Source organism: Sabethes cyaneus, chromosome 3 (assembly GCF_943734655.1).
Source record: "Sabethes cyaneus chromosome 3, idSabCyanKW18_F2, whole genome shotgun sequence".
NCBI lineage: Eukaryota > Metazoa > Arthropoda > Insecta > Diptera > Culicidae > Sabethes > Sabethes cyaneus.
In genome coordinates, this window is record NC_071355.1 from 30,485,507 (window position 1) to 30,629,685 (window position 144,179).

General features: G+C 39.1%; 1 protein-coding gene across 1 annotated transcript; it reads right to left on the reverse strand.

Annotated features, from left to right (window-relative positions):
- Nucleotides 1-21,868: 21,868 nt before the first annotated feature.
- On the reverse strand, nt 21,869-68,905 carry LOC128739241 (extracellular sulfatase SULF-1 homolog). Its single transcript, XM_053834701.1, has 10 exons — nt 67,377-68,905; nt 44,949-45,275; nt 44,465-44,868; nt 44,292-44,402; nt 42,689-44,233; nt 31,862-32,096; nt 31,452-31,765; nt 31,137-31,388; nt 23,274-23,349; nt 21,869-23,210 (listed from the first exon to the last, which is right to left on the reverse strand). Exons 1-10 carry the CDS (start codon nt 68,330-68,332, stop codon nt 22,952-22,954), a joined length of 4,479 nt encoding a protein of 1,492 aa, XP_053690676.1. The 5' UTR covers nt 68,333-68,905; the 3' UTR covers nt 21,869-22,951.
- Between the last annotated feature and the right edge of the window lie 75,274 nt (nt 68,906-144,179).

A 144,179-nucleotide genomic window follows, 5' to 3' on the forward strand; every position in this document is an offset into this window, starting at 1 on the left:
TTTCCCGTATCCTATTTCTCTAACTGAGAACTTTGCAGAAATAACCTTTATTGACGAATACCAATGCGGTTTTCGAGAGGTACGCTACAAGACGGACCAAATGTTTACGTTGTGACAGATCCTCGATAAATTCCGGGAACTCAACTTGCAGACTCACCATTTGTTTATAGACCTCTAGGCGGCGTTCGATTTAGTCAAACGAAATGAGCTGTGGCAAGTTATGCTTAAACATGGTTTTCCATGGTACATCAAGGACCTCAAGACGGCGTTCGATTTAGTCAAACGAAATGAGCTGTGGCAAGTTATGCTTAAACATGGATTAGGTTGATACGGGTCCTCGGCTGTAGCATCGACGCCCGCGCTGCATTCTTCTCTTAAAACATCCTCCGATATTCCTCGTCGAACCAGCCGTTACGTCGACTCCTGTCAGCGAACCCAATGGCACCTTGCGGTGCGTCGTTGAAGGCTGCTTTAACGCAATCCCGGCAGTCCTCGAGAGGGACTTCGTTTAGTCCTCTCTCACCCGGTAGTGCATTCTCAAGGCGTTGCGCGTACTCTGTAGCGACCTCAGGTAACTTGAGTCGTTCCAGATTGTACCCTGGTGGCCGGTGAAGGCCCTAACCCGGCGAGGTTATGGTGCCGATCAAAGTCGCATTCGACTTTGTACGACCCTATATAGCCAGTAAGATGAGAGCGGGAACTCTTATCCCTACCTTCACGCGTTGCCGGCTGGGACGGAACTGGGCTTAGGGTTGACCAAATACCAGTGTTTGGTTACACTCTCGGCTGTGTGCTAACAGGGAGAGGGGGCACGCAGTGCCTGCGGGTGGCGTAGTACAGTGGTGTAAAGAAGCGAACGTAGCTCAACTCCCATAAGCCAGCTGCAGACTTCGTAGTGTCCTGTTAGAGCTCAGGACGTTAAACAAAAAAGCCGAGTCGGGAGTGCCGTGGGCACATTAAGATCGGTTCCAGGAAGATCCTAATTATGGCACACTGGACGGGCGAGAAAAATGTTTGGATTTGACGCTATAGGGCGTCCCGAAATGGCGAGTAGGCTAATGGTACAGCTACCATCCGTCCCATTAAAACCGTGGCTGGTCTCTAGGTACGTTCAAAGCTCGTCACTCACATCAAAGTGCGGTGATGTAGGCTCAGATGTTACATTCCTGACTAACGCTGATCGGATGCTGATATCCCTATGCCCACGAAGACTTGGGAAGAGTGTTCCTAGCCATGGCTTCCCTGCTTGCATAGCTCAAGTAACAATTTGGGTTTTATCACACTCTTATGATGACATTTAAGACCAAAATTGGTCTTGAAGACCACCATAAGAGTACAATAAAACTCACACTGTTGCTTGGGAAATCACCATGGGATCGTTGGGGCGACTACACAATACGAGCGGAGATAGCAGCCTAGAGTTGGGACCTATAACTGGAAAAATTCCTAAAAACGAACGAGCATACGAACGCGGGTGCTGTTGGAAGTAAAGAGAATATCTTCGCCAAAAGCCGTAAGTTGGCGTGGCGTGGCACTCCATGGGCTACTCGTCGCCAATTTCCCATTTGTCTCAGAAGTCGCAAATTTGATCGAGTCATCTTGCACGTTGAGCCCCTCTGTTCCTGGTGCCGATGGGGTCGTTGAAGAGAACTGTCTTCCGACATCTTCGACGTGTCCATCCCACCGTAACCTACCAACTTTCGTCAGCTGTACAATGAATCTCCCCGAGCAATGCCTTTAGTTCGTGATTTATGCGCCTCTGCCACTCTCTGCTGTCAGTTTGTACTCCACCAAATATCATCTGTAGCATCTTCTGGTCAAACACGACAAGGGCGCGTATTTCCACCGTGAACGATGTCACAGCTTGAAGTCCGTAAAGGACTACCGGTTAAATAAGGGGTTTGTACATAGTCTGCTTCGTACGGCGGCGTGTGCTTCTTGATCGTAGCATTTTGCGAAGAGCAAAGTAGGTCCGATTTCTTGCTTGTATGCGCCAGATAATTAAGAATATTGCGTAATAGAAGAAATGTGCGATATCAGTGAAGCTGTTCAGAAAATCTTCAGTGAAAATACTCTGTTAACTCTAGAGAAATGTCAGAACACAACACAGAAAAGAAATTTTTTCGGTTTCTAGGACAAACTGGAATAGAAATAACTTTATGTTTAGTTAGAATAACCCGTTGGCAGGGCTGAGACAATTCTGCGGGCTTCAATCATCGCTTAGATCGTTTCTGTCCGATCTGAGAAGCAACGATACGCTTTACTTATGCGATGAGGAATTTATAAAGAAAGAAGATCTTGTCGCAGTGCTAGAACCAGTCTGCTGCTGTCGAATTGCTGTACCGGAAAAATTACAAACTTTACGAACTACGAACTCTAAAACTATTTTCGGAACACCTTTCAGGTACCGCACAACTGCTGTTCGAGTTACTGTATCGGTAGAATTTCAGAGAGAGCTCGTATATTTAAATTTATTCGTTTTATAATTAACCGCACCATTCGGGATGACTTTGTAGTATTCTTCAAGGCTTCAAGGATGTTTTGAAAACAAAATTCTGCAAGGTTTTATTATTTTAAAAGTCAATGGAATAAATTCAGAAACCGAGTAGGCAGAGGAACCAAGTCAACTGAACTTTCATAATTTATCATAAATGTCAGTATTCAGTAAACTCTTGAACAAGGATTTTCCTAGACACATTTCTAATTTACCACTAGGAATTGTTCTTTCTTTCTCTGTGGACACCGAATAAAGATTCTCTGCCTCCGGAAGATTTTCATTAAAATTTGTTCTCGTTTAAAAGATGACACGGTAAATGCTCTTCGCATTGTTAAATATTAGGGGTGATAGGGGCAATATGGGCCGCCTAAGCAAAACTCGTTATAAAACATACAGCAACGTATTTAAATTGCAATAACTGCCATAAACTTGTGGTTTGACATGTTTTTGAAAATTTATTTTGTATGAAATATAATTTGGGTGTAAAAAGCCAATCAATTTACATGTTAGGAAAATGATACTTTTTGCTCTGGTCAAAATCTATGCGGGGTAAAATGGGCACCATAGGTGAACTTTATGATTCAGCGAGTTTTTATCAGAAAATAAAATTAGGTTAAAAACATGTTTGCTGTTTAACAGCTGGAGCACATCATTTTTGTGCAATTGTGAGTCCAAGAATGGCAATGACGGCATTGGTTCCAACCGTCTCCATTCGTCGATAAACTGAATTGAACTCCACAAAAGTAACACAAGGTGTCCTGTGGGAGATTTTATATGTCACTTTTTCTTAATCGTCTTTCTGCTTTTTCGGTTCGAGTAATAGAGCTTCGCTTGTGCTTCTTAATCTGCTTAATATCCTTGTTGGCCTGCAATGCTTTAAGGCACTCTCTATACGGACTCGACGTGGTGATAGCCGACTTTTCGGATTTTCTTGTTGACACCGCTTTCCTACGATAAGATTTTGGCAATGGCCGTAGTATTAACGGTGACACGTCGAAGCTACCATTTGGTTCCGACGGAATTGGTGCTATTTTTGGCACTGGGTGTGAAATGACCGTTAAACTATGTGGCTTCAATGGTGCTTCTGCCTGTGAAGGGTCGATTTCGCGGAATAGCATCTGGAACAGTGATTTTGAGGCGACCATATCTGAAGGTTTGAAACCCACAAATGGCCCCTCATTTTCCGATTCGGGATAGATGAATGCAGTGGATTGTTGTGCTATGTCTGTTACCTCGGCAGGCGCGAAATCTTTATCGCTAAATACGATACGGTTGAAAGGGGCGATTCCAGTTTTACGGAAACCATTAACTGCTGCTGACAAAGTCGTAGCACGGAGATACGCCTTTCCCAACAGACAGCTCACCTCGTTTAAGGTGACAACCTCTCCCAGATTATTTTTGAGGTAGGTTTCAATCGCCTGTGAGAAGTGCGGCTTGAATGGCCCCATGAAACTTACATCCAGCGGTTGAAGTTTATGCAGCAATGTGGCGGCAGGCTTAGAACAATCACATTGTTTTCTCTCGCCATATCAACGAATTCTAAATTCTTAGTGTGGCTAGAGTGGTCATCCAGAATTAGAAGCACCGGACTGTTTGCTGTTGGATTCAAATGTTCAAACCATCTGCAAACCTCCTTGGTGGTCATCCAACCGCTAGGGTTGCATGCAAAGCATGTTCCTGGTGGAGCACCAACTTTCAATTTTTCAGTCAGTCTGACCCTTGGAAAAATAATGAATGGTGGAAGAAAATGCCCTGTAGCAGACATGCACATGCACGCCGTACTGAGCACTCCACGCTCAGCAGAAACAATGGCACCCACCTGTTTTTTCCCCGCAATGCCAGAACTTTGGACTCCTTAGTTTGCACCTGTTGAATAAAAGATAATATTGTTCACCTTCTTAAATGTAGCCAGAAAATATACTTACCGGAATGACCGAATCTCATCTCATCAACGTTATATATTCGGTCTGGCGAAATGTTATTTTTTTGTAATATTTCTTCGAGGAGGTCATAAAATTTGCCAACAGCAACGCGATTGAAACCTTGTGCTCTAGCAGCTGAGGTTGCTTCGGGTGCACGAGGAGAAAGTTGTGGGTGACGCTTGCGGAACCCAGCCAACAAATCTATGCCGGCAAGCTGTTTAGATCTATTGAACGGGTGAGCGATTCCATTCTTTTCCGCTAGGTCGAACGCTAGCTTCCGGATTTCCCTGGTAGTTATCCCATAGAACCTTTCTTCCATAGATAGGATGTAACTCACCAACTCATTCTCCTGCTTCTCCGAGAACACATTGGAAAACTACCCGAAAGGCAATTCTCCTGAGGAACGCGTGCGATGTAAATAGCGATTCAACGTTTCTCAAGGGGTACCATAGGTTGACGCACACCGTTTTGAAACGCCACCCTGCACAGCTCCGATGGCCGCACTCAAACTGCCCTGAGGCCACTGTTTTCGATTGGATTTTCTTATATAATTTCGCACCATTATTCTGGTTTGCGTCGTCGCAGTACAGTTTTATTGGCCTTGCCAGCGTTGAAAGAGATTTCGTAGGCTGCTCGCACTTACAGGAAGTCTCGTGCCGAACTGTCAACGCGTGAGTGTTGACAAAAGCAAAAATACTTCCCTTTCTTTTTTTCTCACGCAAAACCCTGAACAATATCAGCAACGCTGGCAAGGCCAATAGGTTATGTTCAAATGCAACGCATTTCAAATTGGTATTGCCACCTATGCCCATTTTGCCCCTCACAGTCATGTTCGATATAAATGAGTTTATTTTTACAACAAAATTATAAATCACTGTTATTGTCCTGGGTAATTGTTCATATATAATAGTAGTGACCGTTTATAGAGCCAAAAGGTTCATAAAACCAACCACACGGCATATAAAGCTTATTCAGTTGATCGCCATTTTTATAGTTTTTCTGCGATTGTTAATCAGTACGAATTTCTTCTGAATACCTCAAGTACGGTATTGAATTTAGATGCTATTTTCACGGAGATGCTTATTAAAAACATTTTCAATACATTTTACAAAGAAATTAGTGCAATTTATTGTATAATGTGCTCAAACGAACGGTGGCCCATCTCGCCCCGTATGCTCATTATGCCCCAATCACCCCTATTATTTTTATGAACTAGCTCAATTAAAAAAATTGAGTACCTTTGATTATGGAAAGATTCTCTTCAAATCATATAATTTTTAAATGCAGTTTTCAAATGTTAACTTTTACCGGTTTTACCGGTATTGCATTTATGAATACCGAAAAACCAGTTTTCAAAATACCCCCGGTATTGGCATCTCTAGCGTCAATCTACGATTGGCCCACCATCAGACGGAAGCTGTGATGATCAGCAACCGTAAGTCGGCCTTAGACGCCAAAATCATCGTTGGAGGACAGGTGATTGTCTCCAAACGTGGTGCGAAGTACCTGGTTGTTATGGCTGACAACAGGCTGAACTTCACCAGTCACGTGGATTAAGGGCCTAACAGAATGCTGCGCAAACGCGTCCGTCAGCGTTATTCTGACAGTTTTCCCATGGATTTACTGTCAAATTGGCGCTGACAGATGTGTTGACGCAGCATTCTGTTTGGGCCTTTATGCTTGTGGTAAAGCGTCAACTGCGGTTACTGCGCTGTCCAAGATTATGCCGAACGGCTACGGTCCTAGCAGCAGTAAGAGACACCTGATGGCCAGCGTTACCACGTCGGTGCTACGGTATGGTGCACCGGCATGGGCCCCGGCTTTGGATAGTAAGCGCAATCAGGCTTGTTTGAGCAAGGTGTTCAGGCTGTTGGCATTGCGTGTAGCGTGTGGCTACCGTACCATATCGTTGGATGCGATCGGGGTCATGCAGTCATGATTCTCATATGCATACTTCTAGGTGAGAACATCGAGTGCCATAGGCACAGGAACGTCAGGGCCGCTAGGGATAAAGTTAGGCTGGATTCTGTTAGGCGTTGGCAGGTGAAATGGGATCACGCTGAGCATGGCAGGCGGACGCAGAGGCTGACCCAGAACTGAGGTGAGGTAAACTCTTTCCTTACCCAGTTTTTGTCAGGCCATGGATGCTTTAAGAAGTATCTACAAACGCGCGTGCGGGTAGGCTGGTCCAATGTTAGTCAAGAGAGGTTTTCTGATGTTCAAATTTGTTTTTCACCCCCTCTGGGTTACCCTTGACGATCACCGAAATTTTCAAAGCGGAAACTGTTGAATGTATAAACAACTACAATCTTTTACCGACTGGTGATTCACTTAATGGAAACTTTTTCGGCTTCGCAGTCGCAGTATAAACAACGTCGATGGTTGCTAACCAATCGTTCCGCGCACTTCTGTTCTACAAACTGTGAAAACTAGATCACCTATTTTAACTCACCTTGGGCTGGTCCTTTTGCCCCGTTTGCACGGTAGCAGGGGAAACTGCGGAGCATGTGATGTTCCATTGTCCGCGTTTCGTGGCCACTCGGCGGGTGATGCTTGCGGTCGTTGGAGAAGACACCAACACCAACAACATCGTGTAGAGAATGTAGCATTCTGTTTGGCCCTTAAGAAGCGTTGTTGGCGGAACTTTCGAGGAAAAGTAGTAAGACACCTGTCTTTTAGCAGCACGTACTGGTGCAGCTTTAAAGCTGCAATTTATTTTAATTGTAAATAAATTGCAGCTTTAAAGCTGCACCAGTACGTGCTGCTAAAAGACAGGTGTCTTACTACTTTTCCTCGAAAGTTCCGCCAACATACTTTAAAGATTTTTAATCTTCCACGTGGATTACAAGATGAATCCGGAAAGTCACTGCATGTCGTGCAACCGGCCGGATAGTGCCGATGACCTGGTTCAATGCGACAAATGTGACGGGTACGTGCATTTTTCGTGTGCGGATGTCGGTGATTCGATTGCCGATGAAGATCGGAGTTTCACCTGCAAGAGGTGCATCGAACACAATGGAACGGAAACCATTTTGTCTCATCACACCAGTCAGCACTCCCGTGCGACAAGTCGCAGCAGCAGACGGGCAGCCCGAGTTGCCCTCAAGTTGCAACAAGTGGATTTGCAACGGCAAAATCGTCTGAAAGAGCTAGATGAGGCGGAAAAATATCAGCAGCTTCGGCAACAGGTAGAGGCAGAACACCAGCAGCAGCGTTTCGACGTGCTGGAAGCACAACTACTAGAAGAAGAGGAAAGTGCCAATGTGAGGAGCAGAGTCAGCTCCAGGATTGTCCGGGAAAACACTAGTCGGTGGATTGGAGCAGCCAGTCAGACAGAGGGTCGAATAGCAAGCACGTCGACAGTCGCCGTTCTTACCAACGATAACCTCCAAAGTCAACTGGAAACGTCATCCACCGTTAACAACCAGTCGCCAGCCGGAGTTCGGGACCAGCCGGCAGAGAAACAAATAGTCACCAATGAAGTTGCTGTAGCACCAGGTCAAACACTAGTCGAGCAGCTTGGCAGTATGCTGCGTACGGATAATGATATCCCTGTTGTAAGTAACAACGGTAACGTCATCAGCGCAGGTCAGTCGTCTGCTAATCAGGTGAGCGTTAAGTTTACATCATCGAATGTTGGATCACTGCCTGTAGTCGAGGCCAGCACTAGTACACCTAAAAGGTCATCCGAAGTGCAGGATTCAAACAATAAAGAGTGTCAGCTAGGAGATCAGAGTAGGCAGATGAATCTTGCTAAGTCAGTAGCTACAGCAACATTTAGTCAGGTACAGCTTATTAAAAGTCACCCACTCCCACCAATACCGAGTGCGAGTGAATTTGAATCGAAAATGCAAGCCTCTGTCCACCCGCCCCTCAAAGTTCCCTCGTCGATATACGAGCCGGGTGTCAATTTGAAACCGTTAGCGCTTTTGCCACCGCCGGGGCCTAAGCAAACAATTGAACCAATCGTATCGATGCCTCCACCACCATCGCGGTCCAAGCCAAACTGTGAAGTGAACCCAGGAGTTGAAAAGTGTGCAATTTCGAACATATTTGTAACGCGACAGTTGCAACCTGAACCGAATTGGAATCAGTCTACGTCGGGACGTTTTCATTGTGCAACCATGGGTTCTAAGCCACACGACCAACAGCGTACAGCATCGCAGCAGCAAATTCCGTATGTCAGTGTGCAGCAGGCGATGAATTCGACTGTTTTCGGACAAGAGCAACGCTGGGGACGCGGTGAACAATCTATTGTTTCGGAGGCACGTCGGCAGATGATTGAAACGGCAGCACCGAGTCAGCAGCCGTCTGAGTATTTGCATGAGTACATGCAGCAACAGTATTCCGCATCGCAAGCGGCAATGGTTTTACCCGTGTTGGGGCCGCAGCAGTATTGTGACCCGCAATCTTCGGTACGTTTGCGCCGTCGGGGCAACAACCACAAAAATCGAATTCGTCTGTACTCGTATCACCGTCGGGGTACCAGTACGTTTCCGCGTCGAATCCGCTGGCGCCAGCGCCATCGTCGGGGCCTGAGCAGCCGCGTATAGTTGATTATTTCGGTCAAGGAGCCGAATCAAGGCAGCCGAATGCCGCCGATATAGTTCGTCCACGTTGTAGAACGGGACCCTCCGCGAAACAGCTAGCCGCTCGCCAAGTAATAGCAAGGGAGTTACCAATGTTTTCCGGCAATCCGCATGATTGGCCGCTATTCCTCAGTTCCTTCCGCAACTCTACAGAAGCCTGCGGATACAATGATGCCGAGAATCTCGCAAGGTTGCAACGGTGCCTTCGCGGACATGCTTTGGATAGTGTTCGCAGTCGGCTCCTGATTCCCGAGTCTGTACCTCATGTGTTGGCTACACTGGAACGGCTTTACGGAAGACCGGAAGTCATCATTCATTCTTTGCTGAAGCGCATACGAGAAACTCCTTCTCCAAAAGGTGATGATCTGAAAAGCTTAATCAATTTTGGGATGGCAGTCGGAAATTTAGTGGATCACATGATAGTAGCGAATCAACGTCAACACATCAACAATCCGATGCTGTTACACGAGATGGTGGAGAGGCTTCCACCAGTTTTAAAGTTACAGTGGGCGTCTTTTAAGCGTGCCCATCACCTAGTTGACTTGGAGACGTTCAACAAGTTCATGGCAGAGCTAGTAGAGATGGCAAGCGAGGTAACGTTGGGCGTAGATCCGCAACTAACCAAATCGGAGAACAAGAAGGCTACGAAGGAAACCCTGTTTGTTCATCAAGTAGTTTCTTCAGCTACTGCAGCGAAAATAATTACGCCGCAACAGAAGGAAATGAAATACAACACCAGTAAGTCTTGCTGGTACTGTAATCGCACAGATCATCTGATTGCTAATTGTCTCGATTTCAAGAAGCTGTACATGGACGAACGTTGGAAAGTAATGAGACAAAAGGGGCTATGTCGGAATTGTCTCATACCTCATCGTACGTGGCCATGTCGCTCCAAAAGGAAGTGTACGATCGAAGACTGTCGTATGCGTCATCATCCTTTGCTGCACTCGGAGTAATCTGAGTCGAGTTCTATTTCAGCTTCGACACATTCGAACAACTACGTTGCACATCAACATCATCATTCGTTGACATCATCGGCTTTGCTACGATATCTGCCAGTAACGCTACACGGCAATGGTAAGACCGTGGAAGTCTACGCATTCCTCGACGACGGGTCCTCATCAACAATGCTGGAATCGGAAGTAGCTAATCTACTTGGGATCGAAGGACCAAGAGAGCCTTTACATCTTTGTTGGACGGGAGATGTTACGCGAACGGAGAGAAAGTCGCAGCGCATCGAAATCGCGATCGCAGGAAGGGATGAGAAAAAGCAGTTTTCCCTGAAAGCAAGAACGGTGGAACAATTAAAGCTACCGAGCCAAACAGTGGACTATACTGAACTCTGTGCATATTATCCTCACTTGAGAGGGATTCCATTGAGTAGTTACAACCAAATCAATCCTAGTCTGATCATCGGAGTAGACAACGCACATCTCATCAGTGCACTCGAGAGTCGGGAGAGCAGTACGGGGGCATTGGTAGCAGCTAAAACCCGTCTCGGATGGTGCGTGTATGGGCGGCACTCCTCTGAAGCAAGAGTCGTAGAATATATAAACGTGCAGGCGGAATGCACTGTTCCAAGGACGGAGCCTCGTGAATTGTTCGAAAAGGGATATGCCCATCGTAATATTCCAGAAGAGTTATCGTTTGCGGAACCGGACGAAAGCTGGCAGACAGAAACGAGGGAAAAGTACAGCACGAAAGAGGATCACCGCCCAGTGAAGCTCCATCATCGAGTCGAGAACAAGCCGCTCATAAAAGTGGAGAGGTTCGTTAGACGGTTTCAGGCTTACCGGAACTACACGGGCGGGGGGATGTTGACGCACCCACTGTGCGATCGAAATGAGTGAGTACCGGTTTCGCCCTTTTGCACATTCGATCGCGACTGTCACTCTGACAGCGCAGCGTCTCAGAGGTTAAATAGGGAAGGAAAGAAACTTTGACAGGATGAAAAAGTGAAAAGTCATTTCTAAGTTGAAGTTGAACAGTTAAGAGCTTGAAGTAAAAGCTAAAGAAGTCTACAGTTAAAATAATTAATAAAATTAAAGATTTATGCAAAGAGAAGTGTATGAAAAGTTAGAGATAGTGAAAGGTAGGAAAACAAATAAAATCGTATAAATATTTAAAATGAAACTTAAAATTATGGAAACTATAGGACAGATAGTTGGAAGTTGGAACAGAGAGGAGGAGAAACTAACCTATACAACAAAGAACACTAAAAATGTAAGTTCGAAACAAATTGAAACTTATATCTAACTATTTACAATTGAAATAAATTGCAGCTTTAAAGCTGCACCAGTACGTGCTGCTAAAAGACAGGTGTCTTACTACTTTTCCTCGAAAGTTCCGCCAACAAGCGTCCTTATCGTCCTCGTCACTTTCTAGGTGTCAGCTATGACCCTTAATTACGCTACTATTAAAGAATCAGTCCTTAATTCTTAGTCTACACATTCGGGGGTAGATCGGCCATTACCCATTCACCTGCTTCTACATCTTGCCTGTCACCACGATAAAAGCTGTGTTTAGCTGGTGTGTGTTGCCGCCGCGCTGGGACGACTCTTCACTTCTTCAGAAAGCACTTCCAAAGCAATTTAGAAATTGACAGCTCTGCCCACGCATCGTTGCTTAATTGACTTCAATGCAGCATACGATAATGTCGAACGAAACCAGCAATGGCATGTAATACACAAACTCGATTTTTCAGACTAATTGACGCGACTAATTAGAGCAGTGGTGCCCAGGCATAAGCGTGGTGCGGGCCGAATCAGATCGCCCCATCATGAGTCCGCGGGCTGCAATGACCTCTGGCCATTCTTGCACATACCAAACTGAGTGACCCCTGTGTCATCAAAAAAATTATTCATAAGTCTGTCATCCCTCAAATCAGTCCGCGGGCCGCACGAATCATCACGAAGAGCCGCATGCGGTCCGCGGGCCGTAGTTTGGTCATCACTGAATTAGAGTAACCTTGGATCGAGAGATGTTTCGTGCGCACCTCGGGGACATTTCCGTGATGATAGCTTATCTTGCATGCTATTCAACATCGCTTTTAAGGGAGTAATTTTGATAGCATAAGCAGGCACTTTGCGACGGCGCGGCGGAGGAAACTTACAACAGACTGAAATCGGAGTCTAAGAGGATTGGGCTAAAAACAAATGTGTCGAAAACCAAATACATGAAAGGAATAAGCTTGAAGAAGACAAACATGCCTCCCATGGACGATAACTGGTGACGGCAAAGTACTGGAAGTGGTAAAAAGTTGAGTTCTTGCATTTGGGGTTCGCTGGTGGCTGCAGACAACAGTGTATTGAAGCAGAAAATCGGGTCCACTTTGTCCTTTATAAAACGCTACGTTCAAAAAGCAATAAAGCATAGACCGCCGTATTAAGCTGGCAATGTACAAATCCCTCAGTCGGGCCAGTAGTTCTTTATGAACTTAAGTTGTGACGCTGATTACGGAACGAACTTAAATTCCGATACAGTTTGATTCAACAGATCCGCACTGAATGGTTCGTTAACATCCTGATAGGTTTTTGGCACATCTTTAAAATTTCAACCAACGGGTCAACCAAGAAAGTTTGGTTATGAAAACCAAGTTACATGACCACCATTGATTGCAGTAGTCAGATCTGATTCAAAACGACATGTTGCCCATTTCGTTCTCCGTAAATTCCTCAGCTTTAATACCTAGAAGCTACATTTACAATACATTTTTCTGTTAAACGTCACAACTGATTCAATATCAGCGCATGCTTGGTGATCCATACATTGTATGCAGCTGAAGCTCGTGTAAAAGAAAAGCTAATTTCTTCCTCGACACGCTTACCAAGGGTTACTTACAACCGTTGCATAAACACCTTTTGTGCGTTTTTTGTGCCGGCTGTCGTAGCGGTGTCCCCCGGTGGAAATGACATTCTAACCTTGAACATTTACGGCCTACCGGTGAGCGACACGGCGAACGGCCCTCGTCGTTTTTCGTTTCGTCACCAAGTCTCCACGGACCCTCTGATGATGATGATGGACGAATCGACGAAACACGGCGATCGAATTGCGTCACCCTCCCTTAGGAGATTCGTCGAGCACAAACGAAACGGAAAGTGTGCGACGCGTAAATCCTGTTAATTTCCCGGTTTCGGTTTCCAGCGCGGAAACTTTTACTGCTGCAGCGCCTCTTAAGAACGATAGAAAACCGAGAAGCAAATGAAAGCACGTGCTCGGCAAATCGAGGTTGCCGGTTCGTAGCGTCCGGTCGTTCGGGGGATAACACTACAGCAAGTACAGAAACTGCTCGACAGGTCAACTTAGAAGACCCGCAAGTGAGGAAATGGTTGGCCGTTCGGCTGGAAAGCGAAACGGCATTGACAGTTGTTAATTCGAAACTGATATACGGTATGATGCAATCTGAAGCCGGGATTGGCTGGAAGCTAGAGATTTTGATGAGCTTTGCAATGGATTTAGCCGTTTTCCGAAGTAGTGTTGATAGATTTAGGTAGAATTAGCGCACTTCAATCGGTCATCCACCAGTGACACCTACTGCTAAAGCCAAATCGGATTGAAATGGGAAAACAGATTTTCCTATAATCGATTGCGCCTTTTCTAGTTTAATGCTTCAGAGAATGTTTCTTTACGGAAGTTATGCGACTGCAAATTGCTTTCTAGTGTTACCACATCAGAAAACGGCGTACGAAACTGTGGTTTATTTACCGCACACTTTCATGATTATGCTACAAAATTGACCTTCACCGGTTTGATTAAACGTGTGAAACGTAACAACGAAAAACATTCATCACCGAAAATTAAATTCTGCTGCAGCTGGTTTACGGTCACGTTCAAAGTGTAATATCAAGCAACGTTGCAATAATCATTAACCTGCTTATCACTTCGAATGATTGAATGCAGTTCAGTTCAGCCGAGTGAAGCCATTCAATTCTTTCGAACATTGTGTGAAATAATACCGAAAATCCGACCGTCGCTCTTATCGCTGCAAGCGTAAATCGAGCGCGAGAAAAAATGCGGATTAGACAAATTTGAAGCTAATTGAATCTTGCTGTCTGTACCTATCAGTCGCTCATAATTCATTCAAGAGTTGACTGGGTATAATAGTCTCTAGTGTATTATTCTAGAAATTTTCTTTTGAGAGTTTAGAGGCGAACCAGCCGCAGGCGGAAGATAAAATTAGAGATAAAAAATAATTGGATTAAGCTCTATATTGGAATAATTATGAGAGTTTTTGTCCTCTTTTAACCTCGTATGGACCGGAAGAGTATCGTCTAGAGTTAACTTGGCTCGGGTCATTCGCCAAATTATACTTTTACAAATAAAAAGAAAACAAATTTGAACTCGAAACGATCGATGCAATCTTTCGACAGATTACGCATAAATCTTCACTGGCGTGCCCAGGCTGGGTCACACTGGAACTCATGCCTTGCATTCTCTTAAAAATTTAATAATAGTTCCAGTTTCAAGTTCAAGTTTAAGTCCAGTTATAAACTAATTTGAAAGCTCAGTTTCAAGTCTAATTTAATACTACTTCCATGCCCAATTTGAACACTAATTTCAAGTCTAGTTTTAATTTCAATTCCAAGAAGAATTTCAAGTGCGCTTTCAATTCAATTTATATTCAACCCGCTGAACCCGGTGCGAGCGTTGCTACGCTTGCGCCGAAATGAATGAAAATTTAATAGAACTGGGTCATTTATGGTTGTTTTTCCGAATGAGATTTGTTGAAATATTTTCTTTTGGTAATGTGTGACTTCGATTATATTCCAGATGACCGAGGGGTCCCCAACCACCACAGAAACATTTCTTGCCTCCAAAAACCTCCACATGCCAAATTTGGTTTCATTTGCATGGTTAGTTCTCGAGTTATGGAGAAATTTGTGTTTCATTTGTATAAGGGCCTCCCCCCTTCTAGAGGATGTAGATGTTTCGAACCGTCATAAGAACCTTCACCGACCCCAAAAAAAAACTCAGACTTGGCATGCTTTTTCCGCTACGATTTTGCTCTTTTGATTACCGCACTTCAGCCAAGCAGAATTCTGTAGCAGAAGACTGTAAGTAATCTACTATTTTTCATTCAAAGAACGCCAAAATCACCTGTTCAGGTATGAAATGGGGAAGGCAACTAGGAAAAAGCGCCCAACACAGCTCTTGCCATCCCAAGCCCCTACCTAGCGCCTTCACGTGGCCATGCCAGGAAATACTTCAATTTGTATAATTGAGTAGCCAAGCTAGGAGGTGCGGGATCGTGCGGTTTTCAGTTCCTAACCTTACAAATATAGTTTTACCCACGCAACAATGTGAGTTTTATTGTACTCTTATGGTGGTCGTCAAGACCAATTTTGGTCTTAAATACCATTATAAAAGTGTAATAAAACCCAAATTGTTGCTTGGATAGGCAACCATTAAACCACACGACTTTATTTTCAAGTATCATATGATTTAAACTAATATTTTTGGTAAAATAATCTATTTTCAGAGAGCTAAATAAAGCACTATATCCTTGGCCAATTGCAGCCTGGCTTCTGATCTAAATCCCATTAGTTCATCACTGAGGGTCCGGAGTATCACTTAACCTTTATTAGCAAAGATACGAACGAATCTTTATTTCGTTCGACTTGTTTCGAACGAGATGTTTTGCCCATTTGATTTTACTGGCGGAAATTTCGTCCGAAAAAACTTTCGTTCGAAACACCAATCCGTTCGAAATATAGAATAGCGGTGAATATCTATGTATACGGGAAGCGTGTGGTACGGGAGGTCCACGCTTACTTCCTTCCCCTTGATTTCAAAGAGTTTAATGGAATTAGTTGGCCTGGCCGTTGACAAAAATGATTGATTCAAGTAATCGTCATTTTTCAGGATGCCTTCAAGAATAGGCTGCGTTAGTGTGAGATTAGATTAGATTAGAAAGAAGGTCAAAACCACCTGTTCTTGCACTAGAACTAGGCCATAGGCCGAAAACATAGATTCCATCGCTTAATGGGCCGAAAATACTCTCTCGTGTCCTGTTTACGCCACTGCGCTGTAGGCTTTCAATGCCGTTGGTAGTAAAAAGAGCGCTCTTTTGGCTACCAATGGGGTAACAGCTTTATATCGCCATAAATACAAAACGCATAGCAATGCATACTTCAGCAATATTATAGATTATAAATAATTCTATAAATGCCCCATACATCAATTTTTAAAATTCTCCTTGGCTGAGGTGCAGTAATCAAAACAGCAAAACCGAAGCAAAAAGAGCGTGGCAAGCAATAAGCCAAAAACCCCAGCATACAAATTTCCACACCTATTGGTTCAGTAATTTCCGAGTCTATAAGGGTCAGACAGACAGACAAACAGAAATTCATTTTTATAGGTATAGATTTCAAGTCCAATTTCAATTCCTACTTTAAGTTTGACGCCAAGTCTAATTTTGTGTCCTCTGCCAAGTCTAATTTTCACTTTGATCTTAAATCCAACGTCTAGTACAATTTCTAGTCCGTTTTCATGTGAAATTTTAAATGCGTTCAAATTCAAATTTAATTCCGATTTTTAATCCAGTTTCAAGACATTTTAGATTTTCAAGTTCAACCTCGGAAAGTTATGTTCTGTCACATGAATCTTTTTTTCTTGTTTGTCAATTTATAACCTTTTAATGATAAAATTTTCTTAACAGCATTTTTTTCTGTTTCTGATTTATGGCCGAAAAACTTGATTTTCCTGAATATTACCCTAATATAAAAATTTATGTTTCATGAACCAAACTGCACGCTGTACGTGTTTCCTACGAAAATGTAAGTAAATTTTCTTAACGTATTCACTACTGAATTACCGATGGATCTAGAGGAGGTCCGGCTCTAGCTGCTTTTAGAGAAAAACAAAAAATGAACAAATGGGACAACGAAAGAAAAATCGTGTCGCAATGAGAGAGAAAACGGGACTAAATACGGGAACGATAAAAGAAAGAAAGGAGAAACAGGAAAGAAAAACGAGGAAAATGAGGAAAAATGACGACAAACTGGACAGAAAAGAGAAAAATAAACCGAAAAAAGGAAATGGAATGGAAACGAAACAAAAGAAGACGGAACAGGCAACAAGAGAAACCAAAAGAGAAAAAAATAGCGAGAAAAAAAGTAAACCGATAAAGGAAATAAGCAAAACGGGAACAGAGGTCAAACGGGATATGATGGGACAGATGGAACAAAATGTGCAAGGAAAATGGGACAATGAGACAGAAATATAAAAAATGAAAGACAGAAAAAAGGCCTAAGCAAAAGATAAAACTGGAGAGAAAAATTAGTAAATAAAAAAGGAAATCAGAGAGCAATAGGAAAAAGCCAAATACAGAATCAACGTGACTGAAAAGAAGAAACAGAGCAAAAGAGGAAAAACGGAACAGACGAAGACGAACTTCGAGAAGGGGTCAAAGAAGAAAACTGGAAACAAAAAAAGAAAAATCGGAAGAGAAAAGACGAAAAACTGGAAAAAAAATTACAAAAAATGAGTGCAATACAAAAAGAAAAACGAGGCTGAAAATAGGAATAAATGGGACAGGAAAGGAAGCAAAAGAACAGTGAGAAGTGAGACAGAAAAAAAACAAAAACGAGCGAAAATTAGGAGAAACGGAGCGAAAGAGAAGAAAAGTGAGAGCAAAAACCAAGAATATGGTAGAAGAAAAAATGGCATAAAAAGAGGAAAAAGTGGGACTTAAAAAGAGAAAAAAGAAACAAGTATGGAAGAAACGGGATAGAAAAGAAGGGAAAGAGACACAGAAGCAGGCAAATTGAGAAACGAGAATAGAAAAAGAGGACAACATATGATTTCATTTTGGTCATCGCGCACTTTTGTGAATGTATTCAGATTGATCACAAATGGTGAAATATTAAAAGTTAAAATTCGGTTGATTACCTTTTGGCCTACTGTCTTTTATACGGCCATCATCCGATACTATTTGTTAACAGAAATAAAACAATTTTCAATTTACATATTTATTAAAATATGTAAGACAGTTGAGTTCACAGTTTTCACATATGCCCGTGTAGTGAGCAGAGCGATACTTAGCAAAATAGGATAGCAAAGGATTACTTCCTTCCAACTTCAAGAATGTGTTAGAAACCCCAGTAGTGAAGGATGGAAACGAGAAAAACTTGTACGCCACAGCAGAACTTGCGTCGGATAAAGCATTAGGAATGTGGTGGTGTCCCTCGACAGATATTTTAAACCACATTGTTGCCGCAACAAGACTCCAAGCTTCTATCAGGATAAGTTGTTCCGAACAAGATGCAGGTACCGAGCACACTTATGAAGATCTACGATCCGCTGGGGCTTAACGGTAACTTTCTCATATTCCTAAAGATCCTGCTCTAAGAAATTTGGCAATCGGGCATAGGCTGAGATGATCCAACTGCAACCAAAGAATGGGATTAATAACGGTTCTTGTTGAAAGCCCTGCCCAGATTTGAATCCATCTGAATCCCTAAATGCTCTCGCTAGGATACCACCACAGAATCGAAAATGCAACTCCATAATTTCGTCAACGCACCCGAGAATAGTTACGCCGCTGTGGCCCATCTACGTATTGAGGAAGGAGAAAGTGTCGAATGAGACTATAGTCGCACCAATGCACGGTAGTCCAAAAGGGCGAAAAGCGGAACTTTTTTCCTAGTGTGTTTTGCTTCCATTTTATCATTTATGGTCTTCAGCATTTTTGTTCGTATTAATATCCCCCTTAAAGCGGATTTGTGAAATCAGCATTTCATCTAAAAGCTGAAGTCGAGTACTATAAACTTGTTTGGGTTCCGCTTGTCCCCAATAATCCAAATGGGAGCACGGCAAGCATACGTTCTATGTGTTTCGCGTTCAATAAAGGTTCGATACACGTCCATTTTTTTGTGTTAGTAGATAGACACATAGTTTCTTCGGCAAAGTTATAAAAAATATAAAAGCAAACAACTTGGTTAAAGAAATGATGTTTCTAACTCTATTGACTGCAGAGCTATAGAGCATTTTCTTAGGCAATTCTTCTAATATAAATTGTTCATACTTGCGTATTCTGGTTGCATTTTACAAGAGTATATGGTTTTAAGCGATTATTGAAGAACTCAAAACACATGTTTTTGCAGAAGGTTGCAAATCGCTAGGGCCTTTCCTTTCAGAGTTATCGCTTATTTAAGCTTTATTTTTCCTTAACTTCACGAGCCAAAAGCGATAACTTTGTACGAAAAGGTCCTAGTGACTTGCAATCTTCTGCATAAATGTGTATTTTTAATCCTTCAATAATCGCCTAGAACCAAGTATTCCTGTAAAATGCAACCAACATAAGCTAAGCATGAAAAACTTATTTTTAAAGCATTTCCCAGGAAAATGCTCTATAGATCTGCACTCGATAGAGATAGAAATGTCATTTCTTTAACAAAGTTGTTTGCCTTTATCTTTCCATAACTTTACCCAAGAAACCATGTGTCTATCTACTAACACAAAAAATGGACGTGTATCGAGCCTATAGCGAACGTGAAACACATAAAAAGTATGCTTGCCGTACTCTCATTTGGATGGTTGGGGACAAGCGGAACCCATACAAGTTTATAGCACTCGACTTAAGCTTTAAGATGAAGCACTGATTTCATAAGTCCACTTGCCCCATTTTACCCCATGGGCTCGTGAAGCTATAAAAATTTAAAGCTTGGATATGCGATAACTTAGAAAGTAAAGGTCCCAGAGATTTGCGGTCTTCTGCAAAAACGTGTAATTTGAGTGTTTCGATGATTTCCTAAAATATTGAGTTTTTGTAAAATGCAACTAACAAAAGCTAAGAATGAAAAACTAATTTTTAAAGAAATTTTAAAGAATATGCCCTCTACTTCAGCACTCGCTGAAGATAGAAATTTTATTTCTTCAGCAAAGTTGCTAGTTTTTACATTAACAATGGAATCGAATGAATTTTATTTTCCCTCAGGTGTCTCACAAGGCAGCAATTAAGGACCATTGTTGTTTATCATATTATTTAATGACGTCTGCCATGTGTTACCGAAAAGATGCAAACTTATATAGGCTGTTGACCACAAAATCTTCCGGACACAGACGGTCAATTGTAGCTAACAGTCATTAGCAGGTTTTACGCCTGGTGTTAACGTTCAATGGAGGTATAGAAAAGGAAACGAAGAAATGGAGAGATCAAATGTTTTAAATGGCCTTGGGGTTTTGACAGACTCAGAAACGTCAAAGTCCAATCGAGATTCATTAGATATGCTTTAAGAATCCTTCCTTGGCGAAATCCAAATGAGCTACCGCCGAACGAAGCAAGATGCATATTAAACTTACGCCAGGTAACTGATTGAATTTATGAGCTTCAAAGCAAGCCTAGTTTATCTACGAAGAAAAATCCCGGGAAAGTTGATGAATTACACTAAAGACACTAGACGTAAGTAAATGGAAAAAAATATTACCGGCAGAAATGACTGCTTATAGTATCCCAAGCAAAACTATTGTATGATTCTAATTTCATCTTTAATTGGTAGGATTAACCGTTGTTCTTCACGCGAACATTATTAAAATAAAAGATTAGAAATTTGTAAAAATCTTTAATTGCTTTCGCAACAGTGAATGCAAAAACTAAGAAGACGATAGGCAGATAATAAGACAAAATGAAACAAAAAGAGGGAAAACACAACTGGAAAAGAGAAAAAAGGAACAGAAAGGTGAAAAAACGTGTGAGACAGTAAGACGAAATATGTGAATCCTAATTTCAAGCAAAACTTCATGTCTAATTACGTGTTCATATCCAAATTCAAGTCTAATTTATTCTCCAAGATCAAGTATAATTTCAAGTCCAATTACATGTCCAGTTTTAAGCCCAATTTCAAGTCTAATTATTTCCAATTTTAAGTTAAATTCAAGCTCTGATTTCAAGTTCAATTTCTAGTACAATTGCAATTCCCATTTCAAGTCTAATGCTAATCTCAAGTCGAAGTCGAATTTAAAGGTTCGATTTCGAACATAATTTCGAGCATAATTTTAAAGAAAAATTTCTATCACTCGTTTAAGTCCGATTTCATGTCTAACTTCAAGTAAAACTTCCGGTCCAAATCAGTCCTAATTTAGGTCCCATTTCAAATCCAATTTTAAGTCAAATTTCCAGTTCAATTTGATATAAAGGTTCAAACCCAACTTAGTCCAAATTCAAACCTAATTTAGTGCCCTCAGTTCAAATTCAATTTCAACTTTAATTTCTAGTCCAGTTTCGAGGTTTAATTTCGAGTCCAATTTTAACTTTGAGTAGAGTAAATCTAATTATACCGGAAAATTTGGAATTTTTAACCTAAAAAGTCATGCATTCATTCTGCTTAGGCGATCATTACTGGTGAATTTCCTTAAGAGGAGGTAAAAAATTACTTTGCATTACACTCAAGTACTTTTTTTACACGGTTTGTTTTTTCGAATATTGAGAACGGGGCTATTCAGGGACCATTCATTTATTTCTCAATACGTTTGGGAGAGGCCCGACATTCGTCACGTATTTTGTAAATGGTCCCTAAATTGCACCGCTCATGAGTAATCGAAAAAAACAAACCGTGTAAAAAAAGACTCGAGTGTATAGTCTGCACGCTCTGATGGAGACGCAGCTTCGCCATCCTTACAAAAGACTATCAGGCGTCTCCATCGTATTCAAATATTCTAAGTTTTTCTGTCCTGTGTTCTATCCGCTGTTAAACCCCTATTGTTTTTAAACATAAATGATCGAAAATCAAAACTTATCTAACAATCGCTTCGCTTAAAACCTGGTTCGGTATGTTTCCGTACAATTTAACGAAATTCGCAACCACGTTTTGTTTTGGTTTCTTTCCTCCAAAGATTTGATGCGCATGTGATCTACACTTTTGTTTTATTTAGATGCCACAACGGCAACAGCGACAGTTAGCTTCCTGAGTACTACCAACCCAATTGGCGGTGATAGAATGAAGCGGAAAGCAAACTGGCACCATCACCATCACGCTAATACAGAGTTTAAATACTTCTGATTTTTGCTAAATAGGCTCCTCCGCCCCTCTACCCTATGGTTTAGCTCTTTCGATTACCTTTCTTATTTACCTTAGGGCCCTACTACGCGATTTGCCGGTGTTTCTGGTTCGAAACAAACGAACTTCACTTTGAACGTTGTCGCTTCACTTTCCTTCATTTTACTTTAACTTTCATTTGGATTTCCCCGTCACTGGAGAATGGCTACAATTTTTTTTCAAAAATTGTTTTCTTTGTCAATAATAAATATAATGATTGTTGAGTGGTTTTTTGTGTTTGTTCAACTACCCCCTCTGCAATGCTGGTTTATGCTGATACAATAATAATAATAATAATATCTGGTTTAGTTTGTCTTATTCTTCTACACTCGAAAAGCCTAGTTTTGTGCAAATGTTATATGTTTGTTTGTCCGCACGGGTCTCGTGCGTTCTAGATTTTTGGCATTGAACAGCCTCCAACTAAATAGACGATAAACGTTCCTCTTTGCGCAACCGTTTCATGCCTTGTGTGTGAACTGTGGAATGGCAGTGACCTAATCTAACAAAATTCCTGCTACGATAGTACATAGTAATAGTAGTAGTAGTTTATAGTTAGGATAGTAGTAAATAGTTAGATAGTACGTGTGAAATTTGAAGACATAATTTATCAACAATCAATGAACAAAGGCAACTACGAAAACTAATTTAAAAACATACATTATTTAAACATGTATACAACTCGAAATCGGAAACACGGGAATAAAATTTATACATCAGTCATTTGTATGCGGTTTGCGGATTTCGAGCGGTGAACAACTAATTGTACGTTCAAGCAATACTTAGCACACTTCTGAGCTGCAGTTTGCCTTCCAGAAAGTGTACCATTTAAGCAGTGTATACCAACAGAACCGAACACTGCAAGCTTTCACAAACTGGGAGATTCTCGGTCGCCGTGTCAATTGGCGCAATTCAAGCGGTGTAAATTGTACTCCTCCAAATGGGCCGCCGGCTGGTGCGGTTTCGTTTCGAACCGTTGCCGTTAAATCCGACACCACCACCGGCAGCGGTGTGAAATTCGTTACTCTGACTAGGATAATGCTCTCCACCGCTGCGGAACATCGGTTGCTGCTGTTCGTGATGATGGTGGCCACCACCCGTACCGTGTCGTTGCTGTTGCTGTGGATGCTGCTGCTGTGGTTGTTGCCAGTGTTGTTTTCGTTTGCTCCATCTGATCGAGAATTTAGATAAGAATTATTGAGATGTTCAGAAATTCTAATTGACGTTAGCTTACTTAATCTTTTTCTTTGGGGTGTTGTTCTGCAAAGCATCAAAATCCGAGAAGTGAACGGGAATATTTCCATTGGCGGCTGCAAAAGAAGTGAAAAGAATTGAAAAATTATTGTTGAGTTACTTTATTTATTGTTCCTAAGTTATGCCGAAGGTTTTGCCAGATTTTCGATTGCACCCTTGACAAACAGATAAAGCTCAAAATGTTTCAGATATACGGCAATGTGCCAGATTTTTGCCAGATTTCCGTTTCTCCATCTTGATCAAGAAGGTCATCACTTCCAGTTTCAGATAAAATTTTACGTCTGCGTTGAGCAAAACTTGCAGGACGTTTCCCGAAAAACTCTTCCCCATCATCATCGGTCAAATTGATCGGCAGATTTTTGCCAAACACTTTTAATGCTTCGAGAATAACTATTGGCAACCCTGGTTATTGCTGAAAAATTCAGTTTCCATGAATATTTATCAAATTCAAAAATTCATACCTTATGAGCCAAACAACGTAGAGAAAACATTTTATTATCAAAATGTTAGTAAATTTTCTTAGCATATTCACATCGGATTACCACGGGATCTAGAGGCAGCCCGTCTCCTAGCAGGAAGCAAAAAAGGAAAAACAAGACAGAAAGAGAAAAAACGGAAGACATCACAAAAGAGAAGCGTGATAAAAAGAGAAAAATGCGAGAGAGAAAAGCAAGAAAAACTGGCATAAAAAAGGAAAAACGTAACAGAATGCTAGGGAAAATTGAAATAAAACTGGAAAAGAAAACGGGAGATAAAAACAGGGAAAACGAGTCTAACACCAAGGAGATTGGCGAGAAAAAAATGAAGAACAGGAGAGAAAAGTCGGAAAAACTGCAAATAAATCAAAGGAAATGAGGATGACCTGGACAGAAAAGGAGAAAAAATGGGACTATAGGAGATGCAAATTTGGAGGAAGGAAAATACAGAAATGAGAATAGAAAAAGATCCAAAACGGGACACAAAAATAAAAAATAGAGAGAAAAATGAAAACGGTAGACTAAAGGGAAGAAAAACAGAGCGCAACAGAAAAGAAGCAAAAGATAGAAAATATGGAAAAACGAAAAACGAAATAGAAAAGAAGTTCGAAAACGAATAAATTACAAAAAACGAGAAAATAACAACAGAACAGAATAGAACAGGCCTAAAAACAAGGTAAATCAGAAGAAAAAATACCACAACTGGAACAAAGTGATAAAAACTAGATAAATGGGATAAAAAAGAGGAAAAATGCAAAAAAGAAAAGAAGAAAAACTGGCATACAAAAAAGAAACAACGTGACAGAATGCGAAGGAAACCGGATATAAAAATGAAAAAACGTGGAAACGAAGTCGGGAGACAAAAAAGGGAAAACGAGGCATGACATAAGAAAAAACGGAAAAATACTATTAAGAAATCGAAGAAAATGAGAATAAACTTGACAGAAAAGGAGAAAAAACGGGACGAAAAGAGAAGAAAATTTGGAAGAAGGCAAACGAAAGTTTGGAAGAAGACATAAGATATGAGAACAGAAAAAGATCAAAAAAAGACAGAAAAATAAAAAAAAATCGAGAAAAATTAAAACGGAAGGCAAAAAGAAAAAAAACAGAATGGCGAACAAGCCACAGGCCAAAACCTTTGAAGTAAATTAAAAAAAAGTGGAAAATAATACGGGAGACAAAAAGGGAAAACGAGGCATAACATAAGAAAAAATAGAAAAATACCATGAAGAAATCGAAGAAAATGAGGATAAATTTAACACAAAAGGAGAAAAAAAAGGGGACGAAAAGAGAAGAAAACAAAGACAAATGAAAGTTTGGAAGGGTTGACCTAATCGTGACGATTTGTGACGTAGGGGGGAGGGGGGGTATGAAGTTATGTGACGTCACATGAAAAAAAAAATCAAATGGAAAATTTATTCGGGAAATTATAATTTAGCCTTCATTTGAAGATACAACTATTGAAGGCTTCTATAAAATTAACGTACTGATAGATTTTAAAACAAATAGTTAAATTTTTTGAATGAACACTTTTTTGAACATATATGTGTGAACAGGACTCATTTATTCTATGTAGTATGAACTCTCCATTAAGGTTTTACAGAATATGCAGTACACCGCTGAAGAGCTGCTTGAGTACCGTCCTGCCTAAAAGATTTTTGCAACCGCAAATAGCAGTCGCACAAACTCCTGAAGGGTTACGGGATGCTACCAGAGACCCACGGCAATGTTTTCCCTTGATATTCGTGCTGAACTCAATCGATGAACAAAAACTCATACCGAAGTTCCACGGCTGCTTTTAAGGTTTTTCGGTATAATTTATACTGCCCCTCACTCAAAAGCTCTCTGAAGGATAGGGTTTAAGCCACTTGCGGATTAAATTTCGCATCTAAGGTAGTGTTGAATGATTACACGATTGAAGAAATACACAAAATGACAAAGTCCTTCAGAAAAGTTCTTCCAAGGCGTGTTGCTGCAAGACGTCAGCTGGAAGTCCTGATTCTTTCAACTAGATCAAACGAATTTGAGTGGATGAATGTAAAGGGCGTAGATATGCGCTAAACATTAATCGACGGCACATCAGCGACTTCTGAAGCATATCCGATTGCAGCAATTGAAGATCATCTTCAAAATCCGTGAATCGATGACTTATAAGCTCGAAAATTTTCCTTTTTTTATTTGCTGAAATTCATTTGATAGCTTTAAATAAAAAGGTTGGAATGAATATTTAATTTTTTTGTTGTGAAGGGGGGGGGGATTGCCGTTACGTGACGTACTTTCTCAGGGGGGGTCACGAATGTGTGACGAAATGTGACAAGGGGGGGAGGGGTGGTTGATTTTGGTCAAAATTTGCGTGACGTACTAAATGGATGTCGCCTAACGGTAAAAGAATAAAAAGAAGATGAAACAGAATACAAGAGAAAATGGCAAAGAACAAAAGATAGAACAGAATACGATAAAGAACAAAAGAGAAAATCGAATTGATGAAAATGAGGATAAACTGGATAAAGCATAAATAGACCATAAAGAGAAGAAAATATAGGAGAAAGAAAATGAAGCAACGAGTAGAGAAAAAGATCAAAAACGGGAAAGAAACGGGAAAGAGGAACGTTACAGAAGAGGAGTAGAAGATAAGAACGAAAAACGGTGCAGACTAGAAGTTCAAACATTAAAAAAAAGGCAGAGCAATAACACATTACAAGAAACGGGCTGAGGAAAACGGAAGAAAAAAGATGAGAAACGGGACAGAGTGACCAAAACTAGTCAAATGGGAAAAAATGCTAGAGGGAGAGAGAAAATGGGTAACAAAACGAGAGAACTAGAACAGAAAAAGATAAAAACGGGACAGAAAAGTAAAAAAAAGTAAAGAAAAAAGGAAAAAAGGCGTACCAAAAATGTCCAAACGGGTCAGATATGAGGCAGAAAGAGGTAAAACGGGCTTAAAAACGAAAAAACGGAAGAAAAAAGACGACAAATGGAACAGAAATAGAAGAGAGAAAAGGAAATGAAAAAAGGAAAAACGAGGCGAAAAAAGTAGAAAAGAAAAAAGCGGGAGACATAATGAGGTAAAACGAACCATAAAGATCGAAAAAAATAATCGAAGACAATCGACGAAAATAAGGATAAACTGTACTCCTTTTCGGCATAAAAAGAGAATGAAGAAACGGAAACAGAATCTAAAACATGCCAGATAAGCAACGAAAGCGAAGAAAAAGAGAACGTAACAGAAGAAAGATAAACAAGAAAGGCAAAACAAAGGTGGACTAGAAAAGTCTAAACGGGTCAATAAATGACAACAACGAGACAGGAAAAGAGGTAAAACGGGCGTGAAGACGAGGAAAACGAAAGAAATGGGATAGAAAAAGTGGAAAAACGCGACGCATGCGAGTGCAAATGAAACATCGAAAGAAAGTGGAAAATACAAAAAGAGGGAAAACGAGTACGAGAAAAGTACGAGGAGATTCGACAGAAAAAATGAAAGCAAAGACGTAAAGGAGGAAAAAGAGAACAGAAAAGGAACAGGAAAGACGAAGAACGAAACAAACGAAAATCGGGATAGAAAGAAAACAAAAAAAGAGGAACGCAAGAGAAGATGACGAAACAGAAAACAAGAGGGAAGAATAGCAAGAAAAAAGACCGATAGAGGATGGAGGATTTCTTTACTGGTCGTTTCGGTTTTCTCTCTTTTCTCTCACTTGCCATTCGTCTTGTTAACTTGTTTTCTGTTTCGTCATCCCTTTTTTTTATTGTTTTTCTATTTCTCTCTCTCGCTTTCCGGTTCTTTTCCTCTATTTTTCCTGTCCTCTCCTGATTTTTTCAGACCCGTCTTTTATTCTTGTTTATTGCCGTTTATTGACAAATATTGTCATTTATATTGTCTCATTTAGACTTTTTTGGCTGCCTTCGTTTTCCATTCAGTTTTTTGTTTGTGCGTTATTAGAAACGTGAAACGAAACAAAAAAGAAGAACCAGCCGAACAGCGAAACAGCGAACAGGAAACAAGAAGAAGAAGAAGAAAATAAGAACAGAGAAGAGATAACCGATAGAGGAAACGAGGTAAATAAGAAAAAAAGTTCTAACAGGAAGGATAGGACAAAAAACGGAAATGGGCACGAAGGAGAACGTGACATAAACTGAACAAACTGGGTAGAAAAAGAGAGATAAAATAAAGCAAACTAGCACCTGGACTGACTGGATGGAAGATGGGACATAAAATCCAAAAACCAGTGGAAAAGAAAAAACGGAGACAGAAAAATCGAGGCCAAGAACGAGGGGCAGAAAAAGATGAAAAACAGAAGAGAAAATATACTTCTTTTAAACCTTAAAGAAGCTGAAGAAAATGAGGTTAAACTGACAGAAATGAAGCAGCAAAATGCAAAAACCGGAACAGAAAAACGTGACAAAAAAAAACTAAAAATAGAGAAAATTCAAACAAAAGAGAAGAAAACGTAGCACAAAAACCAGTAGACGAAGAGCGAAACGGGATAGAAAATTACAAAAGTGAGGTAGAAGAAGAGAAAAAAGACGAGAAACGAAAAAGATGAAAATTAGAACTCAGAAAAATAGCGAAAACAGGACAGGAAAATAACAGAAAAGGAACAATGAAAGAGGAAACAGCAGAATAGCGAAATATGGAAAAACGAGAGAGAGAAAGAAAGAAACGAAACAAGCAAGGGAAGACGACACAGTAAACAAGAGATACTGAAAGCAAAAAGAAGAATGGCAAGAAAGGGAACAGAAAAAACCGAAAGAAGAAACGAGGAAAGCGAGAAACAGGGGTCCAACTGGATATAAAAGGAGAAAGATGGGGCTAAAAACGAGAAAATGGGACAGAAAACGAAGAAAACAAAAACTAAAGAAAAGGAAAAACAGGAGATAAAAAAGGAAAATCGAAGATGAAACGGAAAAAAGGGAACGTGACAGAAACGACGGAAAAATGGGACACCAAAAAAAAGGAAAATGAGGGCAGAAGATATAGTAAGAAAAAAAACGACCACTGAAAATGAAAAAAATAGTGCAAAAGAAAGGAGAAAGAATCCCCGGGAGAGAAAATACAAGACTAAAAATAAGAAAATATGGGAGTAATAGAAAACACGGGACGAATGAAAAGGGAAAACGAGACAAAAAGAGAAAGAACGGAAGGAAAGAGAGAGCAAAAACCAATAAAACGATACAGAATAGGAGAAAAAACGAAACTAAAAGGGCAAACGGGACTGAAAAATGGAACAGCAAAGAGTAAAACAGTTTACTGTTTTCAGAATTGACATTTTCCGTCTTATTCTATGCCGGAAAATGTCAATTCTAATTTCAAGTAAAACTTCGCGTCCATGTCCGGTGTTCAAATTACTCCAATTTCAAGTCTAATCTAATATTCAATGTCAAGTTCAATTGCATGTCCGATTTTAGGGTCAATTTCAAGTGTAATTTAATTCAAATTTCAGGTCAAATTCAAAATCTCATTCCCACTCTAATTTCCAGTACAATTTGCGATAAAAACTCTAAATTCTGTTTTAAATCCGATTTCTCTAGTTCAATATGAAGTGAATCTTTCAGCCCAAATTCAAATCAAATATAATGTCCTATGTCAAGTCTGTTTCCAAGTCCAATTTCAACTCCAGTTTCAAATCCAATTCCAAGTCTAATTTGTTATCCAATTAAATCCAATTGTTCCCGAAAGCCCTCAGTTTTCGGCCTGTTTTCGCCATCGGACGATTACTCCGGTTTTCCAGGCCAAAACATTCTTCTGAATGGTCGCATACCCCGCATAAACAAAAACGCTAGTGCTTCCATTCCGTAAAAACCTGCATTTGAATACACTTGCAAACATCAGGCCCTCGGTCACGTCGAATCGTACCTCTTAGGAAGGATACGAACGGTATTTAGCAGTAGACGGGACGCTCTGAGGTTGATAAAATAACTTCTGGTATACAACAAGGGTCGGTGATTGGACTCTTGCTATCCAGCTGCTTTATCAATGAGCTTCCAACAGTACTAAGATGGTGCTTAATTCAAATCCATGCCGACCGACGACGTTCAACGTCGTCTTCGTTCCGTATGCTGAATGAATGAAGACACCCCTTATGGAGAAATACTCTTAGGAATTCATAAACACCATCCATTTTATCGTATTAACCTTTCGACCAATACAGAAATCGAAATTATGAAACAAGATAAAGAACTCAGCATTGCTTTGGCATATATTCCCCCTAGCTCATGGAAGGTATTGATGGGAACATTTGCCTACTTTAGTTTCAATCACTAATAATTCAAAAAACTACTCCCGAACCCGATCGTTCGATATTCCGTATAGCATGTCGCGTAATGTTGGAAATTAAATGAGAAAAGGATTACAGAAACTGTTGAATCAATCCAGCATCTTCCACCACCTGTTGAGGATATTCTCGAAGCCACGAAACAAGCCCAAACGAAAACATTGCACCGGAGTTACAATCAAGAGGTTACCTCCCAATCCATGGTGGGACAAGTAAAATTCAACACATTTAAGAACTTTCGAAAGAAAAAGTTGAGGAATTTTTGCAGATTGAGAAATTCATTAATTTATTGAGATTGAGAAATTCATTCATACGTATCATGAATTAGAAATAGTAAATATTGAGAATATGTCGTAGCTTTAATCTACTAACAGCACCACAATTTCAAATGAAGCCATACTATATGACATTGCCAAAACAAAGCCACATCTAGAAAATGCCCTACCTATATAAGTAGGAGATAGAAAATATAGAGAACACGCCGTAGTTTGAAGCAATATAAAAACACTTCTAAAAGTAATCAAACATGAAACAGGAAGAGGTCCAACCTATCATGAATTGGAAATAGTAAATATTGAGAACTCGTCGTAGCATGAAGGAACCAGTAAAAAACCAACACGAGACATGTCATGAAAGGTGTCCTACCTATACGAATCGGACAGAGAAAATGTTGAGAACATGTGGTAAGTTGAGAATCAATTATAAGCACAGTTACGATTGCTTCCCTTGCTTTTACAATCACCCCGCTGCTTGCATGGATAGAACCATCCTGACGTGCGATGTCCCGCTAGAAAAGTTACATTTTGATCAAGATTGTGCATATGGATATGAGCAACTCCGGGTGAAATGAGTAAACCGTAAACGGTTTAACTTGTTCCTTGTAAAGGGAAAGAATTGTTCGATTTTCCAAATGTCCCTTGTACGACGTAGGACTACGTCTTACCGTAGAGTGACATTCCAAAATTTAGATTCAAGCGAGCGTGGGTTGGACCCAATCTCAAAACGCAATCATAGACTCTAACATTAAATCCTTATTTTCGACTCATCGACCCACCCCTTCCACTGATTGGCATACAGTCTAAAGTTCGAACTCACCTCCAACGGGATCCCGGTGATGCTTTCGCTTTCCGGTTCCTGCCCCACTAGCACCCGGCAGCCGTCCATTAACCACCGGCATCAGCAGATTACCATCGGTTTGTCCTCCAATCACACCACCACCGTGCTGGTGATGCCGTGCCAGTGTGCAGCTCTTACCGCGGCAGCTCTTCATGTACTCCAACGTGTCGTGTAGCACCGTCTTCTCCTCCAAGGTGAGCGAAGACTCACGGTTTTGGGTCTCAAATGGATCTACGATGTGGGAAAACAATCGTTTCAAAACGTAATCACATAATTTAACATCCAGTAACTTACCAATTCTCAGATTATAATAGGTCACCAATCCGGTCGTGAATTCGCAGTACAAAAAGTTATGCGTCTGATTGATGGTTCGCAGGCAGGAGTAGGTGTTGTTGTTGGCGTTCATGCAGAAGCAGAACGGTTTGTCGTCCCACAGCGGTGCCGTTCGCCAGTGGTTCGCGTCATGGCTAAAGCAGTTCATCCGCTCCGAGAGGCATTCCTTTTCCAGCTTCGCCTTGCGGTGTCGTTTGCGTTCCTTCTTCCGCTGGCGTTCCTCCTTCAGGCGACGACGCGTCTCCCGCGCTAGCTCCCGTTCGTTCGTCATCGGTCTATTGAATGGAAATTGAAATTCAACAAAAGTCAGCAACTGTAGTCAAAAGACCGCAATGCCACTGCAAGCACTGAACCTCGCACGGCACACTCACCCTTGCACTTCCGGTTCGCAGTAGCACTCGGCCGCCGGCAGCAGTGTGGCATCGTTTTTCACTACCGGAATTTGATTGTGGCTGATGGCATCGATGGCGAAGATTTCGTTGGCTACCGTTGTCATTTTTGGTGTGGTTGCGACATGAATGGAGGGAGAGAACGACGAGGACGAGGAGACCTCCTCTTCCGGTGTGGAGGATTCCGTGTGCACCAGAGTTGTTCCCATCGGCGATCCTAGAATACGACATGTTACTTATTTAGTTTTAATTGTAGTTTAACTTGATTTAGTGTAAGATTTTCATGGCAGAATTTCATCTCAATTTTTCGGAACTTTCCCCTTTCTTCTCAATACTGATGGCAGTCTTATTTAGGTTATGTTTGTTTCGTTTATTACCTCAGTTTTGTTGTAGTATGGCTTGGGAAATGCATATCTACCTAGGACTATACCCGAAATGCTTTAAGAAGTGCTTCATTGGTTTCACTGTTTTCACGGTTTTTTGCTGTCAGGCATTGTGAAACAATTAGCAATGTGCGAATATTATTATTATTATTATTATTCCGAGTATTTAATAGTAAGGGATCAGCATCGCTTACTTTTGTGCCTCGTTCGTTGCAAAAACTTTGACAGTAATATTTCCGAAACCGTGACAATTATGCAGTTGTAAATTCGGTTTTGGATAGTAGTTTGTATTACTGAGCATGTAAACTGCATGATGCATTGGTTTAGTGCCATGGAATTACAATTTTTACATTACTTTAATAACTACTACTAATAAAAGGTTTGAATCGTTTTCCCCAATTCTTCTCGTCTAAGGGTCTGTCTTTTATTATCTTCTGATCCTTTGATCACACACTGTTTTTTTTAAATAAAAAGTTTGAAGCTATTTGGCACACTCAGTATTTTTTTGCCAAAAGAATTAACTCTAGTTATTTGGTACCATTTCGGTGTAATTTTTATGCTATCTCTGTAACAACTGTAACATCTCTGTATACCAATCGACAGAGTTCGACCCCCGGACTCCACTCGAGCTAGCTTCCGAACTTTTCTAGTTTCCTTTCTCATCCGGCAATTCTCATCGGGAATCATCCCGGCAATGACGCATATTGCCTCGAATGATACCGCTCTGTATACACTCGCGACTCGCATGGTCATAAGCCGAAATGTGCTGTTCAGCTTCGCTACATTTCGTTTGCTTTTCAACGCTGGAATCTATGCCAGATCTCCGTATCTGAGGATCGATACGGAAACATTCGCCAAAAGACGACGCTTACTACTGCTAGGTCCGTAGCTGTTTGGCATAATTCTAGCCACTGCGTTGATGGCATTCGCTGCTTTCTCACAGATGTCATCCACGTGGCTTTTAAAGTTGAGCCGATCGTCGATCATCACCGTTAGGTGCTTTACTGCTCGCTTAGAGGTTATGGCATACTCTCCTGCTATCTGCAGCTTAACTCCCTGCATTTTCTATTCCGATCGTCTCAATGGCCAGCATTCCAACTTCTTCCAACTATACTACGCTAATACGATAGTACTATATCGTCTGCAAAACAAATGATCATTGCCTATTTGGGTAGCTTCAGCGTCAGCATTCCATTAAACATTCCATTTCAGAACGTCGGTCCGAGGATGGAACCTTGAGGAACTCCCGCCGTGATGTTCACCGATCTCTGTGCCTTAGCAATCTCGCAGACTAGCACTCTGTTCTGATAGTCCTGCACAGGTAGCCAGGGACATTTTGACATCGATCGTTGCCACAACGGAATATCGATCGGCCCTTCGTTTTTGTTTGGTTGATTTTTCGGCCATCTCCACTACAATTGAATGGCATCAACCGTTGATGCCTTTCCGGAACCCAAATTGCATTTTAGATAGACCATGTCGCTCTCCGTAAGCACCGGCAGTCTATTGAAGAAATTTTTTTCTAAAAGTTTCCCGAGTGTATTCTATAAACATATTGGTCTGTACGATGTTGAAACTTCAGGGGGATTTCGCGGCTTCGGTAGTAAAACTAGCCTCTACGTCTTCCACTTGTCCGGAACCTTCCTCCAGACATGGCACTAGCACAGTCCTGAATACAGCACGGGAATGCTTGTATTGCGACATTTAGAGCTACATTAGGAATGTAGGCGGCCACACCGTTGAACCGTGTCTCGAAAACAGCCTCTCTACGATTACCTTCAACTTTTCTGGAGATAACTCCGTTGTTATCGTTGGTCATTTGACCTTCGGCATCACAACACGGTACGATGTGTCCCAGGGGTTGGCATCAGCGTCACGGCACAGCTCTTTGCAGCAGTTCGATTTGCTCGCTTTTAACTCTTTTCAGTGCGGCCCTTGCTGCTTTGAACACCAACCTACGCTCTTCTCGGTCTAACGCAGTTCTTACTCTCTGTACTCATCTTCTGGCTCTGAGGCAACTACTGCGGAGGTTGCTGACTTGCTAATTCCCCCAATACACAGGTCGACGTTGGTCCTGGGTTCCAGCTTTCTTAGCATGGTCAGAAGATAAGCAAATTAATAACAAAGATTTAAATACAAATGTAAATAAATATATTTTAAAAACTATTATTTAATAAAAAATAATGTATTCCGAAACTACTCTTGATTATTTATTTTAATGAAACCTTCCGAATGGTCCTGGCATCTCGGTGGGCAATATCAACCGAACTCATATCCGCGGTTTTGTTCTGAAGTTATACGTTGCACGTAAGTCTTTTTGTAGTAATAGTAGCATGTATCCATGCATGTAATCATTCGATTCTTCCTGTATACATGCTATATGCATCATATATACATGCTAGATGCGTTGTATCTCGGAGTATTTAAAATTGATCTGAAAACCGCAAAGCTGTTAGCGCTCAAAATCTTTTAGTTTTCGTGACGCTCGCATTTTTCGATTTTTTTGAATGACACCCTATCCCAAACCTTACCGTAAGACGTAGTTCTACGTCAAAAGCGCACCTTTTGTGTGCACAAGCTCACTAAGTCAGCAGCCTTGGTAGGCGACACATCGGCGAGCAACATATCGGCAGGCAGCTTCAAGTCTCATCCGTGGCTTCATTCATTCGACGTGGTAACTTGGCCAGCAGTCGAGCATAGCGAAAGGCTCAGTTTCTTCCACAAAAGCACACATCTACGACACCAACATGTTCGTAAGCCCTTCCGCACTTCGACTCAAAGGCTCGCCACCCGTTTTAAGTGCTTCGACGACAAGGATGTCGAAGTTTTTCGTTTTCCATTTCCGCTCAACTCTTTTTGTCCACCTTATTGCTAAAGCCTTTTGTTGCCCTCACTGTACCGAATCGCCAGATAATCGCTGTGGGCATTCTCGGCCTCGGACATTCTCCACTTTGCTACCAGCCACGGACTACAGGTAATGTCGGTGATAGAATTACGAACGTCATTCAACTTTGCGAGGGCTTTTAGCAAGCTACACCCTCTGCCATTAGTCCATCTATTACCACACTCTATTGCCCAATCATTAAAATCTCCTCCGATAATTACAGGCCTTCTTCTGATGAGCTTTCCGCTTCTCCGTAACTGCGTATAGCAAGTGATGGAACTGCTTCATTGTCCAGCCAGGTAGTTCGTAACAACTGCATATGTAGATCCCGTTAATTTTAGCAATCGTAAAACCCTCATACGTGTTAAAAATTACCTGTTGGATGGGAAATCTTTCCATAACATGTACATGTCTTTCCGCGACCCAGTTACCGTATCGCCACCCGTTGTAGATAATCGCCTTTCCCGCCCAGTTAGCTCCGGGGTACGATGCTGGCCTAACAAGCCAGTCGTCGTAGGTTCTAATCTCGACTGGGCGGTGCCGTTACAGAGTTAATAGGATCCCCGTAATTTTCCTGTCATCTAATAACCGGCTGCGAAGTGTGTCGATAAAGAAGGGTCAAGTTCTGCAGGACGTTTACACTCGTGGCTTTGCTTTGCTAGATCCTTCTCCTCTGTTGGGTACTCTTACCATTGCGTCACGCTTCAAGCTTACCTATCACTTATTGAGGAAGTGACAGGTTGGTAGCTGGAGCGAGACATATGCCAATCAGATCGGCGACGCCAACCAGATCTCTCCTTTTTGAGATATTGCAGTCTGCGTACTATTTGTGCTCCACAATTTCAGAGAAAGTGTTCCGAGGTTAAATATCATCTTGTACAGAACTGAGATTCCGAAGATGATATTTACTCGGACAATATCCTGTTGCAAGACCGGTAAGCTTGCTGAGATCTCTCTTATTGAGACTCAGCAACTTTTGAGTAACCTAGGGGTGGATACTCGACGTTATATATTTTTAGATTGTTTGAGCGATTGTACAGCCATCCTACTGGCCATAACTGTTCGGCTCTCCTTTTGTTTCAGCCCACCCTCCAGCACACAGTCAGAGATCAGGCAGAGTGAATCTCGACCCGTGAGTAGAGAGTTGGAGCCGCATCTTCGTTTGTCGACTCACAGCGCACTATGGGTCAGAAATTAAAATTTCGGGACAAAAATATTTGCGGTTAAACAGCATGTCTCAGCTCAATGTGGTCTTCGGCAACTTTTTGAATAAAAAATTGATGCATATTTTGAAGGGGTCGTCCAATATTTAAGCGTTACTTAAACAACAATTTAAGTAATAACTTTTTGAGCAAAATTTTTTTAACCTTTTTGGTTTCAAAATATTAAAGATAAACCAATTTCAAGTAATTTTTGTGAAGATATGAAACTTCTACCTTTTACCCATTTTCAGCAATAGACCTTTGTTTATAAACGATCCGTCAAATCACATTTCTTCTTGTAACATGTTTATTTCAACAGACAACTCAATCTGATGTTCTAGAAAAAATTTGGACATAAAAGAGGAACATTTTTGCTGAAGACTGTTTTGCTTTATATGCATTAATTAATAAGACATAACTGATTTCAGGGTCAAAACCGTCTGATGAAAAATTCGAATATCTTAGCCATCTGCAAGTATCTGCAATTAGTTTGCATACAAATTTGTAGGGAATTATTAAAGCTAACTGCCCAAATGTGTATTTCAGAGAATACCTGGGAATACTATGACTGGGAATACCTGGGAATAGTGCGCATTTTTTTTTCATACATTTTATAACTTAATAATTATGCGTCCTAGCGTCAAATAGTCTTCACAGAAAATATGTATTTCAACATACTAAATAACTTTGTAGAACATTTGAAGGCAATAAAATAATCGTGTGCAAAGTTATTGAGTGTAATTGATTTTCAAGTGCTCTTTTTTAACACATCATTATATTTCGTAACCGGTAAGAGATAGATAGTTACTTTCTTCAGCAAAGTTGCTTATTTTAGTATTTTCTGCAACTTTTGAAGAAAAAAAACTTTTTTTAAAATTATTTAAGAAAACAAAAGTTTGTATCACCCTAATAGGTGAATACATGGTCACCCTAAGAGTGCAGAAAGATGCGCTATATTTTATTATTTTACTTCTCCGAAGACACCATCCTTGAAAAAATATACATTTTTCATCAAACGGTTTTTAGCCTAAAAACAGTTATATCTTATTAATTAATGCAGAAAAAGCAAAAGTCTTCAGCAAAAATATTCCTCTTTTATGTGCACAATGTTGTCTAGAACATCACATTGAGGTGTCTGTTGAAATAAGCATGTTACAAGAAGAAATGTGATTTGAGGGGTCGTTTATAAACAAAGGTCTATTGCTGAAAATGGGTAAAAGGTAGAAGTTTGAAATCTTCAGAAAAAATACTTGAAATTGGTTTATATTTAATATTTTGAGACCGAAACGGTGAAAAAAAATTTACTCAAAAAGTTATTACTTAAATTGTTGTTAAAGTAACACGTAAATATTGGACGACCCCTTCAAAAGATGCATTATTTTTTCATTCAAAAAGTTGCCGAAGACTATATTGAGCTGAGACACGCCGTTTAACCGCAAATATATTTGTTCCGAAATTTCAATTTCTGGCCCATAGTGCAGCGAGTCGGCGTGTTGAGGATAGACGAAGATCAGGACTGAACCTCAGCTAGCGTATCGTTCAAGTCCTGTTCCTCCCCTACTCTCCTCTCCACCTCATTCGTTTCTTTGTTTTTCGGCAGAGAGAGCTTGCACGGTAAGAAATCGTCCACTGCATCAGTGACCGGCTTGATGCAGCAAGGGCAAATTGCTGTGGAGGGCACCCTGGTACTCCACAGGCTTCGTTGCGGCGACAGAATTTATAGAACCCCCTCCACCATTCATCCCTCGGCACGGGTCGCGTCACACCTTGGATTACGGGTTTACCCATTCAAGTTTTTACATAATAGCCATGGATAACAGCTATTACAACCATCTCCTTTAGGGACTTTGGACCCTCTGCTTTGGTTCCTGGGAGTCAAGAGAACCGTCCTGCAGGCGGAGAGTTTACACTTCAGCCTTCGCATGAGTACCCCCTTTTCTGTCCGCATACGACCCTAATTTCCACCGTTTGTCCGATTTCCACTAAGGAACGTATCCCGGATGATACCACGAGGAGGTAGAGATAGAAGTTGCTGAATAAGAGGCTGTGGAACCACATGGTGGTTCTGGAACGCAATATTCAACCATTTACCATCCCTGCTTTGCTAGATAGTCGCCTTCCATGGTTGTCTTTGCAAGCAGGGAACCCATGCTCGGGTTAACAGAGTCCCTTATGAGGACCGTGTTCAGAGTGTTCTGAGCCTGCTGCCATCTGAGTGTGTATGTGTGTGTGTGGCACAAAGTGGGACTCTAACTCAATAAAAACCTCAGGGGAGTCTGACCTTAACCCCCCGGAATTACCGTTAACTATTACTTCGGGGGGAGGTTGTATTTGTACACTGCTCCGTACTCCACTGCACTGCTCCGTACACCTGTCGAGACGTGCACCGATGCTGGGATAGCGGCCAACTTAACGTCCATCCCTTCACGGCCACCCTCGCAGGATTTCTTTCCGTGAGTGTTGTTATTTTGCCAACTTTCACTCTGCTATCATCGACTCGAGTGGTCCCCGGCGGTGGAGCTACCCTACTCAGACGAAAAGTTCACCGGCGGTGAAACATTCCCCGAGACCGATTACACCACGAGACTGTATTTAAGGACTCAATTGTTGTTCCTCGCGCCATTTTCGCTGCAGCGCCGACATGATTTGTGTGATGGTTCGGCTGATTAAATTCCACGCGTGAATGTCACGACACATTTTTTGGACTACCTACATTATCTGGGCTGAAGTCCTCACCACTGCACAGTGGTTCGATTGCTCGGAATCGTGAACTTTTTTAATAATTCTTTTCATAGCGTTTTTTTTTCAATATGGCGTCTTCGGAAAAATTTCTGTATATCAATAGACGCAATAACTGGTGGTTAGTATTAGTTCGGAACTCAAACACAGGTGGCGCTGCAAAATTTAACTTTCTAATTTGATAATATAGAGCTATAGTATGTTATAGAAAGTTTTAGATAATCTTATAATGAAGCTTTTTTCTGAAAACATTATTCCTATAAGTATCACAGTTTTTGAGATATTAGGCGTCTTTCATGACGGACCCCCAAAAATCGGGGTTTTCACTGTTGCTTCAAAACTATGTGATTTAGGAAAAAATAATGTTCTGCAAATTATGCAAATTATTAATTTGCATCTATTAAAATCACACACTTTTGCAGAAGAACGTGAACACGTATCTTCTATACAGAAGTAAATGAACAATTTAGGTAAAAATTAGCCATATTTCGCACCGTCAAACGGGGTAACTTGCAACAGCGGGGTAACATGCAACAACGCCATATCGATTAAATTTACTGTACTTTTTGATCTGTTACTTCAATTTTCAATCTATATCAGTCACTAAATTTTGTTGTTAACAGTTAAAAGAAGCCTTAGATTCTGTTATGTTGATTTTCTGCTGTTTTGGTGATTTTTAAAAAATCCCACAAGATGGTGTCAAATTTATCATCAATTTTTCGTCAGTAAAACGTTTGTGTCGCCCACAGGCACTTCAAATAAAAGAAGCCTAACATACATTTTTTATAGTAAAATGAACAATAAGGAAACAAAATAATTGATTTATGATGACTAGTTTTGTTTATCTTACTTGTTACTACGTTATTCGTAAAACAATTACTTAAACGGGGTAACTTGCAACAGCTGGTAGATATAAAAAGCTGTATTCCGTTACCTTCAAGAGGCACGTTATCATTTAATTTTGCATCAAACAATACTAAAGCACACCTAAAGAATGTAAGATACTTACGGTAAGTCGGAAATATGCCAGCTTTTGTCTGGATATATTAAAAATGGCCATAGAAGAGGCCAAAACGAAAATAACCTCACTGAGAGAATCGAACAGCAATATGAGAGTGTCCAATTACGATCACTCGTAACGTAATGAACATCCATATATTACGTAATCGAGATATCGATGATTTTTAACTCTCCCTCTCCACTCCATGACGCGATTTTGCATAGTGGATATACGACGTGTAATGCGCTGTTACACAACTCCCGCTTCCCTAAGTGCGTTACGTAATATGTGAATGATCCTTAAAGAAGGCAGCTCTATCGGATCCAGACAAGGAATATCAATTGCATGAATAATATAAAAAGTTATTTCTGTAATTTCTATTACGGGGCTCATAAAGTTTTTTCACCAACATGACATAGGACATTTATGCGTATACTCATAGCAAAAGCAGTAAAAATCGCAAGTCGGAGTATCATTTGCATATTCAAGTCAAAAGAAACTCATTCAAATCTTTAAATTCGTTCAATTTCCAAAAAATATTGCTTGTTGCAAGTTACCCCATTTAAGGGGTTACTAGTAACAAATTAGTTAAAAAATTCTACAACAGCCAATATTGATCGCATATTTTTCCTCAATATGTGAAATTATTCTATGGTAGACCTAATAACTTTGTATCAATTAAATGTCCTCAAATGTACTACAGATAAGTCTTCACTTTCATTCATATTTGAGAACTGTTGCAAGTTACCCCGTTTGACGGTACTGCTATACAATAAAAAGTTGGAAAAACTGGCGACCGAGATATAAATAAAATGAAAGTACATTCAAAACTGATCTTAAAATATGCTAAGTCACTTGTCTCTTTTAGTATCTTCATCATTTAATTTGCATTTCCAAAAAGTGTTCCTCAGTCTTTTAGAGACATATATCATAATGTTTACTATATCCCATCGTCCTGTTAGCAGCAAGGTACGATGCTAGAGTTTAATAGGATCATTTCACTCGCCCCGCAATAGTCCTGTACTCTAATAACCGGCTGCGAAGTCTGTCGTTAAAGAAGGGTATTGTGTTAAAGACGCCCGGCCGAGATTTTTGGCACACTTATATTATATTCTACAGTGGTTCAAGCGATGCTAACTTTAGCTGCCAGTAGGTGCCTATTTACGGAAAATTTTACTTGTAAAAACGGTAGAATTTATGCTTCAAATCAATTTTTAAAGCAAATAAAGCAACATATGATATTTACACCTTCCAGAAAGTTACGTATGTTCATAGTATCAAAAAGTTTGTAGAACATGTCGAACCTGTTAGATGAGGTTTTGTGTACAAAAAGTTTAAAAAACTGATTCTAAGGGGGTCACGACAGAAAATCAATTATATCTCGCAAACCATATGATGCAGATACTTAGTATCCTCGGCAAAGTTTAATGAAATTCAAAGTTCTACAACTCTGCTGAACACATGACCATGCTATCTAGTTCCTATAAAAATTTAATTTTTTCAAATTTTTTATCCCCTTAATCTCTAATTATATTAAAATGTCATTAGATGCAGAATACTTTTTTATGAAACTTCTCCTAAGACACCTAAGCTCGAAAACGTCAGGAAAAGGGAGAAAAAACTTTTGACCGCCTTTTTCCGAAATGGTCCCACTGTGCGGCAATGACGCAGACCGCTTCCAGTGATATGGTGCCGTAGGCGCTCACTACTCTCATGCTCATCAGTCTGTACGTGCTATTCAAACGCGATAGATTTCTTTTCGTTCTTAATGCCGAGATCCATGCGGGGCTCTCATACCTAAGTATTGACGTGGTTACACTAGCCAGGAGCCTCCTCCTGCTACTATTTATCGCCTAATTGTTTGTCAATATAACGACCCCAAGTTATTTGGTATCATTTTTGTGTCAATTCTGTGCCATTTTTGTGTTAGTTCTTAAGTTTTCTTCGACCCTTTTTTCATTTATCTTTTTTTTTTGGTTTTATTTTTCTATCATATTTGTATTATTTTGGTTTTTTATATTTTTTGGCCCAGTTGTGTTCAAAATGATCATTTTTGTGTCATTTCCGCGTCATTTTATAATTTCTATAACATTTTTGCGTTATTTCTGTGTCAACTTTTGTGCCGTTCTGGGGTTTTGTGTTTTATTTGTTTTTGTTTCATTTTTTTATTTTCTCAGTTTTATTTTATTTTTTCAGTGTTTTATTTTTCTATTACTTCCTGTATTATTTTTGTATTATTTTTTGTTATATTTTGTCGTTTTCGTGATAGTTTTCTTTTTGAATCCACTATTTATACTTTATTTTTATTGATACTGATCTTAGTTCATCAGACTGTCCAAGTTTTTTCCAATTAGTTTTTAAATATTTTACTTGAAAATATTAGTTTCAAGATGGTTGGTTCAAAAGTTATGAATAACGAGCAAATCGAATAATTTACAAACTGTAAAATATTTTTGGAAAATAAATGCGCCAAATGCATTAGTGCCCAGCTTGTGGGACTAACTTTTAATAAATAAACTTTAATTATTGGGCTCGTACTCCAGTGTGCCCTATCCCAGCAATACCAGTGTTTCAGTCCGATAGAAAAATTAAAATATTTACCTGGAGTGGAAGTTTCCGTCAGAAGCGGCAAGAAAGTACTGGAACCTTCCTTCAAATCTTCCAGCACTGTTGAAACGAAACCGACGGCACTTTTGTCATGTTCAAACGAACTGGTAGTATTCGAAATGGATTGAAGTATCTCCTCAGTGATCTCCAGTATGTTTCTTGTAGTAGTACTCATTGATCCCGCCTCATTTCTTCTATCATAATCAGCTGTTGTAATCGGTTCCAAAGTACTGGTAGTAGTAGAAGTAGAAGTAGTACTAGTACTAACGGTACTAGTTACGTCCGTTGTCACACTTCCAATAGGTTGAAACTCCATTCGGTTACGATTTCTATGCTTACCGTTAGCACCGGAAGCTTGCCCGTAATTTCTTTGCCTCTGTTGACTAGATCGACCGCCGGCGGAAGCCAGCTCCGGTGAAACTTCTTCGCGATTGCTGGTGGTATCAAAAAGACTCATATCGATGAGGGGTCCCTCATCGTCCTCCGTCCGCGGTGCTGGTTTCGTTCGGCGCCGGAACGCTCCGTTAGGTCGAGGTCTTTTCCCAAAACCGGTGCGATTGAAATGATCCTTCCTAAAGACCGCAATTTCCACAAACGCCGTCGACGTCATCGGAACGGGTGTTGTCGTTGTTGAACTGCCCAAAGTGGCACTAGTTTCAAAGTCTGTCTCCACCGATAGGCTACGATTGTCTTCTTCGTGCTCTTCATCACCATCCTCTGTTTCATCGCGAAAACTGGACGGTTTGTGCTCCTTTAAATGTTTTCTAATATCTTTCAAATCGTTGATTTTGTTTTTCAGCACCCTAATCAACATGTCCACCTGAGTTCGACTGCGTTTCCAGCTGTTTTCGTCCTCATAAATAATGTTCGAACAGTTTACCTTACCAACGACTGTCACAAAGCATTTCGTTCCTGTTCCAGCCTCATCGTTCTCCAGTGATTGATTGTTCTTCTTCAACACCGAACTTTTCTCAAAGTTTCCCTCAATTTCTCGCAGCGTGTTCTGCAGTTCCCGAATCACACTTTCGATCTGATTGCCTCCCGTAGTGTCTCTTTTGCTTCTTCCGTTAGTATGACTAGATTTTACCTCCTTTTCCAACTCCACTACCGACCTGACAACTCGCAATAGTTCCACCATCTCCGGGTTAGCTTCGAAAAACAACTCCTCGTGGGAGGACACGTCCCGTTTCTGTCGCCGTCCCCGGTGGCCGCCCTCTCCGCGGCTCAGCAGCATGCTGTGATGTTTGTTGTCCCGCTTGGACTTAATCTTGGTGTAGATCAGCCCATCCGGGGTGAAGCAGGCGCAATTGCGCTTGTTTTGACTAGAAAGTTTGTTAATCTCGGCCAGATGGTTCTGCAGCTGCAGGTGGAATTTGCACTTGTGCCGCCGCCAGCGGCCATCTTCACTAACGCAGCGCCACTTCTGGCCGGCGACGCAGTTTTGCTGCAGCGACGGATTCGAGCACTCGTTGTTTAGGCGTTCCATTTTCGACCGGTACGGTGTCATCGGCAGGTGGTTGTCCAGCGGGTCATGATGAGCTGTGTTGATGAAAAAGAATTGTTTAAAAATAAGCAGTTTAAAACGATTTTTGCTAACCTTCACTAACTGCAAAGTGCAGAGCCTCCTGGTGGTCGATAACATAATCTTCGTGATCCTGACGGATGTCCGATGGTTCCGAATCAGCTTCTTCCGCGTGAAGTTCATCATCTAATGGAATGAAACACGTTAGAAAACTTGTACCCGTATGAGGTCCGTTGATCATAACCCACCTTCATGTTCACTATCGTGATCCTCATCATCATCGTCATGTTCGTGCGAACCAAAATCGAGCGTAACCTCTTCCCTTCTGTCGGCTTCGGTTACAGCTTCTAGCGGAGCCACCTTATCTCGTTCCAACTGCTCCGCAGTAATCATCGTCCCATTAGCGCCATTCATTCGAGCACTATATCGTGCCGCAGCTGCTTTCATCCTTTGTTCCTGCATCTGCTCGGGAGTCTCCCGCCGACCCGAACTTTCTATCAGAAACGTGTCGGGCCACTTGTCGATTGCGTTCCTATGCCTATTCAGTATCAGTGGCAAGAAACTCCTTCCGTCCATATGCGGTGGCGGAGCCACCCCTCCAATATCCAAAAAGGTCGGCGCCAGGTCCACATTCAGCACAATTTCGTCAACCCTGCAAGAAACAGTTAGAGGTTAGAAGTTAGAACGAGCCGAACTCGCAGCAACGTTAAACGATCGTCGGATTTTACGGACACACTGGCCGGTTCGATCCCGGGGCCTCGCATCAGGAACGGAACTCGCACGTCGAACTCGAACGGGAAGCTTTTACCCTTGATCAGGCCAAACTGCCCCAGATGGTACCCGTGATCCGAGGTGTAGATGATGTAGGTATTGTCCAGCTCGCCGAGGGCCTTCAGCTCCTGGTAGACCCGTTCGACGGCGACGTCCACCGATTGGAGCGTCTGCAACCGTTTCGTCATCAACAGATCGGTAAACTTGCGATGGATCGGTGCCATCGGTTGAGTCACCCGCAGAATCCACTGTTTGTCCGGATTCGGTGCATGATCGTAGGCGGGTGTACTGCAAACGAGTAAAGAGAGAAGAATATTAACGATCGTCAACCAGACACATTAACGCGATGCAAGCGGATTAATAAATGAATACATTATTGGGATTAATTCAACGCCGGCTGGCCGTAAATCATGAACCGCAAGTGGCTTGACTTGCAAATCTATTTCAATTGGACGACGCAATTGATGACACGGCCCTTTGGTATATTGCACATTGCCAATTCACCACCGACGGACTTTGTCCGTTCACACGAGGGAAAAGTGCTCAACGAGGATTCTAAATATATGCTCCGTATGGCGCTACTATTTGTAGCTTTAGTGTTGTTACTCCTGTGGAATATTGATATTGCAAACTCTAAACTGATTTTATAATTAATGAGGTTGATGCTCTGCACATGCATGTTGTTGCAGTAAAAATCCATAAATAAGACATTCGCACTACTGTTTTCTAACCGAAAATACACAGATTTGATTCAAACCAATTCAAAAGAGAAAGCATCATGGTCGTAAAAAATTACTATTTTAACTCAATTCAATTCTAACAGCAGTCTAGTTTAAATAAAGGGATATAGTGGCACTGACACGCCGAGGATGGGGAACTCAGAGGCACGTGGGTCACATTTTTTCAAAAATTTAATGTCAAACATTTTAAGCATCCAACTGTACGGATCAGATGACTTCATTTCTAATTAAGTATTTCTCTTGCTTTCTATAATGCAGTGGTCAGCCAAAGATTTGGCACATCGGTGCTTTACACGTGTTGTGCTATTCCGAATTTTCGCATTACTGCTCAGATGTAAATTTTTTATTCAGTTAATTAAGTATATTATAAATCCATTTTTTATCACTCGTCACAATGCGATGAAGGAAACCGTTCTTTCTTTGTCGCTAGAGCAAAAGAGCGTTGATAGACGGAAACCCGACGCTCAGTGTCACTTGGCTTCATATCATAGGAAGCTTAAGTTGATCGCTTTTGAAACAGTTCCAAAGCATTCTATCGGCTTAGAGGGTAGCTTCTAATGCTGACGCAAGCTCTTTTTGCATTTGCCATGGATTCACGTTAAGCAATGGCTCCTTGGTGGGGTACCTTGGGTACCTTGGTGGAACAAAAGCTTAGATAAATTTCGGAAGAAAACCCGGAAACTGTTCAACCAGGCCAAATGGACACAACAGTGGGAAGCATATAAGCAAACCCTCACTGCCTATAATAAGGAAATACGGAGATCAAGGAGGATACACTAGAGGCATACATGTGAGAACATTGAAAGTACTCCAGCAACAGCAAGATTGCAGAAAATCCTCGCTAAAGATCATCCAAATGGGTTAGGAACTTTGAAAAAAGAGGATGGCTCTTTTACTAAATCTACTAAAGAAACATTAGAGTTAATGATGAAAGCACATTTTACCTGCTCAGTCATTAACTCCTACGAAGACCAAAGTACACCGGCATTGAGAACTGTAACTCTTGAAACCAGGACAGACATTCATGAAATAGTGACTGAAATAACTGGGCTAGACAGAAACAGGAATGATGCTTGCAGTTTGGCCAAAAAATTTTTTACGAGAAGCAAGGTGGAATGGGCGATTGACACCTTTAAACCCTTCAAATCACCGGGTAGGGATGGAATCTTTCCTGTACTACTACAGAAGGGCAAGGCGTTTTTAACACCTACTTTGACAACCCTTTATCAGTCCAGCCGGATACTAGGCCATATACCAGCAGCATGGCAACAAGTGCGGGCCACTTTTATCCCGAAGGCCAATAAAAAGGACAAGACTTCACCAAAGTCCTTTAGGCCGATAAGCCTTTCGTCTGTTCTGCTGAAAATAATGGAAAAAATACTTGATGAGCATATAAAATTTTCTTTTGCTGAGATGCCGCATGAATTGTAAGACGGCAGCAGCGCAAGCGGCAGATTGACTGGATTCAAAAAAACAGTCAAATGACTTTTTGAAGTGGAGTTTGAATGCGGAAAGTTCGCATTCACGGCAGTCACATTCAACTTGCGATCCCTTTTCAAGCCCTGATTGTGGTCTTTAATAGTTGATGATCTTCTTCAACAGTTGACAGCCTTAGGCTTCGAAATAATTGGCTTCGCAGATGATATAGTCGTAATTGTTCGTGGGAAATTTGATTCTATTATCGCTGACCGAATGCAAATTGCTTTAAATTTTATTTCATCATGGTGTGATAGACAGGGCCTCAACATTAATGCCAATAAAACTACTATCACACCATTTACGAGAAGGAAAAAAGTTACATTGAGTAACATAAACTTGAAAGGAACACTTTTGAAACTTTCAGACACTGCCAAATACCTTGGAGTATTTCTTGACAGACAACTCAAATGCTCTATGGATATGTAAAAGAACTTTTGGTAAGCAATGGGGACTGAAACCGAAGATGATCCAGTGGATCTATTCGACTATTGTGAAACCCAGGAATACCTACGCCTCGTTGGTCTGGTGGCCAAAAACGAAAGAGAAAACTACCCAAATAAAGCTGGAAAAACTTCAAAGGCTAGCCACTCTCTCAATAACAGGTGCAATGAGAAGTACACCATCGAAGGCATTGGATGCTTTACTTTATATCATACAATTAGAAGCTGAAAAGAGTGCTCTGAGGATCAAAAGATCTATGAACCTCTTTGATGGTGATCTAACAGGTCATCTCAGTATTCTAAAGACTATTAGTATTAATCCTCTGGTAAACAATAATGAAGACTGGATGGCGAAAAAATACAACTTTGACCGAATTTTTAGTGTATTTGAGCCTAGGCGTGATTCCTGGGAAGACGGTGGTCCCGATTTTCGACTGTTTTTTCACAGAGCCAAGGCTCGACTGTTTTTTACACAGATAGTTCAAAAATGGACAACCAAGTGGGAGCAGGAGTAACTGGCCCAGGAATAGACATGTCAATTTGTATGGGTAGACGGCCAACTGTATTCCAAACTGAAATTCAAGCAATTCCAGAGTGTTCTACTGTGTGCTTGCGCAGAAACTATAGACATTCAAATATATGCATCATGTCCGATAGTCAAGCAGCTCTAAATGCTTTAAAGTCGGCGACATGCACATCAAAACACGTCTGGGAATGTATTCAATCACTCCAAAAATTGTCTTGTAACTAAGTCAACTTATATTGGGTCCCAGGTCACTGTGGAATTTATGGAAATGAGAGGGCTGATGCGCTTGCAAGACTCGGATCTTCTCAACAATTTATAGGACCTGAGCCCTTTTGCGGCCTATCTGCTTCTGCCTTAAAAATGGAGCTGAAGGCATGGGAATGCACGAAAGTGGAATCAAATTGGAACAACACTTTCAATGCTAGGCAGTCGAAACGGTTTATCTCTCCAAACATTTCTATGACTCGCAAAATACTGGAGCTTTCTAAGAAAGATCTAAGCATCTATACTGGTCTAATAACAGGACATTGTCCGAGCCGCTATCATCTGAAGATAATGGGAAAGCTCCATGATGATATATGTCACTTTTGCGGCATAGAAAAAGAAGACTCGGAACACCTGCTATGCCGATGTCCGGCAATTCTCAATAAAAGATTAAGGTTCTTCGAAGGAGGGCTGTTAGAACCCTTTGATATTTGGAGAACAATTCCCAGTACGGTAGTGCACTTTATCTGAAATGTATCACCGGACTGGACAAATGCTATTAGTCAAACAATGACGGTCACTTCTAATAGTGGTGCGTCATCTGGACAACATAGCTATAGTCGAATGGAGGATATATCACAATAGATCAAACAAATGGTCGCCGTGATAAAAATACCCAACATGGAAAAAAAGCAATGGCTCCAATTTACCGTCTTCGAAGGTTTCTGACTTTCCTTCACACGTGGACGGTCGTCAACATCGGAATGCACATCTTTGAAGTTTGTAATTTGGTCACTTTGACACAAACTTAATCGGATTATGGCCCCATTTAGTCTAAAGTTGGTTTTCTGGGTTTTCTTGGTCTTCTGGATCTTCTAGATCTTCTGGGTCTTTTGAAAATTCTGGGTTCTTTTAGATCGACCACGTATCACAAGTCTTTTGGGTCTTCTGAATTTTCTAGATCCTCTGAATCCTCTGGCTTTTGTCTCTCCTGGATCTTCTGGGTCCTCAGGCTCTATTAGGTTTTCTAGATCTTCTGGGCTTTTTTGTTTCTGTGGATCTTCTAGGTCTTCTCTCTTTGGAGTCTTTTGGGTCTTCCGGCTCTTTTGGGTCTTCTGGGTTTTCTGAGGCTTCTGGTTGTTCTGGACCTTCTGGGTCTTCTGAGACTTGGAATTAAATAATAAGAAAACTATTCCAATTTAATTCTACTATCTAGATATATTCGCGACAGATACGTATTTCGCCTACGACTTGCAGGCTTCCTCAGTGTCTGTTTCCGAAGTTTGAAAACAGACACCGAGAAAGCCTGCGAGTCGTAGGCGAAATACGTATCTGTCGCGAATAAATATAGATAGTAGAATTTAATTGGAATAGTTTTCTTTTTATTTAATTTCAGGTTTCGTATTCTACTAAGATGCGCCAAAAACTTCAGTCTTTTGAGACTACTGATTCTTTAATGTCTGTTGGGTCTTCTGTGTGTTCCAAGCCTTCTGGATTTACTGGGGTCCTCTGGCTCTTGTAGGTCTTCTAGATCATCTGGGTGTAGTTGGTCTCCTGGATCTCCCGGTTTTTCTAGGTTTTCCGCGTTTTCTGAATTTAATTTCTAGATTCTGCGCTTTCTGACTTTTTTAAGTCTTCTGGGTATACAGGGTCTTCTGGATCTTTTGGGTCTTTGAAGTCTTCTGGGTCTACGTCTAATAAATATTCTTGATGTTCTCTGGTTCTCGTAGGTCTTCTGGGTCTCCTTCGTCATCTGGGTCTCTTTAGTCTACCGAGTCTTTTGGGTCTTTTGTAACTTCTGGATTATTTGAACCTTCAGGGCTATCTGTTTTTTTTTTGCCCTAAAAGGGGTCTGGGTCTTTCGAAGTTTTGGATTTTCTTATTAGAAGCCTGATTCTGATTATTCTATCTTCTGTGTCTATCAAGTTTTTTGGGTTTTCTGGATCGTCTAGAACTTCTGGGTCCTCTGGCACTTGTATCTCTCGGGTTTTCTGTATGTTCGGCTCTTCTAGGTCTTCTGGGATTTTTTGTTCTTGCGGATCTTCTAGGTCTTCTGTGTCTATTGGGTCTTCCGGGTCTTTTGGGTTTTTTGGGTCTTCTGAATCTTCTGGATGTTCTAGGCCTCCTGGGTTTACTGACTCTTCTATGTCTTTTGGGTCTTCTGCGTCTTCTAAGTCTTCTGGGTTTTCTGGGTTCTCTGACTTTAGTAGGTCTCCTGTGTGTGGTTACCCTTCTAGATCTCCTGGGACTTTTGGGTCTTCCGCATCTTCTGAACCTGTTGAGACTTCTAGGTCTTCTGGTTGTGAGCCTTTTAATACATTTGGGTACTTGTGGGATCTCTAAATACTTATACTTATGGGTTTTCTAAGCCATCTGATTCTGGGTCTTGTGGATCTTCTGCGTCTTCTGAGTCTTCTGTGTCTACTGGGTCTTGTGGGTCTTCTAGCTCTTGTAGGTCTTCTGCGTCTACTGGGTCTGTTGGGTCTTCAGGGTCATTATCGTCTTTTGGATCACCTGGGTCTTCTGTGTCTTCCTGATTTTCTGAGTCTTATTTATCTTCTAGGTCTTCTGATTATCTGGTCTACAGATTTCTTCTGGGTCCACTGGATCTGTTGGGTCCTCTAGGTCATTATGGTGTTCTGGGTGACTTGGGTCTTCTTGGTCATCTGGGTCTTCTAAGTTTTCTGGGTCTTTTAAAACTTCTTGGACTTTTGGATCATTTAGATCTTATGGGTCTTCTAAATCTTCTGATTTTTCGGGCCTTTTAGGTGTACTGGGTCATCTAAGCTTTCTGATTCTTCTGGCTCTTCTGTATCTTCCAAGCCTGTTGGGTTTTCTGAATCGTCCAGATCTTCTGGGTCCATTGATACTTGTATCTCCTGCGTCTTCTGGGTCTTCGGCTCTTCTAGGTCTTCTGGGTTTTCTAGTTCTTGTGGATCTTTTAGGTGTGTCCATTTAGTATTTTGGGTTTTTTGGATTTTTTGGGTCTTCTGAGTCTTCTCGATGTTCTGTGCCTTCTGGGTTTACTGATTCTTCTGTGTTTTTGGGGTCTTCTGCGACTTCTATGTCTTTTGGGTCCGATGGCTCTAGTAGGTCTACCGCGTTTTCTGAATCAACTGGGTTTTTGGGACTTCTGGGATTCTTGGGTCTAAAAGACTGAGCCTTCTGATTATCTTGAATCTACAGAGTCTTCCGGATCTTTTGGGTCTTCTGAGTCTTCTGTGTCTACTGGATCTGTTGGATCTTCAGGGTCCTCTGGGCCATTATCGCTGTTTGGGTCACCTGGGTCTTTGGGTATTCTGGGTCTTCTTTAACTTCTAGGTCTTCTGGTTACCTGGTCTTCAGATTTATTAGCTTTCTGGTCCTCGGCCTTTAATCAACGCACTTTTAGCAGTGATTGTGCACTTTAAAAGAGTGAAGTTTTACGAGAAATACAAGCATAAAATCGGAATTTTTAGAGAAAGCACACGTTTTTTGCAATTAAACCATTAGCGGTACTATCGTTCATTTTTAGAGGAAGAGGCTACAGGCCCACGCCATATTTTTCGTCATTTTATTTCTTCGGCATCTTAAAATTAAACTATTTAACATTAGCTTTAAACTGAGACAAAAATTCTAGGCGAGGAGCTTAGCGTTCCCTACTACCCCCACTCCCTAGTTTCACCAATAGCACTTCGAAAAAAATTGTCTATAGGGCTCTAATTTAGATGCTTTGCTTTTCATTTTATTTGTTAATTATGTTACCCTTGTATCGAATTGTTTCAAAGCATTGATTTATGTCATGTAAATTGCAATTCTCTCCTTCGACCAATGAGAAAAAAACGTGAAGGAAAAAAGAAAAAATAACGACATGTAAAAAATACCAACGATAGAAAAATGGTGATAGAAAAGGTAAAGACAGCAAAAAGTGAAAAAAAAGAACGGGAGAAAAAAGAGAAAACGAGGCAAAAAGAGAAGGCTGAGGCAAAAAAGAAGAGACGCAAACGCAAAAGATAGAAAGAAAAATGAAAAGAAAGAAGCAAGAACGCTCAAGAAAACCAGAAAGAAAATGAGGACAAACTGGACAAAAAAAGAAGAAAAAACGGAACACAAAGAAAGGAGAAAAAATGGGACACAAAAAGAGGAAATACGGCAGGAAAAGCAAGAAAATTGAGAAACGAGGACAGAAAAAGCGGAAAACGGATGAAAAAATAAAAACGGAACACAAATAGCATTAAAAGAAAAAGAACATTGACCAAACTCGTGTTTTTAGTTTTTGACCTTGAAATGCATTAATGGCATTAATATTAATATTCTTTTTTTGAAACGATGCTTCTACAATTGATGGAAGAGCGGTAGGGGAAAGTAATGAAAATTTTTTTGGGAAAGGAGGGGAAAGAGTGGAAAGAAAGGGGGGGGGGTAACAGGTAGCTACGCTTAACAATTTGTTGTTGTGACTCCTACCTTTTGTCCAATGCTGGAAGGTGCATGGGTCAAACCAAGCTATAATAGAGATCAGGGTTCAAATCCGGTTAGAAGCGTAGCTACCTATTACCCCCCCCTTCCTTTCTACTCTTCCCCTCCTTTTCCAAAAAATTTTCATTACTTTCCCCTACCGCCCCTCCATCAATTGTAGAACCATCGTTTCAAAAAAATAGAAAAAGAACATCAAAACGTGACAAAAAGGCGGAAAAGCAGAATAGAAAAACGAAACAAACAAAAATGAAAAGAAAATGGAAAAGAGGAAAGAGAAAAACGACAGCAAAAAGAAGAGAAAGAGTAGAAGAGTGGGCAGAAAAAGAAAAAGCGAGGTAAATAGAAGGAAGAGAGAAAGAAAAAACGTAACAAAATGAGAAAATGGGAAAGAACAAAAGGGATTACGAAAGAACAAAGGGAAAAACGGAAAAACGAGGAAAAAAGAAAAGAAACAATAACGAGTGACGAAAATCTAATTCCCCGTTTTGAAAACGGCCAAACGAAGTCAAACTAGATATAAAGATGGGTCGAAAAGGGAGAGGAATAGGATGGAAAAATGGGACAGAAAAAAGAAAAAACGGAATAAAGAAAAAGGTAAAACTGGTGGGAGAAAAGGATGAAAAACGGACGATAAAACAGGAAAACCGGAAAAGCAAAACGAAAAAGGGAATTAACAGAATAAACGTCACAGAACAAAAGTAAAAACCGCATCTAAAAACGAAATAATGTAACAGGCGGAGACGAGAAACCCAAGAAATAAAAAACTTGGAAAAAGACGCAAACTGGAAACGGAAAATGGAAAGAAGAGAAAAGATGGAAAACGGGAAAGAAAATTGCAAAAAATGAGTGAAAAACAACAGGAAAACAAGACTGAAAACAAGAAAAAATGGAACAGGAAATGAAGAATAGGGAACAATTAAACCGAAAACATGGAACAGAAAAAAAAGAAAAACGAGAAAGAAACAACATCGACCGGGGAGTCAAAAAAAGTATAAAAGTGATAAAAAACCAAGTAAACGGTATACCGAATGAATAAAAGAATTAAACAAAAAGGGGAGTAACGAGACTATAAAAGAGGAAAAAACGGTAAAATGTGTGAGAGAGTAAGACGAAATATGTCAATTCTAATCAAGTAAACTTTCTTCTCTGATTTCGTGTCCATGTCGAAATTCAAGTCTGATTTAATGTCCAATGTGACGTTCTATTGGAAGTCCAATTGCCATTGTCAATTTTAAGCCCAGTTTTAATTGGTCCAGAAACGAAAGTTAAGTGGAAACTTACTTTTGCGGCTAAGCGATTTATAATAGCTCCCCATAATGTTCAGCAAAGTCGTTCAACTCTAAAAGATAAATAATGCAAAATCAACGACTAAGTTCCAGTTTGGCTTGTAAACACATAATCCATAATAACTTTTTATAAAAAAGATATAGAAGGATAATTTCTTCAACAAAGTTGTAGCTAAAGATTATATAAGTAACTTTGCCAAAGACATAGTAGGCGTATTTTTAGGCGTTTCTAACTTACAGGGTGTTTACAACAAGACCTCTCAAAAATCACATTTTCGCTGATTTCTTCAAATGCAGTGGTTTTATTACATCATAATGTTTTACAAAGTTGGTTATCTTATCAAAAGACATATTTTTATAGAACATTGTATGTTGGAAACTCATACGTATAACGAGTTCTAACGTTTTTCCTATGTTTTTTTAGTCTTTTTTGGAATAGAATATCTCAAAAAGAGGCAAACGAAAAAAATCAAACTTGGCCGTTTCTGAAAGCTTGGAGTTTTATCTCAAACATATGTGAAAATAAAAAACTGGTTTTTTCTCTAACTCGAGTAATTTCAGTTTAATTATTTCATGTTTGACCATTTTCTACTATGCAGTATTTTCCAATATCTTCTTGAAGACGATTAAAGTCAACATGTCAATAGTAAAAAAGAAATTTGTCGTACCTTGACACAATTTCTTCTGATTGTTACATAAAATAGTCTTCGAACTCCAGATATGATATCAGTTTTCTATCAGCACCAGCTGTTTTTGATAAATATCTGTCTTTCAATTTTCATTAGTTTGCAACTATGCTCAATCTACCATCAATAATGTTTTAAAAATAATTTTCAATAAGAAAGCAAAAAAAATATTGGTTATTTCATACGTAATATTCTTAACTGTTATTTTAGTTTTATGTCATTTTTTAATCGCAGGTAAGTATATCAAAACAGGCAAAGAGGTAAAAGAGAAAAAAACCTATAGATCCTTTTCGCAAACTTCAACCACCTTATATCAGTATATCGTTGATTTGGAATACAAAAAGGGTAGTAATTTATTTGAGAGATTCAATAAATGTTTTGTTTTCGAAATATTTTATAATTGTTAGCAATATAATATTTTATTATATTAATAATTGGTTTGCGCTTGGTGGAAGCTCCAGAGTACGTGTACAATACGAACGATTTTGTATTGCAATGATAGGATCGGACGACAGCAGGAGGCGTTTGAACACATCCTCCAAATTGGCAATCCGGTTAAATTTTCTGGCGTCAAATTCCCTAAACTTACAATTACATTTATTTCGCGTGTACCTCTTCGCTTAATAAACTTATGGGTTGTGCCGTGGCCTTAATAATATCTGCACCGTGTTCTAGCATTTTATTAACGGTTGGCGATATAGCTAATATGGAATTGAATGGGAAATAATCTCCTAAACTACCGAATTACTTTCACGAACATTTTAGATACTAATTTAAAATAACAGTAACGATACCCTCAAATCTTTTGACAAAAAACTCCAGGACTCTAATAGGATTTGCTTGAAAGCGTTCCTCCTTTTTTACTACGATCATAGTCATGTTCCTGTTCCTGAATACGTGTAAGACATCAATTTTGAAGACTTTTCAGCTTTCTGACACTAAAGTAATTTAAAAGATTACTTTAGACTAGAATCAGAAATATCAATATAAAATTTAATTTCATGTGCATATATCCAAGTGAAGATTTCCATTTGTCTATTTGTAAAATAATGAAAATTGCAAGATAGATATTTATTAAAAACAGCTGGTGCTGAGCTCCATTTGCAGAGAGGACGATACGACAGTGATTATTTGAAATCCAGGATAACTGCTAACCCGAGTACAGTAGTTCTGTGGAGACCAAGGCCCTTCACTCTAAACCACCGTCGAACTAACTACGCGCACAATGAACCAGCCTGCCGCTGTTTGGAGCTAATGAACAATTTTAGAAGCATACTAAACTTAAACATGTCGACTGATACTATTAAGAAAAAACTTTCTGACTATTTATGAGAGGTCAATGACATGTACACTAATACCTCTGCATTTTATATTATTTTGTATTTGGTATTATAATTTATGTTTATATGTATGGAATGGATTACGAGCGAAATCCATATATCTTGACAAAAAACAATTGTAAAAACTACCGTTATAAAAACTTATTTGATGAATATTTCAGCAGTGGTTCGAAAACTAGCACAAGGTCGAAAAACTAGATCTCTTAAATTATCTGGAGTTCGAAGACTGTTTTACGTGACAATCAGAAGAAATTGTGTCATGGTACGACCATTTTCTTTTTTACTATTGCCATGTTGACTTTAATCGTCTTCAAGAAGATATTGGAAAATACTGCTTAGTAGAAAATGTTCAAACATGAAATAATTAAACTGAAATTACTCGAGTTAGAGAAAAAACCAGTTTTTTATTTTCACATATGTTTGAGATAAAACTCCAAGCTTTCAGAAACGGCCAAGTTTGATTTTTTTCGTTTGCCCCTTTTTGAGATATTCTATTCCAAAAAAGACTAAAAAAACATAGGAAAAACGTTAGAACTCGTTATACGTATGAGTTTCCAACATACAATGTTCTACAAAAATATGTCTTTTGTTAAGATAACCAACTTTGTAAAACATTATGGGGCAATAAAACCATTGCATTTGAAGTAATCAGCGAAAAAGTGATTTTTGAAAGGTCTTTTTACAAACCACCCTGTAAGTTAGAAACGCCTAAAAATATGCCTACTATGTCTTTGGCAAAGTTACTTATATAATCTTTAGCTACAACTTTGTTGAAGAAATTATCCTTCTATATCTTTCTTATAAAAAGTTATTATGGATTATGTGTTTACAAGCCAAACTGAAACTTAGTCATTGATTTCGCATTAATTGTCTTTTAGAGTTGTACAACTTTGCTGAACATTGTGGCGAGCTATTTTGCACCACAAAAAACTTTCCACTTAATTTTCGCTGCTGGACCACTGTGCAATGTCAAATTGTAACTCTGATTTCAAGTACAATTTGAATTCCAAATTCGGATCTGATTTCAAATTTCAAGTCTAACATTATGGTTAATTTACGCCCAATTTCATTTCCAATTTTAAGATCAATTTCGATCATAATTTCAAATTCAATTTTATGTTAGATTTTAACTTTAATTTTAAGTTCAATTCCAAGTCTAATTTAATACCCTATGTCATGTCCAATTTCAAGTTTAATTTCTAGTCCAGTTTCAACTTTTCTTTTAAATCCCGTAAGTCCGGAGTATTCCAAATAATCAACCGGTATTTTTGTGAATAATAATAATAATACATATAGTAAATAATAATAGACTTACTACCCTGCGATTACTCGATTTCCTAAGCCGAAACATTCTTCTGAAAGGTCGGGTGTCCCATCGTTTGTTTATGTCTGTGCACGCTAGTGTAACTGCACCCAACAGAAGGTGAAAAGAATAATTTTCGTTTACAGCGTTACCAGTGTTAAAACTGATCAATACTGGTATTGACCCTGATCAAAAATGTGTATTGAAAATTGAAAACCTTAAAAGATTTTCTGCTTAAAGGAAATTTCAGCAAAGTATAGGATGCGGGTCCATATAATCCAATACTTGAATTGTTATAGACGCACACATGGATGATATAAAAATACGCATATTTGCTTTATTTTTTGCAATTTATTTTCAGTTTCAGTTCAATTCGTTTTACGTCCACTATTGGAGGGTAAAAAACCGGTTGTAAAAACAACAAATGTGGTGTTCCAAGTTGAGGTGATAATAATTGCATCAAAGCATGAATGCGATGACTTCATGAGTACATCCCCTATTAATGCAGACCCATAAGTGAACTTTGAAATGAAATGATGTCACTTCAGATAAGTGATGAATAGAATGCAGAAGAACAAACAGCAAGAAATGGCCACTTAAACTGCACCAGCATATTATTACCGGGTTTTGTTTTACTAGGAAATATAGAATGTAGCGAAGGAAGGAAATTCCTTCAACAATTTCAACGAACCTCTCAACTCACAGCAAAAATTGAAAGCTTGGAACTTTCAATAATAATGAAAATGTAAATTATGCATATTTCAACTAGAATTCAATTTCAAATTGTTTAATAAAACATCACCTGCGGGCTGCTGCTGGTCTGTGGATCTCTGAATTGGCGCGGACCGGACGGTTGAAAATGCATCCTCGAAGCAGGAAAGGACTTGAAGCTGAAGCTCGCTTTGAATGAATACACAGCGTGTCTTTTAATGTCCGATAGCACCGGAACGACCTTTAACCCGGATGTCGACGTACAACGTACGTGTGCATACGCTATCCTGTCTAGGACTGTTCCGCCTAATTAATTAATTATCACCAACTTCCACAACACACAGACAGCTGCCCTGGGGTTGTAACCTCCAGCCGGTATAACCATATGCCGGTATGCATGCGGGATGATTCAACGATCTGACTTCCTCGCCCTTCCCGTAGGCAAATAAAGGACCATTGGAAATAGTGTGCACAGTCAATCGCCTGGCAGGATGATTAATTTTAAATAAACTAATTTGTAGCGGATGCATTTTTGCTGTGCTGCTATTCGATCGGAACTCTGACACTGTTCGTCAGTTTTGTGCTGTACAACTGCGCCTCCCCCTCAACATTATTGATGACCGACCGGCATTTGCACCGGATGATGCAGAACCGTTTGGTCCAGAAATCGATTTTTGGCAACGGAAACAGTCTGAAATACGTTAAGTGAATTTATCATTCGTCATGATACCAGCTGTTTTGCGGGACTTCAAAAATCCTCTGTGAAATTTCAAAAACCAATTTTAAGAACAACAAAAATCAATGGACCGTTCCCGGTTTTACTTAACACGAAAAAGTGATTCTCAATTCTGGTGAATAGCGCAACACGCATTATTGTACCCACGCGCCTGGACCGTATCGGCCGGCATTTCGGATTCGAAAAGACGGCCGGCTAGAATGTAAATCAAATCTAATCGCTCGGGTTTGCCGTCATAACAGCTGTGAGCCGATACATCGCGGCCGGCGCGTCGGACTTGAAAGTAGAGTAGGTTTTGTATAGGATAGCGATAGGTGTGCGACCGCAACCGCACCAACCATTCATTGGCCAATTTCAGTATCATCGATTCCGAATTGCTTTTGTGGTTTTCCTTCGACAAACTGGGCGTACGTCGTCGTCGTCTAGTCGACCGGGTAGGGAGTCAGCCGCTGGACGGACGTACCGGAGGGGTGGAGCTGGTGGTCCAATGCATTATGTAAAATGTTCGATTGATTGAATGAGTTTCCGTTCAAAGATCGGTTGGATAGGCTGTGGCTGTGGATGAAAATGGTTGAAATGTGTGGAGAACGAGCGGGGATGCGGGGGCAAATGGCAAACGATTTCCTTCATTTTTTCCGATCGACTGGGGTTCGAGTTCTGATTAGATTATACCTATTTGAGCAATCTAATTAATTCCGACCTTTTGGATTTTGCTTGTGAGTTGCAATATCGTTTGTTTTCTAGTCATGTTTTCGGCAGATATCAGAACAGTGGATCGTTTTATTCTAATACTATTTTTTGTCTATCCTTCTGCAGGTATGTGCGTTTCAGTTTGGGGTTATCATTTAGTACAGAAAATAAATGGCAAAAAATAAAGCAAATATGAATATTTTTTTGTACCGTACATGTATGTGTCGATTACAATTCAAGTATTGTTGGAATTTCCATCAGGCAGAATATCTTTAAGGGTTTTCAATTTTGAAGGCATGTTTGGTGTTAGGGTCTAAACTAGTAACAGTGATAGGCTGGAAGCTAGAGCGAGACAGGTGCCAATTAAGAACACTAGCGTGCCCAGACATCAACAAACGGTGGTACACCCGACTTTTCAGGAAAATGTTTTAGTTAAACAATCGAGTAACTGTAACTGTAGGATGGTGAATCTATTAATATTAATCACAAAAATTACCTGCTGATTAGTTCGAAAACTCTGGGCTTTCGAGTGCAATTCGACTTAACAGCCAAGTTGAAATGAAATTGGACTAGGAATTACAGTTGAAATAAGACTTGAAATCGAACTTAACATAGGGCATTAAATTTGACTTGAATTTGGACTTGAAGCTTTATTAAAATTCAGCTTCAAATTGAACTGGAAATTGGACTTAAAATTGGAGTAATTTGGACTGGAAGTAAAACTTGAAATTAGAATTGAATTGGACTTGGAATTGGACTTGAAATTGGATTTGAAATGACAGTTGAATTCGGAACAAAAAATTTTACCTAAAATCAGGATTGACGTATTTCGTCTTACTCTCTCACACGTTCTGTTTCTCTTTTTTGTTCCTTTTTTCTATTTTAAGCACGTTTGTCTACTTTTTGTTCCATTTTATCTTCTTTCTTGTGCCGTTTTCTTGCTTTTTGTTTTCACTTTTCTGCTTTTTCCTTCTGTTTTTCATGTTTTTCTATGCTATACTTTATGTTCCGTTGTTCCGTTTTTCTACGTTTCCTGTTCCATTATTTTCTTATTTTATTCCTGTTTTTCCTGTTTTTTCACTCATTTTGTGCAATTTTCTTTCCCGTTTTCCGTCTCTTCTCTACCTTTTTTTTCATTTTCCGTTTCCAATTTTCATCGCTTTGCAACTCTTTTTATTTCTTTTCTTTCTCGCTTCTCGTCTCGGTCTGTCCCAGTTTTTCTCTTTTAGATGCCCCATTTTTTCTTCTTATCTGTCACGTTTGTTCCCTCTTTTCTTTATTTGCTCTCTTATGTTTTTTTCATTTTCTTCTCTCCCGTTTTACGTTTTTCTTTAGTACGTTTTTTCTGATTTTACCTTTGCTATACATACTATAACAAAGGTTTAGAAATTGGTTGAAAATGATCCAAGGCCCGACAGGCCGAGTGTCATATACCAATCGATAGGGTTCAACGATTTGAGCAAAATCTATGTGTGTGTATTGTGCGTGTGTGTGTGTGAGCCGTGTGTGCGTGTGAGCCGTGTGTGTGTGAGCCGTGTGTGTGCCGCGTGTTTGTGTGCCGCCAATTTCTCGAAGATGGCTGAACCAATCAATACACTGTTACTCTCGTTTGAAAGGTGTCACTACCTAGTAGTCCACTATTGAATTGTTTTTCGATCAGACGTTCCGTTTAAAAGTTAAAGGCAAAAATAGGCAAAACTACAAGACTAGATTATCGCTCTAGAGATGTTCTAGAGCTAGACCAATTTCAAATATTTTAGTATCAAATGAAAGATCTTTTTACTGACGCATCTTGCGCAAAGTTTCTATAGAAAAGAATGAGTACGGGAGAGTATTTCCAGTCTATTAAGCGGTAGCCTGAACAATATTCAAGAATTAAGTTGAAACCATATTTATTCGAGACAAGATTTTTATACCAGTTGATAGAATAATATTTATATTTTTTTTGAAACGATGATTTTACAATAGATAGATACAATAGGGGACGGTAAAGGAAAGCAACGAAAATTTTTTGGGAAAGGAGGGGAAAGAGTGGAATGGGGGGTTAATAGGTAGCTACGCTTAACAAGTTGTTGTTGTGACTCCTACCTTTTGTCCAGTGCTGTTAGGTGCATGGGTCGAACCAAGCTATAATCAGAGATTATAACCGGATTTGAACCCACAACATCCGTCAGGACGTGTGGCTCGCTGGTACCCGTGTACCTTTGAACCATAGAGGCGCTGTACAAAAAGAGAATACGCAACCCCCCTTGTTAATGTAGCGTTGTATCTGGTTTTGGGTTATTTTTAAACACACAAATTGTGCCTCTTCCTCCGTCGCTTCATTCACAGCGGTTATAAGTTTTTATTTGGGAAAGCGCAGCAAAAAAAGGTAATGCATGCCGAATTTAGTAGCGTGCTGGGAATACCCTCCAGTACCCTAGTTCAAAAGTTATGCTTGAAAATATGTTTTGACCAGATCTCAATTAGTCGAACGTTTTTCAGAGATGACTGAACCGATTAATGCGCTATTAGTCTCATTTAAAAGGTAATTTAGCCTCATAGATAGATTGATTTGTTTTTTGATTGGATGTTTAATTAGAATGTCATGAGCAATCGTGTACAACACATTAAAATTTTCAATTATTTATAACGATTTTGACTAGATAATTAATCAGATTTCAGTTATTTTAGTATCAAACGCGAGAACTCAACGCTCTGAACATATCTGCCAAACTTGATAAGAAATGGTTTTGTCGAAGAACAGTTATTTTAAAAAAAATGGATGAAATTATTTTAAAAACTTCTACTGATATGACCCTGCTAACACAATTGTTACAAACTAGTTGTAGCAACCGATATATGACTAATTTCAGTCATAACTGAGTTGCTACGACCAGAAGGGGCAAAAGTGTGTTACTTCGAGATGCAAAGTGGGGCCAAATTGCAAAAACGCGATCATTTGCTGTAGCGTAAAAATGCGTAATTATTACTCTATTACATTGACCGTGAATCCTCTTATTAGGGCGATGCAAATTTTTGTTTTTTAAAATGCTTAGTTATATAAACAACTTTGCTGCATGTAGTAACTATCTATCTCTTAAGGTCCAGACATAATGCATAAGGATTTTACTACGCTGCGAAAATTTGACAGAAAATCCATGGAAAAACTGTCAAATTGCCGCAACGTAGTAAAATCCGTATTCATTGTGTCTGGGCCTTTACTGGTTGCGAATAATGTAATGGTTTGTTCGGCAAAGCAGTTGAGGGAGACCCTGTTCTGGTCGAAAAATAATGCGTTTTTGTTTCCCGATCCCCCCCCCCCTCCCTGATTGGAGTATTTTGATTATTGACTAAGGTATAGTTAATGATGTATTGTATGTTTTTAGATACAAAAATAGCGATTTTAGGCAGCTGGGCGCGTAGATGCTCTCTAGAAAAGGGGTCGTATATATACCACGTAAACAGTTTGGTGGATAAAAGTATGAAAATGTCCACGTGGGCAAGTTTTTTTTTACATACACAACATTTTACGAACCACGTCGGAAAAGCCTTGTCTTCTGTTTTGTATTGAAGTCAACGACCAATTTGCGGTACTCTGGTTGGACAGAGATGCTCTTGAAGGAGATGAATCGCCAAGCGAAAGTCACGCTGAAACGGGCTAACTTATAGTCGATAATATTTCGCAGTAGACAAAAGAATCAGACTGGTTAACACGCCTATTACAACGTCCTCCCGGAAATTATAAACAAAAATTCGATTTCTTCGACTTTGCAGGATAGAGAGTCGCCGCTTAAATATCAATGCTGCTCAAGAACTTTGCACAGGATTTTCATAATTGCTTTTATTCTATACCTACCTATAAAAATAAATTTCTGTCTGTCTGTCCGTATGTTCCTAATAGAATCGAAAACTACTGAATCGATCGGTGTGAAAATTTGCATGTAGTGGTTTTTGGGGCCGGGGAAGGTTCTTACAATGGTAAGAGACCCCTTCCCCCACTAAGAAGGGGAGGGGCTCCCATACAAATAAAACACCAAACTATACAAATAAACCAAATTTGGCATGAGGGGATTTTTGGATGCAAGAGTTTTTTCTATGGTGAGTTAGAACCTCTCCCCCCTTTAGGAGGGGGGGGGGGTTCTCATATAAATGAAATCCAAATTTCCTCATAACTCGAGAAGTAATCAAGCAAATAAATCCAAATTTGGCATGTTAGGGATTTTAGACGCAGGAATTTTATCTATGGCGAATTATGTGTCCTCCCCCTTTAAGAGGGAGGGCTCCCATACAAATGAAACACAAATTTCCTCATGAATCGAGAACCAAAGCAAATGGAACTAAATTTGGCTTTTGAGGGATTTTAGAGGCATGAATTTATTTTAGGACGGTTTGAGACCCTTCACCCCTGTGGTAGGGGGATAAGGACTCTCATACAAATAAAACAGAAATTTTTGTGTAACTCAAAAACTAATCGAACTCCAGAAATGTTAGACTTCCAATCAATGCTTGGCAACGTGGTGAAAACGCTGTACATTGCATTTAAATAACAGTCTGTATCCCACTTTGTGCTCTTGATGTCGGTACCGTGAAGTGCGTGAGGTCTACCATTGCCGATTTCGAGCACTACTGCGAGTGAAGTCTGATAATTGTACGGCGCAAAACAAATAAAAATTCTACGACAAACTGAAAGATAATAAAATCGCCACCACACATGTGACAAGTTTGAATTCAACGGATCAATCTGCGTATATTTTATACGAAAATTAGTTCGATTCCGAAGTTGATCAACAATATTGCCGAGTGAATAAAATTTCCCTGATTGAATTTCGAAATTCCCTGAGATTTCCTGATTTCCCTGATCCAAAAATGAATTCCCTGATTCTTTAGGTTTTTCCAGGAAATCGACACCCTGCATTTTTTTGCTCGATTGAAAACATCTCTTTGTGTTTTTTCGCAACCACCCCCCCCCCTCCCTTCAGTGACCCAACACTTGAAGGACAAAAATTTAATAAAAAATTTGTAATGGCCTTAATTGCACATGGGCGTTTATAAATTTGGTATTATGCAATACCAAAAGTGATCTTATCTTTTCAAATACCTAAATGTTTGCACATATAAAAGGGTTTTTTGCCGCAATTTGTTATTGGTTATCTATACCTATAAAAATGGATTTCTGTCTGTCTGTCTGTCTGTCTGTCCTATGTTCCTTAAATAATCGAAAACTACTGAACCGATCGGAGTGAAAATTTGCACGTAGGGGTTTTTGGTGCCAGGGAAGGTTCTCTCGATGGTTAAAGATCCCTCCCCCTACTAAGAGGGGGGCTCCCATACAAATGAAACACAAATTTCTGCATAACTCGAGAACTAATCAAAGCAAATGGAACCAAATTTTACATTTGGAGACAAGAATTTTTTCTATGGTGAATTGAGACCCCTCTCCACTTTAGGAGGGGGGGCTCCTATACAAATGAAATTCAAATTTCCTCATAACTCGAAAACTAATTAATCAAATGGAACCATATTTGGCATGTGAGTGTTTTTGGAGGCATGATTTTTTTCTATGATGAATTGAGACCCCTAACCATTTTAGGAAGGGGGGCTCCCATACAAATGAAATACAATTTTCCTCATAACTCGAGAACTAATCAAGCAAATGGAACAAAATTTGGCATGTGGGGAGTTTTGGAGGCAGGATTTTTTTATTATGGTTTGATACCCCTCACCTCTGTGGTAGGGGGATAAGGACTCTCATACAAATAAAACAGAAATTTTTGCATAATTCAAAAACTAATCGAACTCGAGAAATTTAAGACTCATCCAGGGCTTCGACCGATCCTTTTTTCCTACCGCAGTCACACTAACGCGCATTCAAGTTCACACCGTCCGTTTAGTGGTGGAGTACGAACGCTATGCATAACACAACTGGCAGTTTGCTCAGTCAAACGCCGATTGCACGTAGTAGAACGAACGCGTTCTTAACCTTTTTAACATTTTCGTTTCGATCAAGTTGCCTTTACCGTTCGGAGCAGCGAATGACTGCAAAACAGACAAATGACTGGCAGTCATTTCGCTAACGAAAAGCAACCGCACAATCGTATGATTCAATACTACAAAAAAAAACAACCACTACAAGTGTATGGAAGAAGTCGGTCGGACTCCGTCCAATACAAACGAATATTTTGCTTGCGTCGGACCGACGTCCGGGTGACAAACTATTACTGTGAGCAGCCGATTTGGAGACAAAAAGAGAAACGAAAAAATACGTCACTGTATGCTTCCAGTCAGTTTGCAGTTTATATTCTCAAAGCGCAAAGCAAAACGGGAGATCGGCTGTTTGCTTTTGCTGAGATGCCGCATGAATTGTAAGACGGCAGCAGCACAAGCGGCAGATTGACTGGATTCAAAAAACAGTCAAATGATCGTTCAAAAAGCGGAGTTTGAATGCGGAAAGTTCGCATTCATGGGAGTCACATTCAACTTGCGATCCCTTTTCAAGCCCTGGACTCTTCCATAAAACATTAATCAATAACAAGACCACCAAAAACTATCAATAATAACATTAGATGATTCAGGGCGAGACGGCCACAGGCCGCGAGTGTTGCCGGCGACCTGCCATCGGAAGCGCCGACCACTGCGGGGGGGGCAGTCCCCCGTGGAGATCGCCTCTATCTAGGTTTATTTATTTTCGTAGATCTACTGACCTCTATTACTTTCCTTGAGTTGGGTCACCCCTGCGAAATGGTACATTCCACGAAAAGATTTTCCGTGAAATGGCACAACCCGCGTAAGGTTTTTCACGAAATGGTATTCGGCTATATTCCGTGTTAGGGTCAACCGAGAATTAGTGTTCCGCAAAATGGCATTCGATGAAATGGTTTGTAATGATGGCGAATATTTAGATAAATGCTATCCGCTTTATTTTGTCAGGCTAAGCAATGGGGGTAGTTGTTTTCTACTTTACTCTGAGGAAAATTTGTATAATAAAACACCCATGAACTCCTCAGAAACTTGTACAACTCGAGATTGTGACAAAGGTCATCCGAGATTCACGATTTATATACAACACACCTTAATTTGCGGCAATACGAAGTTTGTCGGGTCAGCTAGTAACATATAATAATATAACATAACATTATATTGGTAACGATTCAACTTCTTTATGAAATTATTGAGTTTATTTTATTAATTAAATTTCATAATAATCTTGCAAAAATATTCTAATTTTCATGTCACAAAACATCGACAAACTGAACGTGGTATCAATAATTTGTCATTTATGGGCAACAAAGCAGCTGCTTTTATTACCATTTTTATTTTCAATTGTCATATTTATCCATTTTAGAAAAGCAACATCTGTGACCGCTTTTTTCTCTTACAGCTCTTAGTCAACTTAAAAAAAATAAGTTGTAAGTTGTAAGGCTGTGAAAAGTGTAAGTATTCTTTGAGAAGACAATCATAAAATCATTAACGCGTGTGGTGTTTTTCTTTTAGTTTTAGTTTCAAGCAGAAGTTATAAACAGACAACGACAAAACTTATAAGTTTTAAAAGGACCTTTGTAAATATTTTTGAGAACCTTCTTTAGTGTGGGCCTCCCTAGTTTGTTAAGGTTTTTATAGCTGTTTTATCGTATAATTACAAGTTTTATGATCGGTTTTAAAGATCAAATGCTGGAAACCATCAGTATTGTCATTGTCCAATCAAATGAACAACGATTAGACTGAAAATTGAAATACAGATTGGTAATACTTATCGGACTTTTATAGCCTTAATAGAAATAAATATTGATACGGTTGATAGGCTCAATACTTACTGGTGAGTGGTCACATTGAAGAACAGATGGCTGTACTGCGGAGCCGAATCCTCCGGTCCGTGCGGTGCCGGGAAGCTCATCGTCAGCAGAACCGGTTTCCGGTGGTTCTGATGTTTGCTCTGGCGTAAAAACGCAATCGAATCGTTAGCGATCAGGTCCGGATAGTAGTCTTTACCGTAATCGAAGCCGTGCTTAATCTTTTGTCCGTTCATGTTGATGCTGTAGTTGTAGTACTTGGAGTTCATGATGAGACCACCCCACTCTCGCCAGCCGGGCGGGATGTACGAACCATTATACTTGTTCAGATACTTTCCAAAGTACCCGGTTCGGTAGCCGGCATTCGAGAGGTAGGTCGCAAACGAGCGCGTTTCGTGTGTCGTCTGCCAAGTGGTGCTTGAGCAGTTGTCATTATTGGTGAAGACATTGTGATTGTGAACGTACATTCCAGTCAGGATGGAAGACCGCGCCGGACAGCACATCGGAGTGGTGGTGTAGGCATGACGGAACTCGGCTCCACCCTCGCGAAGCAAGCGTAGAGTCCGGGGCATGAAATTGAGCGATCCCAACTCGACGTCCTGATCATCGGTCAGAATTAAAATTATGTTTGGCTTCCGTTCGCGTGCCTGCCGGATGATGTCATTCATGGGTCCATCCTGAGCTAAAATGCCTTCGACGACTCCACTTTTCTTTACCCTTCCGCGTCCATCGTGCGGAGCACGAGCCCGCCTGAAAGGAGACCTTCGATGGTGACCTTCGCGGAAATGGTGACGCCTTCTAGACTGGTACGGATTCGGATGGTAGCCGCCCAGCTGGAAATCATCCTCGACGAATGACGCCGCGGCGGAACCACCCCCACCGGCACCGGCAGTCACTATGCTCACAAAATAAATTACAACAATAAAACCTATTAACACTAATCTAAATTTAACACACAGCTCGAGCCAACGAAGCGCCATCGCGTTTTCTCCTTGGGCACACTTGACTTCACCACGCACTGCTGAGATATATACTTTGCCCTGCGGTCGGAACAACACCAGCTGTTGGTGTCGCCTATAAATATCACAGTCACTTGCACCGGTGTATAAAGGGCGGTAATAAAAACACCAACCGCACGCGGTCACACCGGCGTCGTCTCCGGCTGGCGCTGGCGGCCTCTTACTCGACAGACTCCAGAAAAGCACTTCTCGATTTCTTCGAGTTATTAAAATATTTCCTCTTCGTTTGCAAACATTTTCCACTTAATTACATTCATAATAATAATCAACTTGATTAATGGCATTATGTGCTCGACTTTAGCCGTCCACGTCCTTCACCTTTCACGTGCACCACTGGCTGACTGCAAGCCCCACACAAAGCACAGCACAATTCCCACCAACTTCCCTCACTCAGCACTCTCTGCTGCTCTGTTTCCCACAGCTCACAGCGTTAGATATAGAAAAACTATCGCACGGGTCCCCGTTCCACTCAAGCAACTCATTTGTCGTTCACGTTTAGAAGCCGATTGTGCGTGCGTTGACTGCCGGATTATCAGTTGAACTGCCGTTGATGAAGATCAGACCAGCCGACGACGAACGTCTCCGTCCGTCGGTCCTTTCTGGCGAGCGCGCAAAGGCATATGCTGCCGCTGCCGCTACTGCTACTGCCGGTGCTGCTGCTGCTGAATCTGAGTGTTTGAAAAAGTAGAAAAGAAAAAGGAAAATATATTACACATGAGTCAACACAGGGTTTAATCACAGCACGGGAAGGATTAGAGGGTGCTAAGCTTGTAGCAGGTCGATCTATCCATATTATAAGATAAGGGACAGTATTTAGATGTTCTGTGACACATTGGAAGTCTTTTAATACCATTGATTTATTAACTCTAGCAAGTTGGACCAAAGAAATCTTTCACGCTGCCAATTATTTGTTCGAAGGGAAAATAAAATGTTAATTATAGAATCTGTAGTAAAGTGTGACATATAAATTTCGAATTTTATTCAGTCGCCTTGTCTTAGTTTGGTTTTAAATTACATCAAACTTACTTGAGAGTGATCTGTGACATACGTTGTTCTATTTATATAGGGTTTAATTCTAATTCCCGTCGTAGTAAGGAAAGCCACTCTAATTTTCATCATTTCTTAGGTGGATTTAATGAATACTCCAAAAGTTCTGCTGCTGATTTGACTCAAACACACTTACCTTCCGATCCGTGCCCTTTGAATTCACTAAAAGCGATTATTAAAGCATTTTATTCAAATTACGCAACTGACTTTATATCTTAAATTCGTCGTACCGTTTTAAAATCCGACCATCAAAGTTTTTCAGCGTCCGAACTAAAAATCACAATAATGTTTATGAAGCTAGCGCGCACGTATTTGTGTAGGACAGCAAGACAAATGTTATTCTGCAAAATTTCTGTAGGTCATACAAGTTTTCCCGGCTGCAATATAACAACAATGCGTTGCGTGAATTATTTTGATTTTAAGAATGACGGAAATTGAAACGATTAGTCGACATTTTCTTCTTCGTCGCACGAGAAAATGTAGGAAATTTGGCTGCTAGGAATTCTTTAATGAAAAATTGCATTTAAACAATTCTCTGCTCACTTTGATTGATCGCGTATGATAGTCAACAAACTAAAATATTAGGAAATAACTAATTTTGCATTGATGTCATAAAAATCGCTGATATTTTTAATAATTTGTGTTGGATAGGACGGGAATAGGCAATCACGACGAAGCAGCAACATACCCTAGTTATATTTCAATGAACACAAACGAAATTCAAGTTATTTCTAATTTCTAACGAAAGCAGCGAGACTTCCACCCTGGACCCTGGTGAAAGAGTGTGGAATCGATTCACGCATATGCCGCCCGAAGATGCAAATTTTAAGTGCTCACTCTTGCAATAACTGTACCGCCTGTACGTATATGCATATGCAAATGTTTTCACTTGAGCGGCAGGCAGAGTGCCTACCATTTCGTGCAGACAAGATGGGAGCGCTGCAAAGCCAGTAAGCTAGCAGGAAGAAGTCAGCAAATATCGTCCAAAATTCGGAATGATGACTGTACCGAAAAACCGTTTTAATTGCGATTGTGTGTTTTGTCTAATCAAGAATCGTCGTAAGCTGGAACAGCCGAGAAAGAGTTTACTGGGAAGCAGAAATTGTCATGCCCTTCACTTCATAACAGATTAAAACCGTCTATTTTTGGACTGACACAATCCAGATACTTTTTAAAGCTGGCTATTGGCATTTCTGTGTGAGGAATAAGTGCTTTCTTCGGATATTTGCAATACTAGATTGTGGTTCAAATTGTCGCATAGAGGACAAGTTAAGGCCAAATACAATTTACAAGTTTGAAGTCACACTCCGGATTTCACCAAATAGTTAATCTATCAGATTGTACAGTTTTAAACGTCTTTAAGGGGTTATATACAGTTAGGAGGCTTAGAAAACTAGATTTTTCTAGAACTTTTTAAAAAAAACCCTTTGACTGATTAAAGTGGAAATCGTACATCTTACAGTAGCTTTTGGCTGTATTTTAACTTATTTTGTTTTTGGAAAAAGTTAAAGCTGCTATAGTCAATCCCCTGGAACTCTTTCAAAATAGGGTGAATCATCGGAAATCGAAAAACTAAAAATGAATCGGTGATAAAATATATTATTTACAGATTGATCGAAGGATTTAAGAAAACAAAAGTTTGTATCACCGTAATTGGTGAATTCATGGTCACCCTAATAGTGCAGGAAGATGCGCTATATTTTATTAGTTTACTTCTCCGAAGACACCACCCTTGAAAAAATACACATTTTTCATCAGACGGTGTTTAGCCTAAAAACAGTTTTATATCTTATTAATTAATGCAGTAAAACCAAAATAGTCTTCAGCAAAAATATTCCACTTTTATGCGCAAAATGTTGTCTAGAACATCACATTGAGCTGTCTGTTGAAATAAACATGTAACAAAAAAAAATGTGATTTGAGGGGTCGTTTATAAACAAAGGTCTATTACTGAAAATGGGTAAAAGGTAGAAGTTTGATATGTTCAGAAAAAATACCTGAAATTGGTTTATCTTTAATATTTTGAAACCGAAAAGGTGAGAAAAAGTTTACTCAAAAAGTTATAACTTAAATTGTTGTTAAAGTAATACCAAAATATCGGACGACCCCTTCAAAAGATTCATCATTTTTTCATTCAAAAAGTTGCCGAAGACCACATTGAGCTGAGACATGTCGTTTAACCGCAAATATATTTGTCCCGAAATTTTAATTTCTGGCCCATAGTGCAAAGAAGCCCACCTTTTTACTGCACTAACTGCATCATATGTAGACATAATCATCTTCTCTGAAACGTGGCTTGGCTTGACGAGAAAATATTTGCCGGTCAGAAAAAAGTGTGCAGAACTAACAAAGGTCATTCCATAAAATGGAACTAGCTGAATGCCCGGTCTTACTCGGAGCCCCTTTGTCTGTCAGTCATAACATAACTGCTATCGACTCGAAATTTCGTAACGCGAAAAAAAATCTACTACAGTAATGTTTCGATTTTGTCAGCCCATTGCTGAATTTTGGGTGACAAAATGGGGAAAGTGACAAAATCGGGAATTTTTTTTTTCGAAACTTTTTTCAAAAGTCAAGACTTAAACCCTTGCAATTTAGAGGACTTCTACTAAAAATTAAATTTTAACCCTCAACTGATCGCTTTAGAGTTTTGAGCGGGAAAACTTGGTTTTAGGTTTAAAGAATATTTGGAAGAGTATCTTAAAATTAAAAGTTCTATCGTTCAGCGGCATTAAAATTTTCATTAATCCCCCTAAAAGTGCAACAAAAAATTTATTTTTCTTCAGTTTTAATATAACCATTGATGTGTTCTGCAAAGTTTTATAGCATATTATTACAAGAAATTTTGCTGAAGACAGTAACCTTCTATCTCTTCAGCAAAGATAGAAAAACCTATTTCTCATATATGAAAAATCGTCAAAATCAGTTTTTCTATTTTAGCTGTTTTTGTAGTTGTTACATGATTTTTTCTTGTTTAACGAAGTTGTACAATAGTGAAAATACACAACATTGCCGAATATAGTATTCCTCTATCTCTACTTGTTTAGGAATTGTAGAGCTTTTAATATAAAAATACCCTAATTTTGTGCCCGAATTACGCGCAAAAAAGGATTCATTTCATTCAAAAACTCTCCGCAGGGAATCAGATTAGTTTCATGCAGACTGAAATCTTTTATAAATCATATTTAAAAGTACAAAAATTGAACAAAACTTATAGGCTGATAAAATCGGGAGAAAGCTGATAAAATCGGAGGTAGACAAAATCGGGGATAGATAAAATCGGGTGCAGACAAAATCGGAACATTACTGTATTTCCTCATTTGAATCCCTCCTCATCAGGAACCGCTTCAACCTCTCCCCATCCCCTTCGTTGGAAACAGTAGCCTAGGCATTCCACACTTATGGTAACGTTATGAGAGAGATCAAACATACCTACAAGATGAATTCATTTTGAGAAATAATCTCAATTACCAATTCTAAAGCCATTTGGTTTTACTTGAATTTTATAAAGGTTTTATTGCGGTATTACCTCTATGGTGAACTACTGCTATGGTGAAGAATATTAGAGTTCAACACTAAAATCATTTTTATATGTAAGGCCATATAACCATATTCTAGTATTATGTTTTAGCTCACAAACAAAAATTCACCAAAGCAAAATGTGTCGCAAAAAGTTATAATAAATTGGTTTCTCCGTCACAGAAAGCATCCAAAAATGATTTTGCTGAAAATTGAGACTGACTAACTGAATGTATTTGGTTTATTAAAACAACCAGCTTTCGAAAATTGCAAAATTTCAATGGCACGTTGATTCTATCCACCTATCTTATTAATATGCATGATAAAATTCAATGCGCATATGCTGCAAACCAACGGAGATTGCTCAAAATTTATTAAATATTCTATATTTTGTTATGGTTGCAATAAACCAGATCGATCAGGATGATCTGATAATAAAACTTTAACTTTTCTGCTCACGGATGTATTTTCAAGTTGACAAAGCTGGGGAACTGATTTAGTTTTTTACCGGAGTGAAAAACGAAAAGCTTTATTAAATTATGACAATGGCAGTCCGGCAGCGAAAACTTAATCGGTTTCATTGCTGCTTTCAGTAGAACGTGGTACGACTACTCGAGCTTATAACCTAATTCTTAAAGAGGTTATGAAAACCTTCTGAGGAGTGGACCACTTGGTCGGAAGGCAGGTTTATAGCAGTCATCAAAAAGTTCTGGTGGAGCTCATAGTTTTATTAATGGTTTTATGAAATAGATCTTGAAACCCACTAGAGGAATGTAATAAAGTATATCCATAACATTTGCCTTAAATTAGTCCAAGTCAAATTTTTCTCCCTTTGCTTTAATAAACCAGTCGCAATCCGGTTGTTAAAAAGCATCGCAGTTGGCACGCACGACATCCTGAGAAATTTAAACGCAAAACTTCTCCAAACGTTGCTTGAAAGTATCCACAGTCAATCCTTAGGTTTCCCTGGCATGTAACCCCATGCATAGAAGTCGAGAGGGTTCACATCAGCTGAAGATGCAGGACACTCTTTCGAAGAAATAAAATCCAGAAAATTGTCCTGTAAAGCTTTCGTCTGGTGAGACGGTGCTGAATCTTGTTCGAAGCAGTATGGTGCATTCTTGTTGTTTTTTTTTGACGGTAGGAGGCACATTTCACAGAGTTCACATCATTCTGCATCCAGAACATGGAGAACGGCACACAAATAGATACTGTTTACACAGACCTGAAGGCACCCTATGACCGTGTGAACCATGATTTGTTTTAGGTCAAAATAAAACGGATGGGTGCGGTACCGACCTTTGTAGACTGGCTGAGGCCATATCTGGTTAAGCGGCGTCTTACTGTTAGACTGGGTAACGCACGTTCAAATCAATTTTGTAATAGATCTGGTGTCCCGCAAGGGAGCAATCTTGGGCGTTTGCTGTTTTCACCATTCTTCAATGATGTATGCGCTGTGTTACCTCGACGATGCAGACTTTTGCATGCGGATCAGTCTAAAGTCTACAGAAGATTGTCGTAAGCTTCAAAGGCTTCTCAACAACTTCGCCGGCTGGTGCAACACGAACGAGCTCCTCATCAGTGTGGGTAAATGCTCGGTCAGCTTTTTCAACCGCAGAAAAAACGCCCGATTCAATGGAACTACACTATCGATGGCGAGTCACTGGATAGAGTTTCAGTTATCAAAGACCTCGATGTACATCTGGACGACAAGCTCTCGTTCCGTGAGCATTACTAGTACATAATGACGAAAGCCAGTAAAAACTTGGGATTGATCTTTCGAGTCATCAAAGAATTTCGGGATCCATATTGCCTGCGCGCTCTTTACTACTCCCTCATTCGATACGTAATTGAATACGCAGCTGTGGATTGGAGCCCTTATATAGGTATTTGGTTGTCCAGATTGGAAGCCATCCAACGCAAATTCATTCGATATGCGCTTAAGCATCTTCCATGGAGAAACACATACAATCTGCCTCCGTATATAAACCGCTATCGTTTGTTGCGCATGGACACTTTGGAAAGAAGATGAAAAATTGAAAGGGTTCTCTTCATTAGGAAGGAATTGGGTTGCCCCGTAATCCTGGCTCAAATCAACATCAGTGCCATCCCAAGTTTTTCTACGAAACAGAGAATTTCTTCGACCGGACTTCAGATGCACCTAATATTGCCAGAATGAACCCACTCGTGTCATGTGTTGTTTGTTTAATAGTGTATACAATTATTTTGATTTCCATATTTCAAAGAACAAATGCTGCTCTCAAGAGCCTTTAGTTAAGTAGTGTTTTTATTCATGTAAACAGCGTCAGATGAATTGTTGAACATAAAATAAAATTTTTTTGGAGAAACATCCCTAAACCTCCCTAAGCCTGGAAACTCTCTGGAACCTTTGAACAGCCGGTTTGTCCCGAGGAATATTTGAAAGATGTGCTAAATTTATCTGTCCCTTTTGTTGGTGGTGGTGATCCTGTAGTAAGAACATTTTTTCGTCCGAAAACATAATTTCACAATCACCGGGGCGTAATTGATGACAAAGTATAATGCACGCTAGGTATTGCGACATTTGCCCCTAGTTAGACTACCCCGATTTATACGATTATCACAGTCGAATCTCGCACACGATTTCGCTCAAGGAAAATGAAGTGAAAAAGAAGGGCAAGAAGGAAAAAGAGGTCAAACTCATAAATTGATTCAACTAAAAGCCACTCTAATGTCAGATTAACAGTACAAATCAGTTATCGGTTCTTACGTTGGCATAAAAATAGTTTTTGTAGAAAAAATGAGTTATGTTGCAATAAATGATTATCACAGTAGTCTAAATAGTGATAAAAGCGGCAAATATTCCTCCGTCACTATACAATGACAATGGACGCCACGCATTTGGCATAAAGTCATTTGGTATAATGCTGTTTGGCATAAAAATATTGGTATAATGATAAGGAACCATTTGATATATAGACATTTCAACAAGTACATTCAACCGAAAAAATTATGTAATTTTGTATCACGTTGCCTCTAAATTAATTTGTTTGGTATAAAAAATCAATTTGGCAAATAAACCAATCAATACGTCTTGCATTCATCCGGGAAAAATCTGATCCCTTTAAATTTAGGTTTAATTTGAATCAAGTTCCAAGTAACATTTTAAATTCAATTTTTAGTCTGATTTTATGTCTTATTTCGAATTAAGCATGTAGGGCGCTATATCTCTGCATATTAGCGTTGATAGGAGGAAATACTTATCAACTTAGGAACTATACTGGTTCGTTTCATTGTGCCTGATTTTTATTTTCAGGTATAATAAATTTAAGTTTGTCACGAGGTTTTTGAGCCATCGTAAATCTCGCACGTGCATAATATCTTTCGATATAAATTAAAAAATTATGGTTGATTATGTAGTACCATGCAGTATTTTTTATCTTAATTTTCCAGGTTAGTCTAATACAACCGGTGCTTACCTAGTAAGTATAGTTTCGTATGGTAATTTAGCATCGTTTGCTTTCGTGTCTCGCTTGTTGCATTTTTCCGACAGAGGTTGTTTTTGAAGGTCATTTTGAATCCGTTTAAGCACACTTAGCAACGTTTGTCTCAGGACGAGTTTCTTTCATAGCAACAAATGTCTATTGATAAGTAATAACTGCTCGCGCACGACTTCGGACGGATCGAATAGGTTGATAGCATATTCAGTCTCATTACTTTTTCTTATATCGATATTTCGGATTTCCATAGCAGTTTCGTGATGGCCACGTAACCAAAAACGTCCTCAAATCGTACGCGAGCTCGAATGACAGTGATCGCACCTGCCTCGGTGGATCCAAGTCCTTTCCACTAACAACAACTTCTTCCTGTGACACTTGTGGATGATGTTGTGGATTCCTCGGTCTCTAGTAGCAGCAAGTATCAGACTAACATTCCTTTCCCTCCCAAATTGACCTGCACGGGCGTGTCCAGCTTTGCTATTGATCATCACAAAAAATAAGATCACCAGAAAATGCACACTGATAATGATGTGCTACTCCCAAGCATCATTCTGATGGTTCTTTGTGCAATTTCAGCTGATCTAGATCAATCGCGGGCAACTCACGGGCGGTCAAACTATGCTATGCTATGCAATGATTTTATGTCTAATTTCGAATAACATTTTAATGTCCACGCTCTTTTCGTTTGGCGGACGACTATCTGCTTTAATTACCATATTGATATTTACATTGTCTGCATAAAAAGTCGGACTGCCAGGTGGCAGGAGAGCTGAGAGTTCATTTGCAAAAGGAGATAAAAGCAGTGGTCCTAGATTGCTCCCCTGTGGTACATCAAAGATGTTGCAGAAAGAATCGGAAACCTCGGACCCGATTTTAATTATAGTAACAGACCGCAATGTTTGCCAAGCAGCCTCAAAAAGACCAATTTTGCATTGGTACGCCATTGTATTGCTACGCCTTCTCGTAGATAGGCGATTGTTCTCTGTAGTGAAACGGCCCTGGTTGTGAAACACCCGTAGTTTTTAACGTTTTTATTATCCTAGTGCTGTCAAGTTACTACCAACGTCTAGTCTCACTGTAATATCACTTTTGAGCAAAGAACGGTCAAACTTCAACATATACAATGCTTTATAGGAAACGTGTTTGAAAAATTACCCAAAAAAGTTTTTTCGCATGTTTTGCAATTGATTATTTTGTGTACCAAATGGAATAAAAAAGGTCAGGTAAAGGCATATAATTTTAGTTTCGAACCTCTATTTCATCACACAGACAAATTTTTAGGTGAAATTGACTCAAAAATTATTATATAATTTTTTTTCAATATGGCCACTGCCCCAGTTATGAAACAGTCGAGGTCCCCGGTTGTGAAACATCTAGAAAATCAATTATTTTATACTGCATTGATAATACATTACTTTAATTGGGGCATTATGAGTCTTTATAACAGTAGGATTCATTTAGGTTTAGCAAAAACTCAATTTCTTGTAACACATGTAACAGGTCTGTGCATTTCAAATGCGCCAATATGAGTGCTTGCTTTTTACATGCATTCATTGCGATTCAGATTTAGACGATTAAACGAAGAAACTGATCAATGATTTAGTATTTTTAGTATTTTCCATGAATAAATGATTTTAATTTTTGATTTTTCTTCAATATTTCTATATTTTTTTCTTTTCTAACGATATCCCAAGTTGTTTCACAACCGGGGACGCTTTTTTTTAGACACAAAAAACCATGTACTTCTTTTGGCAAATAGATAGGTATAGTTTAAACTTTCCAATGCTTCAAAAAATTTTTAAATTGGATGATCCGATCAAAAGCTATGGCCAAAACACAAAACCTGTTTCAAAACTGGGGACATTTAAAGTAATTTTATAAGTGACTAGCTGTAACCGCGTGCGTTACCACACGTCCAACTGTTAGCAATTAGGTACCTCGGAAGGCAAAGGTTTAAAGTCAAAACTCAAAAGTCAATCTATATCAATAAAAATGGATTTCTGTCTGTCTGTCGGGATGTTCCTTATGGAATCGAAAATACTAAACCAATCGGCGTGAAAATTTGCATGTAGAAGTTTTTGGGGCCAGGGAAGGCTCTTATGATGGTTAGAGACCCCTCCCCCCACTAAGAGGGGGGGGGGGACTCCCATACAAATGAAACACAAATTTCTGCATAACTCGAGAACTAATTAAGCAAATGGAACAAAATTTGGCATGTGGGTGTTTTTGGAGACAGACAAGAATTTTTTCTATGGTGAATTGAGACCCCTCCCCTCTTTAGAAGGGGGGCTCCCATACAAATGAAACACAAATTTCCTCATAACTCGAGAGCTAATCAAGCAAATGGAACCAAATTTGGCATGTGGGTGTTTTTGGAGGAAATAATTTTTTCTATGATGAATTAGTACCCCTTACCTTTTAGGAGGGGGGGCTCCTAGACAAATGAAATACAAATTTCCTCATAACTCCAGGACTAATCAAGCAAATGGAGCCAAATTTAGCGTGTGGGTGTTTTTTGAGGCAATTTTTTTCTATGATGAATTGAGATCCCTCCTTCAATAGTGGGAAGGGCATCTATACAAATATCCTCATAACTAGAATTGGTGTTCAGCAAAATGGTGTTCGGTGAACTGGTTTGTAATGATGGCGAATATTTAAATGCTATCCGCTTTATTTTATCAAGCTAAGCAATGGGGGCAGTCGTTTTCTACTTTACTGTGAGGACAATTTGTATATTAAAACACCCATGAACTCCTCAGAAACTTGCAAAACACAATCGGATGACAAAGGTCATCCGAGATTCACGATTTATGTACAACACAGTTTAATTTGTGGGAATACGAAGTTTGTCGGGTCAGCTAGTAATCAATAAAGTGAAGGAGCGTTTGGTGAGAAGCTTGGTAAACTGGATGAAACTGGAAAATTACGATATGAGACTAAAAATATATTGGGTGGTTCAATGGTAAGTGGAACTCCAAACCATACTTTCTCGGCTGGTACCCGAATGCTTTAGGCAATTAAACTATTACTACAACCCATGTATTAGTTAATCCAATACTAGTAGCAGCGTCTCTGCCTCAAGGCTTACACTTCATTTTTTATCTTATTAACCATCACAAATCTCGTTAAAGCATTACTATCATACGACATGAAATGAAACCATACATTACAGAATGTTCCATACTTGTTTTGTGCCTGATTACATTTTTTATAGCACCGAACCCTCTGTATCCCTTCATAAGTGATCACCATCTAGTACCAGTCGCATCACTCAGGGTTGTTCGGTGCTTTGTCCCATTGTAATCCAACGTAGCAATAGTCAGATTCCGCAAACGTATTTGAAATCAATACAGAATCCGCGCCCTTCGAGCGGTACGTACGAATGGGATCTTGCCAGCATCATCGTGACACCACAAAAGCATTCCAATGCGCTGCGTCGTACAGAAAACCAATTTCGAAATATTACACAGAACACAACAAAAGGGTCAATAAATTTACCCGTGAAATCACCGCCGGCACTAGCCGGCAATTGAACCCCGCTCCTTGGCGCTTGGTGTTGGATAACGTTTATGTTCCGTCGATGGTTGAATGATATGAATTACGGCTCGTTGTGCTGCCCTTTGGTCATCTAGCAGCTAGTTTTATGGCCACACACGCCAAATGAGCCGTGGGCTGTTGTGACTGGGGCAGTAGTTATTAGCAGTCGATAATTGCTAGTCACCGTTCTTGCTTGTTTGCTTGCTTGTGGGGTGTCGCACACCGCGTTTCGCACATGCTGCAAGTGCGATAGCATGCAATTATACAATTATGCAATCAATATTCATAAACTGATTTATTTAGTAATATCGTTGCGAAAGGGCTCTGATCAGTGCCAGCCAGCGGCACGGCGGTCGCTACTTTTTCATTTGTCGCCGTCGTTATGTCTTCATCGACAGCCAGCTGTTCGCATTCGAACCGGTTGACTGAACCGAACGGGAGCTGCCAAGATCCCGATTCCGAAATCACAGTCTTTCGTTCAGCTTCAATGGTTTCCTATGTTAGCTGTCACCCGATCCGGAAGTTGGAGAATTTTTATGCACTTCAAAAATCATCCACCGTATGTGCTCGACTGGTTGTGATGTGAAACTGAGCATCAGAAGTATAGAACGAACGTCCTTGACAAAATAAAGGAGTAGTGGCACTACTTTCCGAGACTTTCTGCGAGGGTGTAAAATGAAAGTCGGGGTCACCGTGTCGAGCTGCATGTGAATGGTAAAAAGCACAGTAACTGTGACACAGCAATCAATATATCAAACCCTGTGGCAGTAAGTGCGTCGTCGAGATGTCTGGCCTTCCTAAGCTTTCGGATGTTGTCGAACGTACCGTACGATGGAACGTGACAGGCTGGGAATTCGAACATGGGTGTTGCTTGAAATTTATGACAAAGATGTCGAAAAGGTATAGTGCCAGCACTACTTCGATCGGTGCGGCGGGTGGTGGTAGGTGGACGAAAGTGCGGTACGGAGAAACTGGAAAACATTACTGATTATCGGCAGTTTTGTTTTGGTTCGTTCCTGTCGGATTGGATTTAACGATTACACCTACCTACCTGCCTACCTGCGCCGATGCTGGTGACGTGACGTGAGAAAAGCAAGGTTCGGATTTTCTGATTAATTTTTAACGATTACTGTCTTCATTACTGGGATATAAATTAGGTGGAATCGATTTTATGGCGATTTGATTTGCGAATGAACTGGAAACTTAACAAGTTGTTTCACATTTGCTGGGATATTATTATTGCCTACACGAAAGTATATTATACATTGTATTCTACTACCAGCAACACATCTGATAGTATGCTAACAAAACCAACCATGTTATTGTCCTTTTTTCGCTTTCATCTTCACACCGTTTACTTTCTTCGTTGCTATTCACTGCCCAGGCTGGGACCGCTGGGGCACGTTTAATTTATTTATCCGCTATTTTTGCGGTAGATAAATATGGTCTTATTCAATCCAAATTTATTTTATTCTCCCAAATAACATCATTCCCCGTATACGGATCACACATCCTATGCGACGATATTATTTTTGTATAACTGCTCTTTGTTTCTACCGCCGAGAAGATAGACTGTTATCTACTCGATTAGTGCGATTAGGTATTGGACTATCTAATATAACGGGCGGCAATAGTTTTGTGAGTAAAACATTCGGATGCCAACCGAAAGAGTGTGAGTGCAATCCCCACATACCATTGCACAGCCCGATTTGTTTTTGGTCTATATTGAAAATTTATCATTCTTCGCATCAGACACATCACACACGTGCTTGTGATATTGGGTTTACCTTTCCACATATCAGTGCTGTCCTCAATTATAGCCATCTCTGGCACAGCTAACCAATGAATGTCATTTCAGTCATGTCCGAGTCATTTTTGCACTGCCAATAGGCTTCATCGGGATAAAAACGAACTCAGCATGAAGGAAGAGTGACGACGGTCCTGAGACTAAACCGGTACTAAAGTCACTTTGACATCGAATGGCCTGATTCTGCTAAGATTCGAACCCGCGACCATTCGCTTGTCGAAGCTGACTCGGAATTTCAAGTTTGATTCTGCGCCTAATCTAAGCTTTATTTTAAATTTAATTTCTATTCTAATACCAATACTAATTTCAACACTGTTTTCATTCCAATTTTATGACTAATTTAAAGTTCAGTTCCAAATACAATTTAAAGAGCAATTTGAATACAATTTATACCCAATTACAAGTCCACTTTCAGTTCTTACTTTTAGTTCAATTTCAAATCTAATTTCATGTCCATTGACAAGTCTCATTTGAACTTCGACTTCCTGTACTACTTTAAGTCCAATTTAAAATACTTTCAAGTACAAATTCAATTCTAAGTTCAATGCAAAACCCATTTATATTCATTTTAAATACAGTAATGTTCCGATTTTGTCTACCTCCGATTTTAACAGCTTTTTATCCTGATTTTGTCAGCCTATAAATTTTGTTTATCTTTTGTGCTTTTAAACATGATTTATAAAACTTTCCAGCCTGCTTGAAACTATTCTGATTCTCTGGGGAGAGTTTTTGAATAAAATGATGCCTTCTTGCGAGTAATTCGGGGTCAAAATTACGATATTTTTATAGTAAAAGTTCTATAGTTCCTAAACAACCAAAGATAAAGGTATTCCATATTCAGCAATGTTGTGTACTTTTGCTATATGTACAACTTTGTAACACAGGAAAAAGTCATACAACAACTACAAAAACAGCTAAACTAGAAAAACTGATTTTAACGATGTTTCATTTATGAGAAACTAGCTGACCCGATAAACTTCGTATTGCCACAAATTAAACTATGTTGTACATAAATCGTGAATCTCGGATGACCTTTGTCAGAATCTCGAGTTTTGCAAGTTTATGACGAGTTAATGGGTGTTTTAATATACAAATTTTCCTCACAGTAAAGTAGAAAACAACTCCCCCACACGCGTACCAGAAATAACAATATTATTTTACTAGAATGAACCTAAAATGTTTTTTCACAGGGTTTTAGTATATAATAAACCTTTTCAGAAAAACATAATCCCAAAATATTCTGTCGGTGAAAAGTTGAAAAAATCATGTTTAAAGGTTTTTCCATGAAATAAGCAAAACTCGTACATTGTTCGGACGACCAAATAGTTTAAATTTACCTCCAGTGTCTCTCAGCCTCTGAATTCGTGAAAATGGTATAAGAAAGATTTGTCGATAAAAAAATTACCTATAATTTTTCCAAACATGATGTTGTTCTATCTCCAATATACACGTCACCAGGGAAGAGAGACCTCTAGCGCATGTAACATGGAATCTAATTTTTAAACCTTCATCTTTTCCTTACATCGAAAAAAGCACAAATCTAACTTTTGATGAATTTCTTCCTGAAGTTCTATACAAATGCTTACAAGACTTCTTTACCTTTAGTTTTTCGTAATTTTTTTAATATAAAAATCTTCGATGAAAAACATATTTTGCGTAGGTATGGGAATATTGTGATTTAAAATCTTATAGATTTCTATGCACATGCAATTTCAATACAATTCGCCGGTAACTTCACGTATCAAAACTGCTGCAATCTTTTGCAGAATGTTTCAAAATTGTTTCAAATTTGAGAATTTAGTCATTAGGGTGAACCTTTTGGTATTAGGGCGTTTCGAAAAGCCGTCACGTGTTTTTTGTTAGAGACGTTTTAACCACTCGCGTTAATTCGCGAAGTCACGTATGTTATTTAAACAAAAACAGTTTTTTAGTTTCCAGGTCGATTTTGATGATTTTCATGGCTGCCAACAGCAACAGTCCCATTAACAACTCATTTATTTTGTTATTTTCATGTTGAAATATTTAGTGGCCATATGGAATTTGTTATTTTCCCCTAAATGGTCAGAACGTTCTGCAAAACAAATCATGGATTTTAGATTGATTTTTGATGGTGAATATTTAGCCATTTTTCAATTACAAATGAAACAGAATCCGTAGATGTAACGTAATCCTTCAGAAAACTAGAACTTGAAATTATGAGTGACTAGCTGACCCGACAAACTTCGTATTGCCACAAATTAACCTGTGTTGTACATAAATCATGAATCTCGGATGATCTTTGTCACTATCTCGAGTTTTGCAAGCCCCCCAGTGGGCGGCGCTTCCGACGGCGGGTCACCGGCAACACTCGCGACCGGCTCGTCCTGAATGATCTAGTGATACTATTGATAGTTTTTGTGGTCTTGTATAGACTAATGTTTTATGGAAGAGTCTCGAATTTCTCGAGTTCGATTAGTTTTTGAGTTTCGCAAAAATTTCTGTTTTATTTGTATGAGAGTCCATATCCCCCTACCACAGGGGTGAGAGGTCTCTAACTATCATAAAATAAATTCAAGACTCAAAAATCTCCTACATGCTAAATTTGGTTCCATTTGCTTGATTAGTACTCAAATTATAAGGAAATTTGTATTTCATTTGTATGGGAGCCCATCCTCTTAAAAGGGAAAGGGGTCGTAATACACCACAGAAAAAAAATTCTGCCATCTAAAACTCTCACATGCCAAATTTGGTTCCATTTGCTTGATTAGTTCTAAAGTTATGAGCAAATTTGTATTTCGTTTGAATGGGAGCCCCCCCCCTCCTAAAAAGGTAAGAAGTCCTAATTCATAATGGGAAAAATGGTTGCCTCCAAAAACACCCACATGCCAAATATGGTTCCATTTGCTTGATTAGTTCTCGAATTATGAGGAAATTTGTATTTCATTTGTGTAGAAGCCCCCCCTCTTGAAGTGTGGAAGGATCCTAATTCACCGTAGAAAATATTTTTGCCTCCAAAAACCTCCACATGCCGAATTTGGTTCTATTTGCTTGATTAGTTCTCGAGTTATGGGGAAATTTGTATTTCATTTGTATTGGAGCCCCCCCTCCTAATGTGGGAAGAGGTCCTAATTCATCACAGAAAAAATTCTTGCCTCCAAAAACACCTACACGCCAAATTTGGTTCCATTTGCTGGATTAGTTCTCGAGTTATGAGGAAATTTGTATTTCGTTTGTATAGGACCCCCCCCCCTCCTAAAGTGGGGAGGGGTCCCAATTCATCATTGAAAAAAAAATTGTCTCCAAAAACACACATATGCCAAATTTGGTTCAATTCGCTTGATTAGTTCTCGAGTTATGAGGAAATTTGCATTTCATTTGTACAGGAGCCCCTCCTCTTAAAGTGGGGAGGGGTCCTAATTCACCATAGAAAATTTTCTTGCTCTCGAAAACCTTCACATGCCAAATTTGGTTGCATTTGCTGGATTAGTTCTCGAGTTATGAGGAAATTTGTATGGAAGTCCCCCCTCTTAAAGGGGAGAGGAGTTATAATTCCTCTTATAAAGAGGGAAGGGGTTTCAATTCACCATAGAATAAATTCTTGTCACCAAAAAAAACACCCACATGCCAAATGTTGTTCTATTTGCTTGATTAGTTCTCGAGTTAGGAGGATATTTGTATTTCATTTGTACAGGAGCCCCCCCTCTTAGAGTGGGGAGGGGTCCTAATTCACCGTAGAAAATTTTCCTGCCCTCGAAAACCTTCACATGCCAAATTTGGTTCCATCTGCTTGATTAGTTCTCGAGTTATGAGGAAATTTGTATGGAAGCCCCCCCTCTTAAAGAGGAGAGGAGTTACAATTCCCCTTATAAAGAGGGAGGGGTCTCAATTTACCATAGAATAAATTCTTGTCACCGAAAACACCCACATGCCAAATTTGGTTCTATTTGCTGGATTAGCTCTCGAGTTATAAGGAAATTTGTATTTCGTTTGTATAGGAGCCCCTCCCCCCCCACTTAAAGTGGGGAGGGGTCCCAATTCATCATAGAAAAAAAATTTGTCTCCAAAAACACACACATGCCAAATTTGGTTCCATTTGCTTGATTAGTTCTCGAGTTATGAGGAAATTTGTGTGGAAACCCCCCCTCTTAAAGGGGAGAGGAGTTATAATTCCCCTTATAAAGAGGGGAGGGGTCTCAAATTACCCTAGAATAAATTCTTGTCACCGAAAACACCCACATGCCAAATTTGGTTCTATTTGCTTGATTAGTTCTCGAGTTATGCAGAAATTTGTGTTTCATTTGTATGGGAGCCCCCACTCTTAGTGGGGGGAGGGGTCTCTAACCATCACTAAAACCTTTCCTGGCCCCAAAAACCTCTACATGCAAATTTTCACGCCGATTGGTTCAGTAGTTTTTGATTCTATAAGGAACACAGGACAGACAGACAGACAGAAATCCTTCTTTATAGGTATAGATTTTATGCAGAATGATTACAAGGTGAATGATCCTACTTGATAACTTCATATGGGATTTCGAGTAGCTATGAAACCATTAAACGATATGTTAAAACTGTGAAGAAAATCAAAAAATTAAAATTTTTATTCATGGGCAATGAAATTTCTGACGAAATCCGTAAGAAAGTGGTTACGTGTTTGTAATGGCAAAAACGTAAATATAGCGCTCTCTCGCTTTCTTACACAAAAATCCTCAATCAGCAAATTATATGACTATACTATTAGACCCAAGGATGAAATTTTGTCTTTTTTGTCACGAGAGAGGGCTTAAACATGCTTTTGATTAGCATTTCGTTGTTAGATTAACAAACCAGCCTCCATGTTCGACTCTTACCTGAGAGGAATTGTTTGAGTAGGATCATTTGATAGTAAGATCATTGCCGGTCAGATAGACAATCAGATAGAATATTTAATTTAATATTAATTAAAATTCAATCTCTTGCAGTATGAGATTCAAATCTTTTGAGATTCATGTTTGCTGAATGTTGATTTGCTGTAGTTTGAACTTTCAGGAAAAAAATATCGATTAAAATAAATAACTCTGCCAATACAACGACTTGACGTAATATTTGTAACTTTGTCTCAATTTAGTGCATTTATTATTTATATTTTTTAGAAAGCTTTTGAAAACTTATTAATTTGCTACATTGTACCAAAACTTTCAAAGTTATAAGTTTTTACAAAAAAAAAGGTGACGATTTTTGAATCACCCTAAACGAAGAAATTTTAAATTTTTTTTAGTTTCAATAGGGTAAATATTGTTCAAAATAGCGAAAAAACTACAAACCGACAAGTTTATTGAGCATGCTTTAGAACATCTCGTAGAAAATGTTTAATTTGTGCTTTTTTGGAGCACTGGAAGGAATGAAGGAATAGATGAAGGTTAAGAAACTGGTTTCCATATTATATGCGCTGGAGGTCTCGCTTTTGATATCAGCCGCTGGATCGAAGTAAGCAGTGCGTGTGATCGGCAGCAAAAATTTTCGCTGTCAATTTTTTCGTGTGTTTTCCGGAAAAATGGTTCAATAAATACCGAATAACTATTGAAGCTAGCAGTTTTCGAAATAAATGCAAGATGCCCAAGTCATCAAGTCCTTTAATACGATAGTGAATGTTCGATGTAAATCTTACGCTGGAGCGGTGAGAACTCGTTGTTCAATTAGTTTTGGACATAACCATGAAAAAAGTGACCTAGTGATCTTGAATATGGAAAATCAAACCCTACCGGTGGTGCTCCTAGTGGAGTCAATCACCACCAGCGATTCCCGTTCGACAATCTGGAGTCAAAAGATTTTCTCTGCTATAAACTGCGGATTCTTCCAGCCTGCTGAACGGGTTGTCAAATGAGAGAGAATTACACTTGTTTCTTAAATCAATCTCGGTGTACGGAAATATCTACAGTCGTATACGACACGGTGGTTCTTGCAGATCATCGTTTTCAATCAAGGAACATTCAAGGTTAAGCAATCATCATATCACCTAGTTTCACTATCTTGGATTGCAGCAAATTCACAGATGTGCTGATGAAATTAACGAGAGAACACATTGGAAGTGCCGGTGAGATCGTTTTGAATTAAATTATTCATCATGAGTATGATATTCTGCATGCTAAATGTAGCATCTTGAATTTTATAATTAAAAATCGAACTTATTTCTATTTTAAATTTTTCTTAACTTGATTATTTCACATTTTAACTTTGCCTAATTTAGTTTTGTATCAATTTTGAATAATTATATTCAATTGTTACATACGCGTATCAGAAATAATTCATATGCCTTGTTTATCAATCAAGCTTTACAATGAATGCATTCTCATCATTTGTTCTTTTATGTTAGTTTATTAAGCAAATATTTTACTTCTTTTATGTTTTTATCAAACACATCTTTGGTAGATCGTACTATTTACTACGTAAATCTTTGGTAGTTTCATCTATTTGCAGAGAGCGAAATAAGGCGCTATAACCTTGGCCTATTGCAGCCGGACTTTTGGCCTAAATGCCATAAGTTCATCCTCGAGGGTCCGGAGTATTATTTAATCTTTACTAGCTAAATACTCCCAACGAAAAAACCCTAATAATTTATCAGAAACGGTTGGTACGAGACGTCCCCGTTTCTTCTTTCCCTGCTGATTCAGAAATGTATGTATGTATGAATAACTTATTCACACAAGATACATTTCACAGAATCGTCTTTGCGGCAATACTTCACAGTTGACCTGGCCGATTTAACATTTGCGATGTATCTCGGATGTCTTCCAAATGTTAATACAGACAAGAAAATAATTTGAAATATTTCTATCATTAGAAATAATAAAAATTATTTCCAGGAATCCTTTATTGTGGCTGTGATGGTATTAATAAGAATAAGAATAAGAATAAGAATATATGCGCTGGAGGTCTCGCTTCCCTGGTGACGTGTATATTGGAGATAGAACAATGCCATGTTTGGACAAATTGTAGGTAATTTTATTATCTACAAATCTTTCTTACACCATTTCGACGAATTCAGAGGCGGAGAGACACTGGAGGTAAATTTATACTATTTGGTCGCCCGAACAACGTACGAGTCTTGCTTATGTCACGGCAAAATACTTTAAACATGATTTTTTCAATTTTTCACCGATAGAATATTTTGGGATTATGTTTTTCTGAAAGGGTATATCATATACTAAATTCCTGTGAAGAAACGTTTTGGGTTCATTCTAGTCACATAATATTGTTATTCCTGGTATGCGTGCGCCGGCAACACTCGCGGCCTATGGCCGACTCGTGCTGAATTATCTAATGTTACTATTGATAGTTTTTGGTGGTCTTGTTATTGATTAATGTTTTATGAGTCTAAAATTTCTCGAGTTTGATTAGTTTTTGAGTTACGCAAAAATTTCTGTTTTATTTGTATGAGAGTCCTTATCCACCTACCACAGGGGTGAGAGGTCTCAAACCATCATTAAAAAAATTCCTGCCTCCAAAACCCCCCACATGTCAAATTTGGTTCCATTTGCTTGATTAGTTTTCGAGTTATGAGCAAATTTGTATTTCATTTGTATGGAAGCCCCCCCCCTCTTAAAAGGGAGAGAGGTCATTATTCCCCTCCTAAAGAGGGGAGGGGTCTCAATTCACCATAGAAAAAAAAATTGTCTACAAAAACACCCACATGCTAAATTTGGTTCCATTTGCTCGATTAGTTCTGGAGTTACGTAGAAATGTGTGTTTCATTTGTATGGGAGCTCCCCCTCTTAGTGGGGGGAGGGGTCTCTAACCATCATAAGAACCTTCCCTGGCTTCAAAAACCCCTATATGCAAATTTTCACGCCGACCGGTTCAGTAGTTTTCGATTCTATAAGGAACATACGGACAGACCGACAGACAGAAATCCTTTTTTATAGGTATAGATAGGATTTTTCTATCTTTGTTGAAGAGATAGAAGGTTACTGTCTTCAGCAAAATTTCTTGTAATAATATGCTCAAAAACTTTGCAGAACACATCAATGTGTTATATTAAAACTGAAGAGCAATAATTTTTTTATTGCACTTTTAGGGGGATTAATCAAAATTTTGAATTCCGCTGAACGATAGAACTTAATTTTAAGAAAGTCTTCCAAAGGTTCCATAAACCTAAAACCAAGTTTCCCGCTCAAAGCTAATGCGCACCAAAAAAGGTTCTGAACCAGTGTACTGTGCCCGGTTCATTGAGCTTTCGGTTGACCAATTGAGGGTTAAAATTTAATTTTTAGTTTTAGGTCATAAGTGTTGAACTTTGAAAAAAAATTCGAAAAAAAATCCCGATTTTGCCAGTTTCCCCATTTTGTCAGCCCAAAATTCAACATGGGGATGACAAAATCGGAACATTCCTGTATTAGGTTAATTTTAGGAATTGAAAAATTCATGTTCTGCCACTTGGAATCCGTTTGTTGCTGCTTCTAGAGAAAAAAACGGAAAAGAGCACAGCGAAAAACGTGACAAAAAACTGGACAAGCAGGATAGAGAAAGGGGAAAGAAAAAAAAGGAGAGCATTAGCAGAGGAAAAAACAAAAAAAAATGTGATACAAACGGAACGTAAAAATAGAAAAACAGGAGGTAAAAAAGGAAACAAGAAGTAAAAAAAGAAAAAGTGCAACAAAAGAGAAAAAATGGAAAACGACGCAAGAAAGCTGAAACTGGATAGAAAAATTAGAGAACGGAAAACGAGAAAAAACGAGAGAAACGAGAGAGAAAATGAGTATAAACTGGACAGAAAAGGAAAATAAACGAAAAAATTATGTACAAAATGAGAAAATACGGGAGCGGGAAATTGAGAAACGAGAACAGATAAACATGAAAATGAAGAAAAAAAAATAAAAACGAAAGACAAACGGAATAAAACGAAAAGTAGATTGTGGCAGATAAGGAGGAAAAGCAAGACATAATCAGAGAAACAACGAAACAGACGAAAAAAACTAGAAATAGAAAACAAAAAACGAAACTGGAAAGGAGTAAAAACGGATCTGAAAATGACAGAACGGAAGAAAACAGGCGAAAAAACGGAACAAAAGAGATAAAAGCATCATTGAAAAGGGCTAAAATGAGAAAGTGGAAAAGCATGACTGAGAAGGTGAAAAAAACGGAAAAGAAAAGAAAGAAAACAGGACAAGGAACGGGAAATGAAATAGAAAACAAGAAAAACTGACAGGGAAAAGCAGAACAGCGAGAGCAGAAAAAAAACCGATAGAGAAAACGAGGAATACCGGGAAAAGACGTCAAACGGGACATAAAAGTAGAAATGGTGAATAGAAGTGGGATGGGCAAATAGGACAGAAAAAAAGAGAAACAGAAAAAACGGATAAATTAAAACGGTAAATTTAGAGAGAACTGAACATAAAAAATGTAAGCAAAGGGAAAAAAGGGAGCCAAAAAGTGAATAAACGTAACAAAAAAGAAGAAAAGCGGGGCAGCTCAAAGGGGAAAACGGTACAGACAAAGACGAAAAACGAAAAGAAAAACAGTTGAAAATGATGAAAACAGAAAAAGAAAAATGAAAACGAGAAAAAAAGAGAAAAGAATAGACGAAAAACGGGAAAGAAAACTACCCAAAAATGGGTGAAGAGCAAATGGAAAAATAGTAAATATTAAATGAAACAATTAAACATTACTGTGTTGTGTACAGGAATGACTGTTGTAGTTCGACCAATAGCAGAAAAAACCCACCCCAACAAACTTGACAAGAATTAGTTTAATATGTTTTTGCCCTGATGAAGAGAAAATAAATCCTTGAAACGTTGGCCTAGACAGCAACTAAACTAGTTTACTAGTAACCCGATGACCAAAATGTCATCACTAAAACCAAAAAAAGTTCAAGTTGAGCTTAATTTCAAGTCCAAATTCTATTCTAATTTCAAAACCCCAAATTCAACACTGATTGTAAGTTCAATTTCGATTCTAATTTCATGTCCATTGGCAATTATGTCTCATGAAATTTTTTTGAAATAAGGACATTGCAAATCATATTTAAAGTTTTTGTCACCCCCCTCTTGGAAATTGGCATGAACAATTGGGGGGCAAAAACATAATTTATAGGATATGAGTCAAATTTATTTTTATAAAATGAATTGTCTGTGGGCTCTACAGTCTGAAAAACTCGAAAAATGAGTCTCCGAGTTGAATTAACGCTTCTAGCACGAAACAGAAATGGAAATTCGAACAATGGAATTTCCGAAAATCGTCCAAAAAAATTTTCCTTCGTTTTTGTCTTTTTTCGTATATTTGTGCATTGAAAATAATAACGAATATATTATAAGCAAGAATAGATTCGGTTTTCACGTTTAAACCTTAAATAAAAATTCTTAAAATCCATGTTTTTTTTTTGCTCGAGTTAAAAATTCACTTTGTTTTTTTTTTCGCCCCCCCCCCCCCCTTCAGTGGCCGAACACCGGAAGGACAAAAACTTTATAAAATATTTGTAATGGCCTAATTTTTTCAATTTCTAATCTTTTAATGATAAAATATTCATTATAACATGTTTTGTTGGTTCTGAGTTATGGCCGAAAAACTCGGCTTCCTACCATATCTCATGAACTAAACAGAACGCTGTATGAGTTACCAGTTTCGTATGAAAATCCAACTGAACTTTCGTACCTCATTTACACATGGATTACCGATAGATCTAGATGTGGAATGCCTCTTGTTGCTCCTGGAGAAAAAAAAACGGAAAAGTGCACAACAAAAAACTGGCCAAAAACGATAGAAAAAGAGGATAAACATAATAGAGAAAGAAGAAAAACTGGCAAGAGAAAGAAAATATCTAAAAAAAAGAGACGATGAGAGTGAAAACGCGATGTGAAAAGAGGAAGAAGTGGAAAAGAAGAAGAAGAAGAATATAAAACGAGGCAAAAAAGCGGTGATTGAAAAGAAAAAGAAGAAGAACGAAAGAGAAAGGAAGAAAAATGAGAAAAAAGAAGGGAAAACGAGAAAGAAAATGAGGATAAATTGGACAGGATAAGAAAAAATGAAACAAACAACGAAAAAACGCCATAAAAAAAGAGGAAAAAAGGAGAAAATAAGGGAGCACAAAAATTGAGAAACGAGAACAAATAAAGATGAAAATGGAAAAGAGGAAAACCGGATCTGAAAATGACATGACGGAAGAAAAACAGAGGAAAAACGGAACAAAAACAAAAGCATCACTGAAAAGGGTTAAAAATAAGAAAGTGGAAAAGCGTGACTGAGAAGGCGAAAAAACAGTAAAGAAAAGAGAGAAAACAGGAACAGGAAACGGAAGAGAAAACAAGAGAAACCAAAAGTTAAAAGGAGAATAGCGAGAGCGGAAAAAGAAAACCGATAGAGAAAACGAGGAAAATCGGGAAAAGAGGTCAAACGGGATATAAAAGGAGAAATGGTAAATAGAAACGGGATGGGGAAATTGGACAGAAAAATAGAGAAACAGAAAAACGGTTAAACCGTTTTAGGTAAATTTAGAGAGAAAGAGATAGAAAACTGAATATAACAAATGTAATCAAAGGGAAAAAGGGAGCCAAAACGTGAAAAAACATAACAAAAAAGAAGAAAAACGGGGCATCTAAAAGAGAAAAACGGTACAGACAAAAACGGAAACCGAAAAGAAGGACAGTTAAAAGAGATGAAAACAGGAAAAGAAAAAGGAAAACGAGAAATAAAGAGAAAAGAATAGGCGGAAACGGGAAAGAAAACTACCCAAAAATGGGTTAAACAAAAAGGAACAAAAGGAAAAACAGGACTAAAAATAATAAAAAGGGAACCAACTAAATGAAACAATTAAACAGAAAACACGGGACAGATAAAAAACGATAGAAAAAGGCAAAAAACGGAAAGAAAACCAAGAAAAGTGTGAGCAAACCCTACAAAACGATTGAGAAAAGAAGATAGAAATGAACAAAAAGTGGAAAAACGGGACTGGAAGAGTTTTTTTCTCAGAAAAGAGATAAGATGTATGAGAGAGTAAGACGAAACATATAAATTCTAATTTCAAGTAAAATTTCGTCTCTATTTTCGTGAACATATCCAGATACAAGTTGAATTTAAACTCTGATTTCAAGTTCAATTTCTAATAAAATTTGAATTCCAATTTCAAGTTTAATTTCAAATGTAATTCCAAGTTTAATCTTGAGTTCAAGTTATATCCAATTCCAATTCCAATTTCATTCTTAATTTTAAATCCAATTTTAAGTTGCAAATCTAATTCAATTCCAATTTCAAGTAAGATTCCGAGTCTAATTTAAAATTATGCTTCAAATTCTTTTCAAATGTCCGATTTCATGTCTAATTCCATGTATGAATTCCAGTCCAAATTACTCCAAATTTTAGTGCAATTTCAAATCCAAACTTCAGTCCAATTTCCAGTGCAATTAGAATGAAAAACTGGCAACACTGTTAAGAAAAACTTTGCTATATATTGTATAAATGCTTTGCCGATATGGCAAAGTAGTTTAACATTGCGAAGAGAATCACTGCTTAAAAGAAATTATTTTGCTTATAATTTTTCATAAAAATGGGGTATTCTTTGATTTAAAACGCTATATCTCTGGATCGGCAAAGAATACCTCGGGGCGATGAGTGATTCTCATGTAAAAAATCTGCGAAACACGATGAAGTTGAAATTCTTGAGTTAAAATTGTCTTCATTGAGAGAAAAATGTAAATTTAGTTTTCAAATTGAGTTTAAAAATACTTGGCAGCTCAAAAATAATACCTTTTTCGAATTCCGTGGGTGAGTTTCTTTGAAAATGTGAAAATAGTGTCTTTCTAAACTTAATATTGCCTGAGATATAAGCAAAAGGAAAAAAATTACATAAAAAAGGGTATTGCTTGCTTTAAAACGCTGTATCTCGGGATTGGCAAAGAATAGCTCGGGACGATAAGTGATTCTTATGTAAAAAAAATCTGCGAAATACGATGAAGTTGAAATTTTTGAGATGAAATTGTCTTCATTGAGAGAAAAATGAAAATTTAGTTTTCAAATTGAGTTTAAAAATATTTGGCAGCATTGGTGCTTAAAAATAATGTTTTTCTTTCGAATTCCTTGGGTAATTTCCTTTAAAAATGTGAAAATTCTAAACCCAATAGTTCCGGAGATATAGGCAACAGAAAATAAGAGGTTTTGACAAAAACGGGTATTTTCCTTAAAAATGGAGGTGCTCCCATTAATCAAGGGAATGTCCGATCGGCACCAAATTTTCGATTTTTACTTTCTGACCGAAAACGAACAATCTGGCGAAATTTGGTTCAAATTCGTGAAGGTCGATAGCACGGGGCTCGGACACTTCGCGTGGAATGACCCTTATGATTGAAAAATTATATTATCGCTGAATAAACAATATTTAAACAGAAATCGGCAGTTAGAATCAAAAGTGACCAACAATTGTGTGCGCGAAAATTGAATGAACTGAAAAATATAAGTTGTGAAAAAAATATTGTTTGGACCGGTAAAACTTAAAACCGCAAATCTCGATTGCCGGTCGAGTGCGATTGCAATTACACCACCGCACAGCGCAGATAATGATTATTCATTCAGCAACCTAATAACAAGTTTTGTATCGTTCTTCCAATGTGTACATTCTTCACAGTGAAAGGATTGTTTGAATGATACAAATTGTTGTATTATTTTTGAACAGTATGAACAGAGTACATATATTTTATAAGTCATTTAGAAGCTGGGACGGTAACAAACAGGGTAAAACCGTTGCTTATATTAAAAGTCTAGAATAGGTCGTCTCTCAAGGTCACCCCGAATGAATGCCAGCCGCCATAAATCCAGCTCTATATCGCTATTATATCCCAATAAAATTCCATCCCAATTACTCCCAGGTAAACGCAAGTAAAAGGATACAGAACGTATTATTCAATCCTATGCCCATTCCAATTAAACGCTCTAATTCAAGCGCCAGCCGGCCAGTCAGCCACCGAAGGAAGCACCTAGAATCTATTATAACCCATTCGTGCCGACCAATTCAACGGACCGAAGCAGCGCAGCGGCGGCAGCAGCAGCAGCAACAGCCTCTCATTAATCAGCTTAATTCTTTCCGATAAATAACTAGCTCTATGTACGGCCGCCTTACTCTACACCAAAGCTTTTTCGGTTCCCTCGAAGCCATCTTTTCTGTCTCTGCTCAGCCACTACCACCATCTCGAGTGCCGGGCCGGGCCGGCTCGGTTTAGTCAATACTGGCCCTAGCACAAAAAAAAACTTGCTCACCGCATTCTGTAGCTGTAGGTACCGAGCCAGCTTGACGACCGCATTCCGCATCAGGAATCGAAACATTAAAAGCTGCCCCTTACCGGATATGCTGCTTGCGCCCTTGCTGTATCGCCCCTATGCTATGGTCTCTCCAACTGACCGACCGACCGACCGACTGGACCGAAACCGAGCAGTCCCAGCAGTCAAATGTATTTTTATATCTAATAGATTTAATGCACTCGCCGACACGGCGGCAAGAGATATCGAGAAAGAAAACCCTCAGCCTGACGTGGAAGAGAGCTCTATGTCTAAATGAAACATTTTCCTTCGGTTTTAAGCTGTAATTACACTAATTGCTTCTGATTCGAGCCGTTTCGAAACTTTTGGCCCGATGCGATGGAATGCGGCCTCACGTTTCCGTGGAAGCGGCCAGAAAAAAAGTACAACAACGTTGACCTGTTGCAGTTGGCTGCCACATAAGTGGCAATTATGTCACCGGTGGAGTACAGATATTTTCACTTGCGGTAAATGTATTCAACGAGTCTAAAAATTTCGACACAGCGGAAGGATATACCTTAAAATGCTGAAACCACCCAGTGAACTCCAGTGCGACGAAGATTCGGACCGAGAAAAGTACTTCTGGTTGCTCTTTTTGTTTGGTTCTATACCGAATACTATGTACGCCCCGACTATATAGCTTGTGTCCCATTCACAGTGCAGGGAATTGGAGCAAAAGTTGGCACAGTAGTTCCGGAACTGGCATCAAGCGGCATGGCACTTTATCCCCGGTTGTTTTTAAGCTGCGTTTTTTTTTAATTGCTAGCAAAACGACGATGCACATAGCGAATAAGCAGAAAAAAAGAAGGCGAATGTAGGTACATCCTAGATATAGGAGCTAAGGTGCGATTAGACGATTCAAGGGGATACGGCAAGTTAAGGGATGGAAATGGCACATTTCAGTGTGCAGCCAAGCGCGGGCTGTCCGGACTCTTCACTTTCGTATCGTATTGTTATGTCAGGCAGAATTCATATATAGAAAAAAAATCTGAGGCCAGGAGGAGGGTGTTATCATCAAGTTACTGTTTTGAACTCTACTGTGAATAATACTGTCGAATTTTTGAAGGAGATAATGTGCGGGAAAGCGCACATGATATCGTTTCAAATGCAAAAGAAATGCACTCTTTTACCCATCTGAAATTTTATCTTCCCATTGTAAGAAACCGGCCACCCCCCCTGCGCTGGTTCTTTTATGTCAAAACCCATATGTGCCAATATTGATGAAAAACCGTCCAGCCGTTCCGGAGTTATGGCGGAACATACATTCAAACATTTTGTTCCTGCTGACCGTTTCTGCTGACTGTTCCTGCTGTCTTACTGATAACTACTTTCTTCTAACGGGTGGCAACTAAAATTTTGGATTTTTTTTCTCAAGCTGTCAAAAAAAGACAAAGATACATGAAGAAAATCTGATTTACCGAAATTAAAGATGCATTATCCATTGTTGAAAAAAAATTAGTGTACATTTGAAAACGGTTCGTAGTCGGCTGTTCGGCGAAGCTTTCGTTTGATGTCCGAACAGGAGCGTTGTACGGCCATCATATCAACTTTGCGAATGCATCTCTTGATTCTACCAATCAACAGTTTGCAATTCGTGGTTCTCCAGTTATTTTTGTGCACCAAGGAACTCAAAATCCGGAAGAAACCTTCGATTGGGCGTACTGATACAGATTTTTCGGGTCGTGGTTTTTGGGTAAAAGTGGGATCGAATGGGTATTCAGGAACGATTGTGTTTTTTTTTGGCGTAATGCGATGATGCTCTATCCGGCCAAAACACGTATTGTCCATCTGAATGATGTTTTTGTACAACCGGAATCAAAATTTTCTTCAAACATTCGTCTGGTGCATCTTAATTGATAGCCAAACCAGAGGGCTTGTTTGTTGAAGAAACGAGAAAGAAAACGATGTCCTTCTGCGTCCATAATTTTGGCTGGTCTTCCACTACCTTGTCTGCGAATAGTTGTTGGGCATCTTAGGATATGGTAAACAGTCGAAGCCGCATCATATTTACTTTTTAAATGTTGTACCGTATACTTTTTACCGAGATTTTTGTTGCAGTTCATAGAAGTGTACAACGCGCTCCCGAAATGCTTCTTGTTTCGACGCTATTTTTAGCAAAACTGGGCAAGCATAAACCAAACAAAAAATATTAACAAAGAGAGGAGAGAGAGAGAGAGCTAACACATACATACTCTCATTTCTCTCTGAGTTCGTTTGTTAATGAGCATAAGGGCCGCGAAAAAATTCCAAAATTTTAGTTGCCACCAAATTAAAACCAAATCGATTTTAAAGAAATGTAACCTCATCTCTGGGCACACCATTGAATTCAAAGTGCCTTCTACTTCTATTTGCTCTTCGCTTGAATTTAAAACATTCCAAGTTCACCCCATTTGAAATGCTACAAAAAATGTCATCTACCAGCCAATTGAAATGAAATATGTATATATTTTATCAATGAATTTAAATCAGCAATGAAAAGGCAAAAAGGGATGTTCCATGGGTGCTCCTAAGTTTTGTTTATAGAAGTAACCCTCGAAAGAAAAATACTTTTTTCGACCGGATTTCATGTAACCTTTAACTTACATTTCGAAGCCTTAGAAGATACACAGTTTCACTTACCGTGTCAGCTTTTGTGTTTCGAGCAGCAAGAACGAATACGAAAACGAAAACGGAAATGAAAACGAAAATGACGACGAAAATCAAAAGACGAAAATCAAAAGACAAGAATCAATAGACGAAATTCAAAAGACGAAAATCAAGCGACGAAAATCAAAAGACAAAAATCAAAATCCGAAAATCGAAAAACGAAAATTAAAAATCAAAAGACGAAAATAAAAAAACGAGAGTCAAAAAACTAAAATCAAAAGACGAAATCAAAGGACGAAAATTAAAAGACGAAAATCAAAAAACGAAAGTCGAAAGACTAAAATCAAAAGACGAAAATGAAAAGACGAAAATCAAAAAAATAAAATCAAAAAACGAAAACCAAAACTGAAAATCAAAAGACGAAAATCAACAAACGAAAAATGAAAAACAAAAAATGGAAAATGAACAAAGAAAAAGTCCATTTTTTAGATTGTCTTAAAGTAAAACTCATTTGTTAGGAAGTGAAGAAACGTATGGTGCGAAGAATGATAAAATTGAATGAAATGGAAAATTTCGATATATGGGCCAAAAATATATCGGGGAGTGCAATGACAGGTGGGATTTCAACCACAGTTTTAAGGAGGGGAGTGAGATGGACCACATGTTCTACGGCCGCGGGTTCTCGTACGAAGTAATGGTTACTTTTGTTAAATGATCAAATAGGTATACCCCCTTAGGATAAACCCCTTCATATATCTCCCCCTTGTTAACCCTAGAAACGCTACTAACTATATAAAGGCTGTCCAATGACTACGAACACATTTTTATTTATTTCAGACCTCCCCGGGCTATTTTCGTTCATACTTTTTGTATGATGCGTTGTTTTTGGCAGACCCCCTGCCCCTAACAGTCCACTTAGTTCATGGACGGCCCCATATGAACTACTTTATACTGATATTTATGTGTATTGTTTATAAACATGCTAATGTTCACTGTTTAGGTATTTACCTACCTAATTAACTTTATGTTTTTGGCACAATGTCACCCTCTAGAAGGGGTGAGATTGTGCCAAAGTTCATGCACTTCCAGTAAAATTAGGTTTCATTGTAACTAAACCATCTCTACGGTAGTTGTTAATTAAACAATTTGGTTATATTGATAGGTCTGAATTCAACTTAATTCCTAAATTGCGTGTATACTGAGCTAAAGAACAAAAACATATGCTTTTTTGGCACAATCTCGCCCCGGATGACGGTAACTAAAAGCAGGTCCCTGACAGGACATCATGCTTTCGTAGCAATGGGTTGTAGTCTCAGTCACCTCACTGGTCGACTACTGGACTGCTCGATTACTCAACTGGTTGACTACACTGCTCGACTGGACTGGTCGAATAGACTGCTCGATTTGCTTAACTGAACTGCTCGACTGAACTGTTCGATTCGACTGCACGACTCAACTGATTGATTGGACAGATCGACTTGACTGCTTGACTGAACAGCTCGATTTAACTGCTCGAGTGAACTACTCGACTTAACTACTCGATCCGACTGCTCGACTTGACCGCACGATTGAATTGCTCGACTGAACTGTTCGATTCGACTGCTCGACTGGACAGCATGATTAATCTGCTCGACTAGACTGCTCGAATCAATTATTCGATTCGACGCTCGACTCAACTGCTTGATGCCACTGCTCGACTGGACTACGCGATTCAACTGCTCGACTCGACTGCTCGAATGAACTGCTTGACTTAAATACTCGATTGGACTATTCGAATCGGCTGCTCGACTAGACTACTCGATTTGACTGCTCGACTCAACCGACAGCTTGATTCAACAACCTTAGTCGACTTAGCCACTCAACTCGACTGCTCGACTCAACTGCTTGACTTAACTGTTTGATTCGACAGCTCGATTAAACTGCTCAATTCAACTGCTTGACTTAAGTGTTTGATTCGACAGCTCGATTAAACTGCTCGACTGGACTACTCGACTTAACTGCACGATTAAACTGCTCGAATAAACTGTTCAACTCTACTGCTTGACTTCTGTTTGATTCGACAGCTCGGCTTAACTACTCGATTCAACTGCTCGACTCGACCACTCGATTTAACTGCTTGACTCGACTGCTCGACCGGACTGCTTGACTGAACAGCTTGATTGAACTGCTCGACTAGACTGCTCGATTTGACTGCTCGACTTGACTGTTCGACTCGACTGATCGACCCAACTGCTTGATTCGATTGCTTGATTCGACTGCTCGACTCGATTGCTTGTCCCGATATTATATGGTCGGTGTATCAGACCGGACCAAGGCGCAAAATTTTAAAAAATGAGTTAATGATAGCGAACGAACAAGAATTTTCTAAGCAACATTTTACTCTAATCAGACTACATAAATGTTGCAAACCGCCAGATGTTTTTATTCAGTTAAATAAAATCCAATACGAGTATAAAAAAATTTGTTTCAGTTTTCGGCTATGACTCTTTTATGTACAATATCTTAGAGCTATATTATGCAATATAAGAAAACTCAAAGAACTAATACAAAGATTAAACATCTTCGCAAACACTGGCCAATGGAATGTATCCGCAGTTTTCTGAATTCTGAACAGATATTTATATTTTTCGGATCGTAAGATTCGAACTCAACTAGTGTTTAATAAAACCCAATAATTTTTCCGAGTTTTGCAGAACGAGTCAAAAGTTTGTTTGTTTAAAGTAACCTTTCGTAACACGCACAAACTTTGATTAACAGACAGTGCTAAAACTTATGAAACTTCGTACACCGATCGAAAGACATTGGTTGCCTGATCAACTTCTCTGATAACAGTAAAGCAATTGCAAATTATTTTTTAAGTTTTGGTCACCCCCACCACTTTAAAATTAGCTTGAAAAACCGGGAAGCAAAAAAAATATTTGCGGGATGTGAGCTAAATTTTTTTTTATAAAATCAATCGTCTGTGGGCTCAACAGCCTAAAGAACTCGAAAAATGAATGTACGGAAATGGATTTTCGAACAAATTTCCGAAAATTGGTAAAAAAATTTCGTTCGATTTTGTCTTTCTTTTCGTTGGTTTTTGCATGGAAAATAATAACGTATAGCTGAAAATCAAGAAAAGATTTGGTTTTCACGTTTAAACTTTTAGAAAAAATACTTGCAATGCATTTGTTTTGCTCGAATAAAAAAATCTCTTTGTTTTTGTTTTCGCCCTCCCCTTCAGTTGCCCAACACCAGAAGGATAAAAACTTTATAAAATATTTGTGATGGCCTAACTTTCTTTGTTGCTAGAACCTCGAGATACTTGGCTTCAACTGTTTAGCTTGGTGCAAATATTTCATGGGGCGATAGAGTACCATATGTGACAAAAAAAAATCCTTCTACACAAATGGTCAAATCTGACACGTTACAAAGTTATTAAACATTTTCAATTTTTGGTTCCGTTTGCTTTAAATGAGCTCTAGTACAAAAAGTATGCCAACTAGCTCAATTCTGTTAGTTCCATTAGAAAGATGAGAAAATTTTGTAATGAAAATTGTGCTTAAACCTTCTACTTCATAAAATTTAGTAGCTTCTCAGAAGCAAAAAACTTTGAAATAAGTGTTTCGCAAGGTGTTTTCATCAAATTTTTCCTGAAAAAGCGTGATAAAGTTGATTGCTTTCTTTTATCCACCAATTTGAAGCTCTGGTGCCGTTCTAAAATTCGTTCTTTGACGTGAAACGGCTATCTCTTTTAGTTTCGTTGCAATTCCAAACGTATCGTTTTGAGTGTTGAATTAGTGTCTGAAAAGAGTGCATAATTTCATACATTACGCATAGCACACTCGATCACCACATGCGACGACTATTGGCTGTTGGTATCAATTGAGCTCCTATAATTGTGCTATTCCACGTTTTCCGCTAGCTGAAAAGCGGGGTAGCGCAACTATAGAAACAAGCGTCTTCAGTTGCGCCTAAAGTGATGTTAGGGTAAAATCTAATCTAATCTACCGTAAGCGCGCCTAATTCTGCGCACTGCATATTTTCATTTCAAATTGAAATATTCTCAAATTTACAACTAAACGTACAGGAACAAATCCAGCTCAAAACGTTGAAAAAAGGTCATTTTTGTCTCGACTATTTTTGCTTGGAATGAAATTACAAAGAAAGACAACAACATAATATATTTTATAGCGATGCAGTAACTCAATGTCTTCACTCACATTCAACTATAAATCATCTGCGGTAATAGTGTTTTGCAAAATAAATTCTTCTTTCTTCTAATCAAGTGCTGATTCGCACTTTTTCCCCACTAGCGGGAAAAAAGTGCGAATACTGCGGGGCAAAAGTGCAAAGCTCCAATCCATGAAATTAGCACAACAGTAGCTAACAAAACCATATTATCTTCAATCTGCGTTATGTTTCGGCAAGGAATATTCTCAATTTGCATCTTCTCAATTTTGCGCTGGTGTATTGCGGCCTCCGTTAGATCGAAACTTTTCCAAACGTTTGTTTTCTGTTCCATCAGCGAAAAACATTGTTTCTTTCGGCCAAACATACATAGAGCACAGTTTTCTGCAGATCTTCCATTTGTAGTATCTGTAATATAGTGCCTAAAGCTGTATATAATTAGCTATACATATTTGCCTCGTCCATGAATCGCACTTTTGCCTCGTCCATGAATCGCACTTTTGCCCCGCTAGGCGCTTGGCGGGGTTAGATTAAATTACGAAAAAGCGAAATATATTTTGTAAATTCTTTTCACCGTATTTTCGAAACAGATATGTGAGTGATGTGAAACGCTGCCACAAATTTTCAACAAGTAATGTCCACCTGTTGATATCGTATTTACCGTATAACGAAAAATTACATCAAAATCGCCCTAAAATAATATTTGCACATAACTCAGCAACTATGCTTCGTTAGTAACCAAAGTTTACGTTAGATTCAAGCTGTCAAAGTAGTCACCCATCCATGTCAATGTAGTTAATTTACTCGGAATCTGCACCGATAAATCATTGAATTGCACTTTTACCCCTCCTTACTCTATTTAGAAATGAGATTACTTTTGTTTTTTTTTAAATCATACCTTGAAAACTAATTATTTAATCAAAATGACGTCAAAGGAAAAGTTGTAAGAAATTAAATAGATATTTTTGAAAACCTTGTCAAATTTCAAAGATTTAAAAAAAAAATCTGAAAGAGTCTCCATTCATTGATAGCTCTTCACCAGATTTTAGGGCTATCTTTAAACAAAAAATTAGGAAAATCGGAGGGGATAGTTTTGAGATATATGATATTTTATGATTATTAACATGTTTTTGGGAAGTTTTTTCTTTCAGTGTACTTTTTTCCTGAAAATACACCTAATTGTTTACAACTATTCCTTTGACGTTATTTTCTAATCTAATCTAATCTCACACTAACGCAGCCAATACTTGAAGGCATCCTGGAAAATGACGATTGTCTGAATCGATCATTTTTCTTGTCAACGGCCAGGTCAACTGCGCAGCATGTACCGCAAAGAGAATTTCAAAGAATCAAGTGGAATTATAAATGATACTTAATTCCATTCAACTCTTTGAAATCGAAGGGAAGGAAGGAAGCGTGGACCTCCCGTACCAAACGCTTCCCGTAAAGATATTGGTGTATTTACAGTTTACGTTATACAGTATACAGTCGTTGGGAGTATCTTTGCTAATAAAGGTTAAGTGATACTCCGGACCCTCGGGGAATGAACTTATAGTTTTTAGACCAAAAGCCAGGCTGCAATAAGCCAAGGTTATAGCGCCTTCTTTCGCTCTCTGAAAAGAGACAAAACAAAACAAACATGCAAACAAAACAACTGCAAAAATGGAAGCAAGATATGAAGTAAGATGAATTATTTGGTTAGCTACTTATTCTAACTCGTATATTGTATTTTGAGCAGATTCAAAATGGCATCCGAGTGTAGTGAAAATCTGCAAATGAAAAACCATCACTATATACATACTACCTTACAATCCGCGTTACACTCCACACTCCTGACTATACCAAAAGCCCTTCTATCAACCACTCACATTGCACACAACTTACTAACACCAAAACACGTCTAATTACACAAAATCCAGCCATTGCACGACATTACGTACCGCCAGCCAAACCAATTAACGTTACAGCAAAAATTTAAACAGGGAAGCACAATGGTTTTTAGATTCTTTAAGTGCATTAGGTTTTAGTGGGGCATCCTGTGAAATTTGCTCCTTCTTTCCACAACTATTCCTTTGACGTTGTTTGATCAAAAAGTAGACATTATTCAAGACATTATTTTTCGAAAAACAGTAATTTCATTTCTAAATACGCCTTTTTGAAACGTTACTTTTGACGAAAAAATCAAATTTAGTGGAAAATGAATTCTTGCCTGGTATCCAACATATCAGTAAAATTTCATTCTGCTTGCTGGAATTGCTCACACACATCTAACTAGATGCGTTGAGAAAAATTACAGGAATTTGCAAGTTTTGGCTGAAACAGAAGGTGCGTGGAATTAGGCACGCGTATGGTAATTTGCAAATCGTTATTTTAACAAATAAAACTGCAATTTTGAACGATGTAGTCTCACTACCAACACTTGGAGCCATTCGTATTAACGTTTACATTTTAAAAAATGGACAAATCTCAGATGGAGGTGAAGAAAAATTTAATGGAGCAAAGTTTCCTTCAGTCCTTCGTTTCTTAAGCCTGTACAGAAAAAAATTGACGCCGTCATCAGTCGATTTGTGTCAACAATGGCGAAAACAGTGACGTGACTACGCTCGATGCTTTGTTCGTACTGCCAACTTCACTTCACAGCTTGATATGGGAGATATATTTGATATCATTGCCCCCATCATGCCTCCCAGTTGGCTTCGAGGTATGATGCTGGCCTAATAAGTCAGTCGTCATATGTTCGAATCCCGACTGGGAGAGGCTGTTAGAGTCAATAGGATCGTAGCAACTGGCCCTGCAATTGTGCTGCACTCTAACAGCTGGTTGCGAAGTCTGTCGTATAAAAAACAGAAGGTCAAGTTTCGATAACGGAATGTAGCACCTAGCCTTTGCTTTGCTTTGCTTTGCTTTGCTGTTTGATATCATCGCTTACCACCTTACCGGGGAGACGTAAAATACCTGATCCCCTGCCCGTCGTGGCTGTCCAGCGACAAGTAGGACCCGTCATCCATTAGGACCGCGACATCGCGCTTCACCGGAAAGCATAAAAGGGGTGAAGCTGAAATTACGAACAAAGTATCGAGCGTAGTCGCTTCACTGTTTTCTTTTTGGCGGCCACAAATTAACTAATAATTTTATCAATTTTTGCCTTTCTACTATATAAATATATAGTATAAAGGTACAGAAATCACTTGGAAAACCGGAAATGGAAAAAAGGTCCTGCGGGCTGAATGTCATATACCATTCGACTCAGTTTCGAAAACTGAGCATTTTCTGTTTGTGTGTATGTATGTGTGTGTGTGTGTGTATGTGTGTGTGTGTGTGTGTGTGTAACGCTTTTAATCTCACTCACTTTTCTCGGAGATGGCTGGACCGATTTTAATGTTCTTAGTGTCAAATGAAAGGTCTAAGTGTCCCATAGGTCGCTATTGAATTTCATACTGATCGGACTTTTAGTTCAAAAGTTATGTATAAAAATACGAAAAATATGGGACTTCATTAACTCATAGATCCCTTAACCGATTTGAACAAAATTGATTGCATATGAAAGAGGAGTCTTGCAAACCCTTAACTTCCAAATTTCATGACGATTGGACTAGTAGTTTGAAAGTTACATAAAGAAATGTGAAAAAATAGTATTTAAAACATATTTTTGTAACATATAAGCATCAATTCAATGAAAAACATCACACATTCTATTATTATTTCAAAATTACTGCTGAGATCTATCAAACGAAACCGAGTTATTGAAAATCGGATGGTTCATTCAAAAGTTATTCAAACTTTAACACTTAAGCACCGTATCTTAAACCGTTAAAACGTGTGAAATCAAAGCATATCAATCAAATGTTGATTGTATTCAATATGTGTGATGTATGTGTGTATGTATGTATGTATGTATGTATGTATGTGTGTATGTGATGACAATTTGCAATTTTTAAATTTGCATTGAAATTCAAGAAAAGTGAGAAACATGTCAATTGTCTGAAGTTTTCGAAGCCTCGTAGTGGAATACGAACTCTGAAATTAAAGAAAAGAAAAAATTTTTACCGACTAAATTCCACTATTTAATATTTATTCGCGACAGATACGTATACGCTTTGAAATAAAACACTGATGAAGCCTGCACGTCGTAGGCGAACTACGTGTCTGTTGCAAATAAACATTAAATACAGTAGTCCCCCCAATAAGGACGCTAATAGGGACCGCGTTAATGGAAACCGTGTTAATGGAGTCTATGTAGCATATGGGAATTGACTTAATTGGTTCCAACATGGAATAACTCGTGATCCTGACCGTATACACGGTTGGTGTCTTCGACAAAGTTGTTCAGTACATCAACGGGTTTTCAGTAGATTATAGTATTGCGGAATTGTCTCACTACGTGGCGCTAGCGTATATGTAATATTTTTGTATAGGCTGTATCTGGCGCTGCAGGCTATCTAGAAAGTTGCGGCCTTCGGGAAGGTTGCTCAAATGACTGCCACCTTCAAGATGGCATGGAAAAAAGCGCAGAACTGACTCACTACGTGGCGCTAGTGTATATGTAATCCTCTTATGCAGGCTGTATCTCACGCTGCTGACTATCTAGCAAGTTGCGGTCTTCGAGAAGGTTATTCATATGACTGAGACCTTCAAGTAGGGATGGAAAATATTGCAGAATTAACTCACTATGCGGCGCTAGCATATATGTAACATTCTTGTATAGGCTGTATCTTGCGCTGTTGACTGTCTGGAAAGCTGTGGCCTTCGGGAAGGTTATTCATATGACTGCCACCTTCAAGATGGTATGAAAAATATTGCAGAATTTCTTCACTACGTGGCGCTAGTGTACATGTAACATTCTTATACAGGCTGTATCTTGCGATGATGACTATCTGGCAAGTTGTGGTCTTCGGGAAGGTTATTCATATGACTGCCACCTTAAAGATGGTATGGAAAATATTGCAGAATTGTCTCACTACGTGGCGCTAGTGTACATTTAATCCGCTTAGGCAAGCTGTATCTCGCGCTGCTGGCTATCTAGTAAGTTGCGGCCTTCGAGAAAGTTATTGCAGAATTGTCTCACTACGTGGCGCTAGTGTATATGTAATCTTCTTGTGAAGGCTTTATGTTGCGCTGCAGTGAATACAAAATATCTGATAAAACCATGCAACCAATTCACATTCTAATAATAAGTTTAATAAAGCTTATACAAATTTGTAAAACAGTTTATGCCCTACTAGCACAGTTGTTATAAACTAGTTGTGGTAACCTATTAATGACTGATTTCAGTCATAAATAGGTTGCAGCAACCAGAAGTGACGAAAGTGTGCTACTTAGGTGTCCTGGTCTGGAATTTTTTTTTGAAGAGGGGGGCAAGAAAAAGATAATAATATCAGACCGTCAATAACTAAACAAAAAAGAAAAAAAACAGTGTTTATTTTTCCATATATTAAAAATTAAATACAAAAATTTTGTACATTACTTAAATTTTTGTTGAAACCTAACAAAGCAAAATTTTTCGACTCATCCTGGTAAGCATCCTGGTAGAGATGAACCAGTTTCATAATAGTGGTTCAACGGTAACCACGAAATAGTATCGTGATCTAATCATCTTTTGAAAATGGCAGTTTAGGTCCCTACAACTTTTTTACATGGAACGCATCTGCTCACCGGCGTGCCCAGAGGTGGGGCTCCACAATTGCAAATCAATGCTGACCTTTATGTTTATGCTATTATGTTCAGCATGCTTTTTTTAGAAGAAACTCGTATATCTCCCACAGTCCTCGCAAAAATAATCCATGGGTTAGTCTACCATCCATCCGTAAATGCTACTTCCTAAATAGCCAGAAAAATCTCACCGTCATTTGAATTACCTTCTCGAAGACCACAACTTGGTATACAGACAGCAGCGCGTGATACAGCCTGCTTAAGAAGATTACATATATGCTAGCGCCACGTAGTGAGGCAATTCTGTAATATTTTTCATCCCTTCTTGAAGGCCTCAGTCATATGAAGAACCTTCCCGAAGACCGCAACTTTTTAGATAGCCTGCAGGGCAAAAGACAGCCTGGTTAAGAATGTTACATGTACACTAGCGCCACGTAGTGAAGCAATTCTGCAATATTTTTCATACCTTCTTGAAGGTGGCAGTTTTATGAATAACCTTCCCGAAGACCGCAACTTTCCAGACAATCAGCAGTGCGTGATACAGCCTGCTTAAGAAGATTACATATATGCTAGCGCCACGTAGTGAGGCAATTCTGCAATATTTTCCATCCCTTCTTGAAGGTCGCAGTCATATGAATAACCTTCTCGAAGACCGCAACTTGCTAGATAGTCAACAGCGTAAGATACAGCCTGCATAAGAGGATTAAATGTACACTAGCGCCACGTAGTGAGACAATTCTGCAATATTTTTCATACCATCTTGAAGGTGGCAGTCATATGAATAACCTTCCCGAAGGCCACAACTTTCCAGACAGTCAACAGCGCAAGATACAGCCTATACAAGAATGTTACATATATGCTAGCGCCACGTAGTGAGTTAATTCTGCAATATTTTCCATCCTTACTTGAAGGTCTTAGTCATATGAATAACCTTCTCGAAGACCGCAACTTGCTAGATAGTCAGCAGCGTGAGATACAGCCTGCATAAGAGGATTACATATACACTAGCGCCACGTAGTGAGTCAGTTCTGCGCTTTTTTCCATGCCATCTTGAAGGTGGCAGTCATTTGAGCAACCTTCCCGAAGGCCGCAACTTTCTAGATAGCCTGCAGCGCCAGATACAGCCTATACAAAAATATTACATATACGCTAGCGCTACGTAGTGAGACAATTCCGCAATACTATAATCCAATGAAAACCCGTTGATGTACTGAACAACTTTGTCGAAGACACCAACCGTCTATTAGGTCAGGATCACGAGTTATTCCATGTTGGAACCAATTAGGTCAATTCCCATATGCTACGTAGACTCCAATAAGGACGTTCGACCGCGTTAATGGAATCACTCGAGACCGTCCTTAATGGAAACGTCCTTATTCGAAACCGCGTTATTCGGGGGACTGCTGTAGTGGGATTCAATCGAAAAGTTTTTTCTTTTCTTTGATTTCACATTTCAATTGTCATTTTCTTCACTTGCTGTTACTCACAATTGTACAAGAAAAGCAAAAAGCGAAGAAAATCAGTTAATTTAAGCATGTAGGTGTAGTGGTGTAGAGGATTAAAATACTAGTGAGTTGATTTTTCCAAATAAATTTATACAAATTTCATACAAATTTTGCGCATTATTAGATGCTCTTTTCAATCCATAGCTACTACACACTTAAAAAAAAGTGCCGAAGTCAGCAAAATTTTGCCGAGATTTGGACAGCCGAACATTCGGTAAAATTTTTTATGATGCCAAACGTTAGTAAAGATCCGTAAACGTCGAATTGCAAAACTGAAATTTTTACCGAACGCTCGGCTGTCCAAATCTCGGCAAATTTTGCTGAGTTTTTTAAGTGTGTAGAGCTTAGAAATGTTATATGAAAAATAGGAAGTAAACGCTGCACGGTAGTAACTTTGTACGATTTGTTTTCGTTAGTGACATTTTGAAGGACAGATGTCTTATGTCATGTATCATGTTTTAATGAATAAATCAAAAATGACAAGCACTGGAAATCATATCGATCATATTTCCCATTCTCAAGCATGTTTTTCTAACCCTCTAACATTGTAAAAACGATGCGATCAAGCTAATCAAGTCTATCTTTTCAGGAAAGTACATTCAAAAGAAGCTTAAGTTTTGATTTTCATGCAAAAATTATTATCTGAAAGAGCGCCAGCTAAGAAAAAGTTCAATTTCTCTTTTTCATATCTAATGCTCTATTCAGTTATTTTTTCTAATTCAGATATATTGCAAAATTGAAGCCAAGCAAACTAATAGTGAAATTTTGAGATTAATTATTTTGTTGTCGATATCCCTTTTCTTCAAAAGCGAGGTATAATAATAATTTTTCTGAACTTTTGTTTTTCAAAGATGCTAACTTTTGAACGCATGGTATTAATATCAAAATATAAAAAGAATCTACTATGAACACATATTTCATATTGTCAATTCAAAACAAGTTTCGTATGTGGCTCTGAAACCCGAAAGTTAAGGCCGACCGATTATAAAACTAAATAAGGTGTTCATCAAGTAACATAAATGACGCTTACAAGTATTTACGCAGCCAAGGAAAGAAAATATAATTGTTCTACGCAATACGTTGTGAATTTCACTGGCAAATAAGGATTTTGAGGAATACGGAACGGATATTTGAAAAAATAGTCAAGTTAATTATAGATGTTCCTGAGAAATTAAATAATGATTATTGTGGCAGTAGAAAGGCTAGGTCACGCCGCTAGGTGGATTAATTCGGGTTTTTTCTGTGCAGGCTTAAGAAATATAGGGTTGAAAGTAAATTTCCCTCATTGAATTATCTTTTGCAACCTATAGTTTTTAGTTGCTCTGCTCCTATTTCGTATTAATATTCTTTCGATTTTTGTGACATTTTTCCTCTGAAATTTTCCTTACAAATGTTCATGCGAACCATGAAGATTAAGCCGATATTCCGATCTTCAGTTATATCTCCTGCTGGTCCGAATGTCTAGAGACCTTGCGCGCGCTTTATTTTCACGGAATTGTACAATCCGTTGTGATTGTTATATCGACCAGGTAACATTCAGGGGTATATTTGAAAAATATGTAGCCTCTGCATTGAACTAATATTTCTTCCTTTAAATTATCTATTGTCTGCGCCGAATTCCGTCTGTACCGATCACCATGCAGGATTCATTTGCAGTCCCATTGATTCCTCATTAAGAACGGAGTGGCATACCGGTTGTGATTAACATAGCCCAACAAAATTTTATTTTTTTCGGTATTATTAAATTACTATTGTGGTGCTTCAAAAGCAGGAGACGTTCTACGCATTACCCCATTGTACCTTACATGATTTCAACTGGAACAATAAAAGTAGAATATTAATAGCAACGAGTGCTAGCGCCTGCCTGCGTCTATTTAAGAATCCTTTTAGAATGTAATCAATTAAAGCACAACTTAAGCATTCCACGACTCTTTTTTTACTATTCTCACCACAACTGGCTAATTTATGGTCAGCGTCTGTTTTGCATACGGCGATAAACATGCAATAGCAGCTCAATGTTAACACTTCGTGATAGACAAATCACCGATCAAGCTAGTAAATCAACGCTAGACGGTAGAAGGTTCTGCTATAGGAATGCTGCTATTCTTACTGCTTCGGCACTGCTCGGCGTGGCGTGGGGACCGGACCCTCTGCCAGTGATTTGCGATTCGCCGACCGCGGCGCGGTCCGATGAACATGTACCTATAGCTGTGGCAAAAAAGTGGACCACTATAAATCACAATTTATCAAACTCTCGACGCGACTCCGGCGACACGGACTATCATTCGACACTTCATCGTCATGCCGTGAGCTCACGTTGCTCATGTTTTCCACACTTGCCGACATCGCCGGATCCATCCCGTCCCGTTTCGTCCCAGCCGGGCAGTGGTGAGGATCTAGCTAGATGGAGGGTGTGCTCTGTTTACACTTTGGCCCAAGCGAACATTGTGCATTCGCGGACAAACTTTGATGCAGTAAACCTTCCCGATGTGAATTTAATAACTGCGCGAGGATTGCCAGACCCTAAGCCACACGGCCGGCGGACGGTTCGGATTTGTTATTATTAGTCTCGCTGAGACGCTGCCGCCGCCGCGCCGGTGCGATCTAACGACGCGGCGTAAATATGTGGATCACTACATTCGTTCTCGATCGGATGGCGTCGAATGAGTGCAGGACCAGTCCAGGACAGCACAGCACAGGAGACCGTCTGCGAGAGTCAGCCGGTTTGGATTTGAATTTCATTTCATACTCACCACCAGTTGGGTTTTTGCAAATTAAAAGCAATATTTATGTAACGAATATGGTTCTGTTTATTGCTGGAGCATGTTAAGTGTGAAACGGATTAGTCGCTTGACGACAGTTTGCAGTCTGGTCGAGTGGCCTTGAAGCGCGATAGTTAACGTTAAACTAAACATAACATATGCATTTCCAATTTAGTTAGTCGTGAATTCATTTCCTAATGAAACAAAATTTCTAAAATTAAAGCGAAATACCATTGCTTCTGGTAAATGCTAGATTCCACGTCATTGCAAAAGTAAATTGACATATGCTAATGCAGTAAAAATCAATACCATCAACCGACGAATGATCCCAAAAATAGCGCAGCTTAGAAGTTCCGAGCCAACAATTCCGTTCCCGCCGGCCATCAGAAGTTCAAATATTATGTTCCATTATTTGACAAGCCGTCGCGCATAGTTAGCTGTGTAGCGAATCACGCGACAGTGCTGGCTTCCGTTCCGGGATGTTCCGAAGGTAGGTAACTACGGAACGACAGCCAGCCAGCCTAGCTCTAGCCTAGGCAGAAAACTATTGCCGCTCTAAAGTGGATCAAAATTGAATAAATTAGCCATGGGGCCTCTTGCGCTTCCTCCTGGCTTTGGACGGGCCGGAATGTTTCCGTTTGCAAACGTCATCATGATGGGTCGTTTGGCAATTCCGCATCCGTTTCGTTCGGAATGTCGGTCAGCCGGATTGCCGGTGTACGTTTTGATCACTATACTGTTGCGCTGATACTGTGAGCTGGTGGATGGCAGATGGCGAAGTTGAACCATCATATTTATCGGTTCCGGAAATCTAACTAGTTTAGCATTGTTAATTCGTAGGAATTATTTCCGTGCAAACTTGAAGTGGATTTCAGATAGCCTCGTTCTGGTTTCGTTAAGATTATGAAAACTTGTTTCTCATTTATCCGATTGATATTGTGTGACAATAAAATAAAGTTTCAAATATCAAATAATAACGATAAATTATCATTCATCGTGTCAACATTGGATCAAAATCGATGAATCACAATTTACTACGTCACTTGCCCCTTTTTTCACGTTTCGTTTGCATGTTTATTAAAAATTAGTCTGAGCACTGATTGGAAATGTATTAGCGAAACGAATCATAAGTTTTACGGGCTGACGTGTATCACGTACATATCGGAAAGCGGAATGTTCTAAGCAACAGACGTGATAAAATTTAACACCAGATTATACTTTGTTTATTCTGCCCATTCATCGTCATTTGCTGATGTCATGCGATACCGTCTCCAAATATCCTCGGGCTAACTAACGGGAATGACGGATATGTATATTTACGAGATTCGATTGTAAAGCGTGGCGATAGCATGCTTTATTGTTTGCACTCGTCGCATGTTTACCGTCAAACAAAGAGAATAAAAATTAATGCTCGTAGTCGAGGCTTTTCAGTGCCTTTTTTTTACAAAATTTGATTTTTGCGTTTGCGATACATTGTCTGAGAAATATAAAGGAGTTCTATCTGGTGGAATAGGAGTTGGGGTGGTCCTAAGTTTCCTAGTAGAAACATAATTTAAAAGTTTCCTAAGAACTAGTTTTTCCGACATTTCTTTGGAGTTTGCTTGGACAATCAAAGAAATTAATTTACAGTTCCGCACACAAATGTTGACTGCACGATTCTTGGTTTATGAAATGAGAAATATTCTTTTTGAAGCATTTTTTTATGGCGGTAGTTGTTACAATTGACGTAGGGTACGGTAGAAGAAAGAAATGACACAAAGGTGTTGATGGTATCCAAACAAAGTGGAACAAGGTGTGAAGGGGAATCCAGTCCGCTGTGGTTCAAAGGTTTACCAATATCTGCAATCCTTAGGGCTTGAGGGGAGAAAAGGATTTGAATCCGGTCATAATTGACTCCGATTATGGCTTGGTTTGATCCGCGGATCCCCCAGCTTGGGCGAAGAGGAACGATACTTAAGCGTAGTTTCAATGACAGTCCCTGACCTAATTTTCCACTCTTTCCCGTTCACATCTTGTCCCGTTTTGTTTGGATACTATCAACACCTTTGTTTCATTACTTTCTTCTACCGGCACCTTCGTCGATTGTAAAAATTATCGTGATAGAAAATTGTGTGGACAGACTGAAAAGGGAGTGACAAAAAAAAAACAATGAGATTTTTTTAATCACGCAAAAAATAAGATTTTTACGCATTTTACTTAAAGTTTAATCGTAAAAACCGAATCTATTCTTGCTTTTCATGTAGAGTAAGGAGGGGTAAAAGTGCGATGCGGGTAAAAGTACGATTCAATGATTTTTAGGTGCAGATTCCGAGTAAATTAACTACATTGACATGGATGTGTGACTACTTTGATAGCTTGAATCTAACGTAAGCTTTGGTTGCTTACGAAGCATAGTTGCTGAGTTATGTGCAAATGTGATTTTAGGGCGGTTTTGATGTAATTTTTCGTTATACGGCAAATACAATATCAGCAGGAGAATATTACTTGTTGAAAATTTGTAGCAGCGTTTTACATCACTCACATATCTGTTTTGAAAATACGGCGAAAATAATTTACAAAATATATTTCGCTTTTCCGTAATTTAATCTAACCCCGTCAAGCGCTTAGCGGGGTAAAAGTGCGATTCACGGACGGGGCAAAAGTGCGATTCATGGACGAGGCAAAAATGTATAGCTAATTATATACAGCTTTAGGCACTATATTACAGATACTAGAAATGGAATATCTGCAGAAAACTGTGTGCACTACAGATGTTGGCCGAAGGAAAATAATGTTTTTCCGTTGATGAAACAAAAAACAAACGTTTGGAAAAGTTTCGATCTAACGGGGGCCGCAATACACCAGCGCAAAACAGGAAAGGTGCAAATTGAGAATATCAGGGTGGCCACAGAACTTCTTGAAAAAAATTCCCGATTTTTTCCCGATATTTTCCCGATCGGATTCAAGTTTTTCCCGACAGAAACTTCCTTCATTTTTTCGTTATAAAATAAAGGTAACATATGCTGTGTATATTGCAGTTTGCAGAGCAGAGCTCAAGGATCGAAACTATCACTTTACTGTGAGTCTACGGAGTGCACTCGTCGATTCTGCCACGAAACAGAAGTGGAGGTTCAAATAATGTAGTAGCCGAAAATCAGGTATCTTTATGGACAGCCTGGGCACGACTGGCTCTCAAGCCCACTAAATGTGCATTTAAATTAGTTTAAGAGTGCAGCACAACGAAGGGAACTTTCCCGCCAAAACAAAGTTTCATTATTCAGGGTGCCTAAACACTACGGAAACGAGAGTAATAAGCTTGACAGCCTAGCGAAACAAGGATCAGCTCAGACAGCAGTCCGTCAATGATACGCCAACCTGGGGAGGGCTGTTAAGAAGTCTTGCAAGCAGGACTAGAGAGCCAGGGTCAAATATCTAGCTGATGAATGACGACGTTACTTTTTACACCCTTCCGCTAGCGGCAAATTTTCGCAGGCTTCTGTCGTGCTCTGCAAAATATCTCAATTCTCGGCGTTTTCCTGGCAAAGCACAGAAGACGAATCGATTTGCTCTCTCTCAGTCGAATGTTACCTTCGTCGAGTTTTGTTTTGCTTTTGCAATGCTTTGCTCTGCCGGCGAGTGAGCATCAGTTTGGTGTCATCTTTCTTTTTCTGCCGGAGCGCTACCGAATGCATGCTCTCAAGGTCACGGGACAAATCGTTCCAGTCCATATAATTACCTAACGCATATTCTCTTTGGGACACGGAGCGAATAGCCTCGTGTCTTCAGCGTGAGATGATAATACTAGCTCTGCTTGTCGTTGTCCGCCTTCTGCGCAAGATGAGTGGTCGTAAGAGTAAACAGTATTTAGGCATCGTTCGAAGGGAGAGGAAACGGTTGAACAGAAAACGAAAGCAATTTGATCGTTGTGAGAAGCAGATTACTCTGCCTCTGTATGCACAAGATGAGCAAAATGAAGCCTGGACAAACCCATCTTTGTTAGCTCAGATGATGCATCAGCTTTTTAGCAATATGTTAGCAATAAGGAAACTGCAACTTTTCCGATGGACTGGATGCAGGGCATATTGGTCAAAGTCCCTAAGAAACTAACTGAATGCGGTAACTGGCGTGGCATCACGTTGCTTTGCATTACTCTCAAAGTACTCTGTAAGGTAATCCTCAACCGGATCCGAGAGAAAATCTAGACCCTGCCAATCGATATAATACGACTTTCCGTATTATGTTGGAGCAAGTCATCGAAATTCTGACCTGTTTTCTTCTGGTACTTGTTGATTTCGAGAAAGCATTCGACCGAAACATGAAAACACCTGGGGCGTACTAAGGCGTAGATGAGTTCCTGATAAAGTAGTTTATCTCATTGTTTTAGTGCAAATTACTGCACGATGGCCTCCTGTCGGTCCCTATATGTGTTACTGCAGGAGTGACATAAGGCTACATATATACTGTCACCGCAACTGCTCCTCGTTGTGATGGACCAGATTTTAATTGGAACCATTGATAGTGAACCAGACCGAAGATTACCCTGGGGTCTTTTCACTTTCCGCCCAGTTAGCTTCGAGGTACGATGCTGGTTTAGCAAGCCAGTCGTCGTATGTTCGAATCTCGGCTAGGCGGTGCTTGCTAGATAGAGTCAGTAGGATTGTTACACTGGCCCGCTGCGAAATCTGTTGATAAAGAAGAATAATGTCTAAAGACGGTTTAAGCCCAAGACTTTGCTATTGCTTTGCTTTTGACTTTGGCCGACGACATTCTCTTGCTCTGCTGACGACAATATGATGTGCAGAACAACCTTGATGACAACTCCAAGATAGTAGGTCTCATATTCAACGTCGCGTTGACCAAGTCAGTGAGATTAAACATTATTAATCCATCCAATTTCAAAGTTAGATCAGGATGGCCAGGGATTTGGGACTATGGAATTTGGGAATTGGGGCTCGACACACAAATCAGATTACCGTACCGATCCTAATACGAATTTTCAATTGAAACGTGAAATTCGTTCGATTGCATGCTAGACGTGGTCCGTGTCGGTGGAGGCAACTGCAGGTCTTCGTTCTGCATCATTCAGGATTCGTGGTCTCACACTTGGATTTCCAATTAGGAACCTTATCGTCAATATCGCCACATAGAAACAGAGATTCGGAAGCGTAAGTGGAGAAGGATCTGATATATTTTGAGAAGAGGGGCGAACGAAATCGGCAGAAAGACACTCAAGAGGAGAGCAGAGGAAGCAGATCCAGAAGCTACTGACGGCGTGGTCTTGCTAACTGTATTCAGATTATTATTGGAACCTCACCTGGCGACATGTGGCAGATGGCAGAAAACCATGGCAGATAACCGTCCACCAACCAGACTTGATACCTTTGTTCTACCGAACCACAAACCAACGGACATGAACACATCAGTAATTAAGTCATCAGCAACAAGATAAAAACGGGGAATATTACAATAATTCAAAATATTGGATGCAGTGGATCAGCTTCGCAACAGAAGAAGAAAGCTCTATTTATTACTAATCGTCTCCTCCCAGTTGGTCTCGTGGTACGATACTGATCAAATAAGCCAGTCGTCATATGATCGAACCTATCAATTTTGCTACACACTAACAGTTGACCACAAAGCATATCAAACACAACATTAGGAGGCCAAGTCACTGACGAACTGACATGACACTGGCATTTCACTAATCACACATAAGATCTCACAAGCAATCGATCACTTGCTTGTAGCCAGGTGGGCACAGTTGGTGTACTTTGCACGTTTGCTTTTTGCTACCCGTTTTTTGATTTCAAACATCTCTCGTAAAAAAATCTACAGATCAAAGCTGACTACTTTAAGGTAAAAATATAAAGCGTTTAACTTATACAAATTGTTATTCAGTAAAAATTGTTATACGTGCGGAAAGAAGTATTAAAATTTTTTAATAACCAAGAGGCCAACTGAAAGGAGACGGTTAGCAAAAAATGGAGCTCTCTTCTTCTGTTGCTGAACTGAACCACTGCGTCCAGTATTTTTAAATATTGTAATATTCCCCGTTTTTATCTTGTTGCTGATGACTTAATTTTTGATGTGTTCATCCGTTGGCTTGTTGTTCAGCAGAACAAAGGGATCAAGTCCAGCGACGTTCCTTGAAACCAACTGGAAGGCTGTATCCTCCACACACCACTATTACGAAAAAGCTGATACAGAGAGTGCCATACACTCACAGTTACAGACGGGTTTCAGTTCGTCTTTGCAGGTGGAGGAAATTCCTGGTACGAAGATTTCGTTTGAGGTCTAAAGATTCATGTGTTTCAGAATTGTAGGGGTGTCGACATGTCTCCCAGATTCTATCAAGGTATTCAACTTGAACATCTTTACGTAAATTAATGAATTCCCGATTTATAGCAATTTTCACCAAATTCCCGACTTTTTCCCGCATTTCCCGCTTTTCCCGAGTCTGTGGCCACCCTGGAATATACCTTACCGAAACATAACGCAGATTGGAGATAATATGGTTTTGTTAGCTACTGTTGTGCTAATATCATGGATTCGAGCTTCGCACTTTTGCCCCGCGGTTTTCGCACTTTTGCCCCGCTAGTGGGGTTCATATTTCATATTGCGAATTATTCATTTGGAAAGCTTGTGTGATCGAGCAAAGGAAGCTTAAAAGATAGCTGTATATGTGTGACAGTTTGCCGAGAGACAGCTGAGAGCGATCCAGAAATACCACTACACATAAATGATTCTGTAAAATGGATACTTGCTGTGGTTTTCGAAAAGTGCCTCTGGTGAAGCTACCAATATCTATCGAGCCAACGATTATGTAAAAGCTAAGTTTATGCATTTTCCAATATCTGTTTAATTTTTGACGTAGGACTACGTCTTACGGCAAGTTTTGAGATAGGGTGTCATTCCAAAAAATCGAAAAATGCGAGCGTCACGAAAAATGAAAGGTTTTGAGCGCTAATAGCTCAGCGGTTTTCCAATCGATTTTCAATATTCTTACACCAATCGATTGGAAAATCTTCTAAGAATTGAACAAAATAAAGAAAAGTGTGGATTCTTGATGTTGAACTATTGAAAATAATGAACCTATGTTTTACCAGAATTCTCGCTTCGTGATTGGTTGTTGGAAATGACGTCATCAAAGTAGAAACGCGTTTTCACGCTTCGGCTTATAATTCAGTCAATTTTCAATAGATTTCCAAGATATTTACTCCAATTGATCGGGAAATCGATTGAAAATATTGAAAATATAGAAAACTATTGATTTTGTTTTTGAAATTGAATTTGAAAAATTTTTGTTTTTGAATTGATTTTGAAAATTTGAATTATTTTCATATTTTTGCCTTCCCTCGTCAGTGCTTCCCTAGCACGAATGACAGAAATATATACGTTATAATAAGCAATGGGTTAAGCTTCCTTATGATTGTATTTAATTTACGCCCTATAGAATCCGATCGAAAATTGTTGAGCTTCAGCTGTTGCTGCTTCCCACGGATAAGGCAACGAAGACATGTAAATTCACCAAGCGAGGTGTTGGAGCTGGAGCACTCGTTTCGCTGCCGTGAAGGAATATCTGGCTGCTGAAGTTCTGGAATTGGGAGGACATGTGATCACTTCACGCGCTTCTGTTCGCTTGTTGCTGCTGGACGCTGGTTGCAGCCAACAAATATACTAGCTCCAAGTAAATGTGTTCGGTCAAGCGTCAAAATAAATGAAATTGGATTTAATCAAATGAAAGAGTTTTAGTAACATCTTTTGCATCTTAGCAACACAAATTTATCCATCACCAATGCTACAGTAATATACGTAGCGTAATTTTTCTTTGGCAACTTTGCTCTTTTGTTCAGACTGAATTTGAAATGCTCTATTTTTTTATTTTACGTAGATGATAGAATGAAGGACCATGAAAAATGGGTGTGGTCGTTTCTTGTCGCTTGCTCTGGTACATAACACGTGGTAAACCGGTGAACGGCATTATTCAAACGCTAGCTGAGCTAGTGCCAACATCGTTTGCCAGGGCAAACGGGAGTCACGTTCGACTCGTGCACATCGGCGGCTGACCGTGTGAACGTGTGTTGGAGCTGAAGCACCATTTCGCTGCCGTGATGGAATATCTGGCGACAGGAGTTCTGGAATTGGGAGGACATATGCTGCTCGCGACAACAAAACGACCAGATGCATCTCACATCACTTGCAGCTGCCCACTTGGAGTGATATTTCATCGTGATTCAGGACCACACACGAACGGTTTCGTTGATCGCATAGCTGCTGAGGCTTTCCGGTTGGTCCGTTGCAACAAGCCGTGTCTGGTTAGCGGTTATCGGTTCTCCAATTTACCGAACAGAGAATTACGTTAAATGTGTTAGTGCAAGTTTATTGCAAGCAGGAGTTATGATAATCAAACAATCGGTTCTTTTAAGGGCCACACAACGATTGAAGAGTTTATTATATTTTCTTGCCCAGTTAATACCATAATGAACACAGTCAACGAGGTAAAAGTTGAATTTTTCGCCATTGCGGTCGACCAACCAATGACGGTAATAAGTTTTCTGGTCACAGGCGACATTTTCTGCGACTTCCAATACGTCTGCAGGTTGTAAATGCTTTATCCGCGTCCTTTTGTAAGCCGCAGAAAAGTTGCGCTAAATTTTCATCGTACGTCTACCCGATTACCAGAGGAAAAGCGTAGAAACATATCATACAAATTTATTTACTGTTTGGTTTAGTTACTAACTTGGTTTCGTTTTAATAAAATAGATTCCATCAATTCATGGATATAACTCCAAAATCGGTTGAGGATTAAATGTATACAATGTTTCTACTTTGATGACCGTTATGGATGTAGCTTGTATACATGAAGAATCCTATTATTATATACATAGATACATCCTACTATCGCTACAAAGAGACTTACGTGGTCCTACGTCACCTATGCGGTCGTGTCTTGTGCACAACCCCTCTGATTTTTAAAAATTGAAAAGGTACGTACTATGCCCACTTAAAGCCAATTCTACGTCGAATTTAATTTCAATTTCAACTCCGATTTAAAGTCTAATTTCAAGTGTAATTTTATGTCCGACATGAGTTCCAATTTCAAGTCTGCGTCCATTAAGCCCACTTGCAAGCCCATTTTGTGTTCAATATCGCGTCTAATTTGATTCCAATTTACTTTCAACTCAAAGTCCAATTACCAGCCTAATTAACTTCCTATTCAAGTGCAGTTTGAAGTCCAATTCAAAATTGCCAATTGTTCAATTTTAAATTAAATGTTAAGTTCAAATTCAAGTCTGAATTTAAGTTTGAATCCAAACGCTGGTCTACTGACTGATCATAAGGTCAATTTTAAGTTTAACTTCAATTGCAATTGAAGTCAACTTTTACGTACGATTTGATGTCAACTTTCATCAAGTTCATAAAATTGGATTGACCTAAATAGGTTCAATTTTAAGTAAAATTTCAAATCAAATTAAATCCAATTTCACCTGCGCTTATAAATTCAATTTCAAGTACAAGTTAATGTCCAATATACAATCTAAATTGATTTAATTTTAAGTACATTTTGCAATTTAATTGAGGTCCGTCTAAAAGTTTATTTCGCTCTTATCTAAAGTGCAATTTGATGTCCCATTTTAAGTCCAATTTAAGTCTAATTCAATTTCTATTTTACCTTTTATTACAGATCCAATTTCAAGTGCAACTAAATGTCCGATTTTAAGGTCAAATTCAAGCCTAGTTTCAAGTGCAATTTGAAGTCCTAAAGAAGTCCAATTGCAATGTCCCATTTTAAACCCAATTTATAGTCTTTTCTTTAATTTCTATTTCATCACCGATTTCAAGTCCAATTTTAATATCCCATTGAGGTTTAATTTTAAGATCAATTTCATATCCAATTCCCAGTTTAATAAAAAAAAACAATTTCAAACTCAATTTCGTGTGGTGAAAGACCCGTCGGTTAAACCACTCTATAATAAACTCAACAAAACTCAATTTCAAAGTCCAATTTAGGTCCGATTTCATATTGAATGTAATATCCCAGTCCTCAGATCTCAAGTCTGTCCTATTTCAAGTCAAATTTAGTCTGTCAAGTTTTATGTCCCATTTTAAGTCAAATTGAGCTTCAGTTTCACCTTCTCTTTCTGAGGAAGAAATTGTACCAATTTCAAGTGGAGTTCAATGTCCGAATTTAACGCCAACTGCAATTCTAATTTCAAGAGCAATTTGATATTTAATCGAGGTTCAATTTCAGTGCCCTATTCTAGGGCAAATTTTCAAGTTTAATTAAATGCCAATTTCACTACCGATTTCAAGTCTTATTTCAAGCGCAACTTCTAGTCTTAGTGAGGTCCAATTTCATGCCCAATTGCAAGTTTAATTTCAAATTCGATTTAAGTATGATTTCATGTCCCATTTTAAGTTCAATTCCGAGTCTAATTTAGTTTCAATCTCACCTTCTATTTCAAGTTTAGTTTAAGTCTAATTTTAAGTCCAATGCTGTCCCATTCTAAATCTAATTCAATTTCCCATTTTAAAGCCAATATCAAGTCAAATTTAATTCTAATTTCAACTCCGATTTAAAGTCTAATTTCAAGTTCAATTTTTTATCCGATATCAATTCCAATTTCGAGTCAAATTCCAATCCAAAGTCAATTCCAATTTCAAATCCGCGTTAAAGTTCAATTGCAAGCCCATTTTGCGTTCAAAATTCAGTCTAATTTAATTCCAATTTCTGTTCAACTCAAAGTCCAAGCACAAGTCTAATTAACTTCCAATTCAGGTGCAGTTTAAAGTCAAATTTTCAACAATAAAAAAGAAGAACACAAAAGTTATTTATATCCTTTAATTCTACTACTGTGTTTTTTTGATAAATATGTATTTCGGTCTCGACGTGAGACCTTCATCAGTATCTAACTAGCTTAGACTGTTTGTAGCAGCTTGGTCCTATATTTAAACCGAATAAGGATTGTGGCTACATAATCCGGTGGGTGTGCAAAAACCGGTAGTTTCTATATCCAAAAAAACATGTTTTAGTTACCTATTAGGTAAAAAAGCGGTGAAATGTTATTACTTGTTTAATTATTTAGAAAATTAGATGGATTTTCTTTAAAAATTTCAAGAGATTCGGCAACGTCCAGCTTCCAAATATTATTGACAGGGCGGAGAAGGTTAAAGTTTTCAGAAGTAATGGGATGTTCTTCTGAATGGAAGAGAATGTGCTTGGCTACTTTGGATTTGAAGTGGTGAAATTCTTTCTCCTATAGTTCTTTCCTAGCTTTTGTCACTTCTGAAACATGCTCATTGAATCGGATTCCAAAATTTCTTTTTGTTTGTCCGATATAAATCTTATCACAGTGACTACATGTAACTTTGTAGACTCCTGCTTTGTTCAATTCATCGATAGGATCTTTTGTGGATCCTTATCGTGTTTGGAGCTGGTTATTTCTACTAGTGTAGACGATATCCATTCCATACTTTTTAAATTTAGTATAAAGCTGATGTGTTAAACCACTATCATACTCGACAGCCACCCTTTTCAGATCTTCTGCTATAGGGGTTACTGTCGTAAAAGAATTTCGAAGTAATAATTTCCTTTTTTTTATTCAAAATAGCTTGGATGGTTTCTTTCTTATAACCATTCAGCCTGGCAATCTCGAAAATATAACTTAATTCATTATCTTTTTCTTCCTTATTCAATGGAAGAGTTTCCACACGGTGAATCATGCGGTGGAAAGTGGCCATTTTGTTTTTAAATGAGTGGTTGGATGTGATAGGTATCACCCGTTTCGTATTAGTGGGTTTCCTATAAATTTCGAAATTAAATGTTGTGGAATTCCTTATGACAACAACCTCTAAGAATGGAAGTCTATTGTTCTGTTCCCTTTCAAATGTAAAATTTATATCTCTGTGGACGTTATTGAGTATGTGTAAGAGAGTATCAAACTCCTCTTGTTTAAAAATACAAAATATGTCGTCCACATATCTCCACCAGCGATCTGGTAAAACATTCATTTCCTTTAATTTGTTTTCTGTTTGTCAAAATAGCTCAAATAAGAAAGGTGCCAGGGGGTTCCCCATCGGAGCTCCCTTCATCTGCTTATAAAAATTGCCTCTAAATTCAAAATAATTTTCCTCCATACAAAGTTGGGTTAATCTTAAGTAGCCCTTAACCTTTGTTCTCCACTCATTTCCACTACGTTGTAAAAGTAGCCAATTTTCTAAAAGTTTTGTGGCTTCGTTCTGCGGAATACTAGCGAACAAAGCCGTTACGTCAAATGATATCATGATTTCCTCAGCTCTAATGTTACCTGAGGCATTCAAATTTTCGATGAAATCTTCTGTGCTCTTAACCGATGGACTGGGAAACTTCTTTGGCATAGCTTGAAACTCTTTAACTAGCCACTTCGCTACTTTTTCGGTTGGGGATCCTACTGCAGAAATAATTTCCCTCATTTCATTACCAGGTTTGTGGATTTTTGGCCCTTTATTCTCGGGAGAACACTAATGACACTTGGTGAAAAACTATTGCGACTTTATTCATCGATTGAAAGATCTTGGTCTGCGGATCAACTTTACTGAAAACAGTAGCTTTCTTTATTGCCGGTATCCCGAGATATGCCGAGACAAAGTTAACGTTTCACGGGCATTGTACAAAATACAACTGCGCGAGTAACGGAGGGTTAAAGTTTTAGCCACCCGCCTCGCCGAAAATGATTTTAAAAATCGGGGGGGAAATATGCTGGGCATGGAGTATACCACATTAGGCATACGGACGATAGGCATAATGGCCGATAGACATGACAGACGATAAGCATAATGGACGATAGGTATAATAGTTTATTCGCTAAACGGTCGTCATGCTAAATGTTTTTCTTCCAGATCGTCCCCTGCGCTAATGCCAAGGTTTTGTCATAAACCACCATCGGGTATGTTTCCGGATTGGTGCGTATTGTCGCATAAGAGTTTATGGTAAGTATACGAAGTGATAAAAATGAGAGAATAAAACAAGACTAGATATTAGACTACCCAATATAACGAGCGGCAGTAGTTTAGTGAGTAAAACATTCGGGTATCCATCGAAAGAGCGTGGGTATGAGCCCCACATGCCATTGCACAACTCGATATATTTTTGGTCTACATCGAAATTTAATTAAAGCTTGACTTTTCGATTTTCGATTTTCAACTTTTCTATTTTCAATTTTCAGTTCTAGTTTATTAATTTTAAATTTTTATTTGTGAAGTGAGTGAGTTGGACGATGAGTAAGTGGTAGAGTTGATGTTTGATTTAATGGGTAACTCGACTTTATTAAATCCGATATTTCTCATATATGTACTAATTTTTTACATAAAGAGTGAATGTTGCAAAAACATAATAAGTCAGGTGCTATATTCTGCTACTACTCATGAAACATTACCTTAAACATTGCAATAAAAAAGCAAAAAATTTAAACAGCTTGAAAACCGGGAATTGTAGAGTTTCCACATATTTTACAAAAATATGCAATTAGCATTGTCTACAACTTTACAGAACATTTCATGTTTATAAGAGTTGCCATAAAAGAGCTATGTAAAAAAAATAATATTAAGGGGGTACCCGCAAGATTCGCTCCGTAGCTTTTTTCCCTTAAGAGATAGCCATTTTCTTTCTTCAATGAAGTTGCTTAAAATAATATCTACAAATATTTCTTACCAATCGAAGAAGACGTTAAACTTAAAACTAAAATGTTATTTTTTCTGTCTGTTGTGTTAACCCCTTAATCCCAAATTTTCCAACACTATAAAAAAGTTCTTATAAAGCGAAGAAATTTTGCAGAAGGCATTAAGGTGATATCTTTAGTAGTTTCGTCACAAATATCGATGTCCGTATTCTTTTTAATCCATCCCACTGTGCGGCGTAAGCAATAGTCTCATAACCAAGCTGCGATAGCTTGCGAAGGAATGCGTCGGTCACCAGTGAGCAGTGACCAAAGCAAGAAACAGAGAACTACGATTTCATTTTGAAAGAGCGCCACATAATTAAAGCAAAGGGCGTGTTGTCGAAAGCGCCTTCAATATCAAGGAAAGCACAAAATACCGTCTCTTGATATTTGAGCGTTTTCACGATTAATTTCACTACGGAGTGCAATGCGGTTTCTGGAGATTCACCGTGCTGGTATGCATGTTGATTTCCATGCAACGGAGTTTTTTAAAACTCATTGCGGATATACTATAGTTATCCCTGATTTTCTCCATCAACTTGAGAAGCATTGATGTCAGACTTATTGGTCTGAAAAACTTATGCATGATTTTCTCTTTCTTATCTGCCATAGGGTATGCCTTTAGGTATCTGCCTACTTTCCGGCAATTCGCCGGTATATGTCCCAAAGTGAAACCGGAAGCTCAGAAATTTTAACGCTGTCCACTTTCTGTAAGAATGTGGGTAGAATACCATCCGGATCTGGTGATTTTATTGGTACAAAAAGGCCAAGTGCTCATTTATTCGAATACTCGAATCAGCGTGCAAGCAGAGTCGAGTCGTCTGGCAATTATGTAACGACACTTTCTAAAACAGCGAGGCATAATTTTATCGATTTATTCGTAACACTTTACACTCAGCATTTAAATAAAGGAGGGAAAAAAAATAATGGTAATCATGCAAATAATTCTGAGCAGCCAATTGTGTTATGTACATGCAGACAAGAATTGTCCACTACAATTTTTAACATTTTCTCCTGTCATCACCAACCGCGAGGCCCCTGAAATGCGAGGCTCTGTGCGACCACACAGGTTTGCCGGGCTAAACGCCGGCTCTGTTCCTGAGCATCTTAGCAGAAACTCAAATATAAGTAAAACGGATGGTAAAAAGCACAGATCTTTCGATTTTGATACAAAGTAATTTTATATTATCGTTTTACGTCGATCTTTCTACCGCTGCAGCCGCTAAACGCTATTCTATGATTTGAAAATTCTCACAATAAATTTCCCTTAATAACCCATTCGCAACCACGTGCTCCACACATCCACTTAGCAAATGTAATTAAAAGGAAAAACATTCTACACAAGCGGCCAGTAACAACGCTCAACAAAAACATTAATTTCCTATAACCGCCAAACCACGCAGCATCTGTAACCAATCAAGCTAGCTAGTAGAGTAGGGTGCGTCCGGGCGGCGGCAACAATATCAACGTAATTAGCATGTTTCGAATTAACTTGTTGACTTCCGGTCTCTGTCCGTCACCATCGTCACCAGATTTCCAAACAAACCATCAACGTTTGACCTAGTTTCACCATCAACATCTTGATTTTTTTTAAAACATCCACCCGCCTCTTCACTCCCCACACCCCCACCGCGTCATCCCGCGCCTAGCTTCTAACATTCAGCATTTGTGAGTTGCGCGCGATTTCCATCCCACCACCAGCATCTTCATCTCGACCGTCATCGCCGTAGATGAAAGTTTGCTTTCTGTCCCATTTGTTGACGCTTGTCATCATCATCTTGGCCATTTAAAGTGAACCATTTAATTTGTTTCGTTTCTGTTTCTGTTTCTTCGCTCTAGTCCTATTCTGTTGCATCTGCCAGTTCTCTGTCATGTTTGAATTAAAATTATTGTAAGGCAAATCCTCCTAGCTTAGGTCCTAAGCAGGCTGGGATCAAACAAGTAATAGAACTGGTTTTCATGCTTCGATACCTAATGGAAAACTAACTGTATTGGATTATTTTCTTTTGATAGCAGAATACTTTTAATTTAATAACTTCTCAATGAAGTTTGTCGATTCAAAATCGATAGCAATACCCTACTTGCTTGTTGATACTCAGTGGGAATAAGAGAAGGAATTAGCAGCTGTACTAAATTAAGCAAAGGATAGAATAAACAGATCCGACGAAGTCGGGATAAGATAAGGAAACAGGTAGATAGAGGAATGGACGGGAAGACTCCGAGACAAACGACAACCGTCAGCAGCATATTATCCGAAACGGTTGTTGTGCTTTTCCAGCACAACATCATAATATTCGGTATGCGAACAAGTGAATTAGTTGGTTGCCGCTGACCAACAAAATGCACAGAATTATTAGCAATACGTGCATAAACACTTTCTTAACCCAGTTAGTAGTTAAAGTATCCCTATTGAGAAAGTGATTTAAGAACAGAACCGTAGCTCCCATGCTTCTCCAATTTCGCACAAACCGAAGTCTTCGATTACTAGACTGCGACATTCGTAGCCAACCTCCGGCTGTCGCTCACACGCCCCCAAATAGAACCACGACGGAAATGTTCCAGTAAAATTTAACTCGACACGTGTCAACCTAGCTGTCGGAAGTGAATTTCAACCTATGCGCCTGAGAGCTAGAGTACGACTACGACCCGGCGGATGCTAATCACATCCAGCCAACATATACCTATGCCACAGTACGCGAGTCATCCTTTCGACAGAGAATACCAAACGTCCGCCAACCACCCAACCCACATTTGGTTTATCCCACCGACAATAGGCAAATTTTTGCGTCAACTCATTCATAGATTTTACAGTGCAAAACTGGAAAAGCCTTCACAGCCAGTGTGCTATTTGTGAACTCTTTCGTTTTTCGAACCTTCCGACTCCGGCACGCGAGCCGCTCTGTTGTACCTACACGTAGAACTATTGAATATCCTTGCCGTCTGCCTTGCGAATCGGATACCGCCGGAATGAACACGGCTTCCGAAATAGACGTCAGCAACTGCAAAGCATAGCACACCGAAAAAAGGGGGTTAAGTGGCTGAAAATGAATGGTTTACTTTTCGAAAGGACCAACGTTGACACCCGCGCCCTCTGTTTGCCCTGTCTCTCTCTCTCCTACTGTCCACCGGCAGTTTATTCGATAGTGCTTGTTCGGAAAATTCTTTCCACTGCTAAACGATGCATGTAAAATATGATACTAGTTGTGTGTGGTTCAGAATTCACAGCACTAAAGGCTTCCAAAATGTTTTGTACTCATTTTGCCGGGATCATTGATTTATTTCGTTGCATTCATTGTCTCCGGTAGGGTGACCAAAATGGGTGCATTCCAATAATTTCCTTTTACTCCGCCTGAGTCACAGGAAAATCCCAATAAAGATGAATCATTTCGCATGTATTGTGCGAGCTCAATGGGGGTTATGCAACGAGATTCTAGCTGCTGGTCCCACTAACCAACTTCACAGCATGACCTCGTATTCGATACTGCACTCAACCTAGCCACAAGTAACGTGAGCAGGAAATATGTGTTCAGTTCTACCCGGTTTACGTATACTTTTTAGCAAACCTTGTATTTGCAACTGAAATTTATTTTCTTCCATATCTTTTTCAGTTAATTGTTCTACTCTAAATAGTTAAGAAGACAGGATAGAATGCACTAAAAAGTAAGAGTTGAAACGACCGAATCGATTGATGTTGTTGCCTCACTCACAAGCAACTGAACGAATCGATACCACCATTTGGTACACAGTCGGTAGGTACCTTTTATTCGAAACGTGTTGGAGAAAATTCATTATTCACAAACATGCCATTTGAGGAGGAAGTTCGGTGATTTCTCTTCCTTGCCCCGGAGGCAGGTAAAATCGATTTCGAGCGGTTTTCAGTGCAGCACTTCTGGTATTACAAACTAAAAACCGAAGGCAAAAAGTGTGTTGGATACTTTTGTTCTACAAGTCGTGACTTTTTGTAATTAGACGAAGTGCCCAAATGAATAAAATAGGTAATAACCATCATGAAAAAAACGTTTGAAATTAAAGAAAAGATGTCGGTGCTCCTGCATTTGTGTTATTTTTTGAGTGCATTGTAAAAATAGAAAAGAAAAAAGAGAGTATAGAAAACGGAAAACAAAAAACAGGGAATAGAAGGGAATCGAAAATTGGAAATTCGAAAATTGGGGATCAAAAATTGAAAACAGAAACAAAAAATAAAAAACAGAAAACAATACTCAGAAAACAGAAAGCAGAAACACAAAACAGAAAATAGAAAATATAAATTCAATAAAATTGAGATTTGGAAATTGGACTTTAAACTTCATCTGAATTGGAAGCTAAATAAAATTGTAATTGGACTTTGAGTTGAACATAAACTAGAATTAAATTATACTACAGTGTGACACATATACATTCGAAAAAAAAATCATTTTACGCTTGCAGCGACATATACAATTAATACAATCAAACTAAGACCATGTGTGTTTGTGTGGCATCCTGACTTAAGCCTTACTTGACGTAGTTCCATTTTCGTATTGTGTCTCCTTCGGTGTGCACACCGTACCAGAGTTTGAGTTACGGTCGTTGATAATAAATAAATTGGTTAAACGGTGCTATATGCAGCACTATTTTTCGTGACCTCAAACATCACGGCATAAAAATAGGATTATTGTATACTAGACACTAAAAAGAGTCGAGACGGGATCTGGTGAAAACCGTAAAAACCGGAAGAAAACGAAGTGTTAGAACTGCAGAGGTCAAAAAGATCCTGTCCGCACGGAAAATGACAGCTGAATATCAAAAGGAAAACTCGAATTTTGAAAATGGATCTGCATATGATTCAAAAGAAAGGTAAAATCTATGGATTAACGGAAGCAACAAAACAAAAACGGAAGGAAAGATGCAAACTGCTGCTCTGTCGGCACGTTGTTTCAGAAGTGATTTACTCTTTACGGCTGGAGATTACGACTTTCAACAGAGTGGAACTTCAGCCAGACTGCGAATCGTGTGAAGACGTGGTGTTAAGTCAATCCAACGGATTTCATATCGGAAAAGGAATGGTCTCCAAATTCTCCTGATTTGAACCCATTGGTCTTTTGTAAATGGGGTACAGCCAGCAGAAGCTCAAGGATTATAAACATCATAATTTGGATGAATTAAAGTTAGTTATCAACAAGATATGGGATGATATTCCGATGGAAGTAGTGCGTTCCGCATGTAACGACTTTAAAAAGCGTTTGAAGCGTGTTATCCAGACAAAAGGTGATGCAATAGAGTAATGATTTTTTGTTGCGTTCTGTATCTATGGGTAAACAACTTCTAAAAGCAAAATTCGAAATTCAGCCTTTATTGACAAAAATAAATGACTTTGTTTTTGTTCGAATACATATGTGTCACACTGTAGATGTTGAACTCAAATTGGGATTGCAATTGGACTTAAACGCCGACTTGAAATTGGAATTGAATTTCACTTGAAATTAGAATTGATATCGGATATAAAATGAGACTCGAAACTAGACTTTAAATCGGATTTGAAATTGGAATTGAATTCGACTTGGAATTGGCTTAAAAATGGGACATTCATTAGACTGATAATTAGATTTAGATTGAACTGGGAATCGAAGGTGTAATTGAAATTAAATTAGTCTCGGCATTTGACTTAAAATGGGACATTGATTTGGCCATGAAATCGGACTTAAATCTGCCTTTGAAATGGAACTTTACACTGAAAATACTTGAAATCAGTGGGAAACTGACATTAATTTAAACTAGAAATTTACTTTAACATAGAGCACTCAATTAAATATCAAATTGCTCTGGAAATTAGAATTGTAGTTGGCGTTAAAATCAAAAAATCGTTAAAATTGAACTGCACTGAACTGAAATTGGTTCGATTTCTGGTCCAGAAATTGGAGGTGAAACTGAAGCTCAATTTGACTCAAAATGGGACGCTAAATTTGTCAGACTAAATTTTAAAATGATATAGATTGAATAGGACTTGAGGTTTAAGGTGAAATTGGAATTAAATTAGACTAGAAATTGGCTTTAAAATGGGGCATTGGAATTGGGCTCCATTTGGACTTTAAATTGCATTTAAAACTAGATTTGAATTTGAACTCAAAATTAAACATTAAATTGCACTTGAAATTGGAGCTGACATCGGAGGTGAAATCAGGTTCAATTAGATTTGAAATTTCACTTAAAATTGAATAATAAATTGGATAATTCAATTCAAAAACTTGTGATTCGACATAAAAGATTCGATGTCAACCTACATGAAAGTTGACACATATTGGAATTGACTTCAAGCTTAAAATTGAACTTGTGATTAGCATTTTAACTAATCTACTGTTAGCATTTGGATACAAATTTGAATTCGGACCTAAACTTGAACTTAACACTTGGACACTTGGATTTTAATTTAAAATTGGATTCAAAATTGAACTAGCATTGGACTTCAAACTGCACTTGAATTGGAATTGGACTTGTAATTGGATTTTGGGTCGAACATAAATTGGAATTAAATTTGGGGTATGAAATGGGGAAGGGTAATGAGAAAGCGACCAACGTAGCTTGTCAGACCAAGCTCCTACCTAGCGGTTCTACGCGGCCATACCCGGTAATACTCTGTTGAGCAGCTAAGCTAGGAGGTGCGATGCTGCGTGGTTCCCAAATGCCTAATCTCAAAACAGAGATATTAGGCAGACGGCTGAGCCACAAGCCTAATATGTTATTTCAATTACTTGTTTCGTTTTAGCTCATCAAGCACTTCCAACTTTACTTTACTTTACTAAAACTCTGGCCAAAACAAGTTTAAATAATGCACGTGGATATCAGAAAGAAAAATTAAATTAATTGGACATAAGATGCACTGATGGAAACTCAAATGACGCAATTAAATTTCACTCGAAGGTTTGCTGGTGAGATTGTTCTATTTTTACCCATATGTACTCCTCATATGCTATATATAGGGTACGGGAGGGTATTTTCAGCCCATTAAGCGATGGCATCTATTTTTTCGGCCTATGACCTAGTTCCAGTGAAAGAGCAGGTGGTTTTGACGTTCTTTAAATAAAAAATCAGAGAGGTTGTGTACAAGACACGACCGCATATATAGGTGACGCAGGACTACGTAAGTCTCTTTGTAGTGAGTAGCATGTATTCATGCTTGTAATCATTCGATTCTTCATGTATACATGCTATATGCAACATATATACATGCTACATGCGTTGTATATAACGTTTATCAAAGTAGTAACATTGCATACGTTCAATTCTCAAAAGATTGTGAATTTGAAAACAATTTAACAAAATCAAGAACACAAACTATTGCTTTCCTGCTACCTTACTGAAATTAAAGATTGTTTTTATTATCCATGGTTTCCCACGTTGAAGGGATTTTACCAACTCAATCCTATTTTATCAACAGCACATCTTTTCACTACACTTCTAATGAAACGGCAAGCATGCGTATTCATTCATTCATTCATTAATTGGCCTAACGTCTTATGACAAGGCCTGCGCAGTATAATTTCTCCATCTGTTTCGGTCCATGGCAACTGATCTCCAGTTCCGCGGGCACCCAGTGCTCGCCAGATCTCGCTCCACCTGGTCTTGCCACCTCGCTCGCTGTGCCCCTCTTCGTCTTGTTCCTACCGGATTTGATGCGAAAACCATTTTTGCAGGATAGTTGTCCGGCATTCTAGCAACATGTCCTGCCCAACGTATCCGTCCAGCTTTAACCACTTTCTGAATACTTGGTTCGCCGTAGAGACGCGCGAGCTCGTGGTTCATTCTTCGCCTCCATACACCGTTCTCTTGCACTCCGCCAAAGATGGTTCTTAGCACCCGCCGTTCGAAAACTCCGAGTGCTCGTAGGTCCTCTGCTAGCAATGTCCACGTTTCGTGCCCGTAGAGGACAACCGGTCTAATTAGCGTTTTGTACAGTGTGCACTTTGTACGGGGGCTCAGATTGTTCGACCGCAAGTGTTTGTGGAGTCCGTAGTAGGCCCGGCCTTCGCTGATAATACGTCTTTTAATCTCACGGCTGGTATTGTTGTCCTCTGTTGCCAGCGAGCCAAGGTATACGAACTCGTCGACTACCTCGAACTCATCTCCGTCGATTACCACGGTGCTGCCCAAGCGAGCCCTGTCGCGCTCGGTCCCGCCCGCCAGCATATACTTCGTTTTAGACGTATTTATCTGCAATCCAATCTTCTCTGCTTCGCGTTTCAGTCTGGTGTACTGATCTTCCACCGCCTCAAATGTTCTGCCGACAGCATCCACGTCGTCAGCAAAGCAGATAAATTGACTGGATTTATTGAAAATCGTGCCCCGCATTTCGATCGCCGCTCGCCTTATAACACCTTCAAGCGCAATGTTGAATAGCAGGCAGGAAAGACCATCTCCTTGTCGAAGTCCCCTGCGAGATTCGAATGGGTCCGACAATCCACCCGAGATTCTCACACATCACTGGATCCCATCCATCGTAGCCATGATAAGTCTAGTAAGCTTACCCGGAAAGCCGTTTTCGTCCAAAATTTTCCATAGCTCTTGTCGGTTTACGCTATCATATGCGGCTTTGAAATCGATGAACAGGTGGTGCGTGGGGACTCGGAATTCGCGGCACTTCTGGAGGATCTGCCGGAGGGTGAAGATTTGGTCTGTTGTAGACCGACCCTCCATGAAGCCGGTCTGGTAACTTCCCACAAATCTATTGGCTATTGGCGATAGTCGATGAAAGAGGACTTGGGACAGCAATTTGTAGGCGGCATTCAGGATAGTGATGGCTCGGTAGTTCTCACAATCCAGCTTATCACCTTTCTTGTAGATAGGGCAGATAACCCCGTCTTTCCACTCCTCCGGTAGTCGTTCCGTATCCCAAATCTTGACAATCAATTGATGCAGACAGCCGGCCAACTTGTCCGGGCCCATTTTAATAAGTTCCGCTCCAATGCCATCCTTTCCCGCTGCTTTGTTGTTCTTCAGCCGCTGGATGGCTTCTTTAACTTCCCTTATCGATGGGGGTGGCACATCTTCGTCGCTTGCTGCACCAATGTGGTCACTTCCTCCGCTATCATGGTCTTCCGCCTGCACGCCATTCAGGTGTTCATCGTAGTGCTGCTTCCACCTTTCGATCACCGCACGGTCATCAGTCAAGATACCTCCATCTTTATCTCTGCACATTTCGGCCCGCGGCACGAAGCCTTTGCGAGATCCGTTGAGTTTCTGATAGAACTTCCGTGTGTCGTGAAAGCGGTACAGCTGTTCGAGTTCTTCGCACTCCTTCTCCTCTTGGTGGCGCTTCTTTTCCTTGAAGAGTCGGGTTTGCTGCCTCCGATCTGTTTGTATCGCTCCACATTCTGACGGGTGGCTCTACGCAGCATTTGTACCCGCGCTGCGTTCTTCTCATCCAATATCTGCTGGCATTCCGCGTCAAACCATTCGTTACGTCGATTCGGTGCCACACTGCCTAGGACTTCTCCGCTACGCTGTTAATGGCTGTTTTCACGGCATTCCAACAGTCTTCAAGAGGGGCTTCATCCAGCTCTCCCTCTTCCGGCAGCGCGGTTTCGAGAGATAACGCGTAGTTTTCGGCGACCTCTGGTTGCTTCAGTCGCGCTAGATTATACCGTGGCGGGCGGCGGTATCGTATGTTGTTCACAACAGATAGTTTTTGACGTATCCTTACCATCACTAGGTAGTGATCCGAATCAATGTTAGCGCCCGGATAGGTTCTGACGTCGATAATGTCTGAAAAGTGCCGACCATCTATCAGAACGTGGTCGATTTGTGATTCTGTCTGGTTGGGTGATCTCCAGGTGTACCGATGGTATTCATACAGAGTCGTATTATAACCGAACACTACAGTTGTAGCACATTTTTCCAACACAGATATCAAATTCGCCGAGGTTTAATCGTCTCGCAGTAAAGAATTTGCGATCTGTTGGGACAACGAACTTGTGTCATTTTTTCTGGTACACTTCCCTAACACAGACATCAGATTGGACTAGGTTTAATCGCGTTCGTAAGAAATCTGTTGGCTCGAGGAGGCTTTGTCGCTCTCTCTGGCGTACTTCCCAAGCAAGGACATCAAAATGGTCTAGGTTGATCCGCGGTGTTAAGAAATCTTGTTGAAATGAGGAAACTTTGTCACTTGTTTTGGCCTACTTCCCAAGCACAGATATCAAATTGGTATATGTTTAGATAATCGTAAAGAATCTTCCAACCAATCACGAAGCGAGAATTCTGGTAAAGCATAGGTTTATTATTTTCAATTTTTTAATGGTTCAACATCAAGAATCCATACTTTTCTTCATTAGGGTCAATTCTTAGAAGATTTTCCGATCGATTGGTGTAAGAATATTGAAAACCTATCGGAAAAACGCTGAGCTATTAGCGCTCAAAACCTTTCATGTTTGGTGACGCTCGCATTTTTCGATTTTTGGAATGACACCCTACCTCAAAACTTGCCGTAAGACGTAGTCCTACGTCCAAATAGTAGATTACATACAGTCTTGAGAAAATAGTTATAACATATTAAAATTATTTGTCTGCAAAGTATTTTTATTGGCGAAAGGAAAGGCAAATAAGCTGAATTTAGAAACCTGCTGAAAATACCCTCCCGTATTCTACATACCTTATTATTGAACAAATCTTCCTCATGATCCTTATTGCCCTATTAACTCGATACCATCTGTTTTCCTGTAACATCTATGAAGGTAGTATGGGTTCCCTGCACTTTCAAAAGTAGATGCCACACTAACATTCCTACCCGCTTCCTCTGCGGTTGTTCGGACGTAGCCAGGTATATAATGCGAATATATAACCATCTACGATGTGTGCAACCTCATATGCTAATGCTAATGCTAATAATGTTAATGCTAGCATGAATTGGAAATAAATTTGACTAGATGTTGAACCTAAAATGGGTTTGCCCAATTACTCACAGACTTGAAATTGGAATTGAATTTGACTTAAAAGTGGAATTGAATTCAAATTTGACTTGCGATTAGACAACAGATTAGCATTTGGATTCAGATATGAATTCGGACCTATACTTGGACTTAACGTTGGATTTGGATTTGGAAATTGGACTTAAAATTGAACTGGTATTGGCCGTCAAACTTCACTTAAATTGGCAGTTAATTGGATTTGTAATTGGATTTTAAATCGAACATAAATTGGAATTAAATTTGACTGGAAGTTGAACCCCAAATGGGTTTGCAATTGGGCTTACTGACAGACTTGAAGTTGGAATTGAATTTGACTTAAAATTGGAAATGATATCGGATATAAAATCGGACTCGACATTAGACTTTAAATCGGAGTTCAAATTGGGATTACATTCAACTTACAATTTGTTTTAAAATGAGACATTACATTGGACTTAAAATTAGACTTAAATTCAACTTGAAATCGAAGGTGAAATTGGATTTCTAATTAGTCACGGAATTGGACTTAAATGGGATATTATTTTGGCCATGAAATCGGACCTCAATCGGCCTTTGAAACGACACTTGATTTGAAATTAGACTTGAACATGGAATTGTAATTTGTAATTAGACTTGAACACGGAATTGTAATTGAATTAAAATTGGACATGAAGTTGGTTTTGAAATTGGACCACAGTGAGACTTGAAATTAGACATTAAAATTTTAGTAGAATTGGAATTTAATTAAACTTGAAATTTGCCTTGAAATGGGGCAATAAAATAGGACCTCAATTCAATATCAAATTGCACGAAAATTCAAAATTAAAATTGAAAATTGAAAATCGAAAACCGAAAATCTAAAACCTAACCTCAAAAATCGCAAATTAGAAATGGGAAGTTGGAAATTGGAAATCAAAAATTAAAGCAGTGAACAGAAAACAGTGAACTACTACTTACTAAACACTACACTACTACACTACTAAATACTACAGTTGAAAAGCAGTCACACACAATAGCTGGAAAACAGAAAATTGAGTAACCGAGAAAAAGAAAGCTGAACGCGAGGAAAACAAAAGCAGATAAGCAGAAAGGTATGAAAATAAGAAGTAGAAAAGCAAAAAATTGAGTGCGCAAGTATGTTAAAAGCTGCAAACAGGCGGTAATGAATGGAAGCAAGAATGTAGAATGTAGTTATAAACACATATAAACAAAAATAAAAAGAAACATTAAAATCAGAGAACCAAGATATCAGATTCAGATTCTAGAAATACTGAAATAAAAAGAATAGAATATGGCCAAAATAAAAGAATATAAAATGCATAAAGACAGAAAAGTTGGAAACCCCGATAAGCAAACCATTATGAAAATGATCATGATTTGCCGGAAATAGTTATTGAACGGAAGTTATGAGAATTACGAGAACAAAACAAAGTTATGTATTAGACTAATAAAAAAACAGCAACAACAGCAACCTAATATAACGGGCGGCAGTAGTGTAGTGAGTAAAACATCCGGGTACCAACTGAAACAGCGTGGGAGTGAGCCCCATCTGCACAACCCGATATTTTTTTTGGTTTGCATAAAAACTTTCCAGATTATCCAATTATTCATATGTCGTATCAAACACTTCCTCCCGTTCGAAAATAGTTTACGTTATGACCGCGCATAGTCACATACGAATAAATAAAAAAAGACTTAAACTGTTCTTTGGGACTGGTGGCTGTCCTGGACACTGATACTCAGCCAATAAAACATTGATTAATCTGCAAAGTGTCAACGTGGGCTGGGATCGAAGCAGAGTGGTCGAAGAAGTTAACGTCTTCCGTTGCCTCATATGTTCGAAGTACGGACACTTCTTTCAATAGTCCATTCTGTTGCCCGAAGTATCCTGGATATTCTGAAGCAAAAGATAGTGATTCTTTGTTTGAAAAATGTAAAGCAAAGCCTTGGATTCTAAACGTCTTTAAGACTTGCCCTTCTTTATCGACAGATTTCGCAGCCGGTTATTAGAGCACAAAACAATTACGGAGCAAGATTTAGCAGCACCGTCTAGCCGAGATTCGATTTTTCCTCGTTCATAAAGTGCGTGAATCGTCAATTGACGAACAAACTACGCAATCTTCCGAAGGACACAAAGGTCACCATTGACTATTTAGTGTGGAGCGTCAACTGCCCTGTTCATCAGAGGCGTCTAGGGATTCCCCGGTAAATGGTTAAATACTCGATCTAACAATCAACCGATTCTGTCGAGGATGGTTCTGGATCGTCACTGGAACGCAACGCTTTGGGTATTTTGGTAAATTGGAACAGTGAACTTGCCATTCTTTCCCTGGCTTGTTTCAAGGTTCTAGTGCAGTGGATGGACTGAATAATGGCGGCGACACGTTGCACAGTAGTCCAAAAGTGCGAAAAGTGGAACTGTTTTCGTAGTGTCTCTTATTTTCATTTTATCATTTATGGTCTTCAGCACTTTTGTTCGTATGAATATCCCTCTTAATCTAAAACTGTCAAAAGTTCGTCATCGCTTACTAAAATGAAAATAAAAAAATAACTTTTTTGTGTTAGGAAATATAGATATAGTTTCTTCGGCAAAGTTGTAAATATTGTAAAAACAAGCAACTTTGGTGAAGAAATAAAATTTCTATCTTTATCGAGTGCTGAATTATAGGGCATATTCTTTAAAGCTTCTTTAAAAATTGGTTTTTCATACTTAAATTTCCTTAGTTGCATTTTACAAAAATACAATGTTCTAGGCAATTATCGAAGCTCTCAAAATACACGTTTTTGTAGAAGACCGCAAATCTCTTGGACCTTTACATGCTGAGTTATCGTATATTCAAGCTTTAAATTTCCATAGCTTCACGAGCCCATGGGGTAAAATGAGGCAAGCGGATTGTGGCATGTAGTACCGTCTTGTGGACATCACATATCGGCCAAACCACTCACATTTCGGGGAAAAATAGTCCAAAATTTTCGACAGATTTATACTAATTTTTAGACGTTTTAAAAAGGATCATTACGCAAAATCATCTGGTTCGTCGTTTTTTATATCCGAAACTTCAATTTCTACCACGTAAACGATGTTTTTAATTAATTTAGAAATATATTATGAACAAACTACCTTGCTGTGCGTCAATTTCTAGCCCGGTTTCAAGAAAACCCACTGCACTAGTTACCATCTCGAAACAAACGAGGCCTAGTTTTACCCACCGGCCGGCTTCAGTCAAGAATGCTGGAAGATTCTTGACAGCGCAAAAAAAAAAAATGAAACACTTGTGATACATGAATGCCCAGCCTCGCCAGGAATTCAGGTCACTGCACCACTAACGGAGCAGTAGGTGGCACTCTGCGGCCTCGCAGTAAACAGCAATCAGCGCCGTGCGGCGGCGGCGACGGCGGCAGTACGGTGTCCGTTGTTGTCATTTGACACTCCTACACTTTCCGGGGCGATTCAGATTATGAACTGCGGCGGGTAAAAGTAGAAGTCACGCCGCTTCGCAATCATCCGGTAGGTATACATACATATTTGTGTCACATTGCTCTGTCGTCTGTCGTGTCGGGAATGAATGTACGCTGGATTAACATAGGACTTGCAGTGATTTCGCAATTTTTTTTTATCAAAGCAGCTCAGAGAAACTCATAATGCATTTGCAGATTTAAAATTTCACAAACGGAATGCAAAAAGGTCACTTTTACCAGTGCTTTGATTTGAAAAACCGGTAACTGCTCAACGTTTTAGTTTGAGCTGTCTTTTAAGCTCAACAAACAATTTTTTGTATGTTATTGTGTGAAATAACACTAAAAGCCATCCTATTTTCTGTCTGCTGAACTGCTTGAACGAGTGGTTGATTGTGTCAAACTATAGAGACAAGCAGTGAAACGAAATTGATTACAAAAGTTAGCGTCCCTCCATTGTTTTTCTACGAAACACACAGCTCCAGCAGGGTTAAGCTCAAAATCGTAAAAATAGCTGCTGATGTTTTTCTTTAAGAGACCATTTATTTGAATTACTCTCGAGAGCGTCAAAACGGAGCCACCTCCCAAGACGCATTTAACACCTCGTTACGGGTTGTCATATCTTCCGCTTCGCTGATTACACCCGCACTTCCCGAACCTTGACTCCGTCCTTCCGTCTGTCTGTGCCTGATATCGGTACATTCCTCGCGCTGCTGTTCTCCTCGCGTTGATTACCTTCTTTTGTGCGAGTTGCGAGTTCCTCTTTTTTGGAACTTTTCCCCGAACGAGGAGCGGAGCCGTAGTAATCAGGAAGATCATCATTTGTCCCATCGTCATCGTTATCCACCGTCGTCGTCAGCGTCGCTACACTCCAGGTCTGTCTCAAATTGTCCCAGTCAGTCGGCAGCCATCGGAAGTCGCAGCTCGTTGGCGAGAGTCAGGTCCGAAGAATTTCAATAATTCAACGCCTTGATTCCATTAACACGCCCGCCGGTGTGTCACTGCGAACAGTGCGAATAACTGTCACTTGCTAACGACTTTATAAGACGTACATAAATTATCCAATCTGCGTCAGTCTCCAGTGAGCTCTAAGGAGGAGAGCTTCAATAACAACAACAAAAACAACAACAGCAATTGTAATCGAGCATCTTCCGCGGACAATTGAATATCCTCCTCCAACAACGTTACAGTTTCAGTCAGACGGTGACAGAACTGTGTTTTTCGACATAAATGAACCCTAGTCGAAACATTGTCACAATGAGTCTCAGCTTAGCTTTAGATCCATTTCTTTCACCTTGAACTATTCACCGACCCGTGTTGGAATTGAAATCCCTTTCTTCTATTCTGATTGTTGTTACTTTCGCAATTACGTGTGCTCCAACGGAGAATGGTTCAGCCTTTTCTCGCACTTGCTGATGTCAGTCATGCAAATGATTGTATTAACTCTCACTTTTGTTTCAGCCGATGTTTATCACTCGCAAACGGCAGCAGAAGGAGCAGCGGCGCAGCGCACGGCACGCGGGTACGGATGATTGATTCGTGAATTTGTGCCTCCCACCGACCGTTCTTTGGCACATGCTAATGAGCGATAATTTACGTAAATTTATTTATGAGGCGTTAGCCTATAGCTCGGTATACCTATACCTACCGCACACTGCTGTAGGTCTAATGATGTTCGAATTTAAATTTTACGACCTTTGTCCGATGCTGAGAGTTGTTGATGATGATGATGCTAGTCGATTAACACAGAGAGAGAGACAGAAACGATATCGGTAAGAAATGTCAAGTCAGTTCAGAATTTCTGCTAAACTGTGGAAATTACATTACGTTGTTTGCAAAATAGTATGGACGAACTCTGTTGTTAATCTTTGCATCAAATAAATTAAAACATTAATGTCATAACAATATGTTGTTTGATATAAAAATGTCCAGCAATTTTCGCATGTGGTAATTGTAAAGTTTATGAAACAGCAGCTCAAATTAATCGATTTTTTTTTATTTTCATATTTCAACCAATCACATTGGAAACTCTTTTTCATGCCTTTAACTTTATAAAAAGTTAAAAAATAACATCCACACACACCAGTTTCATGCAACCTTATGTTTTTAAAGTGACTATTATCGCTTTTGGCTCGTGAAGTTAAGGAAAAATAAAGCTTTAAAAAGCGATAACTTTGTAAGGAAAGGTCCTACAGATTTGCAACCTTCTGCAAAAACATGTGTTTTGAGTCCTTCAATAATCGCCTAGAACCGTATACTCTTGTAAAATGCAACCAACATATGTTAAATATGAAAAACTTATTTTTAAAGAATTTTCAAAGAAAATGCTCTAAAGCTTTGCAGTCGGTAGAGATAGAAATGTCATTTCTTTAGCAAAGTTGTTTGCCTCTATATTTTCTATAACTTTTCCGAAGAAACGATGTGTCTATCTACGAACACAAAAAAAAAATGGACGTGTATCGAGCCTTTCGCGAACGCGAAACACATAAAACGAATGCTTGCCGTACTCTCATTTGGGTGGTTAGGAACAGGCGGAACCCATACAACTTTATAGTACTAGACTTAAACTTTAGGATGAAGTGCATGCTGATTTCATAAATCCCATTTTACCCCATGGCTTCGTGAAGCTATGGAAATTTAAAGCTTGAATATGCGATAACTCAGCAAGTAAAGGTCCAAGAGATTTGCGGTCTTCTACAAAAACGTGTATTTTGAGAGCTTCGATAACTGCTGAGAACATTGTATTGTTGTAAAATGCAACTAAGAAAAGTTAAGTATGAAAAACCAATTTTTGAAGAAGTTTTAAAGAATATGCCCTATAGTTCAGCACTCGATAAAGATAGAAATTTTATTTCTTTGGCAAAGTTACTTGTTTTTACAATATTTACAACTTTGCCGAAGAAACTATGTCTATATTTCCTAACACAAAAAAGTTACTGCTTAATTTTCATTTTAGTAAGCGATGACTAACTTTTGACAGGTTTAGAGGGAGATATTCATACGAACATAGGAGCTAAAAACCATAAAGGATAAAATGAAAACAAAAGACACTAAGAAAAAAGTTCCATTTTTCGCCCTTTTGGACTACTGTGCATTGGTATCAAAACATGCGTTTTTTAATTGCGCCGAAATGGTTGATTATATTGGTTGAGATTATGTTCAGAAAAATGTCTTAGCATTAAAAGCTCTTTTATATGGCATGAACGATTATTTCATTAATCCCCCTAAAAGTAAGATAAAAAAATAATTTTTTGAATAGTAATAAATACAGCAAAACAATGTTCTACAAAATTTTTGAAAAGATTATTATAAAGAACTTTGCCACAGAAAGTAATCTTCTAGCTGTTATAGTTTTAGAGATAAGGAACAATTTCTGTGGAGACTTTACGTAAATCAAATGTTTGGCCACAGTTCTTTCTACAGTATCTATACACATTTGACTTATTCGGCAAAGATTTTTAAAC

Coding starts and splice junctions, on each gene's coding strand:
- LOC128739241 (XM_053834701.1), bottom strand. CDS start 68,332: ATGGCGCTTCGTTGGCTCGAGCTGTGTGTTAAATTTAGATTAGTGTTA. Junction 44,403..44,464: donor TCACGATAGTGAACATGAAG/GTGGGTTATGAT, acceptor TCATTCCATTAG/ATGATGAACTTCACGCGGAA. Junction 23,211..23,273: donor ACCCCAAAGAAAAAGATTAA/GTAAGCTAACGT, acceptor ATTCTCGATCAG/ATGGAGCAAACGAAAACAAC.